This window comes from Trachypithecus francoisi, unplaced genomic scaffold, assembly GCF_009764315.1.
Source record: "Trachypithecus francoisi isolate TF-2019V2 unplaced genomic scaffold, Tfra_2.0 Lachesis_group11, whole genome shotgun sequence".
Lineage (NCBI taxonomy): Eukaryota > Metazoa > Chordata > Mammalia > Primates > Cercopithecidae > Trachypithecus > Trachypithecus francoisi.
Genome location: NW_022681456.1, coordinates 22,488,070 through 22,594,779, shown reverse-complemented (window position 1 = coordinate 22,594,779; position 106,710 = coordinate 22,488,070). Strand labels below are relative to the sequence as shown.

The 106,710-nt window shown below is 47.0% G+C and overlaps 2 protein-coding genes and 1 long non-coding RNA gene across 19 annotated transcripts; 2 read left to right on the top strand and 1 right to left on the bottom strand.

Annotated features, from left to right (window-relative positions):
• The first annotated feature begins 5,138 nt into the window (after nucleotides 1–5,138).
• TCTN1 (tectonic family member 1) lies at nucleotides 5,139–45,734 on the top strand. 15 transcript variants are annotated; one of them, XR_004439584.1, is made up of 16 exons: nucleotides 5,139–5,509; nucleotides 11,538–11,658; nucleotides 19,146–19,276; nucleotides 21,853–22,004; nucleotides 25,531–25,618; nucleotides 28,412–28,474; nucleotides 28,877–28,986; nucleotides 30,658–30,678; nucleotides 34,497–34,631; nucleotides 35,447–35,572; nucleotides 35,962–36,047; nucleotides 36,634–36,774; nucleotides 39,196–39,372; nucleotides 41,759–41,884; nucleotides 42,308–42,452; nucleotides 43,577–43,668. XR_004439584.1 is itself a non-coding variant. In XM_033220612.1 (16 exons), the coding sequence occupies exons 1-15, from the start codon at nucleotides 5,290–5,292 to the stop codon at nucleotides 42,449–42,451; spliced, it is 1,827 nt and encodes a 608-aa protein (XP_033076503.1). In that variant the 5' UTR covers nucleotides 5,139–5,289; the 3' UTR covers nucleotide 42,452; nucleotides 43,577–43,669. The 15 variants fall into 15 exon arrangements, 12 of the variants coding, with proteins under 12 accessions (XP_033076503.1, XP_033076502.1, XP_033076505.1 ...); XM_033220612.1 differs by having other exon boundaries at nucleotides 39,196–39,358; nucleotides 43,577–43,669; XM_033220611.1 differs by having other exon boundaries at nucleotides 39,196–39,358; nucleotides 41,744–41,884; nucleotides 43,577–43,669.
• On the bottom strand, nucleotides 43,333–83,652 carry HVCN1 (hydrogen voltage gated channel 1). Of its 3 annotated transcripts, XM_033220624.1 has the most exons (8): nucleotides 83,524–83,652; nucleotides 83,065–83,148; nucleotides 78,058–78,097; nucleotides 55,862–56,146; nucleotides 50,052–50,156; nucleotides 45,731–45,962; nucleotides 44,702–44,814; nucleotides 43,333–44,014 (listed from the first exon to the last, which is right to left on the bottom strand). In XM_033220624.1, the coding sequence occupies exons 3-8, from the start codon at nucleotides 78,076–78,078 to the stop codon at nucleotides 43,949–43,951; spliced, it is 822 nt and encodes a 273-aa protein (XP_033076515.1). In that variant the 5' UTR covers nucleotides 78,079–78,097; nucleotides 83,065–83,148; nucleotides 83,524–83,652; the 3' UTR covers nucleotides 43,333–43,948. The 3 variants fall into 3 exon arrangements, with proteins under 3 accessions (XP_033076515.1, XP_033076514.1, XP_033076516.1); XM_033220623.1 differs by lacking the exons at nucleotides 78,058–78,097; nucleotides 83,065–83,148; nucleotides 83,524–83,652 and adding an exon at nucleotides 61,002–61,183; XM_033220625.1 differs by lacking the exons at nucleotides 78,058–78,097; nucleotides 83,065–83,148; nucleotides 83,524–83,652 and adding an exon at nucleotides 72,710–72,821 and having other exon boundaries at nucleotides 43,360–44,014.
• A 9,603-nt stretch (nucleotides 83,653–93,255) lies between these two features.
• On the top strand, nucleotides 93,256–95,209 carry LOC117089410. Its single transcript, XR_004439587.1, has 2 exons — nucleotides 93,256–93,825; nucleotides 94,870–95,209. It is a non-coding gene; the product is annotated as an uncharacterized LOC117089410 (long non-coding RNA).
• Nucleotides 95,210–106,710: the final 11,501 nt, after the last annotated feature.

Sequence of the window (106,710 nt, the reverse complement as noted above, 5' to 3'; positions counted from 1 at the left end):
GAGGAGTACACAGTGGCTTTCTTTTCTGTGCCTTTCATCCTGTTTGGAAAATTTCTTTTTTTTTTTTTTTTTTCAGAGAAGTCTCGCTCTTGTCCCCCAGGTTTGAGTGCAATGGCTTTATCTCGGCTCACTGCAACCTCAGCCTTTCAGGTTCAAACAATTCTCCTGCTTGTGCCTCCCAAGTAGCTGGGATTAAGGCGCCTGCCACCACTCCTGGCTAATTTTTGTATTTTTTAGTAGAGACGGGGTTTTACCATGTTGGCCAGGCTGGTCTCAAACTCCTGAACTCGGCCTCCCAAAGTGCTGAGATTACAGGTGTGAGCCACCGTGCTCGGTCCCCATTTGGAAAATTTCAATCTGAAAAGAATAGAAACAAAAATGATTTTTTAGAAAGCCGAGTTTATTCAAACTGCAGTCTGGTTCAATAATAGGATGCAAGGTTAAAACTGTATGGTAAGTTGGGTGTGGTGACTCGTGCCTGTAATCCCAGCACTTTGGGAAGCTGAGGTGTGTGGATCACTTGAGGTCAAGAGTTTGAGACCAGCCTGGTCAACATGTTGAAACCCTGTCTCTACTAAAAATACAAAAATTAGCCAGGCGAGGTGGCGGGCACATGTAATCCCAGCTACTCGGGAGGCTGAGGCAGGAGAATCACTTGAACCCAGAAGGTGGAGGTTGCAGTGAGCTGAGATTGGGCCATTGCACACCAGCCTGGGCAAAAGAATGAGACTCTGTCTCAAAGAAAAAAAAAAGACACCCAAAAAGAAAAAAAAAAAAAAAAACTGTATGGTAAACAAGGAATTCTTATTTCATTCCTGTTGGTGAATGTCTGTAACTATATGTATGACTTTGTTTTAGAAAAGGTCAAATGCAAATGTGAGACCTTTCAAGAATGTGAAGTCTGCTCAGATAGTCCTTCTGTGCCCATAACATTTCAGAAAACACTTAAAGAACAAGAATAGGCTGGGCGCAGTGGCTCATGCCTATAATCCCAGCACTTTGAGAGGTCGAGGTGGGTGGATCACTAGGTCAGGAGTTCGAGACCAGCCTGGCCAAGATAGTGAAACCCTGTCTTACTAAAAATACAAAAATTAGTCGGGCACGGTGGCGGGCGCCTGTAGTCCCAACTACTTGGGAGGCTGAGGCAGGAGAATCCCTTGAACCTGGGAGACAGAGGTTGCAGTGAGCCGAAACTGCTCCACTGCACTCTAGCCTGAGTGACAGAACAAGACTCAATTTCAAAAAAAAAAAGGAGCAAGAATAGTACTCAGTGGTTGATGAGGTGTGTGGGGACTGGGAGAATGAGAGCAGTTGAGGATTATTTTCTTCTGGGTGTTGATCTGGAAATCAATTACCCAACTAGTTACTTCAGTCAAAATGGTACAGGCAAACCTCTGTCTTCACACAGTCTTGATCCCTTTGTAGCTCTAAAGCAACCCCTTTAGGAAGCTTGATGACTCTGCCACCTCATTTGTGAAATGTTTGGGTGAGATGAATAAAAATAGATATACTAATCACTAGAAAAAAATTTATGCTTTTTTTTTTTGAGACAGGGTCTCACTCTGTTGCCCAGGCCAGACTGCAGTAGTGTGACCATGGCTCACTGCGGCCCTTGACCTCCCAGCATCATGTGATCCTCCCACCTCAGCCTCCAGAGTAACTGGGTTTACAGGAACGTGCCATCATGCCCAGCTAATTTATTAATTTTAAGCAGGTTGGAGCCATGACTTCAGCAATAACAACAACAATAACCAATTCACCTCAAACCACACCGAAGAGCAAGACAGAGTGGTTGACACTACCTTGTGAAGTTAGCCTTAGTTTTTTTTCCCTACCTACATACTCCTCCTATCTTTGATTTTTTTTTTTTCTTTCAGGCTCCTCATATATGGCAGCTTCTCAGCACAGAATTCTAAAAAGCTGAATTGTCTTGATCCTCCCAATGTCAGCATACACTATAAGGAATTGTGAATGCCAATAATCCTGGAGAAACAGATGGATATTTGAAATCACAAACATTTATGCACAAACCAAATGTTGAGGTTTTGGGCACAATATGGAACTCAATCTTAGCCACTTTTGTGTCCTTCCATCCTAATGAGGGAACCTGCTAAGGCCAGGGACAAAAGGAAGGGAGAAAGGGTGTTCTGGGTTGAAAGATGAAAACAGGCTGGCAGAAATGGGTCACCTGTAAAATGAAAAGTTCCAGTGTTCCTAAGGTTTGCAAAATGTATCTGGGTAGGTGCAATCCTTATTCAGAGTCAAATGTCATAAAATTACTTTGGGGCCATCCACCAAGTGTTTATTTGAGATTGGACAAAAGAGGCAGTGAAATTGGCAAATCATATCATAGCAGGTCCTTGTTGGAAAAATGGGATATCAGACTTGAAGAGGATCTCAGAGGTCCTACAACCATAACAAAAATTATAAATCTGGATGCGAATGGTGGCTCATGCCTGTAATCCCAGCACTTTGGGAGGCCAAGGTGGGCGGATCACTTGAGATCAGGAGTTTAAGAACAGCCTGGCCAATATGGTGAAACCCCGTCTCTTCTGAAAATACAAAAATTAGCTGGGCTGGTGGCGGGTGCCTGTCATCCCAGCTACTTGGGAGGCTGAGGCAGGAGAATCACTTGAACCTGGGAGGCAAAGGTTGCACTGAGCCAAGATCCTGCTACTATACTCTAGTCTGGGCCACAGAGCAAAACTCCATCTCAAAAAAAAAAAAAAAAAATTATAAAGCTGAAGGATGAGTTATCAAAATTTAATCCAGCAGTCTAAAATTTCAAAACAGGAAGTAGAACAAAATGGTTCACAGGTATTAAGAAATAGGAAAGAAAGTAGAGGGCTGGAAGTAAAGAGGTTTAAAAGGAAAACAAACATGCCCTGGTTTTAGAAGTTATGAGATGAAGGTTTGGAAAATATACTTTTGGTGTTTTTTTTTGTTTTGGAGACGGAGTCTTGCTCTGTCACCAGGCTGGAGTGCAGTGGTGTGATCTTGACTCACTGCAACCTCTGCCTCCCAGATTCAAGCAGTTCTCCCACCTCAGCCTCCTGAGTAGCTGGGACTACAGGCGCCCATCACCACGCCTGGCTAATTTTTCTATTTTTAGTAAAGACAGGGTTTCACCATGTTGGCCAGGATGGTCTCGATCTCTTGACCTCATGATCTGCCCGCCTCAGCCTCCCAAAGTGCTGGGATTACAGGCGTGAGCCACCATGCCTAGTCTACTTTTGGTTATTTTTTTTAAAAGGGGAAGCATTTACTCAGTTATTAAAAGCAGCCCAGAATTTCAGTCAGATGCTAAAGCAATCCTTCGCAGAAAAAAGAGAAATATCTGTCTTACACATTTGAGTGATTCAATTATATTTTTATACACTGTCTCTGGAATGCCACAGGAAGGTGCTAAAGATATCACTTTGATGATTTAGTTTTGCTAAATACATTTAATAAACTAGATATATATACTGTTTGGCATTCTTTTGAATTGGTATATACATTTCTTGAATAAATACTGCATTATGTTTAAGGTTTTTTTGTTTTGGAGTGCAGTGGCCCGATCATGGCTCACTGTAGTCTCGAGCTCTCCGGGCTGAGGTGATCCTTCCACCTCAGCCTCCTGAGTAGCTGGGACTATAGACACGTGTCACCACACCTGGCTAATTTTTGTATTTTTTGTAGAGATGTGGTTTCACCATGTTGCCCAGACTGGTCTCAACTCCTGGACTCAAGCGATCCTCCCAAAGGGCTAGGAGTACAGGTGTGAGCCACTGCGCCTGGCCATGTCTAAGTACTTTGACATCTACTTCTGAATTGTACGGAGATTAAGTGTCAAAGGTGCAGCCAACATCACTGGGCTTGGGTACCTCCTAAATAAGCCCATTCAGAATGGACAGGCTTTCCTAAATCTTAGGGTCTCCAGGTAATTTTGTAGCATTACAGTGGATTTGCTTTGTTTTCCCCTTTAAGATGTCTAAATTATTTTACTTAATTTTTGTGAAAGATTTTTGTCTTTAAAAAAGTTCTTAGGCCTGGCGTGGTGGCTCATGCCTGTAATCCCAGCTCTTTGGGAGGCTGAGGTGGGAGGATCACTTGAGGTCAGGAGTTTGTGACTAGCCTGATCAGCATAGTGAGACCCCCTCGCTACAAAAAATAATGATAATAAAAGTTATTAAGTGTTCATTTGTCCCCTTTATCACAATACAGCAGACAGAAGTTATGTGGCAACCTTGTGAGATGCAGCTAAAACAAAAAAGGTGAAGCCAGTGTTGACAGAGTCTGGGATAGAGAGAATTCAGGGACAGTGATCTCACAGATCCCTATGCTCCTTTGAAACACCCACATTAGTGGTGTTGGGACGGCGCTTCCCAAATTTCCGTCCAACTCATCTGCTTGTGTCGGGACATTTGTTAAAAATATTTATTCCTGGCTGGGAGTGGTGGCTCATGCCTGTAATCCCAACTACTCAGGACTCAGGAGGCTGAAGCAGGTGGATCACTTGAACCCAGGAGTTTGAGACCAGTCTGGACGACGGAGGCAGACCCGGGCGACGGAGGGAGACCTAGTCTCTACAAAAAAATACAAAAATTAGCTGGGTATGGTGGCGCGCGCCTGAGTTCCCAGCTACTCAGGAGGTTGAAGTGGGAGGATTGCTTAAGCCCCAGAGGTCGAGGCTGCAATGAGCCGAGATCGAACCACTGCACTCCAGCCTGGGCGACATGTCGAGTGAGACCCTGTCTCAAAAAAATCCCCCCAAAACTGATTCCTGGGTCCTGTCCTAGACTTACTGACTCAGGATCTCCTGAGATGGTACCTGGAAATCCGTCTTTTTTTTTTTTTTTTTGGTTGAGACAGAGTCTCGCACTGTCGCCCAGGCTGGAGTGCAGTGGCACGCTCACGGCTCACTGTAGCCTCCACCTCCTGGGTTCAAGCGATTCTCCTGCCTCAGTCTCCTGAGTAGCTGGAACTACAGAAAATCCACATTTTTTAAGTAAGCGCCGCAGACCGGTTGGGAACCACAGCTGGGATTTACACGCCTCTCGTTTACGCCAGCTTCACCGCCGCTCACTAGTGCTTGCCCTTGTGCCTGCCATCGCTGCCTCACCCAGGCTCCGCCCTCCGGCCTCATCCAGGATCCGCCCCCTGCCTCATCCTGGCTTCGCCCCCGTCAGTCTCCGGCAGCTTCTCGCGGCTTAGCAAGCCGCTTCCCGTGATGCCCCGCGCCTGGGTGTAGCGGTTGCCGGGCAACGCACGGTCCCTGGCGCGGACGTAGCTGGAACCCGCTGGGAGATGAAGCCGCGAGGCCTCCCGCCGCTCCTGGTGGTACTCCTGAGCTGCTGGGCCTCCGTGAGCGCCCAGACCGAGGCCACCCCGGCGGTGACGACAGAGGGCCTCAACTCCACCGAGGCAGCCCTGGCGACTTTCGGACCTTCCCCGTCGACCAGGCCCCCCGGTACTCCTAGAGCCCCAGGGTCCTCCTCCGGCCCCAGGCCTACCCCGGTCACGGACGGTGGGTACCATGTGCCAGCTCCTGTGGTCCACAGTGATCCAACCTCAAGGGGGCAGCCCGGGTGAGGACGTAATAATGATAGCTAACGCTTATTGAGCACTTACTGTGTGCAGACACTAAGTGTTCCATACGTCCGTTCTTTAAACAATAACCCTGAGAGGTAGCTCTTACTATCACTGTCATGTAAACGAGAAAACCGGGTCTCAGAGAGTTTAAGTGGTACGGTATCAGACCTTTGAAAATACTTGAAGTGGTCCCAGACAACAGTAATGCAAAGAGCAATAATGAATGAATCCTTGCAGCCCAATACTAAATTAAGTCGAGACAATGGTAGAAATTAGTGCCTAGGCTGCATGGAACTTTCACTTAAAGAGAGGCCAAAGGTCTATCTTACTAAATGTGGCTAGGTTAAGACCCTTGTCTGTTGACCTGAATTCTAAAAACCCAGGATTCCTCCTATGTTGAATTGGAGGTGGGAAGCCATGGAGGGAGGGGTTATGCTCACTTTTTAGGAGTTATATTTAGGGATAATTAACATTTTTTTTTCAGAAAATGATTGTCTAATTCTAGAATTACACATTTGGTGGAAATATTTTATAATCTAATTTGACGTTTGGCTGGCGCCGTGGCTCACGCCTGTAATCCCAGCACTTTGGGAGGCCAAGTCGGGTGGATTGCTTGAGGTAGGAGTTCAAGATCCGCCTGGTTAACAAGGCGAAACCCAGTCTCCACTAAAAATAGAAAAATTAGCCAGGCATGGTGGTGCATGCCTGTAATCCCAGTTACTCGGGAGGCTGAGGCAGGAGAATCGCTTGAACCCAGGAGGCAGAGGTTGCCGTAATTACCACGGCACTGCAGACTGGGCAACAGAGCAAGACTGTCTCAAAAAAATAAAAAATAAAAAATTGACGTGGATGACTTCAGAGAATGACTGTGACCCTCTAAGATTGAGTGCAAAACTTTGTGAATATGTCTTTTCCTGAGATGAGAGTTCATAGCAGCCGATTCTTAAAGTGGTTCATGATCTCAAAGTTTTTTAAATTTTCCGGTTGTGTGGATTGAGAGTAACCCCAATAGGTATATAGTACTTTAAATCTTTTTTTCAGTCTTTTTTTTTTTTTTTTTTTTTTTTTTGAGACGGAGTCTTGCTCTGTCGCCCGGTCTGGAGTGCAGTGGCCAGATCTCAGCTCACTGCAAGCTCCGCCTCCCGGATTCACGCCATTCTCCTGCCTCAGCCTCCCGAGTAGCTGGGACCACAGGCGCCCGCCACCTCGCCCGGCTAGTTTTTTGTATTTTTAGTAGAGACGGGGTTTCACCGTGTTAGCCAGGATGGTCTCGATCTCCTGACCTCGTGATCCGCCCGTCTCGGCCTCCCAAAGTGCTGGGATTACAGGCTTGAGCCACCGCGCCCGGCCTTCAGTCTTGTCTTTTTTTTTTTTTGAGGCAAGGTCTCACTCTGTTACCTAGGCTGGAGTGCAGTGGCATGATTATATCTCACTTAAGTCTCAATCTGCTGGACTCAAGGGATCCTTTTGCCTCAGCCTCCAGAGTAGCTGGAACCACAGGTGTGCTCCCTCAGCTTGCTTTTTAAATTTTTTACTTTTTAGTAGAGATGAGATCTCGCTATGTTGTTCAGGCTGATCTCAAACTCCTGGGCTCAAGTGATCCACCTTGGCTTTCCAAAGTGCCGGGATTACAGGTGTAAACAACTGTGCCTGGCCTATCCCTTCTTAAGAAGATCTTTTCTCAAATGGATTAAGGCTCAGTATTAGTAGGTAAAAAAGTTATCAGCTGATATCTTGAACTCTAGAACTTAACTTCAGTTACTGAACCTTGATTTCTCCAAAAAGCTCTTTCTGAATGATGAGTAATCTGAAAGAAAAACTACAGAGAAATATATTTGCTATTTTAATATATAAGCAGAGCTCTGTTTTATATTTAAATTGTTGATTTGATGAATTAGTAGGGAAGTTACATCAGTGACAAACTGGGACAGAATGAAGCCAAGTATTCAATGTCTGAAACGCTAAGGTTTTTGGACTGGATTGTCTTTTATTCATGTAAGTACTCCATCTGTTAATGCATTTTCTCTCCAAAATAAAGCTATGCTTGAAACATCATTATTATAGCATGTGTTCAAGGCTGTTTTTCCATTATAGGGGATGAATTTGTACTTGTCCCCACATTTTATTTTTTTTTGGATACAGGGTCTTACTATGTCACTCAGGCTGGGGTGTAGTGGCATGATCACAGCTCACTGCAGCCTCGACCTCCTAGGCTCAGGTGATCTTCCCACCTCAGACTCCTGGGTAGCTGGAACTACAGGTGCATGCCACCACACCCAGCTAATTTTTTGTAGAGACGGGGTTTTGCCATGTTGCCCAGGCTGGTCTCGAACTCCTGGCCTCAAGTGATTGCCCACCTAGGCCTCCCATAGTGTTAGGATTACAGGCATGAGCCACCGCACTCTGCCTGTCACCTGTCTTCACCTTTTTAAAGGACCTCTCTTAAGACTTGTGACAGTAATAACTCATTTGTTAACCGTTCACTTAGCACTGTGCTCAGCATTTCACCTATGATGTATCTCATTTAATCCTTACAACCTCATGAGGGTACTGTTATCCCCATTTTTCAGGTGGGTAAATTATTTGCCTAATTTTAGAACATACAACTTGTAGATATTAGAGCAGGAGGCTGACTCTGAGTGGAGAACTGGATGGAACATTGCAGGTGCCTTGCAGGCAGTGTTGGTGGAGAAGAGTGATAACCCTTCATCTTGAATCTGGGCTCTGTTCATTAGTACCCTGCTCTACAAGCCAGGTGTGCAGATGCTATAGGAGGCAAGAGCAGCTGAGTGCTTCTTGGACCTGATGGGGCTCAACAGCTACTTGTTGTGTGATTAAGTGCACTCGCATCCTGGGTAGAAACCTTTTTCCTAAGTGGAGTTATTAAACACTATTGCTTCGTCCTTGGTAGTCTTATAGCTACCTACAAGGGCTTTAAGTTTTGAAAACAAAGCAAGATAGTAATTTTAAACATACAGGGAACCTAAAACACTTTTTATTTTTTACATTAGCATGCATAAGTTGTGTCATTTTACTAAGCACATAGAAGAGTTCTCAATTAGAAGCACTCTAAACTTTAGGGGGAAAGCTTTTGTGTCTTAGACTAAGAAATTATCGTGTATTAACAAAACCTTCCCCTTCACCTCACACATTTTTTTCCAGAGTGCATTATACCTTTTATGGGGTACTTTTTCTTTTCTTTTTTTTTTTTTTTTTTTGAGGCGGAGTCTCACTCTGTGGCCCAGGCTGGAGTGCAGTGGCCGGATCTCAGCTCACTGCAAGCTCCGCCTCCCGGGTTTACGCCATTCTCCTGCCTCAGCCTCCCCAGTAGCTGGGACTACAGGCGCCCGCCATCTCGCCCGGCTAGTTTTTTTGTATTTTTAGTAGAGACGGGGTTTCACCGTGTTAGCCAGGATGGTCTCGATCTCCTGACCTCGTGATCCGCCCGTCTCGGCCTCCCAAAGTGCTGGGATTACAGGCTTGAGCCACCGCGCCCGGCCTTTTCTTTTCTTTTTTTTTTTTTTTTATCACCCAGGCTGGAGTGCAGTGGCGCAGTCTCAGCTCACTGCATCCTCCACCTCCCAGGTTCAAGCAATTCTCCTGTCTCAGCCTCCCAAGTAGCTGGGATTACAGCCGTGCACCGTCATGCCTAATTTTTTTGGTATTTTTAGTAGAGATGGGGTTTTACCATGTTGGCCAGGTTGGTCTCGAACTCCTAACCTCGGGGGATCCACCCTTCTCAGCCTTCCAGAATGCTGGGATTACAGGTGTGAGCTATGGGATACATTTTTCTTTTCTTTTCTTTTTTCTTTCTTTCTTCCTTTTTTTTTGGGATGGAGTCTTGCTCTGCCGCCCAGGCTGGAGTGCAGTGGCACGATCTCGGCTCACTGCAACCTCTGCCTCCTGGGTTCAGGCGATTCTTCTGCCTCAGCCTCCTGAGTAGCTGGGATTACAGGTGTACACCACCACGCCCGGCTAATTTTTGTATTTTCAGTAGAGATGGGGTTTTACCATATTGGCCAGGCTGGTCTCAACCTCCTGAGGTTGAGACCGTGTCTGGCCGCTGTGGGGTACATTTTTTTTTTTTTCTTTTTCTTTTTTTTTTTGAGACAGAGTCTCGCTCTGTCACTCAGGCTGGAGTGCAGTGGCCGGATCTCAGCTCACTGCAAGCTCCGCCTCCCGGGTTTACGCCATTCTCCTGCCTCAGCCTCCCGAGTAGTTGGGACTACAGGCGCCCACCACCTCGCCTGGCTAGTTTTTTGTATTTTTTTTTTTTTAGTAGAGACGGGGTTTCACCATGTTAGCCAGGATGGTAGCGATCTCCTGACCTCGTGATCCGCCCGTCTCAGCCTCCCAAAGTGCTGGGATTACAGGCTTGAGCCACCGCGTCCGGCCGGTACATTTTTCTAAAGCTCCTGTTTATCGTGAAATAATTCATACGTACAAAAAAGAATGTTGGGTAGACACTAGCAGCATTTGCTTCAGATTCCTTTTTCGTTATTTTTGTTTTTTGGCTGAGTTTTTTTTTTTTTTTTTTTTTTTTTTGAGATGAGTCTCACTGTCATCCAGGCTGGAGTGCAGTGGTGTGATCTCAGTTTACTGCAACCTCTGCCTTTTGGGTTCAAGTGATTCTCCTGCCTCAGCCTCCCTGAGTAGCTGGGATTACAGGCACCCACCACCATGCCTGGCTAATTTTTGTATTTTTAAGAGAGACAGGGTTTAACCATGTTGGCCAGGGTGGTCTCAAACTCCTGACCTCAAGTGATCTGCCTGCCTCCCAAAGTGCTGGAATTACAGGTGTAAGCCACCATGCCTGGCCTTGAAATCTTCTTTTGAAAAAGAAAACATTATAGATATGATTGAAGGTTGATCTTCTTCCTTTCCAGCAATAATTGCCACCATAAATTCATTCTCTGTTTTTTTAAAAGGGTTTTCTCTTCCTTATTTGACAGAATAAAATAGAGAATTAAAAATCCAGATAATCATTTTTGTTACAAAGTGGCAAAGAAGAATCATCCTTATTAATAATTAAAAGCTGGCCAGGAGCGGTGGCTCACGCCTGTAATCCCAGCACTTTGGACGGCTGAGGCTGGTGGATCACTTGAGGTCAGGAGTTCAAGACCAGCCTGGCCAACATGGTGAAACCCCATCTCTTCTAAAAATACAAAAAAAAAAAAAAAAAAAAAAAAAGCCGGGCATGGTAGTGCATGCCTATAATCCCAGCTACTCAGTAGGCTGAGGCAGGAGAATAGCTTGAACCCAGGAGGCAGAGGTTGTAGTGAGCCAGGATTGCACCATTGCACTCCAGCCTGGGCAACAAGAGCTGAAACTCCTTTAAAAATAAAAGTTGTGACGTGGGGGAGATTCCTCCCCTGCCCTCAAACCTTACTGTCTAAATCACCAAAGACATTCTGAGCCGTTATGATTCTTGGCCAAGGATCTGTGAATATGAGTTCAGCTTTAAAGCAGCAGGTTATACATGAAGAGAGGGGCAAGGTTGAAAAACCTCTTTCCTAAAGGTTTAAGTGGGTCCTTCCTCTGACTGGTAATCTCCAGAGAAGGAGCTTAAGGACTTTGGAGTTTTAAACTGGTGGTTCTATGGTCAGGCAAATGGTTTAGGCGTGCTGGTTCTTAAACTTGTCTAATTATAAGTATCACCTGGAAAGTTTCTGAAAGCTGCAAATGCCTGGGTTTCGTATTCAGCTTACCAAATCAGCATCTCTGTAGGCAAAGCACTAACAGAACTTTCCAAGCGAGTCAGATCATTAGCAACTTTGGGGAAACCTCTAATTGTGGAATGCTCAAACTGACTCATTTCCACTTCACAAATTTCCCCCAAAGTGCATAGGAAAAATAAAATGGACCCTTTGTATGAAATTGACTTATGGTACACTGTGGTGGCAGAGGGCAGTCACCACCTGCTGATGGTGATGCTGTGGATCCTACCCCTCTTTTTTCTGCAGTTGCTGCTCTGTGTGTCTGTGACTTGTCCCCAGCACAGTGTGACGTCAACTGCTGCTGTGATCCTGACTGCAGCTCTGTGGATTTCAGTGTCTTTTCTGCCTGCTCAGTTCCAGTTGTCACGTAAGTTTATGTATGACATATGCAATTTTGATAAAATTTGACCAGGATAATACAATTTGGGGAAAGGGAAAACTTTCCCAGGCTTAAAAACCCAAACCTGATTTCCGGTGTTTTGCATCGTTCTGAAGCCATACTATCCAAACAAATATGTAAAAAAGTAGCTGTCCCTGGCCAGGTGTGGTGGCTCACACCTGTAATCCCAGCACTTTGGGAGGCTGAGGTGGGTGGATCACCAGATCAGGAGATTGAGACCATTCTGGCTATCACGGTGAAACCCCGTCTCTACTAAAAATCCAAACAAATTAGCTGGGTGTGGTGGCGGGCACCTGTCCCAGCTGCTGGGGAGGCTGAGACAGGAGAATGGTGTGAACCCGGGAGGCGGAGCTTGCAGTGAGCCGAGATGTCGCCACTGCACTCCAGCCTAGGCGACAGAGTGAGACTTGTCTCAAAAAAAAAAAAAAAGGCCGGGCGCGGTGGCTCAAGCCTGTAATCCTAGCACTTTGGGAGGCCGAGACGGGCGGATCACGAGGTCAGGAGATCGAGACCATCCTGGATAACACAGTGAAACCCCGTCTCTACTAAAAATACAAAAATCTAGCCGGGCGAGGTGGTGGGCGCCTGTAGTCCCAGCTACTCGGGAGGCTGAGGCAGGAGAGTGGGGTAAACCCGGGAGGCGGAGCTTGCAGTGAGCTGAGATCCCGCCACTGCACTCCCGCCTGGGCGACAGAGGGAGACTCCGTCTCAACAACAACAACAAAAAAACAGTAGCTGCTGTCCCTTATCTGCATTCAGCCAGGTGACTGTGCGGGCAAAAGAGAAGAGAGAATGTACATTAAAAGACTGTAATGAAACCTCTGTGTTTGGAGATTGAATCACATTTCAATTTGAGTTGTAAACAGACAGTGGTCACATTTTTTGTATCAGTGAATTAGTATAGCCTAGGGTGAAAAGTGCAGTTTAATTTCACAGCTTTTTGGACATAGTACTTGTAACAAGGAATTAGGTAAGAAATCTTTGTACTTTTCTGATATGTAAATCTACCAGGAATTCTCACAGTTCGCATTGTATAGAACAATGAAAAATGACATTCCCAGCTGATTATAAGTTAAAGAAATAATCTGTTCTGAATGATCTCTTATAATTGAGATTTCAAGCCTTTTTTTTTTTTAATGAGATGGAGTCTCGCTCTGTCGCCCAGAGTGGAGTGCAGTGGTGTGATAGTGGCTCACTGCAACCTCAGCCTCCTGGCTTCAAGCAGTTCTCCTCTCTCAGCCTCCTGAGCAGCTGGGACCATACCTGGCGTATTTTTAGTAGAGCCGGGGTTTCACCATATTGGTCAGGCTGGTCTCGAACTGCTGACCTCAGGTGATCCGCCCGCCTTGGCCTCCCGAAGTGCTGGGATTTCAGGCGTAAGCCAATGCGCCTAGCTTCAAGGCTTTTTGAAAAACTAGCAGCACTTAGAAGAGGCTCATTAATTCAGGATGGGACCAACTTAGTAAGAGATAGCTAATTTAAATTTAGCCTTATAGCAAGTTTTAGCAATTGATATTTGATAGGTGAACCCTTTTAAGAGGTACAATGGGTTTTTCCTGTGGGAAACTATTTTATTGACCAATGGGATTTTGAGCCTATTTCTAGTATTGTAAAAATGCTCAGAGAACAGGGCAATGTAGTCAGATTAATTTTCTAGCTACCTGGCCTGTAGCATGTTTCAGTATTTGTTGAAAATCATTCTGTTTTCCTCCCTTAGTAAATACAGGAGCCTGAAAGTGAGATTTTTGCTCCAATTTGGGGCTATTTTTTTTTTTTTTTTGAGACAGTCTCACTTTGTTGCCCAGGCTGGAGGGCAGGGGCTCCATCTTGGCTCACTGCAACCTCCACCTCCCGGGTTCAAGCAATTTTCCTGCCTCAGCCTCCTGAGGAGCTGGGACTACAGGCATGTGCCACCACGCCCAGCTAATTTTTTGTATTTTTAGTCGAGACAGGATTTCACCGTGTTAGTCAGGATGGTCTCGAACTCCTGACCTCGTGATCCGCCCACCTCGGCCTCCCAAAGTGCTGGGATTACAGGTGTGAACCACCGTGCCCCACCTGGAAGATCTCTTTACTTCTGAACCATTAGTGCCTAGTAGAGCTCCTGCCACGTAGTGGGCCCTCATTAAGAATGAGTTGAATTGGCTGGGCACGGTGTCTCATGCCTGTAATCCCAGCACTTTGGGAGACTGAGGTGTGTGGATCACTTGAGGTCAGGAGTTCGAGACCAGCCTGGCCAAGACGGTGAAACCCCGTCTTTACTAAAACTACAAAAATTAGCTGGGCGTGGTGGTGGGTGCCTGTAATCCCAGCTACTCAGAGGCTGAGGTGGGAGAATCGCTTGAACCTGGGAGGCAGAGGTTGCAGGAGCCAAGATTGCGCCATTGCACTCTAGCCTGGGCAACAAGAGCAAAACTCTGTCAAAATAATAATAATAGGCCAGGTGCGGTGGCTCAAGCCTGTAATCCCAGCACTTTGGGAGGCTGAGACGGGCGGATCACGAGGTCAGGAGATCGAGACCATCCTGGCTAACATGGTGAAACCCCGTCTCTACTAAAAAAAATACAAAAAACTAGCCGGGCGAGGTGGCGGGTGCCTGTAGTCCCAGCTACTTGGGAGGCTGAGGCAGGAGAATGGCGTGAACCCGGGAGGCGGAGCTTGCAGTGAGCTGAGATCTGGCCACTGCACTACAGCCTGGGCGGCAGAGCGAGACTCCATCTCAAAAAAAAAAAAAAAATAATAATAATAATAAGTTGAATGGATGAATGAATTTCTCCTCTCCATCTCTAACTGATTTCCTAGTGTCCCTTTTTGACTTCCTCTACCATTAGTCTTTTAGGCAGACACCAGGCCAGAAACCTGGAGGCTCTCCTGACCCCTGCCTCTTCCTTTCACTTTTCCTGTCTCAGCAGTCTTTTCTTTCTCCCAACCTTTCTTGAGCACCTCCTGATGCCAGCACCAGGGACATAAAGATGAGTTAGGCACTCTGCTGCCTTCAAAGAACTTACCATTGAGTAAGGGAGACAGAGGAGTGGATGGCAGCTTCTACATCAAGCACGATGAGAAGGGAGAGGAATGGCATCTAACTCAGCCTCACTAAGAAATGCTCCCCAGAAGACAGGAGCTGAGCTGGGTCCTGAAGGACACGTGGAAGATGGTCAGCATGGACCAAGGGGAAGGGCATTCCAGGCAGAGGGAGCTGCATGGGCAGAGATGGGGGATGCAGGATGGCCTGCTTAACTGCAGGTAACTCAGTGTGGCCAGAGAGGGGTGGGGTGAAAGGAGTATAGCAAAGAGATCAGGGGTCAGGTCCCCAGGGGCCTTGTGTGTATGCTGAGGGGTTTGGACTCTGTCCTGAAGTCCACAGGGCCTGGGTTGTTAAGAGGATCAGATTCCCATCTTCTGTAATTCTGCAGCAGCATGTGCAGTGGATCACAAGGCCAAGCCTGGTGGAAGAGAGCCAAGTAAAAAGCTATTGCAGATGTGGATTAACGGTTTCCCTCCCCACCTTCCCCAAAAGCTGTGACAGTGGGGCTAGAGAGAAGTATCTAGATCTGATGATGATACTGAAATACTGTGCAGGATTGGGGAGGTGGTTGACTGGAGGGGAGTAAGGAGTCCCATTCTGTGGAGCCTTCCATCACTCTAGCCCTTATGGTCGTCCATCCCTGCTCCTGCTTTATGAGCTCACACCTCATCCTGTCAGGCGCTCACTAAAAGACCTTCAGAAGTTATCATTATCTATAGGCTTCTTAGCCTGGATTCAGATTGATTCCCACCTTCTTTCAGAGCCTGTTGCCTGCTACCAGCCATCTTGAATCCACTCCAGTCCAGCCTCGGTACTCAGAGTTTCCCAAAGACCATGAGTCATTACCCAGCCTTGGCCACTGCTGTTCTTGCACTTGGATTTGCTTCCCATTCCTACTGTCTGTCTGATTTCTACTTGTCCTTTAAGGCCCAGTAAAAACTGAATGATAATATCCAGTCTTGGCAAGAGTACAGGGAAATAGGCACTCTTACTACAGTGTTGGTGAGAATGTATATTGTGCCCTTCTAGAGGGCAATCTGGGAGTGTGTCTCAGAAGCCTTAAATAATGTTACCTGCCTTTTGGCTTAGCAGTTCCACTTCAGGAAACATATCTTAAGGAAACACCTGGAGACACTCATAAAGATGTATGTATAGGGATGTCATTATAGCATTACATATAATTGGGGAAAATTAGAAACCTAAACCAACAGTAGAGAATTGGTTAAACAAATTGGGGTATTAATAGGCTGGTATACAATGAAGCCACTTAGTATAATATTGCAAGTGCATATTAGGCATTATATATTAAGTGAGAAAAGCCTTAAAACAGTATGTAGAATATGGTCCCATTTTTGTTAGGACTTTATCTCATTATCTATCTGTCCAGCTAACTTTTTTTTTTTTTTTTTCCGTAGAGACAAGGTCTCACTTTGTTGCCCAGGCTGGTCTTAAACTCCTGGCTTCAAGTGATCCTCCTGCCGTGGCCTTCCCAAAGTACTGGCATGGTAGGCATGAGTCACTGTGCCCAGCCTCTATATTTTTTTGAGACAAGTCTTGCTCTGTCACCCAGGTTGGAGTGCAGTGACACGATCATAGCTCACTGTAATCTTGCTCCTGGGCTCAAGTCCTCCTACCTCAGCCTCCCAAGTAGTTAGAACTACGGGCATCTGCCAGCATGCTGGGCTAATTTTTTCTTTGTTTTTTATGGAGATAGGGGTCTGTGTTGCCCAGGCTGGTCTTGAATTCCTGGCCTCAAGTGATCCTCCTCAGCCTCCCAAAATGCTGGGATTAGAGGCATGAGCCACGGTGCTTGGCCTGTACCATATCCATATCTATAGCAAATTGATTGGGGTTTGTCAAATCTGGGATTGGTTGAAGACTTACAACTTCCTTTTTTTTTTTTTTTTTTTTTTTTTGAGACAGAGTCTCACTGTGTCGCCCAGGCTGGAGTGCAGTGGCATGATCTTGGCTCACTGCAACCTCCCAGGCTCAAGCAATACTCCTGCCTCAGTCTCCCCAATAGCTGGAACTACAGGCGCATGCCACCACGCCTGGCTAATTTTTGTATTTTTAGTAGAGACAGGGTTTCGCCATGTTGGCCAGGCCTGACCTGAGGTGATCCGCTGGCCTCAGCCTCCCAAAGTTCCGGGATTATAGGCATGATCTACTGTGCCTGGCCCGGTACCATAACTTGTAAGCATTAAACCTTCCAGATGACTGATCTCAGGTGATCCACCCGCCTCAGCCTCCCAAAGTGCTGGGATTACAGGCATGAGCCACACTGTTCCTGCCCCTGTACCATAACTTCTAAGCATTAAACCTTCCAGATGACTCCACATTTTCTTACTCTCACAGTCCTTTGAAGACAGCTTTATTCTAAAGACAAGGAATTGGGATCTGTTCTGGGTACTTTTAAACAATCTGAAGGTCTGCAAAATTTTATCTAATTGATGCTATCAGAGTTTATAAGGTTCATTGATATAAAAATTATACCCTGATCTACATTTCTTGACAAGATTTCCTTAAAAGCTATTCTTTTTTTTTTTTTTTTTCTGTTAGAGGAAAAAGTTTTAAATGCCAAACTTTTTTTTTTTTTTTCTTTTTAAAAAGAGATCAGGGTCTCACTGTGTTGCCAGACTGGCCTTGAACTCCTGACCTCAAGTGATCCTCCCATCTTAACCTCCTGAGTAGTTGGTAATATATAGGTGCATGCCACTGTGCTTGGCCCAAATGCAAATTTTTTTTTTTTTTTTTTTTTTGAGACCGAGTCTCGCTCTGTCGCCTGGGCTGGAGTGCAGTGGCCCGATCTCAGCTCACTGCAAGCTCCGCCTCCCGGGTTTACCGCCATTCTCCTGCCTCAGCCTCCCGAGTAGCTGGGACTACAGGCGCCCGCCACCTCGCCTGGCTAGTTTTTTCTGTTTTTTAGTAGAGACGGGGTTTCACCGTGTTAGCCAGGATGGTCTGGATCTCCTGACCTCGTGATCCGCCCGTCTCGGCCTCCCAAAGTGCTGGGATTACAGGCTTGAGCCACCGCGCCTGGCCTTTTTTTTTTTTTTTTGAGATGGAGTCTTGCTCTGTCACCCAGGCTAGAGTGCAGTGGCGCAATCTCGGCTCACTGCAAGCTCCACCTCCCGGGTTCATGCCATTCTCCTGCCTCAGCCTCCCGAGTAGCTGGGACTACAGGCACCCACCACCATGCCCGGCTAATTTTTTGTATTTTTAATGGAGACGGGGTTTCACTGTGTTTGCCAGGCTGGTCTCTATCCCCTCACCTCATGATCCGCCTGCCTCGGCCTCCCAAAGTGCTGGGATTACAGGCGTGAGCCACCGTGCCCAGCCAATGCAAAATATTTTAACACAGAATAAACTAAATAAAAATGGATTCAGCCAGGTGTGGTGACTCATCCCTGTAATCCCAGCACTTTGGGAGGCCGAGGCGGGTGGATCATCTGAGGTAAGGAGTTTGAGACCAGCCTGGCCAACATGGTGAAACCCTGTCTCTAATGAAAATACAAAAATCAGCCAGGCGTGGCAGTGCACACCTGTAGTCCCAACTACTTGGGAGGCTGAGGCAGGAGAATCACTTGAACCTGGGATGCAGTTTGCAGTGAGCTGAGATCGTGCCACTGCACTCCAGCCTGAGAGAGTGAGACTACATCCCAAAAAAAAGATCCAATTTTTTTTTTTTTTGAGATGGAGTATCACTGTGTTGCCAGGCTGGAGTGCAGTGGCGCGATCTTGGCTCACTGCAACCTTCGCCCTTTCGGTTCAAACGATGTTCGTGCCTCAGCCTCCCTAGTAACTCGGATTACAGGCACACGCCACCATGCCCAGCTAATTTTTGTATTTTTAGTAGAGATGGGGTTTTACCATCTTGGCCAGGCTCATCTCAATCTCCTGATCTTGTGATCTGCCCACCTCGGCCTCCCAAAGTGCTGGGATTACAGGTGTGAGCCACTGTGCCCCGCTGGATTCAATTCTAATGTCATGCTTTCATAAATATCCTCCACGTAACTGTTTTTTTTTTTTTTTTGAGGCGGAGTCTTGCTCTGTCGCCCGGACTGGAGTGCAGTGGCCAGATCTCAGCTCACTGCAAGCTCCGCCTCCCGGGTTCACGCCATTCTCCTGCCTCAGCCTCCCGAGTAGCCGGGACTACAGGCGTCCGCCACCTCGCCCGGCTAGTTTTTGTATTTTTAGTAGAGACGGGGTTTCACCATGTTAGCCAGGATGGTTTCGATCTCCTGACCTCGTGATCCGCCCGTCTCGGCCTCCCAAAGTGCTGGGATTACAGGCTTGAGCCACCGCGCCCGGCCACATAACTGTTAACATAGTATAGTACAAGCATCTGATGGTTTTTAAATAATCTTGCTAAGATTGTGTGCTTATGTCTTGTAACTTTGTCTTTTTTTTTTTTTTTAATTTTCAGGGGCGACAGCCAGTTTTGTAGTCAAAAAGCAGTCATCTATTCATTGAATTTTACAGCAAACCCACCTCAAAGAGTATTTAAACTTGTTGACCAGATTAATCCATCTATTTTCTGCATTCATATTACAAACTGTAAGTATTTGACATTGATATGTTTTTTTTGTTTGTTTGTTTTGTTTTTTGTTTTTTGTTTTTTTTTTTGAGGCGGAGTCTCGCTCTGTTGCCCGGACTGGAGTGCAGTGGCCGGATCTCAGCTCACTGCAAGCTCCGCCTCCTGGGTTTACGCCATTCTCCTGCCTCAGCCTCCCGAGTAGCTGGGACTACAGGCGCCCGCCACCTCGCCCGGCTAGTTTTTGTATTTTTAGTAGAGACAGGGTTTCACGGTGTTAGCCAGGACGGTCTCGATCTCCTGACCTCGTGATCCGCCCATCTCGGCCTCCCAAAGTGCTGGGATTACAGGCTTGAGCCACTGCGCCCGGCCGTGACATTGATATGTTTTGTGAAACTCTGGAAATTTTTTCTCAAAGTTATGGAAAAATGTCTCAGATTTATTGTATGATTATGATTATTTTTTTGAGACAGAGTCTTGCTCTGTCATCTAGGCTAGAGTGCAGTAGCACAATCTCAGCTCACTGCAACCTCTACCTCCCAGATTCAAGTGATTCTCCTGCCTCAGCCTACTGAGTAGCTGGGATTACAGGCGCCTGCCACCACGCCTGGCTAATTTTTGTGTTTTTGTTTGTTTGTTTGTTTGTTTTGAGACGGAGTTTCACTCTTGTTGCCCAGGCTGGAGTACAATGGCTCGATCTCAACTCACCACAACCTCCGCCTCTTGGGTTCAAGCAAGTCTCTTGCCTCAGCCTCCCAAGTAGCTGGGATTACAGGCATGGACCACCATGCCCAGCCAGTTTTGTATTTTTAGTAGAGTTGGAGTTTCTCCATGTTGGTCAGGCTGGTCTCGAACTCCCGACCTCAGGTGATCTGCCCGCCTCGGCCTCCCAAAGTGCTGGGATTACAGGCGTGAGCCACCGCGTCCAGCCTCTTTTTTTTTTTTTTTTTTTTTGAGACAGAGTCTTACTCTGTCGCTCAGCCTGGAATGCAGTGGCACGATCTCAGCTCACTGCAACCTCTGCCTCCCGGGTTCAAGTGATTCTCCTGCCTCAGCTTCCTGAGTAGCTGAGATTACAGGCACCCGCCACCACACCCAGCTAATTTTTTATTTTCAGTAAAGACAGGGTTTCACCATGTTGGCCAGGCTAGTCTCAAACTCCTGTCCTTAAATGATTCTCCTGCCTCGACCTCTCAAAATGCTGAGATTACAGGTGTGAACTGCCTTGTCCAACCCTCAGTTAGATTTAAAACAATTATTCTATGTTTTGCTATATGTATAGTGTATCTCTTTAGAGACCATTTCACAGGTAATAGGAAGTAACTTTATAGACCTGTGGGCATGCACATTTTCTTTAAAAGTAATTATGCTTGTGTAGTTGTCTTTTGAAACCTTATACTTATCTTAAAGGTGTTTATAATATGCAGACATACATAGGAATCTAGGTTTCTATATATACATGTGTTTTTTTAACTTTATTTCCTCCTGGTTTAATGGTTGAAAATCAGGCTCAGCTTTGAACATTACCTGTGGTTTCTATTTCCTTTTTTTCTTTTATTTTTACTAAGAATATTTGCATGAAAACAGGATCTTTATTTTTATCTGAGCATTTAGCTCAAATATATTTCTAGATCCAAAGTACAAGTGCATGTAAAATGTTATCAGGATATCAAAGATCAGAGACACATTTATGCTTTTATTTGTCAATTAAACTCTGTCATATTTTCAGAATATCTTTACAGATTTTGGTTTTGTTCTCTTGTGATTGAACAGACAGATGCTTTGTGTGGTTTGTAGTCTGAAGTGATAACTGGCCAGTGACTCAGGTTCTCTGTCGTAACACCAGCCCAGTGAACATGCCAGCCTGCTCCCTTCTCTCTCTTCTGTACACAGCACATTTTTCTCCAGGACTTTCACAGTGGCTGTGTGAGAGTAGAAATCGGATTCTTTCATTCCCATAGCCATCCGGAGAGAGCTTCTCCTTACAGGTTGATACAGCAGACTCATCAGTCCATGGGCTAGAGAAATAGACAGATTATTATTGGCTTCTGTTGTGCTGTTCACTTGTAGATGCTAGAAACTATTACTTCCCCATTATTAGAAGAAGCAGGCTGAGTCCGGAGGTCCTGTTTATTGAATAAGCTTTAAAAATTCCTGGGAGAAGTGAATATGGAAAAAGACACTTTTTTTTTTTTTTGAGATGGAGTCTTGCTCTGTCGCCCAGGCTGGAGTACAGTGGTACCATCTCAGCTCACTGCAACCTCTGCCTCCCGGGTTTCAGCGATTATCCTGCCTCAGCCTCCTGAGTAGCTGGAATTACAGTTGTGCACCACCATGCCTGGCTAATCTTTGTATTTTTAGTAGAGACAGGGTTTCACCATTTGGCCAGGCTGGTCTCAAACTCCTGACCTCAGGCGATCTGCCCACCTTGGCCTCCCAAAGTGCTGAGATTACAGGTGTGAGCCAGTGCGCCCAGCCAAGACGCTATTTGTTTTTTACATCAGCCTTAATGCTATTAAAAACTGTTTCCAAAACCTTTATACATACTATACATATATTTTATACCGATTTAAAATACTGTTTTTTTTAAAAAAAACAGATAGGCCTGCATTATCCTTTATTAATCCAGAAGTACCTGATGAAAATAATTTTGATACATTGATGAAAACATCTGATGGTTTTACATTGAATGCTGAATCAGATATTTCCTTCACAACCAAACTGGATAGTCCTACTACTGCTAAATATAAGGTGAGCCTGAACTTGATTGATTCTTTTCATCCCATCACAAATGTCTTGTCCTTGTAAGTTAATTTTCAGGTTACCAGCAAAACTGTCTTCCCTGAGACAGAGTTGATATTATAGACTAAATAACTTAATGTTCATGCCTACAAATCAAAGATCATGAAAATTAAAACTGAATATTTGAAGATGGATTAAAGACTTAAATGTAAGACCTAAAACCATACAAACCCTAGAAGAAAACCCAGGCAATACCATTCAGGACGTAGGCATGGGCAAAGACTTCATGAGTAAAACACCAAAAGCAATGACAACAAAAGCCAGAATTGACAAATGGGATCTAATTAAACTAAAGAGCTTCTGCACAGCAAAAGAAACTATCATCAGAGTGAACAGGTGACCTACAGAATGGGGAAACATTTTTGCAATCTACCCATATGACAAAGGGCTAATATCCAGAATCTACAAGGAACTTAAATAAATTTACAAGAAAAAAATAACCCCATCAAAAAGTGGGTGAAGGATATGAACAGACACTTTTCAAAAGAAGACATTTATGTGGCCAACAAACCTATGAAAAAAAGCTCATCACTGGTCATTAGAGAAATGCAAATCAAAACCACAATGAGATACCATCTCATGCCAGTTAGAATGACGATTGTTAAAAAGTCAGGAAACAATAGGTGCTGGAGAGGATGTGGAGAAATAGGAACACTTTTACAATTAGTTCAACCATTGTGGAAGACAGTGTGGCGATTCCTCAAGGATCTCGAACCAGAAATACCATTTGACCGAGCAATTCCATTACTGAGTATATACTGAAAGGATCAAAAATCATTCTGTAAAGACACATGCCCATGTATGTTTATTGCAGCACTATTCACAATAGCAAAGACTTGGAACCAACCCAAATGCCCATCAATGATAGACTGGATGTAGAAAATGTGGCACCTATACAACATGGAATACTAAACAGCCATAAAAAAGGATGAGTTCATGTCCTTTGCAGGGACATGGATGAAGCTGGAAACCATCATTCTCAGCAGACTAACACAGGAACAGAAAACAAAACACCGCATGTTCTCACTCATAAGTGGGAGTTGAACAATGAGAACACATGGACACAGGGAGGGGAACATCACACACCGGGGTCTGTTGGGGGTTGGGGGGCTTGGGGAGGGGATAGCATTAGGAGAAATACCTAATGTAGATGATGGGTTGATGGGTGCAGCAAACCACCATGGCATGTGTATATCTATGTAACAAACCTGCACGTTCTGCACATGTATCCCAGAACTTAAAGTATAATACTAAAAATAAAACAAAACTGAATATTTGAATTCTGAATAGAGGATTTAAGGTTGTTTATTCTGTGATAAACTTGTATTTTGTCTCTTCAGAGTTCTTTGTACTCCTCAACCTTAAAAGATGTAGCAAAATGCTTGAGGCACGTTGCTGAGACCATGGAGTAGATTGGTTGGATGCCTGGTCATCTTCTCAAAATTGTATTTAGTTTTACAGATTTTGGAAGATGTGTGCTGTTTTATGTCTATTCAGTAGTACATCTTTAAATGCGACACATATTAACTTTGAATGAACCTTAACTTTTTTGGAACCTTAACTTTTTTTAAAAGCAAAGTATGAAAGCAACATGTACTAGTTCTAAAAGTTCAAAGTATAGAGGCATATAAGTAAAAGTTGAAAGATCCCTGTATCCATTAAAATTCATACTGCAAATCACTGAAAAGATTGGTATGTATTCTTGCTGATTTTTAAATATGTCTATTATAATGTATATATGGTGTTGTACAGAAGTGGGATTTATAGCTATCCATGTTGTTCTAGAAAATTCCTTTTTCAGTGGTAAGTCATGTGCATCTTCCCATGTCAATATAAAATTTACCATTGAGTATTTTCCATGTTCTGGCACTGTGAAGAGCTTTTCAGGCATTGCTTCATGCACCCCTCTGGGAGGGATGCACCATTGTCTCCATTTACCTGATGAGAAAAACTTAGGCACAGGAAAGTAACTTGTCAGAACTAGTGATAGAGCTGCTGCTGCTTTTTTTTTTTGAGACAGAGTCTTGCTCTGTTGCCCAGGCTGAAGTGCAGTGGTGTGATCTCGGCTCACTGCAACCTCCGCCTCTCAGGTTCAAGCGATTCTCCCACCTCAGCCTCCCAAGTAGCTGGGATTACAGGCACCCACCATCATGATCAGCTAATTTTTGTATTTTTGTAGAGACGGGGTTTCACCATGTTGGCCAGGCTGGTCTTCAGCTAACTTTTGTGTTTTTGTAGAGACGGGGTTTCACCATGTTGGCCAGGCTGGTCTTGAACTCCTGACCTCAGGTGATCCGCTCATCTCGGCCTCCCAAAGTGCTGGGATTACAGGCGTGAGCCACCGCACCCAGCAAAGAGCTGCAGTTTACAAAATATTCTTGGCGCAGTGGCTCACGCCTATAATCCCAGCACTTTGGGAGGCTGAGGCGGGCAAATCACTTGAGGTCAGGAGTTCCACACCAGCCTGGACGATATAGTGAAACCCCATGTCTACTAAAATACAAAAATTAGCAGGGCATGGTGGCGCGTTCCTGTAGTTCCAGCGACTTGGAAGGCTGAGGCACGAGGATCACTTGAACCCAGGAAGCGGAGGTTGCAGTGAGCTGAGATCATGCCACTGCACTCCAGCCTGGGCAACAGAGCGAGACTCCATCTCAGAAAAAAAAAACAATCAAATATTCTTTTCTGTGTGTATCTGAGCTGTTCCACTCTTAACAGACATGTTTCCAGTTTTTGCTTTTATCCACAATGAACATTCTCATATATGCATACATTTTTGTACACTTCACTGATTAAATTCTTAGGATACATTCCTATAAATGAGTTAGTTTGGTAAAATGAATGGAAAATTTAAATATTGATACCAGATTGCCCTCCAGAAAAATTGCAGTGCTTTACACTCCCAGCTCCAGTGAGTGGAAGGACTTGTTTCCCATACTCCTGCTGGCACTAAAGCATTTGGATAAACTTGCAAGTTCGAGAAAATTGGCTATAAACCTAATAGCTATTAATCTGGGTTTTGAAGATTGGGAAATAATTTTGTGGGGTTTGGTTTTGGGAAAGAAGGCATTCTTTCATAAAATTGATTCATAAAAAATTGATTTTTATTTTAATGTATACTGTATATGTTATTTAAATAATTAATGCTAGTGAAAAATAATTCTCTCACCCCTGTGTTCAGCCACTTAGTTCCTGTCTGCAGAGGCAAACTGTTATGTCAGCGTCTCATGTACCCTTCCAGAGGAATTCCATGACTAAGAAGCCTACAAATACAGTAACATGCACACACACAAACACACATCCTTTAAAAAATGGCGACACAACTAAATGTGAGCTTCTTGAGGGCAAGGACCACATCTGTTTTTTGCTCATCACTGTGTCCCTGATACCTGCGGTGCTGCTTGTAGGTGCCCAGTAAAATGTTGAATGAATACCTTAATTACACCATAATTACTGTTGGTTGTTGTGTTTGCAGTATGGGGTTCCTCTGCAGACTTCAGATTCGTTTCTGAGATTTCCTTCCTCCCTGACATCATCTCTGTGCACTGATAATAACCCTGCAGGTAAGAAAGTGGCCATTCTTCTTTGCTTAGACATTTGCTGTTATTATTAGGTTGGTGGAAAAGTAGTTGTGGTTTTTGCCATTAAAAGTCATGACCAAAATCGCAATTATTTTTGCACCAACTTAATACCTTACATTTGTAGTAGTCATAATTAAACAGGCCTTGTGACTAGAAACAGAATCTCCGGGTTAAAGAGGCCTCAAAGGTCGTGTAGTTCAATTTCCCACTCAGGGCCAGTCTTTTCTTTTTTTTCTTTTTTTTTTGAGACGGAGTTTCGCTCTGTCGCCCAGGCTGGAGTGCAGTGGCCGGATCTCAGCTCACTGCAAGCTCCGCCTCCCGGGTTTATGCCATTCTCCTGCCTCAGCCTCCCGAGTAGCTGGGACTACAGGCGCCCGCCACCTCGCCCGGCTAGTTTTCTGTATTTTTTAGTAGAGACGGGGTTTCACCATGTTAGCCAGGATGGTCTCGATCTCCTGACCTCGTGATCCGCCCGTCTCGGCCTCCCAAAGTGCTGGGATTACAGGCTTGAGCCACCGCGCCTGGCCAGGGCCAGTCTTTTCTACCACATGCAGCCACTGCTTGAGCACTTGTAGTGATGGGGAACTGACTACCTGAAAACAGCTCACTCCATTGTTTACTTCCAGTTATTGGAAAGTTCTAAAGCATATCAACAGCTAACAATTATTAAGCACTTATTTGTGCTGGGTATTATGTTAAGTGCTTGCATGTGTTTTCCCTTTAATTCTCTCTGTAATCCCTTAAGGTTAGTATCTCCGGTTTTTTTTGTTTGTTTTTCTTTTTTTTTTGAGACGGAGTTTCGCTCTGTCGCCCAGGCTGGAGTGCAGTGGCCGGATCTCAGCTCACTGCAAGCTCCGCCTCCCGGGTTTATGCCATTCTCCTGCCTCAGCCTCCCGAGTAGCTGGGACTACAGGCGCCCGCCACCTCGCCCGGCTAGTTTTCTGTATTTTTTAGTAGAGACGGGGTTTCACCATGTTAGCCAGGATGGTCTCGATCTCCTGACCTCGTGATCCGCCCGTCTCGGCCTCCCAAAGTGCTGGGATTACAGGCTTGAGCCACCGCGCCTGGCCAGGGCCAGTCTTTTCTACCACATGCAGCCACTGCTTGAGCACTTGTAGTGATGGGGAACTGACTACCTGAAAACAGCTCACTCCATTGTTTACTTCCAGTTATTGGAAAGTTCTAAAGCATATCAACAGCTAACAATTATTAAGCACTTATTTGTGCTGGGTATTATGTTAAGTGCTTGCATGTGTTTTCCCTTTAATTCTCTCTGTAATCCCTTAAGGTTAGTATCTCCGTTTTTTTTTGTTTGTTTTTTTTTTTTTTTTTTTTTTTTTTTTGAGACAGTCTCGCTCTCGCCCAGGCTGGAGTGCACTGACAACATCTCGGTTCACTGCAAGCTCCGCCTCCTGGGTTCATGCCATTCTCCTGCCTCAGCCTCCCGAGTACCTGGGACTACAGGTGCCTGCCACTACGCCCGGCTAATTTTTTTGTATTTTTGGTAGAGACAGGGTTTCACCATGTTAGCCGGGATGGTCTCGATCTCCTGACCTTGTGATCTGCCCGCCTCAGCCTCCCAAAGTGCTGGGATTACAGGTGTGAGCCACCGCACCTGGCCAGTATCTCCATTTTTTAGAGCAGGAAACAGAGATGTGCAGTTTCTTATTCAGGCTCACTCAGGTGGTGGTGGAGCAGGGATGCAGTTGGCCTGCAGCCTGTGCTCCCCTATGCTCTTCTCCATTCAGGAGCCTCCAGGAGTTTGCAGAGTGGCTCCCTAGGCAGTGGAAGGCAGCAGGCTTGGCTCTGCCATCCCCGAGGGGCCTCGCAATGAAGAAGCTAAGTAATGAACGATAGGAAAATGTATTCTGCTGAAAAGACAATTTTGCACACACCAAGAACAGTGTAAATTAAAACCAAACCAAAGGCTGGGTGCAGCTGTTAATGCCTCTAATCGCAGCACTTTGGGAGGCTGAGGTGGGCAGATTGCTTGAGATTAGAAGTTTGAGCCTGGGCAACATAGCAAAACCCTGTCTTTATAAAAATTACAAAAATCAGGTCAGACATAGTGATGCACATCTGTAGTTCCAGCTACTCAGGAGGCTGAGGTAGGAAGATTGCTTGAGCCAGGGAGGTGGAGGTTGCAGTGAGCTGAAATTGCACCACTGCACTCCATCCTAGGTGACAGAATGAGACTCTGTCTCAAAGAAAAAAAAAACAAAACAAAATCAAAAACAACTCCCCCACTGCAACAAAACCTAAAAACCAAACTGAGATACCATTTTCCCCTGTCAGATTGGCAAAACTCAAAAAAACTGAAGCTGTGGGGAAATAGGCACTCACCTACATAGCTGATAAGACTAAATTGGTACAACCTTGGTGAAGGGCAACTTAGCAGTTTGTATCCAGATTACCAATAAATGTGCTCTTCAACCCAGCTGTTCTACTTCCAGGAGTTGATCCTACAGAAATGCTGGCCAACATGCAAAATAATAGATTGCAGCATTGTTGGTGATAGCAAGGATGGAGACAACTTAAATGTTCATTAATAGGGAACTGGTACAATAATTATGCCACATCTATAATATAATACTAATTATCCCCAAGAAAGGAAGAGCTGCTTCATGTAAAGACAGGCCAATCTCTTGATATATTGTTCAGTGAACAAAATGAGGGGCAGAATAGTGTATATATTGTACATTTGTTTCCAAAAGGGGAAAGAATAATAACAATATATGTATGTTTTTTACACACATATTGGCTTTTTTTCCATAGAATATTTCTCGAAAGATACACAAGAAGCCTCTTGCCAGTTGCTTCTGGAGAAGGGGACTGGTGGTAGGTGGGGGGCAAGACAGGAATGGGAGGGGGCTTTACTTATTATCTTTTTGTGCTTTTTGAATTTTGAATACAATCTCATGAATGTATTACCTATTTGAAAAACAATTTAAAACCCGCTTTAAAATATTGTAGGCCAGGCGCACAGGTTCACACCTGTAATCCCAGCACTCTGGGAGGCCGGGTGAGAGGATCACTTGAGGTCAGGAGTTTGAGACTAGCCTGGGCAACATGGTGAAACCCTGTCTCTACTAAAAAAATAAAAATAAAAAAAATTGTATATCTGTGTTGTAACTTATTTTACAGTTTTACCTAGATTGCAATTTTTTAGTTGCCATTGGGAAATTGAAAAATTTCTTCTCTTTTGTATTTTTTTTCCTTGGGAATGTTAATGATTTCCAGCATTTCTGGTGAACCAGGCTGTTAGATGCACCAGAAAAATAAATTTAGAACAGTGTGAAGAAATTGAAGCCCTCGGCATGGCTTTTTACAGCAGCCCGGAAATTCTAAGGGTAAGAATTGTTTTGAAGTGGAACTTACTCATTAGGTATGTTTCTGTTCTTTCTGCCCTTTTAAAATATGACAAATACAGAATAATTTCAGTACATGATTGACACTCAAGTTTAAATTTCTTCAGTACTTTTGTATCAGTGATTATTGAAATAATCCTTTAAATAATTTTTATTTTTATATAGTTAGCTCATATTTTGCTTTTGTTGATTTTTTTCTTTCATTCATTTTGATGGTAACCAATACCTGTCTCCTGAATAAAAACAAATCTTTATTAATAACTAAAAACTTTAGAAATCATAAAAACATCTTCATGTCTGTGACAGAAATAATCTTATTAGCCCCAAAAAGGGCTCTCTCTCAGAAACAGGCCAGAAAATAAGAGGAAATCCGCTTTCTGGTTGGCAGATGACACAGGCAGTCAGGAAAGAACAGGAAATGGGAGAAGAGGGCACGGTGGTGAAGGGGCCCCTTCTCTCTGGTTGCAGTGTCTGAACCCTAAACTGAAGAAATGAGTGAGGCCACTGGCCCACATGACAGATAAGATGGAGGGTGGCAAGGCAAGAAGACTTTTTTCAATGATTAAAAACCATATGATAGGCTGAGGCAGGAGGATCACTTGAGGCTAAGAGTTCAAGAACCAGCCTGGGCAACATAGTGAGACCCTGCCTTACAAAGAATAAAAAAACGAATGTGGCATGTTTGTGCACACCTGTCGTCCCAGCTACTCAGGAGGCTAAGACAGGAGGATCACTTGAGCCCAAGAGGCTGAGGTTGCAGTGAGCTAAGGTTGTAGTGAGCTATGATCACACTCCAGCCTAGGTGACAGAGTGAGACCTGGTCTCTAACAAAACAAAATAACCCCCCCGCCAGAAACATATGATTATTGTCAAAGGGGTCCCTTCCCAATTTCCTTTTTATGAGGGGTACAGGGGTAGGGTGGTTCATGGCACCATTATTTATCTGGACTTCAGTTTTTAGGATCAAGTTTAACCTTTCCCTCTCCTCTCATTTTCTCTCTCCCTCTCTTGTGTAAGTCAGCCATCTAGGCTTGTGAATTCTTCTAGTTAGCTTGAGCTCACAGTTGTCTTGAAGTAATTCCTTGGGCATCCAGGTACAGTTCTCTTTCAGCACAGTCTCTCCAAACAGGTGTATTTGTCTCCCTCCCCACATTTCCCAGTGGGCCTTTCAGAAACAGAGCTGTGGCTCTACTGGGGAGGCAAGGGCTTGTCATTGAGGAGGCTTGGGCCAGAGGCAGGAAGACTAGTTAGGATGTGGAAATCGCCTGGGCAAGGAATGGTGGCCTTCCAGCAAGGACAGGTGCGGTGAGAGTGACCAGGAGTGCAAGAACTGTGCTTCTCACAGTGCTTACGGCCGTGAGACCATGTGGAAATACACGATAATGACCCTGGAGCATGGGACCTTCCTGAGACTAGCTCAGTGAGCTTCCACCTGGAGGAAATGAAGATAGAAGGAAAATGCAACATGACCTCTTTGATTAGGATGTAGATTCAAACAGATGGAGATGGGAAGTCTTGATCAAGGAAATTCTGTTTTCTTTGTGAAACCTTTAATAAGATGAATATACTCTTCAACTCAAGATCTGAAAAAGCAATGAAAATGCTTCTTTTTGTTGTACGTAACACAATTTTTTGTGGTTTCTTTTTATCTAGGCACCTGATTCAAGAACAAAGGTAAGAGTATTTTTTTTTTTTTTTTGGTAAGGGAAAGTAGGATAGTTTATAATACTGTCTTATTTCTGAGCCCTTTTAAATGAATATAGTTACAGTTAGAAGGGGACCTTGTTGTCAGTAGCAAATATATTTGCCAAAAAGCAAGCAGAAGTGCAATAGGGAAACTCCTTAGTGGGAGTAACACTTCTGGGCTTTCCAGCTGCCTCCGTTGTTGTGGTTTTTGTACTCTTCCACGGTTCAGTGACACCACTGTCGTGACCAGCAGTGGGTGTGATTGACAGATTCTGGACATTCAGGCTGTCCCTTGTTCTCTTCTTGGTCTCTTGTTGAGAAAGCTGTCCAGCTCCCAGGATGCTGCCTGTCCAGGGCAGAAGCTGTAAGCACTTTGGCCAGTAGTTGTCCACACCATGTGGGAGGCGTGCCCCACGGTGTACCTTCAGGGCTTTATTTGAGGGTGGGTTCTTTTCAAAACCTTATCGCCCCAGCCCAGGGTTCTGCTTGGTTGTGGTCAGGATGCCAGGGTCTCTTCATGGCTATGTCAAAGGAATGTGCATCCCTCACCCCTTATTCTAGGGTCTGTAGCCTAGGCCTGCCTGTGAACACAGTCCCCATGGAGGCCTGAGTTGGTGGCTTTGTCCTAGTTTCCCAGCCTGTGGAACTGGCCAGCCTAGGTTCAAACCTCAGCTTTGCCATTATTTTCTTGTCTTACTGACACTGAGTTCTCCCTTTGTTGAGTGGATGGTAAGCATCCGTGCAGAGGCATGATGCAGGGTCAAGTGGGAGAAGCACATGAGGTGCTGGTGTGGCATCTGCGCATGAGACGCGGATGCACTGGCTGTGATTGACTTCACTGATGCTCTGCACACAAACGTGTTTGAAGGAGATGTTTGAAAGGAAATAGCCACGTGACTTTGGGTCTCACACAATGGTGTGTGGGGCTGGATCCCATCTTCTGTGAAGGATGGAAAGACCTATTATGAGGAATGATGGATGTTACTGGATGTTACTTGTGTTTTCAAACTTGTTTTAGTTATAGATGTCCTTTCTTAAATGCAGTCTGAAGCGGAACCCTCCCTAGAGTATAACACAGACTGAATGTGGAGCTGTGCTGGTTGGAACAGGGATGGGGCCTGAAGCCCTCCACCTGCCCAGTCTCCTTCTCTTTCCTCTTTGGTCCCAGTGAAGAACGCTAGGGTTCCTGGGAATGCAGTGTGAAAGTCATGCATTGGGCTAGCTCTCACCTCCCTCCAATCCCTAGGGAGTGCTTGGATTCTACCACTTAAAACTGGAACGGTCTGGGGGGCAGCAGCCCTATCAGCTTTGTTCATGATATATCCGTATTTCTAATGCAGCGTCTGGTACGTTCTGGGCACTCAATGAGTTATGTTTTTAGTGATGAATGACTAGGAAGGAGGTGGGTCCAGTCAATGTGGAAAGACCTATTATGAGGAATGTGATGGATGTTACTGGGAGGCTTGAAGCAGATGCCAGGCACCATTCTAAGTGCTGTACATGTCCAACATCTTTGAATCCTTTTGGCTGTCCTAGGAGGTAGGTTCAGTTACTGTCACTCTCTGGCAGATGAGTCACAGGGAGATGAATGAGCTTGCCCATGGCTGCACAGCTGGGAAGTGGCAGAGCTGGGACAGGGATCTAGGTGGTCTGGCCCCAGGGACCTTATACTTTACCACCACACTGGGCCAGCTCTACTCTGTGAGCCCACGTGAAAGGCTACACACACCAAGCAGACTGAGACTTCCAGCTTAGGTCTGTGTGACACCAAAGGTTGTACTCTAAAGGACAAGCATGTAAACTAATAGCAGGAATTTGTTTAAAATTTTCTTAAGCAGATTTTAAGGTTAGAGGATCAGGAGTATAGAAATTGGGTCTAATCTCCCCACTAAGTGAAGACTGTTATGATTGCCTGGAATCATTGACAGTGTCTGTGGAGCCATCAGTAAATGATTCCAGGGTAGCCCTGTAGTTTCATTGAGTATGCTGGAGTTCTTTACCAGTGTGTGGTTTGGGAATGGTATGTGGTAGAAGAGGAATCAAGGAAATCAGCACGGCCCTACCGTTTCCTTCTCATGACTGTTGAGTGAGCTGCTGAGATGAGGGCAGCTCCTGCCATTGACACCAGGACTCTCCAAAGCTCATTGATATTGAATCCTTTGGTTTTTGCCAATTCCACGGACACACCATGGAAGTGGCTTCAGCAGAGGCTGGTATGGCAGGCTATGCTCTTTCTTGGAACCCGATGTCATTGCTGAATCAGGGGCCACTATGCTCAGAGTAAGGAACCTGGGTTGTCCTTATGTTAAACAAGAGCTAATTGAATCGCAGCCTAGGATCTCCTCCATGCTGAAACCCTTTGGTGTGGTGTGTTATGCAGAGGGCTTCGCAGTGACTGGCGTTGCCCTTCTGCCATTCTCGTCACATGACAGCTCACATCTTTGTTACTGAGTCATGTCACTTTCTTCTATGAGAGGTTTTGATTCGCAGGTCTTCTTGGTCATGGGAGCAGACACATAAGGACTGTGTATTTATCTCTAAAATGACTGCTTAAATACTTGGTCATTTTGAATTATAAACAGCATGGTGCATGATTAAGTTCAAAGTGGTATAAACAACTATTAATAGATACATGAGGCTCCTTCCTCAACAGTGGTTTCCAAGAATTGAAGTTTAGAGCAAATGACAGATTCATCCTATAGTATGAGGAGGCCCAGCTACCTTTAGAGGATGGCTTGATGCCTTGCTAGTCTGCTGGCGGTGGCCATGAACGCAAAATGTCCTTTAATAGCACTGGGATAAGCAGGGCTTCCTGGTGTTGCTGAAAACGTTTGTCTGTGTCTGTTTTCTATTGCTCATAATCCTACCACCCAGAGAAACCACTGTGTGTGTGTGTGTGTTTATGTGTGTGTGCACTTGCATTTGTGTAGAAGTTGTGTATAAATTGGGTCAAATGAATATTCGGGGGTGTGTGGGGGCTTAAGGATATGTATCCTGGGACTGTGTGTGAATGTGCATGTGTGGGTATGGAGTGTGTAGGAGTTGTGTTTTGGAGGTGAGGATATATATGTGCGCTTGACACTGTGATGGAGTTTTGTGTGTATGTATTTGAGATATAATTCACATACCATAAAACTCACCATTTTAAAGTATACAATTCTGTGGCTTTTAGTATAGTCACAGGTTGTGCAACCATTACCACTAATTCCAGAACATTTCCATCACCCCAAAGAGGAGCCCTGTATTAGCAGTCACTCCTCATTCTTCCCCAGCTCTGTCCCCCAGCACCTGCTAGTTTTCATCTCTATGGGTTTGCCAATTGGACATTCCGCATAAATGGAATTAGAAGTGTGGCCTTTCGTGTCTGGCTTTTATGACTTAGCATGTTTTCAAGATTCATCTGTACTGTGGCATGTATTAGTACTATTTTTAAGGATGAGTCATATTCCTTTGTAAGGCTAGACTTTGTATTTATCCATTCATCAGTTGATGGACATTTAGGTGGTTTTTGGTTTTAGCTATTATGATAGTGCAGCTGTGAACATTTGTGTACAAGTTTTTGTGTAAACTATGTTATTAGAGGTAACTACTTTTAAAGTTTTGGTTATATCCTCTCAAGTATTTTCTTTGTGAATGTATATATGTTTATTACTTTTGCAAATGTGGATCATAGTATACACACGTTGTGTAGCATGCTTCCCCCTACTTGGCCATATATCAGGGGAGGTTTCTTTCCAGTTGGTTGTTATTTTAGCCCATCCTCCCTGGGTAGAGCGTCTTCAACACTCCAGGTCTTCACTCTGCAGGTCCCTATCACTGTTCAGTCCGTCATCATTCAGTCTCTAAATAAAACGCTCACCCGACGGGAAGACATTGATGTGCTACAGCCGGCTCTCGTCAATGCTGGACACTTTCACCTTTGCATGAATGTTGTTCTTGAGGTAGGTGCCGAATTTGGCTTTGAGAGCTTGTCTGTGGCAGACTTAAGCCTCCTGTCGTGCTGGGGTAACTGGATGCCCTCCGAGGATGCTTTGTCCTAACCTGTGGTGTGGCTTTACCTGGCTCGGCTGCCTGCTTGCCTTTCTGCTGTCTCATCAAAGGACACCTCTTGTCTCCACAAACCTAGTGACTTGCTGGAATACATCAAAATATTTTTGTTGTTGCTATTTTTTTTTTTTTTTTTTTTTTGAGGCGGAGTCTTGCTCTGTCGCTCAGGCTGGAGTGCAGTGGTGCAATCTCGGCTCACTGCAAGCTCCGCCTCCCGGGTTCACGCCATTCTCCTGCCTCAGCTTCCCAAGTAGCTGGGACTACAGGCGCCCGCCACCTCGCCCGGCTAGTTTTTTGTATTTTTAGTAGAGACGGGGTTTCACCATGTTAGCCAGGATGGTCTCGATCTCCTGACCTCGTGATCCGCCCGTCTCGGCCTCCCAAAGTGCTGGGATTACAGGCTTGAGCCACCGCGCCCGGCCGCTGTTTTTGTTTTAACATGTTTCCTCTGCAGAGATAGGCTTATTACATTCTGCTCGGACCAGCTTATGTGGAACTTCTGTAATTGGGCAGAGTGGCTCAGATGACCTTGTCTGCTAGGGGTGGTGCTGAGGGAACACCTCTCGTAATCCAACTGGACAGCAGAGCAAGGCTTTAACACATGGAGAAATGGGGAAAGATTTGCTATCTGTGGGTATTTTCAGTTATTCATACAGCTTCTGAAATGTAATGGAACAGGTATATTAGGAGTATCATTTTTTTTTTTTAGGTAAAGTACAGCCTCACATACACAGATAGAGGTGAAGTCACCAAAGCTGATCTGTCATTTCTTCTGGGGACAGTTAGCAGTGTAGTGGTCCCACTGCAGCAAAAGTTTGAAATTTATTTTCTTCAGGTAAGGTTGATCAATTTGGCATAAGTATTTAATTGCCAAGTTAAAAAGAAATAATGACTTCTTAGTGGATAAAACTGAATTTCTAAGTATTACATCCAAGCCTTTGTAGTGAACAGAGGGCTTTGTGTAGCCTGTGGCATCTGTAATGAAACCAAGCATTCTTGTATCTTTTTTCCTTTTGGGAAAAGATTCCTTTCCACGTTAGCTTGTTCTTTTATAGTATGATGTACTCCTACACCTGGCAGATGTATTTATAGTTCTGAGTAGGGAGGGAGAATTATTTTATTGGTTGTTAATTCCAGATTTTATTATGAAAGAAGCATTTTTCTCCCTGCCATTTCCTTATTAAAATGAGAATTATTTGGGGGCATTTCTACACTGTCTTTCAGGAAAATACCAAGCCAGTCCCTCTCAGTGGAAACCCTGGTTATGTCGTGGGGCTCCCGTTAGCTGCTGGATTCCAGCCTCATAAGGGATATCCTTTTTGGTTCTGTAGAGGGTGGATTTATTCCTGTCTCCGTGTGCGTGGGCTGCACTGCTTTTTATCGCCGAGGCTCCCCTGGGCTGCTTGCGGGAAGGAGAGAGCAGTCCAGGCCGAGCTTCCTGCAGGCAGCTCTGGTGGGCGGCCAGTCTGGCTACACAGCAGGTGGGCTGGGGGGAGACTGGCAGTTGGGGGTGAGACAGCACGTCCTGGGAAAATGTCAGGTTTTTTTTTTTTTTAAATCTCCCTTTTTTTTTTCCCAGCCTGCCATTAAGCCACAAAATATGTCAGTGTTTTACAACGAAAATTTTAAGAGAGAAAAGTTGACATTTAAACGTTTTTAATTTCACATTTAAACAATTTTGAAGGGCCAGTTTCTGATAATTTTTCTTCTGAGAATCCACTTACTAAGGAAAATAGAACTACTTTTTTGCCCACTCCTGGGAAATAGCTGTCAAAATCACAGAGGCCCAGAAAAAGTGTATTTGGGTCTCCCTCATGTCACACAGTGACACTGTCTTCTTACTTGAGAATCAGGCTGCTCTACCACTAGGCAGTTGTCCCTTAACTGTCTGTGAATGTCTGGGATTATTCAGACCACGAACAGATACAGACAGTTTACTATTCTTCATAGCACAGCTGAGCAAGACTGCTTAGCACTGGAGGGGGTCCGGACCCCAGTATTATTTGGTTACACTATGCAATCTGGCTGTAAACTAAGGTAAAAGAGTCACTTGTTTCTATTTGAACTTGTGTTGATCAGAAAACAAAGCATTCTCACTTTTCCCCATTTTAATCAAATCTCTGCGTCAGCTGATGAGCTCATATGAAAGCCACATATAGTATATCATCATGCATGAATAGTAGCAAAACTGTTATAATCATTTTTGTTATTAAATATGGCAAAGCAAAAATTTCAAGGCTTTGTGTTTCTTTTTTTAAGAGATGGGGTCTCGCTCTGTCTCCTAGGCTGGAGTACAGTGGCGCCATTATAGCTCACTGCAGCCCTGACCTCCTGGGCTCAAGGGATCCCGCCTCAGTCTCCCAAGTAGTTGGGACTACAGGCGTGCACCACCACACCTGGCTTTTTTTTTTTTTTTTTTTTGAGACGGAGTCTCGCTCTGTCACCCAGTGGTGCAATCTCAACTCACTGCAACCTCTGCCTCCAGGTTCAAGCAATTCTCCTGCCTCAGCCTCCTGAGTAGCTGGGACTACAGGTACATGCCAATGTGCCCGGCTAAATTTTGTATTTTTAGTAGAGACGGGGTTTCACCATGTTGGCCAGGCTGGTCTAGAACTCCTGACCTCAGGTGATCTGTCTGCCTTGGCCTCCCAAAGTGCTGGGATTACAGGTGTGAGCCACTGTGCCTAGCCTGTGTGTTTCATTTTTAAGGTTGTTTAGAATTTGAGTTCACAGTAAAAATATTTCCCCTGAAAATATTTCCTATGTTTCTGCATTTTAATATACACAGCACATCAAAACCAGGGAGAGGAAATCTGAATATAATCTGCTTTTATCTTACCAAATATGTACATAATGTAAAATATCAAACAGTGCTGCATGGCTTGTTATAAAAACAGTTCTTACCCTCATTTGCCCCACCTTGGAGGCAACCACTTTCAACTCTTGTTGCTGTTTTTTTCAAAATCTACCCCCAAATCTTGAAATATCCTGCTACTTCTTGATTTTTTTGGTTTTATGAATTTTTTATTGAGTTTCCATTAAGGAACACAAAGGTTGGCTCTTTCCCCTTCATCCCCTACCTCATGACCCACACACTTCCCACATCTTCCCAGGGTCATTGGATCATTATTTTGTTTAGACCAATATTTACCATTTACTTATTATTTTTTGAGACAGGGTCTCACCCTGTTGCCCAGGCTGCAGTGGCATGATCAGGGTCACTGCAGCCTCGGCCTGCAGGCTCAAGCTATCCTCCTGCCTCAGCCTCCTAATAGCTGGGACCACATGCGAGTGCCATCACACCTGGCTAATTTTTAAAATTTTAGTAGAGACAAGGTCTCCCTATGTTTCCCAGGCTGGTCTCGAACTCCTGGGCTCAAATGCTCTTTTTGCTTCAGCGTCCCAATATGTTGGGATTACAGATGTGAGCCACTACATCCAGCCACCATTTACATTATTAGTTCTGATCCATTTAGACCAGCATTTCTCAAAGGGAGAGGGTTCCATGGAATACGTTTCCACAAGACATCAGTAGGGGTAGGTCTATGGTCCAATACATCTGGGAAACACCAAATTAAAGTTAAAACAATGGTTCCTTCCTATGTTACTCATCAGAACCTTTAATAGACACATGTGCCTCAGGAGGGACATGGGGACATGGAGGTGCAATGCTTCCCCAACTTTGGCCATGAAACCCTTCTTGTACAGAGCTTCAGTGGAACACAGTTTGGAAAACATTGTTTTAGACTCATCATCTCGCAGGTCAAGATTTTGCAAAGTTAGAGACGCTTTAGCTTCTGTCAGATAATCCCCCATTTGGAGAGTGAGAAGATAATGAAACTGGGAAGGAATGAAACTGCTGGTGGGGCTGGGAGTGGTGGCTCACGCCTGTAATCCCAGCACTTCGGGAGGCCAATGTGGGCAGACCACCTGTGGTCAGGAGTTCGAGACCAGCTTGGCCAACATGGTGAAACCCTGTCACTAGTAAAAATACAAAAAAATTAGCCAGACATGGTGGTGGGCGCCTGTAGTCCCAGCTACTCAGGAGGCTGAGGCAGAAGAATCACTTGAACCCGGGAGGTGGAGGTCGCAGTGAGCTGAGATTGCCTCACTGTACTCCAGCCTGGGTGACAGAGCAAATTCTATCTCAAACAAAACAAAACAAAAATCAAAAAACAAAAAACTGCTGGTGGGCTGGGTGTGGTGGCTCACTCCTGTAGTCCCAGCACTCTGGGAGGGTCGCAAGAACCCGGGAGTTTGAGGCTGCAGTGAGCTATGATGGCACCACTGCACTCCAGCTTGGGCATCAGAGTGAGACCTTGTCATAAATGAATGAATGAATGAATGAATGAATGATGAATAAATAAATAAATAAATGGAAGGAAGAAGAAAATTAAGAAAAACTGCTGGTGGATGAACAACAGCCTCATTCAGTTGACTTCTTTTTCCTTCACCAAGACTGACTGGAGCTCTCCCGTGTCGGCTCGTAGCCCAGAAGGTGAAGAACCTGCTCTGGGGCCAGGGCTTCCCAGATTACGTGGCCCCTTTTGGAAATTCGCAGGCCCAGGATGTGCTGGACTGGGTGCCCATCCACTTCATCACCCAGTCATTCAACAGGAAGGTAAAGGGGAGAAGGTACAGGTTCCATGCTAGTGGTCTCTCTCTTCCAGGTGGTGTGATGAAGGCAGCCGGGGAAGCCAGCTGTTAAGGAGACAGGATGGTTCTGAGTGGGAGCATGGGCTGAATCTTGGATACTGATTTTTGCCCCTTGTTAGCAATGTTGTCTCTGGCTGGCAGTTTTATGGCTTTGAGCCTCTGTTTTCATCTGTGAAATGGGAACACTAGTCATAGTGGGTGAGTGGCCTCACGGGGCATTGAGAGGGTTAAGTGAGGTAACATTTATGTGGCCCTGGGCATGGTGCCTAGTGGTCCATAAATGGGAACCACTGTGATCCTCATCCTGTTGCTACCATCATTGTGATTGTTGGTGTCCCTCGAGCCCTCTCCAGGCATCTCATGACACGATAGACAAATGTTGAGTCCTGTATCAAAGACTGAGACTTCCTTCTGTGCATGTGGCTATCCCACCCATTGTCCTCTGGTCTACCTAGGCAGCCCACACCTGAGTTTTCACTGCCACAGTTCCTCACAGAGTTGAATGGAAGTTGACAATCCTACAGATAGGTTCCTTCACCAAGGAACCTATGACAAGGAACCTATGATGCTTCTGCCCACCTTTTTCTTTTGTCTTAGCAGTCAGTGTGTGGGCCAGCCCTGGCCCGGAGGCGTGCTCTCTATCTTAGCCTGTAATTGCCCAGCTTGTTCTTGTCAAGCTTTCTTCAGACCTCTCATTATCTGCTCCGAGTATTTCTAGCATGGGCATAACAGGGATGAGGACTGCTCACTTCTCTGATCCGCCCTCCCACCGAGGCCAGCAGAGACCCGGGATTACTCTATTCCACTGCGAAGTCTTGGCTCAACTCTCCCGCCAGAACCAGGCACATTGCTTCTGGCTTCTTGGCCATGGCTGAAGACATGCAGTTATTACTCCTCAGAAGGGAAGATACGGGTTGGGAGGAGAGGCAGCAGTGCGCACACAGCATTGTCAGGGTCTATGCTGATCCTGAATGCTCAGAGGGCCTGCAGCAGTGGATTTTGTACCAACTCTGCCGGCAACCCAGGTAGAGGCAGGCACGAGCACCTGCTAAACTCAGTTTCCACCAGCTGCATGCTGCATCGTCTCCTAAGAACCGGATATTCGAGAGGATTGTTCAGCCTGCACGGTTTTTAAAGGCAGTTCCAAGCTAAGGAATTCCATCAGTGCTTTTTTCGCAGCCACCAAATTTAGCAGGCCTGTGAGGCTTTCATGTCCTGAACAGATGTATTTTAAAGCTTTTTTTTTTTTTTTTTAATGAAAACATCTCATACATACACAAAAGTAGAATAGTACCATGGAGTCCCCACGTACCCAGCCTGCAGCTTCAACAGTTACCCCATTTGCCAACTGGAGAGACTGCAAAGGCAAGAAAAAGTCCTGGAAGTCCCACAGCCCCTTTTTCCCTTGGGTCAGAGGCCTTAGAGCTGGCTCCCAAAGCAGCCAACCAAATGGGCAGCTCAGCTCCTTCATGGCATCAGCAGTGTTCCTGGTGCAGATGAAGAGTTGATGTCTGACAACATACTGACACTGCCTGGTTACCCAAATGTCACATCTTAAGTGCCAGTTGATGAAATTAGATAGAAGGCACTTAAATTTCCCCTAAGAGCATTTTAACATGACATGCAATCAGGTTTTATTTGTCTGCTAATAATTATTTCTTCCCCTCCATCCCTCCCACCAGTTTCTTTCCTGAAGTCTGTGAGGCAGGTGTAAACAGGTAGATGAAGTTAGAGCAGTTATGGCCCTAAAGGGTCCACAGTTGAATATCGGCACTACCACAGTTTCAGGTGATGTCGATTTTTTTAGAAATAGAAGGGGATGGGCCGGGCGCGGTGGCTCAAGCCTGTAATCCCAGCACTTTGGGAGGCCGAGACGGGCGGATCACGAGGTCGGGAGATCGAGACCATCCTGGCTAACACAGTGAAACCCCGTCTCTACTAAAAAATACAAAAAACTAGCCGGGCAAGGTGGTGGGCGCCTGTAGTCCCAGCTACTCCGGAGGCTGAGGCAGGAGAATGGTGTAAACCTGGGAGGCAGAACTTGCAGTGAGCTGAGATCCGGCCACTGCACTCCAGCCCGGGCGACAGAGCGAGACTCCGTCTCAAAAAAAAAAAAAAAAAAAAATAGAAGAGGATGGAAAAATTATGCTTTAGTTGTTAAAAATATTTTTGGGGCATTGAGTTACTTTAAAATACGTACTTTCTCTAAGCTGTTTTTATCTGAACTACTAGAGTCTATTCATTTTCTTATTCAGAACATTTTGTAATATATGAAACCTTTTATAATTAACACTCTGAACTGCAGATTAAGTCTGACTTGCGGTTGTGTAAGATTCTAATGGATTAACAGCATTCTGTTTTGCAGGATTCCTGCCAGCTCCCAGGGGCTTTGGTTATAGAAGTGAAGTGGACCAAATACGGATCCCTACTGAATCCACAGGCCAAAATAGTCAATGTAACTGCAAATCTAATTTCATCCTCCTTTCCTGAGGTAGGTCTAACCTAGTTTAAAGGCATATGTTAAGACAGAAGTCTAGACACAACTCAAGTGTGGTAGGTGACAGGTATTACTTTGTGTAAAAGATTATAATTTAAACCATGGGGGTTCATAAAATATTTCAGCATTCTTTTTTACTTAGAAGGAAACACTGATGATGGTTCTATTTACATTAGCATTCTGGTTTCGATGGGATCTTTAAAATTCTCATGAAAATTATGACTGATATTCATGTGTTAATCAGACACCCTGGTAAAATTGTTTTCCTCATCCAAGTTAATGGCTGATTAGTGCTCCAGGATCTATCAGATTCATGAACTGACAGTGGTTGAGTGAGGAAGAGAATGAAAAGTGTCTCATTGTTGTCATTCTGGGAGCACACTGGAGGGTGGGCCTTGCTCTCTCTGTTTATTACAGGCCAACTCAGGAAATGAAAGGACGATTCTTATTTCTACTGCGGTTACTTTTGTGGATGTGTCTGCACCTGCAGAGGCAGGCTTCAGAGCTCCGCCAGCCATCAATGCCAGGCTGCCCTTTAACTTCTTCTTCCCGTTTGTTTGACGTAAGTCATCGCTTGAGGAAACTACGCCCCTCCTCTGAGGTCATCCCCTGTGGAAAGTGCATGTGGGGCTAGAAGTCCTTAGGGGACACTGCATTTTATACTTTTTGAGGGTCTTGCTTTGTCACTCAGGCTGGAGTGCAGTAGTGTGATCATGGCTCACTGCGGCCTTGACCTTCTGGGCTTGAGTGATCCTCCCACCTCAGCCTCCTAATAGCTGGGACTACAGGTACACACCACAACACCTGGCTAATTTTAATATATTCTGTAGAGATGGGGTCTTGCTGTGTTGACCAGGCTGGTCTCAAACTCCTGGGCTCAGGTGCTCCTCCTGCCTCAGCCTCTGAAAGTGCTGAGATTACAGGTGTGAGCCACCATGCCTGGCCTTATTATACTTCTAACCTTTGAGGTTGCCTCCAAACCAGCACACTGCCCTTCTCCACTCCCTTCCCACCTTTCTTCCTTTTGGAAATGTTATTCTGTCTGACTTTTGAATGGGGAATACGCTTAACACATGGGTCATAGATAGAACCCAAAAAGTCTTTGGGGAGATGGTAAAGAAAATGAACGGGCCTTGAAGCAGCAGAGGCACAGGGGATTTGGCCAGTTCATTCATCCCTGCTTTGAGTTATTTTAAAAATATTCAGTTCAGGTTTTTTCCTTTTTAGGTCGGGTTGCAGTGAGTACAAAAAATAGCAAAATATTAGATAAAATCGTGCGAGAAGAGCACACAGCCTTACAAGGGATCTTCCCCCGAGTACCATGTTAATTATAGTGGAGTCTTGGGTCTCATTGCCATTTCTGCACCAGGTACTATAGCTAGCTTGCTCTCTGCCTGGCAGGCTGGTATGGGTGCCACAGAGGAAAGAATACAGTAGGAGGATCCAGGGGAAAGAGAGAGTTTATTTTATACAGTAATTGTACAGTAATTGAGGAAAAATGTCAGGTGGCAGAACGCAATGGAGCCACCTAGAAGCTGGCTGATGCAGCTGGGGCACACAGAGGAGGGGCCTGGGTACCCCTTTTGGGGAAACTGAGACAAGGGAAGCTATTTAGAACAGCTTGAAAATAAGAGACTTTTCTAGAATGGGGTGGCAGCTAAAGTAGCTTCTTTTTCTTTCTTTCAGAATGCTCATACGAAAGGATGCATCAATTCCTTAATATACACGTGAAATTTGAAAACTGTACATTCGATGAGACTAAATTTTATATACAACTAGAATTGTCCAGCTTTGTTCCTCATTTTCAAGCAAGGCTAAAGTGTTCAACATGAGAAAATGTGATACCTTTGATACAGTGTTGGGTGGGAATGGATGGGCAGCTCTTGATGGTACTGGACCTTCCACAAGGCTGTGTCCACCCAGAATCCATGCTGGCAGGAGGGAGGCAGAGGCATCAAACCAAACCTCTCACCAGGTGGCCCAGGAGGGGCAGCTGTTCCTCACATGACAGCACAGGCCCATGAGGCAGTGTCTTCTCTGCGGGGAGCTGGTCTGGGTCTAGTTCACTTCACCAAGAAGTCCATGCTGTCGCAATAGCTTGTTAAGTCTTTCAATTTCTTGTTCCTATTGCAAAAGCAGACAAACACTGGAATTTACTTTGAGCCTCGCCAGGGATGTGACAATCATTCAGTGAGCCCCAGGCACAGAGCCACAGAGATGAATGAAAGCTACACTCTGTGGCATTCAGTCTGCTGAGGAGACTGCTACAATCATAGGCTCCACTGAGCAGCAGTGACAGCAGTGAGAAGACAAAGGTGGGGGACCTGGCAGAGCCCCGGGGTGTGGGGGTGGGCACAGCTTCAGGGAGGATATGATGCCTGGGCTGGATCTGAAAGGATAAGGCAGGCTCAGCCCAGGGAAGGGCGCTCTAGGTGCATGAGCAGCGCTGTGCTGCAGGCGGCTGCTGTAGCAGAGGCCAGCTTCTCAGATGTCTTTTTGTTGTTGTTGTTGAGACAGAGTTTTGCTCTTGTTGCTCAGGCTGGAGTGCAATGGTGCAATCTTGGCTCACCGCAACCTCTGCCTCCCAGATTCAAGCGATTCTGCTGCCTCAGCCTCCTGAGTAGCTGGGATTACAGGCATGCGCCACCACGCCCGGCTAATTTTGTATTTTTAGTAGAGACAGGGTTTCTCCATGTTGGTCAGGCTGGTCTCGAACTCTGGACCTCAGGTGATCCACCTGCCTCAGCCTCCCAAAGTGCTGGGATTACAAGCATGAGCCACCATGCCTGGTCCCCAGATGTGTCTTCTTACCTTCTCAGAGCAGCTGAACTCAAGGTGTTGAATCTTGGCGGCCAATTGTACATTCATCTGTTTTAACCTTAAGAGTTGCCGTTCTGAACGTGTCTTAACTGAGATGATAATCCCTGAAATAAAATTGGGGGTCTCAGTGATACCGGTTTCTAACTTAACCACTCAGGAAAAAAAATCTGTATTCTTACACCCGTATAGCGTTGGGAGGAATGGTGACAGACACATGAGACAGTCATCACTTTAGGGCATCAGAGCTGGGAAGTCAGGGTTTCATGTCTGAGCTACTTAGTCCCCAGTTACGCAGTATCTCTCTATAGCTGGCATGGCTGAGTAATCCTTAAAAATAATCGCTGACAAGATGAACATTAGGCTTCTTAACCTAGAACCTGTTCACAATCATATGGGTGCATAGCAGCAGTGTGCACAGATACCACGAAAACACAGGCTGGGAAATGCCCCCTTTCTCCATAACAGGCATCTTCCGTAGGAACTGAAAGGCTTTTTTTCTTTCCTTTGACAGAGTCCAGTTTTTTTTTTTTTTTTTTTTGAGATGGGGTCTCGCTCTGTCACCCAGGCTGGAGTGCGGTGGTACAATCTTGGCTTACTGCAGCCTCCAAATCCTGGGCTCAAGCGATCCTCCCACCTCAGCCCCCCCCCCCCCACCCAGTGGCTGGGACTACATGTGTGCACCACCACACCCAACTGATGTTTCTGTTGCCCAGGCTGGTCTTGAACTCCTGGGCTCAAGTGATCCTCCTGCCTTAGCCTCCCAAATTGCTGGGATTACAGGCATGACCGTTGTACCCAACCATTTCATTTTATTTGCTTGACATAAACCTGCTCATAACCAGCTCCTAAAAGGGCTGAAGAGGAAGAAGGGAGGAGAGGGAGGTGAGGGGGGCAGTGGGGAGGCCTCCATAATGGGAGCCACTGTGAGCTTCGGCGCCCAGAGTGACTGTGCCGCCAGGCCTCGGCTGTATGCCTGAGCCCCCGCTCTCCATCCACAGCCTGGGAGTGCAGGAGACGTACCGTTGATGATCCGGGCCACCCGCCACAGCCGAAGCAGAATCAGCAGGCCCAGAGCCTCAAACTCGTGCTCCCGGACCAGGAGGGCAACGTCGAGGACGAATGAGACCACCACCACGACGGCATCCAGGATCTCAAACTTGTGGTGAAAGAACTCCAGGCGGAAGACAAATAATTTAAGGATAATCTCCATCATAAAAAAGACCAAGATGGTGATGCTCATGCAGTGGAATACCTGAAGGGGACAAGGAACCACAGTCAGGGGAGATCGGGCCTCTGGGAGGTCAAGCTGCCCTCGCATGCACCTGCCTGGTCACCAGCAAGAGAATTCATCTGTTGGACAAATCCAGATGCCCAGTGCTGGAAACACAGCTGTGAATACAACAGATGAGGCACCTGCTCTCTAAAGGGCAATTAGGTAATGTTGGAATTAAAGCGTCCTCCAGACCCTTTGGACCAGCAATTCCGTGGCTAAGAACTTATCCTACAGCTGAGCTCCCGTGTGCACAGGGACTAAGGATATTTACTGCAGCACTGTTTGCAGAGCAAATATTTTCTTCATTGTTTGTAAGATAACAGAAATGTCCGTTAGACAGAAATGTCCATTAGAAGGTACTCTTGAAATGAATGGTGGCACCTCCATATGGGGCCCTAAGGACACAATTGTTAAAAAGATTAAGCTGGGTGTGGTGGCTCGAGCCTATAGTCCCAGTTAGGAGGCTAGGTGGGGCCTCCTGCCCAGAGCCCAGTTTGAGGCCAGCCTGGGCAACATAGCAAGACCCCATCTCTAAAATAACTGAATGAATGAATGAATGAATGGAGGCAGATCCATATGTTCCAATTAGGAGTGATCACCAAGGTAAGTGAAAAGGGTTCCGAGATCTTGATCTAGTCCTGGCTGGGCACAGTGGCTCATGCCTGTAATCCCAGCACTTTGGGAGGCTGAGGCAGGTAGATCACTTGAGGTCAGGAGTTTGAGACCATCTTGGCCAACATGGTAAAAACCTGTCTCTACTAAAAAAAATACAAAAAGTGAGCCAGGTGTGTTGGTGCACACCTGTAGTCCCAGTTGGGAGGCTGAGGCAGGAGAATTGCTTGAACCCAGTGGAGAGGTTGCAGTGAGCCGAGATTGCACCACTGCACTCCAGCCTGGGTGACAAGTCAGACTCTGTCTCAAAAAATAAAAATAGGCTGGGTGCGGTGGCTCAAGCCTGTAATCCCAGCACTTTGGGAGGCCGAGACGGGCAGATCACAAGGTCAGGAGATCGAGACCATCCTGGGTGAAACCCCGTCTCTACTAAAAAAATACAAAAAACTAGGAGGGTGTGGTGGTGGGCACCTGTAGTCCCAGCTACTTGGGAGGCGGAGGCAGGAGAATGACGTAAACCTGGGAGGTGGAGCTTGCAGTGAGCTGAGATCTGGCCACTGCACTTCAGCCTGGGCGACAGAGCAAGACTCCGTCTCAAAAAAATAAATAAATAAAATAAAAATATAAAATAAAATAAGCAGTCCTCACACCAAGATAACCATTTCCAGATCTGGGGCAGGGAAGGTACAATGTGGGCAAGGATGTCTTGTGCCAGAAAGCAAGGAAGTCTTCAAAGACATCACAGAGTCATGTCAACAGGACCCAGCAGTCAGCTTGAAGAGGTTCACAGTGACAACATTTGGGACAATCTGAACATTGAAAAGAATGACTAAGATTGATTGTAACACAGTGAATAAAAAAAATTCACAGTGCAGCACATACACCCATACACACACACACACACGTGGGAAAACAGGGAAGTGCTTTTTTATAGAAGAGTACCGACTACTAAATGTAGAAGGAAAGACAGAATTGGAAAATCACCATTTTGCATCCCCTAGTGTAGTCACTGACTCAGGCAAGGATCACCAACATATGCCAACTGGGGAAGAGGATATTTGCATGCTACCAAAGGAGTACCGGGTAGATCATTTACCACTGCAACAGGAAAAATGCCCCTGGCCAGTGGAGCAGTCCAGCATTTACTACCTAAATCAAGTGACCTAACTGAGTGGGACCCCTGGCGTGTGCCTCCTGAAAATGCCACATCCAGACCATCACCCGCCAATGAGGACTCCCTGCTGATCAAGCCCTGGACCTAACCGTGGTGTGCAGGAAATAAGGCAGGAGAAGTCAAACTCATCAGACAAATCCAGAACATGGGACATTCTACTGGCTGGGCTCTTCCAAGAGTCATGGTCATGAAGGAAAAAGAAAAGCAGGAGGATTTATCTAGATTAAGAAAGCCCAGGGAGGCTGTGTGCGGTGGCTCACGCCTGTAATCCCAGCACTTTGGGAGGCCAAGACAGGATTACTTGAGCCTGGGAGTTCAAGACCAGCCTGGGCAACACAGGGAAACTCTTTATCTATAAAAAATTTAAAAATTAGCTAGGTGTGGTGGTATATGCCTGTGATTCTAGTTACTCAGGAGGCTGAGGCAGGAGGAAGGCTTGAGCCCATGAGGTCAAGGCTGCAGTGAGCTGTTAGTGCTACTGCACTCCAGGCTGGGTGACAGCAAGACTGTGTCTCAAGGAAAAAAACAAAAAAACTCCAAGGAGACAAAACCAAATAGAATATTGGAATTCTCTATCCTAGTTTGAAAAAAAGTGCCATTAAAGACATTCTTGGGCTGGGCATGGTGGCTCGTGCCTGTAATCCTAGCACTTTGGGAGGCTGAGGTGGGCAGATCACTTGAGGTCAGGAGTTTGATACCAGCCTGGCCAACATGGTGAAGTCTCGTCTCTACTAAAAATACAAAAATTAGCTGGGTGTGGTGGCGGGCACCTGTAATCCCAGTTACTCTGGATCCTGAGGCAGGAGAATCGCTTTAACTCAGGAGGCGGACGTTGCAGTGTGATGAGATCGTGCCACTGCACTCCAGTCCGGGCGATAGAGACTCTGTCCCCCAAAAATAAAAAGAGACATTTGGGATGAGTGAGTGAATAAAAGTGGTTGTTAGGTGGGACTATTGATCTTATTTTAGGTCTGATGATGCTCTCATGGCTCCATGGGAGAAAAACCTTATTAGGCACATTGTTAGGAGTGAAGGTTTGTGACGTCAAATGGTCAGATGGAAATGTGTGTGCATCTGTGGGGATATATAGTGACAAAGCAAACAGCAAAATGTGTCTTTGCCATTTTTCATAATAAAAAGTTGAGAGTAAAAAGACAATATGGCAGGTATGTTAATGGATTCTATTAAAAATAGAGGAAGAAAGCCAAGTGCAGTGTTGCACGCCTGTAATTCCAGCACTTTGGGAGGCAGAGGTGGGTGGATCGTTTGAGCCCAGGGGTTCAAGACCCCAGTCTCTGAGAAACATGAAAGCAATTATTTAGGAGAAAATAGATGGACAGGGAAGATTCTCCTTTCATGCTGGCATAGGAGATGTCACAGAGCTGCCTCTGGGAAAGGTACCAGGAAGAAGGAGGAGGTTTAACATTTCCTTCTGCCTTTTTCACTACTTGCAAAGACATATATTTACATATCAATTCCATTTTGTTTTTCCAAAAAAGGGCATGGCGGGGGGTGGGGGATGGGAAATGCCTTTTTTTTTTCTGGAGACGGAGTTTTGCTCTTGTTGCCCGGGCTGAAGTGCAGAGGCGCTATCTCGGCTCACTGCAACCTCCGCCTCTGGGGTTCAAGTGATTCTCCTGCCTTGGCCTCCTGAGTAGCTGGGATTACAGGCCTGCGCCACCATGTCCAGCTAATTTTTTGTATTTTCAGTAGAGACGGGGTTTTATTATGTTGGCCAGGCTGGTCTCGAACTCCTGACCTCAGGTGATCCACCCACCTCATCCTCCCAAAGTGCAGAGATTACAGCTGTGAGCCACCGTGCCCAGCCAGGGATGATTTTAACTCTCCTGATCTCCTCCCTTGGCACCGAGACAGGGTGTGTCCACCACCCTTTGCCTGAACGTCTGGGATGGGCTCAGTAACTGAATCAGTGAATAAACAGCACATCCCCTGATGGCCCAGCCTGGGGACCATGCAGACCATCAACAGAAGACAGGAGAAATGCGCCTCCTGAGCCAGAGATGGCAGAGTGGATCCACCCCACATGCTCCAGCTCACTAGCCTAGCATCGCCCAGGATTCCAGCCATCATGTGAAACAAGGTTTCCTGCTTGTAGTAAATGCTAATCCATAATCTGGAAAGGAAGATGAAAACACCTATTAAACTACCACAGACCTTGCTACTCCAAGTGGGGTGTCAGCTGCTCCACTCTGCACCCCTACTGTGCAGATAACACAAGCAAAACATATCAGTAAGACCCCAGAAGAGCTGTCGACCCCTACCGTGGCGGCATAGTTGTTCTTGTCAGGCTTGATGATATTCAGGTCCAGGATGAGCTCAGCAAGCACCAGGAGGGCGTCCAGAACCACCAAGCAGATGATGATGACCTGCGGGCCAAGGGAAGGCACCAGAGACCATGAGACCCACACGGAGGCCCTCACTCTTCCCATGATTAAGAGCTGGCTTGGAAGCACGTGGGTGAAACCACTGGGCAAAGCCATTAAGGGTGGGAGGCTATTGCTATAGTTCGCCAGAGGCCCCACCGGGATGGTGGCTGCACAGGGCCAGCTCCTCTCTGATAGAAGCCACCAGCCTCCTTCCCGCCACCCTCCTGGCCTGCTCTGCCTCTAGGTGGTGCCCACCTTCCCTGCCCTCCCAGAACATGTCTGGCTCATTTTCTGACCCTTGGTCAGTTTCTCAAATACCACCTCTCAAACCAAACTGCCCATACCTACATGGCAATAAATAATCAGTTTTTAAGTGTGTATATGTATACATATATATATATATATTTTTTCCTGAGACAGTCTTGTTTTGTCACCCAGGCTGGAGTACAATGGCATGATCTCGGCTCAATGCAACCTCTACCTCCTGAGTTCAAGCAATTCTCCTGCCTCAGCCTCCCGAGTATCTGGGATAACAGGCACACACCACCATGCCTGGCTAATTTTTGTATTTTTAGTAGAGATGGTGTTCCACCATGTTGGCCAGGCTGGTCTCAAGCTCCTAACCCCCAAGTGATCCACCCACCTTGGCCTCCCAAAGTGCTGGGATTACAGGCGTGAGCTACCGCGCCCAGGCAAGTTTGTATTTTTCTATTCCTGGGGCCTGCTGTTGCTGGGGTGCTCACAGAACAGATGCTCAATAAATAACTCAACACAGCCCTGCCTCAGCAGTCTGAGTCCTGGAGGGGACCTTGGGGACTGCCGACTGCAGGCTCCTCAGCTACAGGGACGGCTGCTGTGCTTACAAACCAGCTTCTGCCCGGAGATGTGAGGTGCCTGCCCCAGCTCACATGTGCCCACAGTGGGTGAAGAGGGTGAAGGGGAGAGGAGTCCCGGTGTCCTGGAGAATTAAAGAGAGCTGCTATGGGAAACACAACCTCGTGAGCTTTGTGATGGGCTGACAGAGGACAGGTGGGGAACAGTGTGGAGTGGGTGGGTGGTCTCACTGATTGGCAGCTGTGGGAAGCAGCTGGTAGTGATGGCAGTCATGGTGACAGCTGGTGATGTTGGCGAGGGCACTGATGGCAGGGTGAAGGTGACAGCGTTGGGAATACCATAATGGCAGTGGAAATGTAGCAGTGGGAGGAGCCCCACAGGACTGTGAGTGACCCTTCTGTTCCCTTGGAAATTCCGGACCATCACCATCCCCTGCCACTCGCACTCTCAGATCAGTAGATTCTGGCCTCTGAAAATTAATCTGCCACTATCTTGGCAATTTCTGCAGTTTCAGTTTAAAATTAAACAAGTTCAGGCCTCTGCAAGAACAGACTATTAATTCTTTGATCCTTTCAACCTGTAGGTAATTATTTCAGTAATTAAAGTATTCTATGATGTGGTTTGTTGTGAAAATTGCATGGCAAATTGCCTTGTAATGAAGTTTTCACACATTCCAAATTCAGCAAGCTTAATAAAGGTGCAAGCCTCTAGTGGGGTTTTTGTTGTTGTTTTTCCTTGGCTTTATTTTGGAACTAAAGGGATCTGAGAGCTCATATGAGGTAAAACCAAGCCACAGAGCTACAAGGAACAGACCCAATATTCAGCCATGAAAAGGATGAGGTTCTGACCCACACTACTATGAAATCGTCATACTAAGTGAAAGAAGGCAGACAGAAAAGATCATACATTATATGATCCCATCTATATGAAATGTCCAGAAATGGCAAATCCAGAGAGAGAATGCAGGTTCACAGTTGCCTGGGGCTGGGGGAGGGGGAATGGGGAGTGACTGCTAATGGGTACCAGGTTTCCATTTGAAAATGCTCTGGGGTCAGGCACCGTGGCTCATGCCTGTAATCCCAGCACTTTGGGAGGCCGAGGCAGGCAGATCACCTGAGGTCAGGAGTTCGAGACCAGCCTGGCTAACATAGTGAAACCCTGTTTCTACTAACAGTACAGAAAATTAGCTGGGCATGGTGGCATGTGTCTATATTCCCAGCCACTTGGGAGGCTGAGGCAGGAGAAGCTTGAACTTGGGAGGCGGAGGTTGCAGTGAGCCGAGATCACATCATTGCAGTCCAGCTTGGGCAACAAGAGCAAAACTCCATCTCAAAAAGAAAAAAGAAAAAAAAGAAAATGCCCTGGAAGTAGATAGTGGTGACTTGTACAACACTGTGAATGTATTAAATAAATACCACAGAATCATTTACTTAAAAATGATTATTATGTGAATCTCACCTCAGTTTAAAAAACAATGCAAAAGAAAAATGAGAGACAGACCAACCCAAGGTCACAAAACTACGATGCCTGGATAATAACCCCGGCCTCTATGAAAATTCATCCCTGGGGCCCTGAATCTGCCAGTTCACAGGGAGTGTTGCTTCTGAGGGGAACCAGGTCACAAGGAAAATTGCTGAGAATTCAGAGAAGCTGCTTCATTCCAAATCCTCACCCTGGCAAAGACTACAGAGTCCGCGCTGTGGGGCGGCCAGTCCTGGGCTCAGCTCCCAGCTCCCCCATCTGCCTGGACCTTGGACACATCTCTCATCGCTGGAACCTTCACTGTCCTCACGGGGAAGATGGAGTGGGCCCCATTTTCTACCCCAGAGCAACAATGGGAGCATGATGTGAGTGAAGTATGAAGAGCGCTTAGCACAGGGCTGGCCTGCGGTGCATGGGAATAAAAGTGAAGCTCCCTGACTCCTGGGACCACCTTCCCTTGGCTCAACTCTGTCCTGTCATTCATGGCTTCCTTAGGCCCTGAATCACCCCGTATTCTCTCCCTTGGTGGTGCCATCCCATGTAAGAAGGGACCGCAGTTAACAATATATCAAGCACCTTGGCCATCTCAAACCACTCAAGAAAGGGATCCCAGGAGCTTCCTGGATGCTGATCCTACCTGCAGAAACCACAACCTCTGAGCCTCCCCACCTACTCCAGTGTGGCCTCACTGCTGCCACTGAGTCCCTCTACAAATCTGATCCCCCCACCCACACACTTACAGCTTTCAAAGGTAGCCCACGACCCATGGATGACCTTCTCTGGCCTCTTGCCAGTTGCCTGCTGGCAACACCCACACCCCATCCATGTGCACCCTTCTTAATTCCTCCAATGCTGCAAGCCCTTGGCAAAGGAAGCCCCTCTACCTGGAAGCCTCCCACGCCATCCATCCACGGGGTTCACTCCTGCTCAGCATGCAGGTGTCACCTCCTCCAACTCCAGTCCCTGATCAGTCCCCCACCCCCAGGACCTCTCAAAGCCTCCCTCCTCCCTGAGGAGGGCTTCTCTCCATCTGTAACCAATGTGTCTCAGTGATGGCTCCCATCAGTCCTGCCTCTCTGCAGCCTGCCAAATCCTCAATGAGGGCAAAGATATGTCTGCCACATTTGTCACTGTACACAGCAGGTGCTCAAAAAGTGACTGTTGGGTAGGTGAATAAACACCTCCACTCACTTTATGACAGGCATTCGTCTTTTTCCCCAGCAGGAGTGTCTCTGGGGGTCCCAGCTCAGGGGCCAGCCCCCAGCCCTAAGCCCTAAGCCCAGGGAGGAGGGGGACATCCTGAGGGGGTGGCCCAGGGCTCCCCTTGCAGCTGCAAGGAAGCTGGTTCCTTCCTTCTGCTCCTGAAATTGAGGGTTTGGGATTTCAACCCCCAACAACTTAATAGCATGTTTCCTTTCCCATCACAGCCACAGAGGAGCTGGGCCACCAGGCGCTCTGGCATGTCAGCTCTCTTGCTTTGCTGCTTTCAGCCACAAAAGAGTGGGGGAAGAAAAAGACCAAAATAATTTTTTTAAATCTTTTACCCTGGAATAAAGTCAGTGATGGAAGATGCAAGGGCTGCATTTCTCTGCTTCCAGAAGAGGGGCAGGCTCTAAGGAGGGACAGGTCTATTTTGTTTGGGGACACCTGCAGTAGCATCCCCCAAATGCCCACCTTTGAGAACTGTGTGCTTCCCTGTTGTCCCCAGGCCTGTGCCCTCCCGGGACTTGAATATGCTTCTAGGCACCCAGACATAGGCTCTGCCATGTTGGAATCGGGGACGGGGTCTAGAGAGGGCTGACCAGACTCCACTTGCATTTGTCCTTCAAAATCAGAAATGTCCTTCTAGACCATGTATGTTAGCTCACACCTGTAATCACAGCACTTTGGGAGGCCAAGATGGGAGGATCACTTGAGACCAGGAATTTGAGACCAGCCTGGGCAACATAGCAAGATCCCATCTCTTAAAAAAATAATAATAAAAACCCTTCTAAATGGCAGGACATGGCCAGGCATAGTGGTTCATGCCTGTAATCCCAGCACTTTGGGAGGCTGAGACGAGTGGATCACTTGAGGTCAGGAGTTTGAGACCAGCCTGCCCAATATGGTGAAACCCAGTCTCTACCAAAAATACAAAAATTAGCCAGGCATGGTGGCGGGTGCCTGTAATCCCAGCTACTTGGGAGACTGAGGCAGGAGGATAGCTTGAACCCAGGAAGCAGAGGTTGCAGTGAACTGAGATCATGCCACTGCACTCCAGCCTGGGTGACAGAGCAAGACTGTGTCTCAAACCAATCAATCAATCAGACAATGGCAGGACAATTGGCTGGGCGTGGTGGCTAAGACCTGTAATGCCAGCACTTTGGGAGGCTGAGGTGGGTGGATCACCTGAGGTAAGGGGTTCAAGACCAGCCTGACCAACATAGTGAAACCCTGTCTCTACTAAAAATGCAAAATTAGCCAGGTGTGGTGGCAGGCGCCTGTAATCGCAGCTACTTGGGAGGCTGAGGCAGGGGAATTGCTTGAACTCCATAGAAAGTTTAGTTCCCTTCACTCGTCTGTGAGGACCACCCCAGCTCTGCTTTCTCCCTGCAACCACACCTGGAGGCTATCAGCAGTGGGCTAAGGCCAGGACAGCCAGGTATTTTGGGCATCACTCCACAAGAGAGACTGAGGCCCCCAGCAGGATGGGTCTCTATGAGGCAGGGGAGCCTCTGGCACTGAGTGTTCGCAGAGTGAACGGATAAGTGTTCTTTCTGTCTCCGTTATTAACCCTTTACTTTTTTTGTGTGTGGTAAAATTTGCATAACGTAAAATATACCATTTTAAAGTTGGCATAAAATTTAGTGGCATTAAGTCCATTCACAAGGTTGTGTAACCATTACCACTATAATTCCAGAACATTTTCATCTCCTCAAACGGAAACACTCCCACCTGTGGCAGCTGCCAATCTGCTTCCTGTCTCTATGGATTTGCCTGTCCTTAGACGTTTTGTATCAATGGAATCCTACACTCTGGCCTTTTGTGTCTGGCTTCTTTCCCTCAGCACCATGTTTTCAAGGTTCATTCACATTGTGGCATGGATCAGCACTTCTTTGCTTTTGATGTTGGAATTATATTGCACTGTACGGATAGAACACATTCCATTTCACACTCATCCATTGGTGGACCCTTTCCTTTTGGATCATGGCTCTTTTCTCCCTGACAACTTAAGATCTGCCTGCCGCATGCCCAGCACAGTACAGGGTCCCCGGCACGTGGTAGGTGCTGGGCAAACACTCATAGAATGAATGAGGCAGTGACCAAATGGGCTCAGCCCGGCCGCCTGCCTCACATTTCCTGATGGCTCTCCTGCCAGCTCTGGGCATCCCGACTCCTGTCCCACCTACCTGAAACCTGTGGGAGATGAACAGTTTCCTCAACGTGCCCCTGAAGTCAAGGGGGGCCCTGGGCGCGGGGCCAGGGGCAGGGGCAGCGTCAGGGCCTGCAGCTCTGCCTTCCTCGCCTGACGCTGGTGTGGGTGGCGGCTGCTCCTCCTCCTCCTCGTCCTCTTCATTCTCCCATTTCTTGTAGTTGATGTTCCAGGCATGGTAGTCGTCCCCTACGACCGTGAAGTGCTTTAAGAACTTGCTCATCCTTTCAGCGGGAGCCACCGTGGCCCTGCGGGTGACTGCCTAGAGGGCGGGGACAGCGAGAGCTTCAGGCAGGTGGCTCTGGGGCCCTCTGGGCCATTCAGAGCCCACATGGCCCAGGCCGGGCCAGGCCACTGCAGGTGAAGATGGTCCCTGGTGCTCAGAAACCCCTGCGATCAGAGACCATGAGGTCACGGTGGTTTCTCGTGCTTTTATTTTTGGAATCCAGGGTCTCGGTGTCTATGAGGCAACAGGAAACTCCTGCCCCCAGCAGGCCTGTCGCTGTGGTCTGGTTGGTGGTAACCAACGGAATCAGTACTGCAGCCCGGTCCCAAAACACCCGCTACAGGCCCATGTGTGAATACCGGAAGGGCCGCCCCAAGGTTCAGAGACATCACAACCTGGAAACTGGAGGGGCCAGTGGGCAGGGCGTGGGGAGGGGAAGCCAAAAGTAAAAGTACCCGGAGTTTCACAGAGAAGTCATGAGATCCCCACCCATCATGCCACACATCATGACAGGCACGTGGCAGATGGACATTTTCCAAGTTCAGCCAGCGTTATTCACACAGACAGTTGTTTAAAGCAAAAGCAAATATCCCTGTGCCCTTTCTCCACTTTACCCACTTGCCCTACCAGGTATCAAATTTTACGTAAAGTTAAATAATTGAAATGTATAGGTATGAGTGCAAGAGCAGGCTACATGACTACTCATTGGGACTACTCCTACCTCATTGGGAAGAGAGAGCCCAGTGTCCCTGAGGGAGCCTAGAGGAGATGGGGTGGCAGTCCAGACTCACGAGAAAGAAAGGCTGGAGAGGCTGGGACACCTGGCTTTCTCAATAGGAAAAAAAATCCATTCCCCACCTTGCCCCCGACACAGAATACATCTGAGATGCACTTTCATCAATTTGTAAAGTGTATATAAAAAGGAACAACTTAAAAAGCCTTGGGCCAGTAACTTCATGAGCTTAGGATAGGGAAAGATTGCTTAAATAACACAAAATACCACAAAATAGGCTGGGCGCGGTGGCTCATGCCTGTAATCCCAGCACTCGTCCCATGGGCTAAGGCAAGTGGATTGCCTGACGTCAGGAGTTTGAGACCAGCCTGGCCAACATGGCGAGACCCCATCTCTACAAAACACACAAAAATTAGCTGGGTATGGTGGCGCATGCCTGTAATCCCAGCTACTCAGAAGGCTGAGGCCCCAGAATCGCTTGAAGCTGGGAGGCGGAGGTTGCAGTGAGCTGAGATCACGCCACTGCACTCCAGCCTGGGCGACAGGTTGAGATCTGTCAAAACACAAACGAACAACACAAAAACAAACACAAAATCCATAGATTTGACCACACCAAAATTATAAGCTTTACTATCACACACACACACACACACACACACACACACACACACCCTATGAAGTTAAAAGACATACCTCAGACTGGGACACCACAGACTAGGATAAATATTTGCAATGTATTTGATAGACAAAGACTTAGTAACCAGAATATATAAAGATATCTTATAAATCAAAAAGAGAAAGAAAAACTCCATGGAAAACTGGGCAGTGGACGTTAACAGGCAGGTCATGTAAGAGAAAACTCAAATAGCCAAGATGCTTATCCCCAGTAATACTCAGAAAAACGCAGAGTGAAGTAACAACAGCACATCTTTTCACTCCTCAGGTTGGCAAGAGTCTTAAAGTCTTTATCAAATATTGGTGAGGGCGTGAAGCAATGGGGTCTCTTGAATACTGAAGTTCTATAGGCACCAGCACCATCATTTTGAGGAGACATTTGGCATGATCTTGTCAAGCTAAAATTGTGCGTATCTTTCTGAATGATCTAGTGATTCTATCCCCACATAGAGTCCAAAGAGAAACTTGGGCACATGTGTGCAAATTGGTGACATGTTCAAAAACGTTTATTGCAAATATTCACCTAGTTGGGCAGGTGTGGTAGCTCACACCTTGTAATCCCCACACTTTGGGAGGCTGAGGTGGGAGGACTGCTTGAGGCCAGGAGCTGAGACCAGCCTGGGCAATATGGCAAGACCCTATCCCTAGAAAAATAATTAAAAAAAATTAGCCAGGCAGGGTAGCACACCTGTAGTCCCAGTTACTTGGGAGGCTGAGGCAGGAGGATTGCTTGAGCTTGGGAGGACGAGGCTGCAGTAAGCCATGTTCTCCAGGCTGGGCAACAGAGCGAGACTCTGTCTCAAAAAAGAAAAAAGAAAAAGAAAATTCACCTAAATGTGGGAGATAGACGAATGAATATTCTCTGTTCATGTGATGGGACACTATACAGCAGTTAAAATGAATTAACTGCATCTCAGTATGTCACTGGTGATACCCATGTGTACCCACTCAGCAGCACTGAACACAGTAGACCAATCACTTCTTTCTTCAAATGCTTCCTTCATTGGCTTCTGGGATGCCACAATCTCCTGGTTTTCCTCCTACCTCAGTGGTTGTTTCCTGCGTTTCTTTTGGTCAGTGGATACTTTAGAGGAAGACCTTACATTTAATTTTCTTTTCTTTTTTTTTTTTTTTTAAAGAGGATCTCACTCTGTCACCCAGGTTAGATGCAGGGGTGCAATCATAGCTCACTGCAGTCTTGAATTCCTGGGCTCAAGCAATTCTCCTGCCTCAACCTCCCAGGTAGTTTAGACTATGGCACACTATACTGTATCTGGCTAATTAAAACAAATTTTTTTTTAGAGATGGGGTCTTGCTATGTTGCCCAGGCTGGTCTTAAATTCCTGGGCTAAAGCAACCTTCCAGCCTCAGCTTCTCGAGTAGTTGGGATTACAGGTACATGCCACTGTGCCTGGCTTACATTTAAATATCAAGTACAACTGTATACCCAGCACCTAGAACAATGCCTCGCACTTAGCAGACACTCAATAATACTGAAATGTTTGTTAAGCAACAATGAATCTAGCAATGTGGATAGCTCCTAAAAAGTATTGATTATAAAAGAAAGATATGGAAGAATAAGAACAATGTCATAACACTTAAGCAAAAACGTTAAATATATGGAAAATATTATATACTGTTTTAGAATGTATAAAAGCATGAGTGTAAACATACACAAGAATGAGATTTCTGCTTCTGGCCTTATTACACTATAGAGTAACTAAACAGATTATCCCTCCTGCCATAACCAATTATAAAACTGGATAACATATGTGAAATTTGCTGTGATCCCTTAGAGAAGAAAAATGAATGAGGTACACCCCACAATCGCCCTGCCTTTGTGCCTGGAGGTACTTTCTGGACTGTGAAGGCAATGACTAGAGTTCAAAGCTATTGAGGCTCCCTCCCCCCTCGAGAATCTGCATGGCAATGTACCAGAAATAGGAAAGCTATGCAAAGGAGGAGATCCAAAAATATGGACTTTGGCTGAGTCCTAAACATCGTGTATATGGAACAAGATTTCATGAGGCAGGGAAAAATATAACTTTCAGGAAAAAAAAAAAACAAAAAAACAAAGAACCTTGGGGTGCTGTGAGCTGAACAACTACCAGAGATTACATAGGACTGGGTTGGGAGATATGTGAGTTCCCAACAGCCAGAGTAGAGAGACCTTACTGAACACCCTAAGCATTCAGCAGAAATCCCAGAAAAATCATGGCCTTATAAGTAGACCTAATCTAGCTTTATAGGAAGGGCCACATTACACTCATCCCAACAAAGCTTAAAAATAAGCCTTGAAATGAACAAGCTGATACCCAGGTAAATTAACTGCCTGTTGGAACAAAACTCAATACTCTATTAGGAAGACAACAACATAAACTCAACCTCATAGATGCATACTGTCTGGCATACAATAAAAATTACTAGACAGATAAAGCTGAAAAATGTGGCCCACAACTAATAGAAAAATCAGCTAATAGAAGACTCAGAATAGTTGGGCGTGGTGGCTCATGCCTGTAATCCCAGCACTTTGGGAGGCTAAGGTGGGCAGATCACCTAAGGTCGGGAGTTCGAGACCAACCTGACCAACATGGAGAAACCTCATCTCTACTAAAAATACAAAATTAGCTGGGCATGGTGGCACATGTCTCTAATCCCAGCTACTCGGGAGGCTGAGGCAAGAGAATTGCTTGAACCCAGGAAGCAGAGGTTGTGGTGAGCCAAGATTGCGCCATTGCACTCCAGCCTGGGCAACAAGAGTGAAACTCCATTTCAAAAAAAAAAAAAAAAAGACTAAAAGTGGATAGAGATAATAGAACTGGCCAAGAAAGACTTGAAAACAGATATTACAAAAATATATTCAAGAATTTCAAAGAAAACATAAACTTAATGAAGGAACAAATAAAAATCTTAACAGAGAAATGGAATCTACAAAAAAAGATCCAGATGGCTGAGCATGGGGGCTCACTCCTGTAATCCCAGCAGTTTGGGAGGCCGAGGTGGGTGGATCACCTGAGGTCGGGAGTTTGAGACCAGCCTGACCAACATGGAGAAACCCCATCTCTACTAAAAATACAAAATTAACCAGGCATTGTGGCACGTGCCTGTAATCCCAGCTACTCAGGAGGCGGAGGCAGGAGAATCGCTTGAACCCGAGAGGAGGACGTTGCGGTGAGCAGAGATTGCACCATTGCACACCAGCCTGGGCAACAAAAGTGAAACTCCATCTCACAAAAAAAGAAGGGGGAAAAAAAAACAAAAAACTGATCCAGATGGATATTTTAGAACTGAAAAGTATATATATGAAATGAAAAATCAATAGATGGGCTTAACAACTTATAACATATTACCAAAGAAAAGATCAACGAACTTAAAGACAGGGCAATAGAAAACATCAACTGGAAACACAGGGAGAAAAAAAAGCTGAAAGGAAAAACAAACAGAGCCCCAGGGACCATATCTACTAGTTTAACATATGTGTACCTGTAGTTCATGGCCCTCTAGGAATTGGCATCTCTCCTTCCCCACAGCTTCCTCGCCACACTCCAGCCACTCTTCCATCCCTCTGATGCTCCACACTGAGCCATCATGCAGGCTGTTCCCTCAACCTGGAATGCTCTTCTCCCCACTCCGAGCTTCGCTTACTCTTACTTATGCTTGAAACTTCAGCTAAAATATCAGTTCCTCAAAGAGGCCCTCCCTGACCCCTAAAATCTAAATCAGTTCCCCTCCCATTTATAACCTCTCTTCCTACTTTTCCTTCGAGAGCCCTTATGCTAGTTTCTAACTAGAAACTGTTTTGTGCCGTCATATATTTATTCCTTCTCCCTCCTCACTAGCATTTACCCTCCATGAAGTCAGGGTCTGTGTCCCCCAAGTCTTGTGTGACACCTGACCTTGAGCAGAAGCCCATCATGCACCTGTTGGCTGAGGGCACTGGTACCTCATCTCCCACGCTGGGCTCACCTCGGCCAGGCCAAATGTCTCTGAACTCCCAGGGCTGGCCAGGGTATACTTAAGCTCTCCAGGCAGCCACTAGCTATAACTCCTTCTTTTTTTTTTTTTTTTTTTTTTTTGAGATAAAGTCTTGTTCTCATCCCCCAGGCTGGAGTGCAGTAGCACGATCTCAGCTCACTGCAACCTCCGCCTCCCAGGTTCAAGCGATTCTCCTGCCTCAGCCTCCCAAGTAGCTGGGATTACAGGTGCCTGCCACCATACCTGGCTAATTTTTGTAATTTTAGTAGAGACGGGGTTTCACGATGTTAGCCAAGCTGGTCTCGAACTCCTGGCCTCAGGTGATCCACCCACCTCGGCCTCCCAAAGTGCTGGGATTACAGGTGTGAGCTACCGTGCCTGGCCATAATTCCCTTATTTGAGACAGGGTCTCGCTGTGTCACCCAGGCTGGAGTGTAGTGTGCAATCACGGTTCACCACAGCCTTGACCTCCCAGGATCAAGAGATCCTCCCACAAAAGCCTCCTGAGTAGCTGGAACTATAGGCACATACCGTCACACTTGGCTAATTTTTTGGTTTTTTTTTGTAGAGGCAGGGTTTTGCTATGTTGCCCAGGCTGGTCTCAAACTCCTGGGCTCAAGTGATCCACCCGCCTCGGCCTCCCAAAGTGCTGGGATTACAGGCGTGGGCCACCACGCCTGACTCCATACTTTCCTTTGGAAACACCTTACCTGGCAGACAAGAGCAGCCTGTCCTATTTCTCAGTAGGGTGGGAACCTCAAGGTACTTTGCAAAAACCGCATTTATATTTTACAGAAGAGGAAATTTTTCTTTCTGAAACCTTGCAACCGGTGAAGAAGCAACTTTTAGTAATTTGGGATGAAAATATCTAGGGCACTCAGCAGAGCAGAAAACATTTCTGGTTTTCAGTCAAGAGTCTGTCATGCCAGAAGCAGAAAAGTTCCAGAAAAGGGCAAAGATAGGGCTGATCAAGAGAATGTGGTGGGTCTCAGCAGCTTCACCATGCACCCCAGACTCCTGGCATTCATGGACAGACTGATCCAGTGTGGCGCACAGAGCACCTACCTTGGTGCCTGGCTCGGAGCAGCCCCAGCTCTGGAAGTGCCAGCTATGATTATCCCTTAACAACAAAAATTCGCCTGGGCGCGGTGGCTCACACCTGCCGTTCCAGCACTTTGGGAGGCCAAGATGGGCGGATCACTTGAGGTCAAGAGTTTGAGACCAGCCTGACCAATGTGGTGAAACCCCATCTCTATTAAAAACACAAAAAATAGCCAGGCGTGGTGGTGGGCGCCTGTAATCCCTGCTACTTGGGAGGCTGAGGCACGAGAATTACTTGAATCCAGGAGGCAGAGGTTGCAGTGAGCCAAGATCACGCCACTGCACCCCAGCCTAGACGACAGAGTGAGACTGTCTCAAAAAAAGAAAACAAAAAATCCCAAAACTCCTCTCCTCCAGCTTCATCACATCCTTGGATATTTTACTTCTCTGCCTACTTCCTGTGTCTGCATCCCTCAGGCTGTTAAGTTACATGAGCAGATACAGCCGCTTTGTGGCTTAAGTGATACTGAGCTGTGTTTCTGTCACTTATAACCCCAAAAGTCTACAGGTGGAGTTGCTGATGCGGGACACCCTCACAGCTCCATCTCCCGTGCAAGAATCCTTGCTGTCCCCGCTGTACCCTGATGCTCCTCTGAGGTCACCTTTCCATATCAAAGCCTGTGACCGTGACTCCAGCCTGCCTGACTGTCCCATACTCTGAGGCTGTTGAATCTGCTCTGCTTGGCAATCTCGCCCCCTGCTTCTCCTCCTATCTGTGGCTGCCCTCCTCAGCCTCCTGTACCATGTCCCTGCCCCACACCAGGAGTCCTGGTGACCTCAGCCCTGACCCTGTCCTCGGGCCGGTGACTCTCTCTCTTTGGGGGTCTTAGCACGCCTGTGTTTTCGGTGCAGTTCACTTTCAAATCAAAGACTCCAATCTGATGTTCAAGATCCTGCTGGGTCATTGGTTTGCTATGACCCACTTGAACTGATTTCGTACCTTTCTCTCCCAGTCCACTCCTCCTGCCACATCCCCTAGGGCATGCTGCCACTTCCACCTGGCTGCCCAGGCCAAGAACAGAAAATCATCCTCAGCTCCTCCCTCTCCCTCACACCCTATCGGTTTCAATTCCTGAGCCCGGCTGGCACTCCATCGTCCCCTCTTCCTCCCCAGAGCCTGCCCTGACCCTCCCTCCACCTCCCGGTGGCCAGGGTCCTCCTTCTCCAATGCCAACCTGACTGTGTTCCTGCTGTGCAGTGATCCCCACGCCCACAACTGCCTTTGGGATCAAGTCCCAGCTCTCTTGGCTTCCCCAGACCCTGGTCTCCCTGCCAGCCTTATTCCTTCCTAGCACCCTGCCTCTGCCACCCTCCAGCCACATGGAACTTGTAATTCTAGAGTGGACCATGCTCTCTTGCTTCCAGGACTCTGCATGGCCTGTCTCCATCCCATCCATCTTCCAGGTCTTATACCTAGATTTTACCTTTCCTGGGAGGCCTTCCTTAATTTTCCCTCACCCCATTTGGGGTGTACGTCACACCATCTTAACAACTACTGGGACACTGTCCCCACTACACTGGGTTGCAAATGTTGGGAGGGCAGAGACTCTTCTTCAGTCACAGGGAGAGGCTCAAGAAATGGTTAAGAGGCTGGGCATGGTGGCGCATGCCTGTAATCCTAGCACTTTGGGAGGCCGAGGCGGGCAGATCACCTGATGTCAGGAGCTGGAGACCAGCCTGACCAACAGGGTGAAACCCCATCTCTACTAAAAATACAAAAATTAGCCGGGTGTGGTGGCGCATGCCTTTAGTCCCAGCTACTTGGGAGGCTGAGGCTGCAGTGAGCCAAGATCGTGCCACTGCACTCCAGTCTGGGTGACAGAGCGAGACTCCATCTCAAAAAAAAAAATAAAAAAATTAAAAAAATAAAAAAAAAAGAAATGGTTAATAAACGAATGAATTAACAAAATCTTAGGCACTGCTCCTTCAGGGTAAACATATTGCTGACCTCTCTTACAGGTATTAGACCAGAAAAACTACCACTTGGGAGAGAAGGGAAAGTGAAGACAGACCTAGAAGCGAAGGAGAGAAAAGCATTTTGTGGATGCCTATTTTCACAGGCTCGGAAGCTGCCATCTGTGGGAGGGGGAAAGTCCCTAGTTCATTGTTATCCAACAATCGGAGAAAAAGGTACTTTTTAAGAAAGTCAGCCAACTCCCAATTCCCATGGCCTGATGTCCCTTCAGTTTCTAGTTCCCTGTTCCCTCCCAGAGCTATTTTTGGGGACTTGATTTGCATATTAACTACCACCCTCACCCCAAAATGGCAGCAACGTGTATTACTATGGTTGCTTATTTCATCACATCTCATATCATCTCCGCATGCTGCTAACTTCTTTCTACGCACTATTTCATTTCAACTCCTAACAACCCTGAGGTTGAGGCCATCCTTTAGGGTCCTGGTGATGGGGGGCCTTGTCCAAGGTCACACACTGTGGGGAACTGGAAAAGCAGGATCTGCCCCTGGGCTCCATGACTTGGAGACTATGTTCTAGAAAACACAGCTGACAGAAAGCCAGGCAGCCAGCGACCAGAGAGCCACCTGCTCAGAGGGTAGAGTAGGTGGAATTGTGCACACCCCCCCCAACAATTCCTATCCCCCTGGAACCTTAGAATGTGACCTTATTTGGAATGTAGGTCTTTGCAGATGTAACTAAAGATGTTAAGATGAAATCATACTGGATTTAGGGAATGCCCTAAATCCGGTGACTGGTGTCCTTATAAAAAGAGAAAAGGGGCTGGGCACATTATTAGCTCACGCCTGTAATCCCAGCACTTTGGGAGGCCGAGGTGGGTGGACCACTTGAGGTCACGAGTTCAAGACCAGCGTGGCCAACACGGCGAAACCCCGTCTCTACTAAAAGTACAAAAATTGGCCGGGCGCAGTGGCTCACGCCTGTAATCCCAGCACTTTGGGAGGCCAGGGTGGGCAGATCGCCTGAGATCAGGAGTTCGAGACTAGCCTGGCCAACACAGTGAAAACCTGTCTCTACTAAAAATACAAAAATTAGCTGGGCGTGGTGGTGGGCACCTGTAATCCTAGCTACTCAGGAGGCTGAAGCAGGAGAATCGCTTGAACTCAAGAGGCTGCAGTGAGCCGAGATCATGCCACTGCACTCCAGCCAGGGCATCAGAGCAAGACTCTGTGTCAAAAATAATAATAAAATAATAATTAAAAATAAATAAAATAATTAGCCAGGCGTGGTGGCAGGTGCCTGTAATCCTAGCTACTGAGGAGGTTGCAGTGAGCCAAGATCATGCTATTGCACTCCAGCCTGGGAGGCTGAATGAGACTTGGTCTCCAAAAAAAAAAAAAAGAAAAGGACACGTCGAGAGTAAGGTCACGTGAAGGTCAGAGTGCTATGCCCACAAGCCAAAGACTGCCAGCAACACCAGAGGCTGGGATGGAGGCCTGGGATAGATCTTCCCATCCCAAAGCCTCCAGAAGCCAGTCCTGCCAACACCTCGAGTTTGGGCTTCTGGTTTTTGGAACTGGTGAGAATAAGTTCCTGTTGTTGAAGCCGCCAGTTTGTAGCAATTTGTTACAGTAGTCACAGGAAACCAGGACAGAGGACATGTGCCCGAGTTAGCCAGGGTAGTCTGTAGGCCAAGTACTGTCTTTCCCTTTATGTTTCTGGGCCACACATTTGTCCTGGACTCCAAGAAGAAAGCTGACTTCTTCAGGGCCCAAAACCATTTGGAGAAAGCCTGATTCTGCAGCCAACAGCAGCGACAGCTGCTCCTTTTACTCAGAGCTCACTGATCACACCACCTGCTGTTGCTTGATACTTTTAACCTGCCTAAGTAGTAGGCAGGGCGGGTAGGTGCAGTCTCTCCATTTTGCAGAAGGGGAAACTGAGGCCTGGGGAGGCGAGACCACTTGCCTGAAGTCACACCGTGCCACACACTGTGGCAGGGTGACAGAAGCAGAGGGAAGTGGGCACTCCTGTATGCCAGCTGTTGGGCATGTAAATGGGTGTACCCTTCCTAGGAGGGTAACAGGGCAGTTCCTTTCATCTTTTGAAAAAAATATTTGAGTCTCTCTGATGTTCCAGCCTTGGGGACAAAGGAGGGGACTGGCCCTAAACCAATTTATATCAAAATTTTATTTCCTTTTTATTGAGATGTGATCTCATTTTGTTGTCCAGGCTGGAGTGCAGCCTCAAACTCCTGGGCTCAAGCAATCCTCCCGCCTCAGCCTCCCAAGTAGCTAGGACTACAGGTGCGTGCCACCATGGCTACCTTATTTTCTATCAACATTTAAAATGCCCTTATCGCCTGACTTGACAAGAGACTCCCACGTGCACACGGGTGCTCGCTCCAGTCCTGCTTCAATAGGCCAAAACTAGAAACCACCTCAAAGTCTGTTGCCCAGGATGCCATGGAAGACCCAAACCACAGAGCACCACGCCACTGTGTGGCCGGCCTGCAGACCTCATGCACCAACAGGGAAAGGGGTCCTCAATCTACATTTATGGGAAAACTGACAAAATCAGCCCCAACTCCCAGGAGGAGAGAGTGGGTTGGAGGGTGAAACTTTGCATTTTTTTTCTAATAGGTTTGGCTGATACCAAACCTATTAGATATGATTTGGTTTGGCTGTGTCCCCACCCAAATCTCAACTTGAATTATATCTCCCAGAATTCCCATGAGTTGTGGGAGGGACCCAGGGGGAGGTAATTGAATCACGGGGGCCAGTCTTTCCCATGTGATTCTCGTGATAGTGAACCAGTTTCACAAGATCTGATGGGTTTATCAGGGGTTTCTGCTTTTGCTTCTAATTTTCTCTTGCTGCCACCATGTAAGAAGTGCCTTTCGCCTCTGCCATGATTCTGAGGCCTCCCCAGCCATGTGGAACTGTAAGTCCAATTAAACCTCTTTCTTCCTAGTCTCAGGTATGTCTTTATCAGCAGTGTGAAAACTAATACAGTAAATTGGTACCAGTAGAGTGGGACATTGCTGAAAAGATATCCGAAAATGTGGAACCAACTTTGGAACTGGGTATCAGGCAGAAGTTGGAATAGTTTGGAGGGCTCAGAAGACGACAGGAAAATGTGGGAAAGTGTGGAACTTCCTGGAGACTTGTAAATGACTTTGCCCAAAACGCTGATAGTGATCTGGACAATAAGGTCCAGGCTGAGGTAGTCTCAGATGGAGATGAGGAACTTTTTGGCAACTGGAGTAAAGGTGACTTTTGGTATGTTTTAGCAAAGAGCTGGCAGCATTTTGCCCCTGCCATAGAGATTTGTGGAGCTTTGAACTTGAGAAAGATGATTTCAGGTATCTGGCAGAAGAAATTTCTAAGCAGCAAAGCATTCAATGCCTGCTGTTAAAGGCATTCAGTTGCATAAGGGAAGCAAAGCATAAAAGTTTGGAAAATTTGCAGCCTGATGTGATAGAAAAGAAAAACCCATTTTCTGAGGAGAAATTCAAGCCAGCTACAGAAATTTGCATAAGTAGCAGGGAGCCTAATGTTAACCACCAGGACCTTGGGAAAAAGTCTCCAGGCCATGTCAGAGACCTTCACAGTGACCCCTCCCATCACAGGCCCGGAGGCCCAAGAGAAAAAATGGTTTCATGGGCCTAGGGACTTGGTGCCCTGTGTCCAGCTGCTCCAGCTATAGCTGAAAGGGGTCAACGTACAGCTCAGGCTGTGGCTTCAGAGGGTGGAAGCCCCAAGCTTTGGCAGCTTCCACGTGGTGTTGAGCCTGCAGATGCACAGAAGTCAAGAATTGAGGTTTGGGAACCTCTGCCTTGATTTCAGAAGATGTTTGGAAACGCCTAGATGCCCAGCCAAAAATTTGCTGCAGGGGCAGGGCCCTCATTGAGAGCCTCTGCTAGGGCAGCGCGGAAGGGAAATGTGGGGTGGGAGCACCTTCTGGGGCATCACCTAGTAGAGTTGTGAAAACAGGGCCACAGTCCTCCAGACCCCAGAATTGTAGATCCACCGATAGCTTGCACCATGTACCTGGAAAAGTCACAGACACTCAACCTCAGCCCACGAAAGCAGCCAGAAGGTGGGTTATAACCTGCAAAACCACAGGGGCGGGGCTGCCCAAGACTATGGGAACCTACCTCTTGCATCAGCCTGACTTGGATGTGAGACATGGAGGCAAAGGAGATCATTTTGAAGCCTTAGAATTTGACTGCCCTGCTGGATTTCAAACTTACATGGACCTTGTACCTCCTTTGTTTTGGCCAATTTCTCCCATTAGGAACAGCTGTATTTACTCAATACCTGTACCCCCATTGCATCTAGGAAGTAACTAGCTTGCTTTTGATTTTTACAGGCTCATAGGCAAAAGGACTTGCCTTGTCTCAGATGAGACTTTGGACTGTGGACTTTTGGGTTAATGCTGAAATGAGTTAAGACTTTGGGGGACTGTTAGGAAGGAGTGATTGGTTTCAAAATGTGAGGACATGAGATTTGGAGGGGTCAGGGGCAGAATGATGTAGTTTGGCTATGTCCCCACCCAAATCTCAACTTGAATTGTATCTTCCAGAATTCCCATGTGTTGTGGGAGGGACCCAGGGGGAGGTAATAGAATCATGGGGGCCAGGCCGGGCGCCGTGGCTCAAGCCTGTAATCCCAGCACTTTGGGAGGCCGAGACGGGCGGATCACGAGGTCAGGAGTTTGAGACCATCCTGGCTAACACGGTGAAACCCCGTCTCTACTGAAAAATACAAAAAAGCTAGCCGGGCGAGGTGGCGGGCGCCTGTATTCCCAGCTACTCGGGAGGCTGAGGCAGGAGAATGGCGTAAACCCGGGAGGTGGAGCTTGCAGTGAGCTGAGATCCGGCCACTGCACTCCAGCCCGGGCGACAGAGCAAGACTCCGTCTCAAAAAAAAAAAAAAAAAAAAGAATCCTGGGGGCCAATCTTTCCCACGCTATTCTTTTGATAGAGAATAAGTCTCACAAGATCTGATGGGTTTATCAGGGTTTCTGCTTTTGCTTCTCTCTCATCATTGCTGCCACCATGTAAGTGCCTTTTTTCTCCTGCCATGATTCTGAGCCCTTGCCAGCCATGTGGAACTATAAGTCCAATTAAACCTCTTTTTCTTTCCAGTCTCAGGTATGTTTTTATCAGCAGCATGAAAACAAATACAACATTTATCTCTAAGAAACTGCCATTTTTGGAGTGAGATCCAGCCTGCAGGGAGTTAAGTGGTGAATGAAGTATTTAGGGGGGTGGGAAGAGAAGGAACCAATATACTCATAACTGGAATCCCTGAATAAGGAAATTAGATTAATAGGCTAGAACAACGATATAATTCAAGAAAACTTTTCTGATATAAAAGAGGACTTAAAAATGCCATTGTTGTAGATAAAAACTAGAAGAAATGGACAATTTCATATGATCCAACCTAATATATACCTGTTTGCTGTTCTATTATGCTATACATATATTCATGTAGAGTCGTTAAAAAAACAAACACAAGGCTGGGTGCAGTAGCTCATACCTGTAATCCCAGCGCTTTGGGAGGCCAAGGCTGGTGGATCACCTGAGGTCAGGAGTTCAGGACCAGCCTGGCCAACATGGGGAAACCCCATCTCTACTAAAAATACAAAAATTAGCCAGGCGTGGTGGCACGTGCCTGTAGTCCCAGCTACTTGGGAGTCTGAGGCAGTGGAATCACTCAAACCTGGGAGGCAGAGGTTGCAGTGAGCCGAGATCGCGCCACTGCACTCCAGCCTGGGTGACAGGGCGAGACTCCACCTCAAAATAAACAAAAAAACATAAAATCATAAGTAAGTGATAAAGCCAGCACAGGAACTCAAGTCCACCAGCTTTGTTCTTTCCTCTGCCAATACGGAGAAAAAAATAGCAGAAAAGCTGATTTTTTTTTTTTTTTTTTTTTTGAGGCGGAGTCTCGCTCTGTCGCCCAGGCTGGAGTGCAGTGGCCGGATCTCAGCTCACTGCAAGCTCCGCCTCCCGGGTTTACGCCATTCTCCTGCCTCAGCCTCCCCAGTAGCTGGGACTACAGGCGCCCGCCATCTCGCCCGGCTAGTTTTTGTATTTTTAGTAGAGACGGGGTTTCACCGTGTTAGCCAGGATGGTCTCGATCTCCTGACCTCGTGATCCGCCCGTCTCGGCCTCCCAAAGTGCTGGGATTACAGGCTTGAGCCACCGCGCCCGGCCTGATTTTTTTTCTTTTAAGTAACAAAAATGATATTTTAAGAGATGGGACTGGGAGTGGTGACTCATGCCTGTAATCCCAGCACTTTGGGAGGCTGAGGCAGGTGGCTGGCTTGAGCCCAGGAGTTCAAGACCAGCCTGGCCAACATGGTGAAACTCTCTCTCTACTAAAAATACAAAAATTAGGTGGGGGTGGGGGTGGTGCATGCCTATAATCCCAGCTACTTGGGAGGCTGAGGCATGAGAATCGCTTGAACCTGGGAGACGGAGGTTGCAGTGAGCTGAGATCAAGCCATTGCACTCCAGCCAGGACAACAGAGCAAGATTCTGTCTCAATAATAATAATAATAAAATAAATAAGAGATGGGATCAAGGTTCTGAGATACAGTCTTACCTCCCTTAGCAGTGGAGCAAACTGAGGCCTGCAACATGGTAACCACCACCTGTCAGTGGACAGTCCATAGACTTGCAGCCAGGTGTGCTGCTTCCTGGACCAGGGTCTTAACACCACGCAGGCAGGGCCAGGGCAGTTGTCGCTTGTCCTAGCTTCACTCACCCTCCTCTATAGCCCTATCCAGCACTAAGCCTGGTGCATTTCGGCAACTAAGTGACCGCTGATCTGCCACCTACTTCCCCCACCCTCTGCTACTGCCCTGGCCAACCCCCCGCCTCACTTGGAGGCTGTCGCAGCTCCTCTCTGCTCTCTCCTTCCCTACTGCATTCTCTATCAGCTGCAGGAGAGCATCCCTCCAAGCATGACTACATCACTCCCCATGCAGAAAAGGGCCAGCCCAGTGGGCCTGAGGCTGCCTTCCTCAGACAGGCCTGCCTAGCCTCCACTAGCATCTGGGAATGTGGACTTCTGGAAAATTCCCACCATTCCCTGATAAGAGCAGCTCACTGTGCCTGGACTGCTTGTGGAAACAGCATGGTTTATGCTGAACTCCTACTTTCCTTTGGAGAGTCTGGAACTTTTCTAAGTGCCTGGTAGAGGGTGCCTCTGTGCCCAGCTCCAGTGAAAACTCTGGGCATTGGGTCTCTAAGGAACTGCTCTGCTCGCAAACACTTCACACATCTTGTCACAGCTCCCTGCTGGAGGAATTGTGACCCCTAGGACCTCTGCCTCCAACCCAGGAGAGGGCTCTGGAAGCTTGCGCCAGGTTTCTTCTGAACTTCACCCCACGTGCCTTTTCCCTTTACTGATTTTAATTTCAATCCTTTCATGGCAATTAATCTGCACCAGGAGCGCATCTGCATGCGAGTCCCACAGGTCCTCCTAGTGAGTCACTGATGCTGGGCACAGGGTCTCGGGGACCCTGACACACTCCCTTATTTAAAACTTTTGGCTGGGTGCAGTCACTCACATCTGTAATCCTTGCACTTTGGGAGGCAGAGGAGGGATGATCCCTGAGTTCAGGAGTTCAAGACCAGCCTGGACAACAGAGTGAGACCCCCGTCTCTACAAAAAAATCTAAAAGTTAACCAGGTGTGGTGGTGCTCACCTGTAGTCGCAGTTACTTGGGAGACTAACAGAGGGGGATCGCTTGAGCCCAGAATGTCGAGGCTGCAGTAAGCCATGATCGTGTCACTGTACTCCAGCCTGGGTGATAGAGCGAGACCTTGTCTCTTTAAAAAAAAAAAAAAAGAGGCACCAATGCCTTCCAGAAGTTCACTCCTGTTTGCACACTGTTGCCTCTATCTGCCCAGCTGACCTTCCCTCTCACTTCTCTCCCCACTCTGGCCATATTGTCTCCTTTGAGTCTTTCATACTTGGCTGGTTTCTCCAACCACAGGGCCTTTGCACACGTGACTTCTTTTGCGTAGAATGTGCAACCCCCTCTCACCCTGTCCTCTATCTTCTTCTTCGTCCCAGCTCTCAGGAGCTGGCCAGGCCTTCCCCATCACACTCTCATGTGGCCCAACTGTTCACAGCATGACCTCTGTGCCTGGCAGACCACAGGCTCCTGCTGAACATACCTCCTGGATGGTGGAAGCTGGAATGAAACCCCTGAGCAAATCTCTTCTCTGTGGGGAGGCAAGAGGACTCCAAGCAGCAGGCTCAGTTGCCCCAGCACTTCTCCACTCCAGCCCCGGGGGATCTGTGTTCTGAGGAAGGCCTATTTTTAAAATCAGGGAAGTCTTTAAATAAGTGTAGAAACTTTTCCTTCTCTAGGGTGGGGAGGAAGTCCCCTGAGGTTCATGAAAACCACCATCGTGACAGCTGATCAGCTCTGGCAGGAGCGGCTGCTTACAGGCTGAGGGGTCTAGCTGGTGGCCCAGATCCCCCTATAGCCATGGTCCCCAACTCTCTCCTTTTTCTGTAGGGTTAGGAACCCTCCTGCCTTGATAGATGAGCCACTCAGCCTGGTGAGATGATGGCAGGGCTGCATGCAGACTATATAGGACATATTTACAGGAGTGGGAACTGTAATCATTGCAACTATCCCTAGAATACCTGCTATTTAATATTTTCTGAGCTCTGTGCAAAGACCTTCATTAACATACCATAACAAGCCCATGGGGTAGGCACTGCAATGTCTCTGTTTATGGATGAGGAGACTGAGAACAGAGATGCCAGTGACTTGCCCCAGGTCACACAGCCAGTGAGAAGCAAGGCTAGGATTCCAACCCAGGCTGCCCAGCCCAGGGCCCCCTCCTCCTGCAGGACCCCTCATGAACACTGCCCAGCCCTGCACCTTCCTCACAGCCGGCGAAGCCCCGTGCTGGGAAGGGAGTTTGGAGCGGTGTTTCTCAATAAGAAATCACGTTTCATACCCTGCCTGTCAGTACACACTGACTTGTGTACACACATTCTATAACTAGCTCTAAAGTTACTATGTGAGGAGATCTTATTTTCCATTTCGTTCTGTTTACTTTTCTTTTCTTTTTTTCTTTTTTTGGAGACAGGGTCTCACTCTGCCACCCAGGCTTGAGGGCAGTGGCATGATTAGGACTCACTGCAGCTTCAACCTCCCGGGCTGAAGAGATCCTCCCACCTCAGCCCCAGAAGTAGCTGAAACTACAGGCGTGCACCACCACGCCTGGCTAATTTTTTGTATTTTTAGTAGAGATGGGGTTTCTCCATGTTACCCAGGCTGGTCTCAAACTCCTGACCTCAAGTGATCCACCTTCCTCGGCCTCCCAAAGTGCTGGGATTACAGGTGTGAGCCAATGCACCCGGCCCTATTTCATTTCTTAAAAGGTCGATTATAGCCCACTCAATGGATTTCAGGACCCGCCAATGGGTTGAGTTTAAAGACACAGTTCTAGGGGGACACACTCTGCCTATTTCCCTGGGAATGACTGAGAGGGGAGTCTGGTCCCAGCCTGTGACATCAGTCATGTCAACCAGGAGCAGGGACTGTGCAATTTGTTTTACAAAAGTGTAGAAAGAAAAAAGAAAAAGTTACCCAGGTAGAAATGTAGAGCTGCCACCCATGTGACTAGGTCGCCTGAGCCAATGTCTAGTGATGCTTTGGCCATGGAAACCACAGGACACACAGCTCAGCTATTTCTCTTTCCTCCTTCTGCAGAGGGAGGGGCTCCCCAGGCGAGGCTGCATGTTGGAATCACCCGGCAGCTTTAAGGCACCCCAAAACCTGAGTCCTGGGCTCAGAGCTTCCAATTCAACCCATCTGGGTGTGGTCTGGGTACTGGGGTGGTCGATGTGCAGCCGAGGTGAGTAAGGAACCCCAGCTGCACCGGGGGTTTCTGCATGCCTCACACGAAATGAGCCCAGTAGTTGCAGGGATTTCTACACACACCTGGCTCTTAAGTTCCCCAGAGGTGGCTGCTGAGTGCAGTCACCTGTGCTGAGGAACAAGGTCAGCTGATGGCTGAAAAGCGGTTCATCCTTATGACAGAGCCAGCAGCTCCCATGTCTTAAATGCAGGCTGGAGCCAGGCACCCGGCTAAGTGCTTTCCACATGCAATCTTTAACTCTCACCTCCACTCTGTGAGGTAGTGTGATCATTCCCATTTTACAGAAGAGGAAAACTGAGGCTCTGGGAGGTGGAAGCGGGCAGAGAGGGGCTCTGAGGAGGGCTGGTGAGCCTATCTCAGCAGAACTGCAAGCCAGGTCTGCACCATGGCTACAAAACCCCACCAGTCTCTCTCCCAACACAGCTGTTCTCCTCTCAGAAACTAGGAGAGCTAACACTCAAAAAATTATAAAAGCAATCTCATTAAGACAACTTTTTTCCAAAACACAATTAATTCCATAAGGGCAGATCATGAAAAGGAACATGTTCTTCAAACCAGTAAGAGGCTTATTTGCCACAAGTGGTCCTGGCCCTTTCCCCAGCCCCCCAACAATGCCCTCCTGACAACGCCCTCCCAGGCTAGCCTCTGTGTGATGACAAACAGGCTCCAGGCTCCAGGCTGCAGGCCCTGGGGGTTCCCTAAGGTGTGTCCCTGGTCCTGCATTTCAATCTCTACTTCCCTTGTTGTCCCTATGCCCTGGTATGGGCTTCTGACAAGGCCCTCACCCCACCAACTCGTTCCTGCAACCCCCAGCCTCATTTGGAACCCCCAGACTCAAATGCATACCCCCAGTTTGACCTGCTACCTTTTACCCCATGAACAGACCTTTAGCCTTGATCTATTTCTTTTAGTATTACTATTGTGAAAAGAGGAAAAGGGAAATAAATTCATAACAATCCCAGCACACCAAACTTATGTGTCATCTACCTGTCTACCTCGTTCTCTCCCACCTGTCTATATCTTTTACAATTATAATCAAAGACAGTGGGCCAGGTGCGGTGGCTCATGCCTGTAATTCTAGCACTTCGGGAGACTGAGGCAGGTGGATTACTTGAGGCCAGGAGTTTGAGACTAGCCTGGCCAACATGGAGAAACCCTATCTCTACCAAAAATACAAAAAAATTAGCTGGGGATGGTGGTGCACGCCTGTAATTCCAGTTACTAGGGTGGCAGAGGCCCAAGAACCATTTGAACCCAGGAGGCAGAGGTTGCAGTGAGTCAAGATCATGCCACTGCACTCCAGCCTGGAAGACAGAACCAGGCCCTGTCTCAAAAAACAAAACAAAACAAGACAGCAGACAATTTCCTATCTTATTTTTTTTACCATTTTTGCATCAGATTCACACTTGTTCAGAGACCAGGAAACTTACCAAGGAGTCAAATGGTCTCATTATTGCATTTTGCATGTTTTTTAACCATTTTGGATGGTTTTTAATCCAATCCTAAGACCACGTTTTCTCACATTTTAACATCTCTGAAATCCAGCTGGGCCTGACAATTGACCGGTTTCAGGCTTGTGTTATTTTTGATCACAGTAAATGGCAGCACATGCTTGTTTCGCTTTTTTTCTTCATAGTACATAAAATAAGGTGCATCTACAGTGTTGTCTCGTGCTAAGAAACATGGTGCCATAAATTGTACTTTTTATTTTTTATGGGTTCTTTTCCCATAAGTGAGATGACCAGGCTTGAATATGGGAATTTTCAAGATTCTTGATATACATGGTCAAATTTTGTGTCTAGAACAGTGGTATGGGTTAACCCAGTTCCCCGTGCTACGTATGAGTGAGCTGGTTTTATCACAGTCTAATCGGCATTAAGCATTTCTAAATGTTCTTTTTGGTTTGCCTAAATTAATAGGGAACTACAAATGAAGGAAAAGCATGAACAGTTCCCACTTAAGCTTTCTTGCATGCTGACTCTCTCATGGATACCTGGAGCTCCTGGGGCTCCTAACTCTTACAGTTACCGGGGTCATCAATTTGATGAAACACACGATCACCATCATCACCATCCTGTGGTCATTCTGACCCTCACATTTGCTTCTCAGACTCCGCCCCACTCACCCCTGCTGCTGCCCTGAGCTTCCTGCTCTGCCATTGCCAGCTTGGCCTGGCCAGGCCCCCAGAACCTCAAGATGAACAGCTGATGCGAAAGTCAACACTTCCTTTCTACCTCGCCCCCAATCTTCACAACCAATGCCCCCCAAATCCAACAAACTTGTGCCTCAGATATCAAAAACAGTCTATTTCCTACTCGAGATGGCCACAAGATATAGGAGGAAAGCATTTCCTCTGGAGTCAGGCCAGGTTGAAATCCCAATTTCTGTGTTTTTTGGAGACGGAGTTTTGCTCTTGTCACCCAGGATGGAGTGCAATGGCGCGATCTTGGCTCACTGCAGCCTCCGCCTCCCAGGTTCAAGCGATTCTCCTGCCTCAGCCTCCTAAAGCAGCTGGGATTAGAGGTGTGCATCATGATGCCTGGCTAATTTTTGTATTATCAGTAGAGATGGGGTTTCACCATGTTGGCCAGGCTGGTCTCAAATTCCTGACCTCAGGTGATCCACCTGCCTTGGCCTCCCAAAGTGCTGGAATTACAGGCATGAGCCACCGCGCCTCTGCCTCCTAAGCTTAAGCGATTCTCCTGCCTCAGCCTCTCCAGTAGCTGGGATTACAGGTGCATGCCACCATGCCTGGCTAATTTTTGTATTTTTGTAGAGATGGGGTTTTGTCATGTTGACCAGGCTCGTCTTGAACTCCTGACCTCAAGTGATTTGCCCACCTTGGCCTCCCACAGTGCTGGGATTACAGACATGAGCCACCACGCCTGGTGTGAAATCCCATTTCTGCCACTTTCTAGCTGTGTGATCTTGGAGACGTGACTTTACTTCTCTGTGCCCAAGCCCTGTTATGGGCTCAGTACTTGCCTAACATTCTGAGACCATTGTATTATCAAATCTTCCCGACGATCCTTCAAGAACAGGGGTGGTAAATAATCTTTTCACTGTTTTCCAGATAAGGAAACTGAGGCTCAGGGAATTGAAGGCACAGTTATTTTGTGCCTAAGGACACACAGTTATTAACATGCACAGTTCGAGACCAGCCTGACCCACATGGAGAAACCCCATCTCTACTAAAAATACAAAGTTAGCCGGGTGTGGTGGTGCATGCCTGTAATCCCAGCAACTCGGGAGGCTGAGGCAGGAGAATCACTTGAACCTGGGGGACAGAGGTTGCGGTGAGCTGAGATCGCACCATTGCACTCCAGCCTGGGCAACAAGAGTGAAACTCCATCTCAACAACAACAAAAACAAAACAAAACAAAAAAATGCACATAGTTATTAACATGCAGGACTGGGATTCAGAGTCTAATGTGGAATATCAGGCTACCTGGAGGTTTTGTGAAATCCTTTTATAGCTTTTCATCATTGTGATTTTAAATATTTCAGTATAGTGGAAACATCTAAACCGGTGGTTCTCCCTCTCCTGTTTGAAACACCAAACAGAATGATCCTCTCAAGGTTAGGATATCCTCTAATGCTGCAAGACCACAGAATTCATTTACCTTTTCGTCCCGGGTGGCCATGTCCCTGTTGCCTCTGGATCTGAAAAATAAGAAGACATTTGTCCAGATCTATCATCCTGCTGCCATCTACCTTGGTATTTGCTCTGCAATTCTTTCCGACAAATTAGTTTTAAGTTAGTTTAGTTTTAACTGTGCCTGAAATTAGTGTAAAGTACAAAGTGTATGTAGGAGGGTATACACCCTGGATATAGAGCCAAATGAGCTGAAACAGGGACTTTGAGTCCTGTGTACAAACACTTATTTGTACACAAAAGTTCATAGCTTTTCACAGCATTATTCTTAAAAGCCAAAAGGTAGAAACAACGCACTTGTCCATCAACGGATGAATGGACCAACAAAATGGGTCTATCCACACAATGGAACTTTATTCAGCCATACAAAGAAATGAAGGGGGCCAGGTGTGGTGGCTCACACCTGTAATCCCAGCACTTTGGGAGGCCGAGGTGGGTGGATCACCTGAGGTCAGGAGTTTGAGACCAGCCTGGCCAACATGGTGAAACCCCATCTGTACTAAAAATACAAAAATTAGCTGGGCATGGTGGTGGGGACCTGTAATCCCAGCTACTTGGGAGGCTGAGGCAGGAGAATCACTTGAACCCAGGAGGTAGAGGTTGCAGTGAGCTGAGAGCGTGCCACTGCACTCCAGCCTGGGTGACAGAACAAGACTCCATCTAAAAAAAAAAAAAAAAAAAAGAGAGAGAGCCAGAGAGAGTACTGATACATATTACAATGTAGATGAAACTCAAAGATACCATGCTAAGTGAAAAAAGCCAGACATAAAATGTCACATATTGTATGATTCCATTGATATGAAATGTCCAGAACAGGATATGAAATGTCCAGAACAGAACAAGCAGATTGGTGGTTGCCAGGGGCTGGAAGAAGGGAAGAATGGGGAGTGACTGCTTAATGGCTTAGGGGGCTCCCTTGTGGGGTGACAGAAATGTTCTGTGCAGCTAACAAGATATTTTTAAAAAAGAAAAATGATTTAATTTTAATACAAAGAAAAACAATGAAAATATTCTGATAGAGGGTGAAGGCTGCACACTGTGAAACGTACTAAATGCCACTGAATTATTCACTTCAAAACGGTTAACTTTACATCATGTGAATTTCACTCCAATTAAAAAAAGACAGACATTACAGTGTTGGGGTTGCTCTGAAAAGCAGTAAACCTTCTGAACATCCACCACCAGCTACATCAGTGAATGCACCTCTGAGCAGCAGGAGCTGCTAGTGCTGTTTGAGTATTCACATAAGGACGTGGAAAGACGCCAGCCACAGAGCAAGCAGAGGAGTCACATTATGGCAGAGTCTACAGGATGACCTCATCTAAGTCAAAAGAAATACAGATTTTTCTTTTTGGTCTGTAAGGATCACTCTTCGCAGTGGTTATTTTTGGAAGAAAAGGGAGTCATCTGGGTGTGGGGCTTTTCTCTGCTTCTGGGAGGCGTGAACTTTTACAATGAGTAGGTGTTACTTTAAAACATTATTTTTAACATAGGTGATCTATGCATGTAGTAAAAAATTTAAATTATACAAAAAGATATTCTATGACGAGTCAATCTCCCCTCTACCCATTCTCCTTTCCAGAAGCGGTCGCTCTGACCGGTTTCCTATGTCGCCTTCTGGGGTATTCTATGCCCTCATAAGCACATGAGTATACACTCTCCCCCAACCTTCTATTTTTTTTTTCATAAACAAATGTGAACCCACATACTGCTCTGAACCTTATTTCCCTTTAGGGTGTGGTAGGCAAAATAATGCTCCCCCTCAAAGATGCACATGCCCTAATCCCTGAACTTGTATATTACTTTACATAGCAAAAAGGATTTTGCAGATATGATTAAGTTGCAGCTCTCAAGATGGCGGGAATGATTCTGGATTATCCTAGTGGACCCAATGTCATCAGAGGGGTCTTTGATAAGTGGAGGCAGGAGAAAGAAGAGATTGTGAGGACAGAAGCAGAGGCTAGAGTCAGAAAGATCTGAAGATTCGATGCTTTAAAAGATGGAGGATGGGGCCTCAATCCAAGGCATGTGGGCCCTTCTAGAAGTTGGGAAGGCAAGCAGATTGTCTCCCAGAGCCTGCAGCAGCAACACAGCCCTGCCCATACCTTACTTGAGCCCACTGAGACGGATTGCGGACTTTTGACCTCCAGAACTGTAGCATAATAAATGTGTTATCTTAAGCTACCAAGCTTGTGGCCATTTGTTACAGCAGCCACAGAAGACTAACACAGTATCTCGGAGGTGGTTCTATGCCAGTACATCCTGCATGAAGTGCACGCCTTGTCATGGCTGCACAGGAGTCCCCTGCAGGAATGTGTTTAATCTCACTAGTGATGGACACCTACGGTTGTTTCCAATCTCCTCCCACCTCAGTGCTTCAACGAATAACCCTGCAAGGTATGATCTCGGCTCACTGCAACCTCTGTCTCCCAGGTTCAAGCGAATCTCCTGCTTCAGTCTCCTGAGTAGCTGGGATTATAGGTGCCCACCACCATGCTCAGCTAAATTTTGTTTTGTATTTTTAGTAGAGACAGGGTTTTGCCATTGTTAGCCAGGCTGGTCTTGAATTCCTGACCTCAAGCAATCCGCTGCCTCAGCCTCCTAAAGTCCTGGAATTACAGGCATTAGCAACCGTGCCTGGCCTAATTCTAAAAAATTATTTTGAAATAAACTTTCAAGAAAACTTTAAAAAGGTTCTTTCTCTCCCCACAGTTACATGCTGAGGGTGCAAGGGACTCTTAGAGTTTCTCGCTGGTTGACTGGCAGGGCAGCTTCTGGACCTAGCAGAGCTCAGCTTTGTATGTCCCCATACCAGCCCCCTGGGATCCTCAACCTGCTCTCACGAGAGGGGCTCAAGTGGAACCATCACCACAAGAGGAGGTGAAGGGAAGAATTAAGGTACCCTGGAGATTTCCTTCCTTTGCAAGACAGGAACTAGAACTAGCACACATGCAGAGAAACACTCAGCTTCAGCAATTCAAGCAACAGAAAATGTAAAACTACCATGGCCTTCTCCATTAAACTAGCCAAAACAAATAAAAAGGGTAAAACCCAATGCTTGCAGAGCTACAGGGAAACGTGCACGCATTCCTGGAGATGATTTTTCTAAATAGGTACCTGGTCACAAGAGGTAAGTGCCTTCAAAATGATCCCACCCTTGACTTGCACGCCTCAGTTAGGAAACTGTATCTCCAAGAAGTCATTTGATAGCCAAAAACATGCACAATATGGACAATGATATTTATAGCTAAGTTGAATAGCACGGTTAAAACCTGGAAGTGGCTGGCCCTCAACCCTCAAACCCTACTTTAGGGAAAAGCTGAGGAAGGCAGTGGGCTCTTGGGAGGAATGATAATTCTGAGGTCTATGTAGAAACAGGAGAAAAAAGTGCTGTCAAGCAATGAGAAGAAAAATAGGCTGATGGCTGACACATTGCCTGCAACTGTACAAAAGTATCTGTGTCTTTCCTAGGTGCCAGGCACTGATTTCCCAGGTTCTGGGAAATCCAAGGTGAAGAGGCAAGGGCAAGGGCAAGGTCAGGATCCTGGTAGACTGACATGTTACCTGGGAGACAAACAAGGAAGCAAGGAAATATACAAGACAGACCACATCCCCAGCTAAGCACTGGAAAGCCAACCAGCCAGAGTAAGGGGCCAGGGAGCAGGTGGGGTCTCCTTAGGTGGGGTGGTCGGGGACAACGTGACATTTATGGTGTCCCCTGAATTACAAGGGAGTATGTCACAGATTGCAGAGAAGAGCATTCCCGAGAAAAGGAAGAGCATGTGCGCTATGCACAGCCCCTGAGAGAGTGGAGAACTTAGGAGGAGGAGGCTGGGGACAGCAGTGTACAGGACAGTGGCTGGAGAGAAGAATTGAGAATAATCACATAGAGCCTTATCATGGAGAGGGCTTGGCAGGCGATGCTAGGGATTTGGATAGGAGTGAGGGGTCAAGCGTGATGAGAAGGCAAGAGATGCTGGCAGCCTGGACTCAGGGTGGAAGTAGGGGATGGAGGAGTGGCCGGATTCAGGATACACTTTGGGTTAGAACTTGTCGCTGGCCTAGACAGTGGGGAAGGGAGGAGGAGGAGGGTGGTGGATGACAGCTCCCAGGGCCCAAGCCCCAGTGACTAGCAAAGGATCAAGTTTGGGGACAAGAACACTCTGGCTTCCTCCTTCTTGCTAAACCAGTGGCGGGGAGGGCTGGGGGCCACGGAGCAGCTCTGGACCTTGTGCAAACCTCAGCCCAGAGATTTTCAAAACCCTGCCCTTATCAACCTTTCTCTCTGGGGAGTCAGAGCCAGAGAAGTTGCCGCCCCCTCGCCTTGGTCTTACTCAAGCAGCTCCTAGTTGCTGGTGGGGCTGTCCGGAAATCCTGCGGATCTCAGATAGCCCTGAACAACCTGAAGTTAAAGGCGCCCAGGACAGAGAAGTACCCTCAGAGGGGCGCGAAGGAGAGTGGAGCAGGCACTGGAACCATGAACTTTTGGTAGTAACCTGGTGCCAGGGGGCTAAGCCTGTACACCAAGCATCTTATGTCATCTTCTCGGCAATCCTGAGAGGTAGGTACATGCTTAACCTCATGGCACAGATGCGGAAACTGAGGCACAGACAGGCCAAGTCACGTAGCTGAGCCTGCAAGATCCCCCACACCTAGCACTGGTGAGAGTGGTGGGGGCAATGTTCCTGGAGGGAGTTGCAGTGAGGAACCGCTCTCCCCTCTCTGTCTTGGTGTTTCCCCTGGCCCCAACCACGCTCGTTCCTCAGCATCTGTCTCCAACAGGTCGGTGTTTTTAAACTGTTTCCAGGGAAGGGTTTGCTGCCCCGGGGCTCCTCCTTCAGGGATGGCTGGGTCTGCTCACTGCAGCCTTCTCCCGGGACACCCAGCACTGCCTCTGCCCCTACTTCTCTCCCACAATCTCCCAGGAGGGCAGCGGGGCAGGGACGATGCATCCGAGGACTTAGGGGACACAGACCTGGTTGTGAGTTCTGGCTCTGCCTCCTTTGGCTGTGTGACCCAAGGTAAGGGGCTTGGCCTCTCTGCGTCTTGGTTTCTTCACCTGTTAAGAGACGACGATGGTCACCTGCGGCTGCTGCGTGGAGTGTGAAGAACTGAAGGCACCTGGCCCAGGGCGGCGCGCACCACCAACTTTCCGGGATCGGGGGGGTCACTGGGGCCGGCGTCTCCCGCGTCCCCCTCCCCTGGACTCCAGTCCCCGCCGAGAGGAAGCACTGCCCGGCTGCGCCGCCCGCGTTGGGACACGCCAGAGCCGAGGGCAACCGAGGGCTGGGGTCCTGCTGGGGCTCAGCGGCGAGGCCTGGACAGCGGGGATGCGAGGGCGTCCCCTCTTCTCAGAGGAATCGGGCACTGGGGGTCTTGGAGAAAGGGCTGCACGCCAAGCGGGGTACGCCCCCCGCCGGGCCCGAGCACTTACCCGGCGCCCTACCCGCCCGCGGTCACCGCGCGACTGGGAGCCTCGGAGCAGATCCGGCCCGGCCCGCCCCGCCCCTCCCCGTACCAGGCCCCGCCCACGCCCGGGCCGCCCCCGCCCCCGTCCCCGCCCCCACTGCCCGCAGCCCCCCAACCGTCGGCGGGCGTCTAGGCCTCTCGCCGGGTCTCAGCCCCCATTGTCCCTGCCTGTGGTCAGTCCACCCGTTCGTCCCTATCTCCCTCACCCCGACTGCCTCCCGCCCCGCAGGCTGGGCCTGTCCTGGGCCTTCCGCAGTTACAAAGGTCCCACCCGTGGGAGCGAATCGCGGGTCACGAGAATCCTGCCCTGGACCAGCCTAAGGGAAGGGTGGGCGGAGGGAACCACTTCCTTTCTCCTCAGGCTGGAGCGGGGCGAATTCATCCCGCCAACCCCTCTCAAGAAGCTTCTGCTCCATTCCACCGTCTCCGGGCCATACCTGCCTCTGGGTGTCCTGATTCCTTGGGCTCGTCCCCTGCACAGTTTCTGCATGCAGGTGTGGAGGGTGGGCAGCATGCTCTAAGGAGTGAGCAACTTCGCAGCCCTCAGGATTTCTCTTGGTCGGGGGCGCTGAGGCTGCTCATGGGATGGTACTGGCAAGAGCGAACCTTCCCGCGAGCAGCCCCTGCCTGTCCTGGGCTGCCTTGCTCCTGGCCAACTCTGGCGCAGGCCCAGCTCTGAAGTCCCTCCCCTGTGGGCCCTCCCAGTACCCTGTTCACACAGTGGAATCAGTTCTGTTAGCTTCTGTCTTTCCCCAGAGATCATTTGTCCCAAACATCCTGCAGAGCCGTCTTCTGCACACCTCTCCCTTCCGGTTGGGTCGGGGCTGTGGGGAGAGTCTCACCTCCTTGGGGTTGTGTTAGTTTCCTCATGCCGCTGTAACAGATCACCACAAACCTAGTGGCTTAACACAAAAGTGTTATCTTACAGCCCTGGAGGCCAGAAGTCTCAGATGGGTCCTACAGGGCCAGAATCAAGGTGTGGATGGGTCTGTGCCTTCTGGAGGCGCCAAGGTAGTGTGTTCCTTGCCTTTCCGGGCTGGAGAGGTGCCTGTGATCCTTGGCTGCCTCAATCCACCTCTGCCTCCACAGTCACAGCGCCTTCTCCCTTCTAAGGAGCCCTGTGATTATATGGGATCCACCTGGATAATCCAGGCTAATCTCTCCAGCTCAGGATCCTTCGTGTAGTCACATGTGCAAATTCCCCTTTGTCACTTAAGGCAACATACAGGTTTTGGGGGGTTAGGATGTGGATATCTTGGTAGGGGGGTGCATTCTTCTGCCTCCCATAGGGGTATTGTTTCCACGGCTTCAACTGACTCGGCCTTCCTCAATTCTGCTGGGCTTTCTTTTCTTTTTTATTTTTTTGAGATGGAGTCTCACTGTGTCGCCCAGCCTGGAGTGCAGTGATGGGATCTTGGCTCACTGCAACCTCCGCCTCCCGGGTTCAAGCAATTCTCCTGCCTCAAGCCTCCCCAGTAGCTGTGATTACAGGCCAGCATCACCATGCCCGACTAATTTTTGTATTTTTAGTAGAGCCGGGGTTTCACTATGTGGGTCAGACTGGTCTCGAATTCCTGACCTCAAGTGATCTGCCTGCCTTGGCCTCCCAAGGTGCTGGGATTACAGGCATGAGCCACTGCACCTGGCAACATTCTCACTCTGTGGCCCAGGCTGGAGTGCAATGGCACGATCTTGGTTCACTGCAACCTCTGCCTCCTGAGTTCAAGCAATTCTCCTGCCTCAGCCTCCCGAGTAGCTGGGATTACAGGTGCCCACCACCATGCCTGGCTAATTTTTGTATTTTTAGTAGAGACGCAGTTTCTCCATGTTGGTCAGTCTGGTCTTGAACTTCTGACCTCAAGTGATCTGCCTGCCTCGGCCTCCCAAAATGCTGGGATTACAGGCATGAGACACCATGCCTGGCCTGCAGCAGGCTTTCTTAAAAATATTTTGGTCAGATCTCCTGACTTCTCAGTCATGTATGATTACAACAGTCCTATGCTAGTTCCTAAGGCATAGTCTGGTCCATTTTCAACTTCAACTTCCTTATATTTTATTAATAATTCTCCTCCTCCTCCAGGGCCAGCTCGACAGACTAGAGAGGATGTGGGAACTGCTCCCGACAGCCCCTCCTCTGTGTTCACTCCCCTCTGGTTGAGGAAGGGAAAAGGGAACAAGTACCTTGTCCCCTAGTTGCACACCTGGAAGTTGCAGTCCTCTGTCTTTACATCTGGTCTTGCCTGTAGTTAGACCCTTAGTGTAGACAGGTGGTGAACTCAGCAGGCCCTGCTAAGGCAAGGCAAGGCTCAAACCCTGGCCTGGCTCAATCCTCTGGCTGCCTTCCCCCATCCCTTCCCCTACAGAGGCATCTCTCAGTCTTCTCCCCGGGTACTTGCCTCTGCTTCGCATTGCAGTGGCCCTGAGAAAGTCTGCAGCTCCCAACCTTACTGATGGCCTGGAACATGGGGCCACCAGCAGGGACCTATGTCCATACTTTTTGGGAACCAGGATCCCAAAGGAGCACTTCAGCAAGTCTGGAGAATTTGGTGATGTTCTCAGCATTGTCGTGTTCACTGAAATCCTGCTACTGCTCAGACATTTCAGTGGACAGGAAAAGATCTCAAATGTGTTACATTGTTATCCCCAGGCACAGGATTTGACCTGTAGTAGGTACTTTACATTCCTATTGCATAAATTAATGAGTATTGAGCATAGTAAGATTGGGGTGCCCTCCATCATTGCTACTATTCAATATTTCATTAATGATCTCAGTCAATGCAATAAGACAAGAAAAAAGAAATACAAAGATTGAAAAGAGAAAGACTATAATTTGCAATCGATGTGATTGTCTACCTAGAAAATCCAAAAGACCTAACAGACTAACACATGACCACCTACCGTGTGGTAGGCCCTTTCAAGCTACCAAGTGTAAGGTGAAGGAACAGCCTTTGTTCTTACTGAGCTCCCATTTTAGTTGGGAAAGTGGGGCCAACAATACTTAGGGCAGAAGGCTGGGCACGGTGGCTCACACCTGTAGTCTGAGCACTTTGGGAAGCTAAGGTGGGAGGATTGCTTGAGCCCAGGAGTTCAAGATGAGCCCTGGTGACAGAACAAGACCCCATTTCTACAAAAAAAAATATTTAAAAAAATTAGCTGGGCATGGTGGTGTGCCACTGCAGTCCCAACTACTCAAGAGGCTGAGGTGGGAGAATCCCTTGAGCCCAGGAGTTCGAGGCTGCAGTGAGCTATGGTTGCACCACAGCACTCCAGCCTTGGTGACAGAGCAAGAGAGCAAGACTCTATCTCTAAAAGAAAAAAAAAAAAAAAAGAAAAACCTTAGGGAAGAATAACCCAAGGTCCACAAAAAGAATCCAGGAGGTCTATGAACTTGGGTGGGAAAAAAATTGGTTTTATTTTCATTAACCTCTAACTGAAATGTATTATTACTTTGTTTGTTTAGAGACAGGGTCTCACTTTGTTGCTCAGGCTGGAATGCAGTGGCTCGAGCACAACTCACTGCAGCCTCAAACTCCCAGGCTCAAGTGATACCCCTGCCTCAGGCTCCCAAGTAGCTGGGACTACAGGCACATGCTACTGTACCTAGCTAATTTATTATTTATTTATTTTTATTTTTTGTAGAGATGGGATCTTGCTTTGTTTCACAGGCTGTTCTCAAATTCAAGCAATCCTCCCGCCTCAGCATCCCCCAATTTTTTTTTTAAATTGGAATAATAGATGTGAGCCACTGGCCTTTAACTGAAATTTAATATTTCCTTCAATTATGAATGTATGTAACAAATTACAGTTGCATTAAAAATATCACTAACTGGCTGGGCGTGGTGGCTCATGCCTGTCATCCCAGCACTTTGGGAGGCCGAGGTGGGTGGATCACCTGAGGTCAGGAGTTTTGAGACCAGCCTGGCCAACATGGTGAAACCCTGTCTCTACTAAAAAAATACAAAATTAACTGGGTATGGTGGTGCGTGCCTGTAATCCCAGCTACTTGGGAGGCTGAGGCAGGAGAATAGCTTGAACTTAGGAGGTGGAGGTTGCAGTGAACTGAGATCACGCCACTGCACTCCAGCCTGGGCAACAAGAGCAAAATTCCATCTCAAAAAAAAAAACAAAAAACAACAACAAAAAAAACCCCACTAACTTTGTCATCAGTCGAAATCACAGATGTTTTTAAACTACAGTATAGTTATTGCAGATATCTCAAAATATAACTTATATGTATCATTACTTCAATATTATAGTAGTTACTGAGCCGGCTGTTCTTATAGTTTAATGTGTACTATAGGAACCTCATCTATTTATTACAAGTAAAAAAAAATTCAAAACTTCAATGCAAGATAGCTGGCGTCATTTGTAATACAATGCATTCGTTCTGTTTTATGCATTGAAAAACATGACTCTCAGAAGAGGTCCAGAAGCTTCCCCAGATGTCAAAGGCCCCAGATTACAAAAAGATTAGGAACTTCGTTAGATGAAGGACTTGTTCTGGTTTGGTCAGAACTTACACATTTCTCTTACACAAGGCAGTCCCTGCCCCACCCCCGGTCCTCCGCATTTCTTACCAAGCGGTGAGCCCAGCTTGCTTGAGTTTTCTGGGTGTCCTGCCTTTTGGTGTTCATGGAGCATGTACTTACTTACTTATTTAGGGATGGGGTCTTGCTCTGTTGCCCAGGCTGGAGTGCAGTGTGGCAATCACTGTCCACTGCAGCCTTGACCGCCCGGACTCAAAGTATCCTCCCATCTTAGCCTCCTGGGTACCTGGGAACACAGGCATGCATCACCATGCCTGGCTAATTTTTATTTTTTTGTGGAGACAGGGTCTTGCTATGTTGCCTAGGCTAGTCTCAAGCTCCTAGGCTCAAGGGGTCCTCCCGCCTCGGTCTCTCAAAGTGCTGGGATTCTAGGCACGAGCCACCGCGCCCAGCCACATGGAGCATTTTGAGGAAGATCTGAGTACAGCCCTAGGGGACTGGGCCTTCCCTGGGCTCCAGGACAGCTGGGGCTGGGCCAGGGCAGTGGCCAGCTCTGGCTTTGCCCAGTGGGAAGAGAGAGGGCTGCCTCTGCTGCTTTTGGTTCCTCCAAGGCAGTTTTCAACGGCTGCAGTTGGCCACTTCGTTTCCTAGGGCAAAAGCCCTGTCCTGGCTCTGGTAGAGTGTGAGAAAACGGACAGAGGGAGAGAAAAGTAGATGAGTTCTCAGTCAGGGACAGGGTGGGGGTTCTGTTGGGATTTCTCCAAGTGGCATCTGTTATTTAGGCCCAGAGGCGCCTTTCCCAGCAGATATGATTTATCTACAGCAGTGACGGCCACACGACGGGATCTGCACAAGGCCTGGGCAATGATGCCTGATGATGTAGTTATGGGAAAAGGGCATAGTCACCTCCGACTCTCTTCTCTGGCACTTGACTCAGCCTTCTGCCTCACAGTTCAGAGTCACACAGAGGAGTAGGAAGAACACAGGAGTTGCATCAAAGAGGCCTGTGTGTAAATCCTGCCTCCATTCTTTCCCTTGCCCACTGGGTGATCTATCACCAATTCAGCAAAGAGTTTCTGAGTGCCAACTATGTGCTAGGCAGAGAATACAGAGTGGAGTAAGACAGGCAGGTCCTGCCTGCCCTCATTAAACTTAGTCTATGTAGGGAGGCACACAAATACTAAACGACAAATTAAAAAGTAATAAGTATTGAAAAGGGGCTGGGTGCGGGGGCTCACGCCTGCAATCCCAGCACTTTGGGAGGATGAAGCAGGCAGATCACTTGAGGCCAGGAGTTCAAAACCAGCCTGGGCAACATAGTGAGACCCTATCTCTAAAATATATGTGTGTGTGTATATATATATATTTCTATAATTATAATTGTATAATTACATATATTTTATTTTTGTGTGTGTATACACACACACACACACACACACAAAACCTAGCCAGGTGTGGTGGTGCATGCCTGTAGTCCTAGCTACTCAGGAGGCTGAGGCCAGAGAATTGCTTGAGTCTGGGAGGTCAAGGCTGCAGTGAGATGTGATCACGCCACTGCACTCCAGCCTGGGTGACAGAGTGAGACCCTGTCTTGAAAAAAATTAAGTATTGCAAAGGAATGAGCTGGGAGTTGTGGTGGAGGTAACAAAAGGTGGAGACTGAGATGAGGATCCACTGAGGCAGGACGGCAGGGAAGGGGTCTCTGAGGAGGTGGTATTTAAACGGACACTGAAAGCTAAAGGAGAATCAGCTATGAAGAGAGAGGGAAAACCTTTTCAGAAGAGGGAACAGCATGTGCGAAGGGCCTGAGGTGGGAAGAGCTTGGCCTGATGAGGCCAAAAGGAGGCCAGGATTGTGGATACACAGAGGACGGGGAAGAGAGTCATGAGAAGTAAGGCTGGCGAGGAGGCTGGAGGCCCACAGAAGGGGCTGGAGTCCATACAGAGCACAGGAAGCCATGGGAGTTCTAAGCAGGGGAGGGACCGTTTGATTTTTTTTTTTTTTTTTTTTTTTGAGCTGGAGTTTCACTCCTGTAGCCCAGGCTGGAGTGCAATGGCACGATCTCGGCTCACTGCAACCTCTGCCTCCCAGGTTCAAGCAATTCTCCTGCCTCAGCCTCCTGAGTAGCTGGGATTACAAGCGCCTGCCACCACGCTCAGCTAATTTTTTATTTTTTTAGTTGAGATGAGGTTTTGCCATGTTGCCCAGGGCAGGTCTCAAACTCCTGACCTCAGGCGATCTACCCACCTCAGCCTCTCAAAGTGCTGGGATTATAGGCGTGAGCCACTGCACCCGGCTGGGACCATTTGATTTTTTTACAAAAAATGTGGTAAAATACATATAACGTAAATGTTATGTTAACCATGATCAAGTATACAGCTGGTGGCATTTCGTACATTCACAATGTTGTGCAACCTGCAGTACTATCTAGTTCCAGAACGTTTTCATTATCTCAGAAGGAAACACTGTCAAAGTCCCCATCCATGGTGCCATGCACCTGGAATCCCAATCACTTTGGAGGCTGAGGCAGGAGGATTGCTTGAGCTCAGAAGGTTGAGACCAGCCTGGGCAACATAGCAAGACCCCATCTTTAAGAAAAAAAAAAAAAGGAAACCCTGTACCCATGAAGCAATTACTCCCATTCCTGTCTCCCTCCAGCCCTAAGAACCTGTTAGTCTACTTTCTATCTTTATGGATTTGCCTGCTTTAAGTGGAATATCATCATATATGGTCTTTTGCGTCTGGTGTCATTCATTTAGCACAATGTTTTCAAGCGTCATCCGTGTTGTAGCATGGTCCTTCATTCCTTTTATGGCCAAAGAATATTCCACTATATGGGTATACCACATGTTGCTTATCCTTCCATCCACTGATGTGGTTTGATTAAAAAAGATAACTCTGGTTGTTGGGTGGGGATTAGATTATAGGGAAGATAACAATTGAAGTGTAGAGAGATAAGGATGGCTTGGACAAGTCTGTTGGGAGTAGGGAAGGAAAAAGGGGCATGATTCCAGATCCATGTGGGAGACAGAATGGACAGGTGGGAACTGCGGGTGGCCTGGACATCGAGGGGAGAGGAAGGGCAGAGTAGCGGGGTGAACCATGGTGCCCTCTATCGAGCAGAGAAGCCTGCGAGGGGGCCAGGTGGAGGATGTCCCTGTTTTTGATAATGTTTCATGTGAATTGTCAAAGTGGAGATGTCACCTGGGCAGTAGGATCTGAGTCAGGAATTTGGCAAAGAGACTTGGGCGTCATCAGTGCACAGCTGGTATTGACAACAAGGCCTGGGCTGGGATCCCCTTCCAGAGTGTTGACAAAGGGGTTCAGGATCAAGCTAGGCCCTGGGCAGGTGAGGAAGAGGCTGCAAAGGGAGACAGAAAGCAGCCAAGAGGTGGAAGGAAAAACCAAGGGCGTGTGGGATCCTAGAAACCAAGAGAAGAGCGTTTTGAGGAAGAGGAAGGAATGAGTGGTGTCAGATGGAAACTGATAGAGTGAACAGCGCAGAGAGGGAGGGAGTGGAGAGGAGATATGAAAGCACTTGAAGGGAGCGAGAAAGGGGAGGACAGCTGGAGGGGCCCACACTGGAGTTCCCCCAAGACTAGCACAGCGCCTGCAATGCAAGAACACCCATTGATTCAGTTCTTACTATATACCAGGCACTGTGCTAAGCATCTTTTTTTTTTTTTTTTTTTTTTGAGACGGAGTCTTGCTATGTCGCCCAGGCTGGAGTGCGGTGGCACGATCTCAGCTCACTGCAACCTCTGCCTCCCGGGTTCAAGCGATTCTCCTGCCTCAGCCCTGCCTAGTAGCTGGGATTACTGGTGCCCACCACCACACCTGGCTAATTTTTGTATTTTTAGTTCAGATGGGGTTTCACCACATTGGCTAGACTGGTCTCGAACTCCTGACCTTGTGATCTGCCCACCTTGGCCTCCCAAAGTGCTGGGATTACAGGCATGAGCCACCGTACCTGGCTGTTAAGCATTTTGTCTCCATTTCACAGCTAAGGCTGAGACTCAGAGAATTATTCACACGGCCACACAGCTGGTAAGAGGCAGAGCTAGAACATGAACCTGGCTCCTGATACAGGATTCTCAGGGGCTCCTTCCCTGCCTGCAGAGAGAGAGAGTGGGTGCGGCTAGTGTTCATGGGCCAAGTTCTCCAGTCCTTTAGGATCTTTCTTGTCTGCTTTTTATTATTATTTTTTTGTTGAGACAGGGTCTCACTATGTTGCCCAGGCTGGTCTTGAACTCCTAGCTTCAAGTGATTCTCCTGCCTTGGCCTCCTAAAGTGTTGGGATTACAGGTGTGAGCCTCTATGCCCAACCTTTCCTGTCTGTTGAAGTGGGTGAGACTTAACATTGGGAATATGGAGGCAGAAGACACTGGAAATATGTTCTAACTCACTTTAGTGAGCAGAACCTCACACTCAAGGGTTTAGCAGCATCCCCTTGTTCCACCTGCTGGTTGCTGGTGGAAAGTGCTCTCCACAACTTGGTTCTACCCTCCAGGCCAACTAGAGGCTCCTATAGCCGCTGCAGCACTGGAGGAGAGCCGACCTGGGAGGACTCCCAGCCGTCTCCACCACAGGAGTCTACATTGAATTCCCCCGCACCCCTTGCAGTTACCTGTTGCAGCAGAGGTCACATGATCATCAACTGCTCTGGCCAGGGAGACCCGAGCGCTGTCTGCAGGACTTCCAGGAGTTTCCTCCTCCTGCCTCTCCTTCCTCCGGACAAGGCCTGGTGCTTAGTCACTCCATCCACTGGCCCTGGGCAGCCCCTGCTTCCTTCCTTCCATTTTTGAGAGGAGAGGACCTGTTTACCCTTTGTTGGGTCAGGGTGTCCGGTGCTTACTGTCAAGAACACACAGCCAGCCGGGAACGGTGGCTCACGCCTGTAATCCCAACACTTTGGGAGGCCAAGGCAGGCAGATCATTTGAGGCCAGGAGTTCGAGACCAACCTGGCCAACATGGCAAAATCCCATCTCTACTAAAAATACAAAAGTTAGCTGGGCGTGGTGGCGGGCATCTGTAATCCCAGCCAGTTGGGAGGCTGAGGCAGAAGAATCACATGAACCCGGGAGGCGGAGGTTGCAGTGGGCTGAGATTGTTCCACTGCACTCCAGCCTGAGCAACAGAGTGAGACTCCATCTCAAACCAAACAAACAAACAAAACACAGCCCCTGGCCAGACTTGACCTTTGCTGGGCTTTGCTGAGTCTTCAGCCCAGAGCACATTTCATGTTCTGGGCACTCTCGTTGGGTCCCTGATGGAACTGCTCATCCAGGCATCCCCCTCTTCCTGCCAAGGGATTGGCCTGGGAAGGGGGTCAATGGGAGAGAGACAGAATCATGGTGAATGGCCACATGCACTCCTGTTGGGGTGGGCTCCTGCAGCAGAGAAGCTCCTAGGCCCCCTACTCAAGCCAGGGTTTCCAGGCCTCCGTCATTCTGTGGGGGCCCCTCTGCCTTCGCCGTCACCTGTTTGCTCCAGTCAGCCTGAACTGATTTTGTCGTTTGCAGAATAGGAGCCCAGGCCAGGAGCTGAGGGAGAGACAGAGAAGATGAGGTCCTTGCTGGTAAGGGACACACTCGAAGTGCGGGAGGCACAACTGAGAACAGCCAGATGGAATGTGAGGTTGAAGAGTGAAATGGCCGGTGATGATAATCACGGGGAGATAATAACAGTGCCGCCGCCCCTCCCCTCCCGGCCGTGTGCCAGGCGCTGCACCAGGCACATGACACACATCTCCTCTTCTGGTCTTCACAATGGCCATGAGGTAGGCCCTCCGACGAGTTAGGATTAGGTTCTGTGCAGTAGAAAGTCCAAAATACCAGTGATTTAAACAAGCCAGCGCTATTTCTCATGCCACAGGCTGGAGGCATGAAGTCCAGGGCTGTGAGGTGCCTCTGTTCCACAAGGTGGCAGGGACTCCCTGCTCTGCCAGGCCTAAGCGCCTTCTTCCTCATGGCCCAAGAGGGCAGCATCTGCATTTCAGGCAGGAGGACCCAGGAGGGGGCGAACAAGATTGGGACCATAGTCACGTGCCGGTCGCCTCTCTGAGGAATTGCCCAAAGTGGCCACGTGCTCCCAGTCCATGGGCAGCACTTAGTCCCATGAACAAGGGAGACAGGCAGTGTGGCCTTTATTTAGGGCACCACATGCTAAGCTAAAAAGTCTGTGATTGTTGAAGAAGTGGAGAAGAGGTCTTTGGGAACCTGCCGGTTATGGTACAGATAAGAAAAACAAGGCTCAGAGAAGTGAAGCTGTTTGTCCTCATCACCCAGCCATGAAGGGGCAGGGCAGGACTTAAACTCCAATGGGACTTAAACTCCAACTCAAAGAGAGGACAGCAAAATCACAGGGAGCCAGAGGAGGCCTTTGGGGCAGTGGTGTTTAAGCTGGGTCTCCTGGTCTAGGAAAAGGGGAGAAAGGACGTCGTAACAGCCAAGTTCTAGAAGAGTGAATATCTTTTGAAGAAAACCGCTTTTCTTGGGGTGGCATTTCTGGGCCACTGCTTGACTATCTCCAGCAGTGGGGAGTTCACTTCCTATGAGGCAACTCATTGTGCTTGGGAATATTTCGATCTCTCTCTTTGTTTTGTTTGACAGGGTCTCACTCTGTTGTCCAGGCTGGAGTGCAGTGATGCAATCATGGCTCACTGCAGCCTTGACCTCCTCGGCTCAAGTGATCGTCCTGCCTCAGTCTCCCAAAGTGCTGAGATTACAGGCGTGAGCCACCACACCTGGCCTACTTGGAGATAGTTATAATTGGCGTTTTCCCTTACAGAGTGTGACTGCTGTCTTCTGTTTTTCCCTGTTAGGCATTTCTTTCCCTTCTTCTGATACCATCCACTGTCCCATAATTTCATTTCTGGAGGCTGACCTAACCAGGCCAGTGGGGCTCAAGAGTGGAACTCCAGCTGGAACTCTTAGTGGAGAAGTCTCAGCTGCAACTACTATTTGCAAGGCTGGATGGGCCCAGGACCGTGGGGCATCGCATGGGGAAGGCCTGCCTGGAAGTTAGACCAACACAGAGCAGAGAGCAGGGCCACAGGATGGAGAAACAGAGGCCGCATCTGGTCTCACTGAGGCCTTGTATCCAGCTGTGCCCAGAGCTACCCTGGACCTGTTAGTTGTACAAACCAATAGATTCCCTCTGCGCTACGGCCAGTTCGTTTCTGTCACTTTCACCTGAAGAGCGCTGACTAAGGGAGGTAGAGCTCTCAGGCCTGTTTTTATCACCATCTAGGGGAAGCTGGGGAACACCTATATGTTTTATAAAAGTACTAGGGCCTAGAGCAGTGTTTTTCCAAGTGCAGGCCACAAAAAACAAATACCAGCATCACTCTGATACTAAACTTGATGAAAACGCACATTCCTGGGCCCCAACTTCCAAATCAGAATCTTGGGCAGTGAGGCCTAGGACTCTGCATTTTGTCTAACACTCCAGGGGATCTTCAGGGCACCCAATTTGAGAACCATTGGCTGAATTAGGTGACCTGGGATCCGATCTAGCTCAGAGCCTGCCACCAACTTGGATATTAAAACAGGTTCCCTGGGCTGGGCGAGGCAGCTCATGCCTGTAATCCCAGCACTTTGGGAGGCCGAGGTGGGCAGATTACCTGGGGTCAGGAGTTCAAGACCAGCCTGGTCAACATGGTGAAACCCCGTCTCTACTAAAAATACAAAAAGTAGCCGGGCATGGTGGCGCACGCTTAGAGCCCCAGCTGCTGGGGAGCCTAAGGCAGAAGAATCACTTGAACCTGGGAGGCGAGGGTTGCAGTGAGCTGAGATCATGCCATTGCACTCCAGCCTGGGCGACAGAATGAGACTCTGTCTCAAAAAAACAAATAAAAACCAACAAAAACAAACAAAAAAACACAGGTCCCTGTAGCTTTTCTTTTTTCTTTTGTTTTTTGAGATGGAGTTTCACTCTTGTTGCCCAGGCTGAAGTGCAATGGCACGATCTCGGCTCACTGCAACCTCCGCCTCCTGGGTTCAAGCGAGTCTCTTGCCTCAACCTCCCCAGTAGCTGGGACTACAAGTGACTAAAACTTGGTCTAACATATCACAGGCACACATATATGCTTGCAAATACAAAGTAATGATCTAGAAGAAGACAGAACAAACGAAGACTGAGGAAGTCTTGGCATCAAAATGGCCCTGGTTTCTGGTTCTAGATCAGCTGAGCACCTCCACCCCTTCTGGTCTGGGACTGGTCTGTGTGGCCCTGAGTCAACCTTTGGTGAGCACGCAGGTACTTACCAGGGGCTTGGGGCCGAGTGGGGCCATCTGTGACACAGGGTCATGAAGTTAGGTGCTTGCAAATGAGCATTTCAGATGAGCCAGTCTACTCTCAAATGCTGTTGGTGTGAGGTAGGCAGCGTTCTCTTTGGAAAACAGCAGGGCAAGACAATATAATAAACTATTTTATTATTATTATTATTATTATTATTATTTTTGAGACAGAGTCTTGATCTGTCACTCAGGCTGGAGTGCAGTGGCATGATCTCGGCTCACTGCAACTGCTGCCTCTCGGGTTCAAGCAATTCTCCTGCCTCCGCCTCCCAAGTAGCTGGGATTATAGGCGAAAGCCACCGCATCAGGCCCAGTAAACTATTTTTAAAAATGCAAGGCTAGGCACAGTGGCTCCCAGCACTTTGGGAGGATCATTTGAGCCCAGGAGTTTGAGACCAGCCTGGGCAACATAGTAAGGTCATGTCTCTACAAAAAAAAAAAAAAAAAAAAAAAATTAAAAATTAGCTGAGTGTGCTGGTGAATGCTTGTAGTCCCAGCTACTTGAGAGGCTGAGGTGGGAGGATTGCCTGAGCCCTGAGGGTCGAGGCTGCAGTGAGCTGTGATCCCACCACTGCACTCCAGCTTAGAAGACAGTGAGATCTTGACTCTAAAAAAAAAGAAAAAAATTTTAAAATTAAAAAAATCATCTTGTGGAGATCCAAGCAGAAATATTTATACATAAAATGGTATCTAAGTCTTCAAAATAACCATATTGGGCGAGTGCAGTGGAGAGGAAACACATTTGGCTCCAGCTTGATGCGTGTTAAGGCTGAATGATAGGTACGTGTGGCTTCAGTACTATTCTACTTGTGTATATATTTGATTTTTTTCAGAGTGAAAACAAATAAAAAGGACCACCCCACTTTGTTTATTTATTTATTTCCCCTTCTCTCTCTTTTTTTTTTTTTTGTGAGACAGAGTCTCACTTCATCACCCAGGCTGGAGTGCAATGGCGTGATCTTGGCTCACTGCAACCTCTGTCTCCCGGGTTCAAGCGATTCTCGTGTCTCAGCCTCGCAAGTAGCTGGGATTACAGGCGTGCGCCACCATGCCTGGCTAATTTTTGTATTTTTAATAGAGATGGGGTTTTACCATGTTGGCCAGGCTTCTCTCGAACTCCTAGCCTCACGTGATCTGCCCACCTCGGCCTCCCAAAGTACTGGGATTACAGGTGTGATTCATTGCACCTGGCCTATTTTTCTTTTTTAAAATGTATTGTTTCTCCTATTAAAAATTTTTTGGGACCTCTCTACTTTGATCTAACAATTTGACTCCATGAAATTTATCCAACGGAGATCACCTAAGTTGAACATGTGTACACCTAAGTCTGGGCCAGGATATTCACTCTGGCATGATTTATAGTAGCAAACAAGGGCAAACAACCCCCGTTCATAGGGGGTGGGTAAATACATTATGGTAAAACCATACAAAGGAATATTGTGTGGCTCTCAAAGAAGAAGAAGGTAGCAATATGTACGCATAATACAGAATGATCCCCAAGATTTATTGTTTAGTATAGGTTAATATACTTACTTAAATAGAAATGTGGAAGTGTGTACAAAAAATAGTGTAGGCCAGGCATGGTGGCTCACGCCTGTAATCACAACACATTGGGAGGCTGATGTGGGCGATTGCTTGAGTCTAGGAGTTTGAGAACAGCCTGGGGCAACATGGCAAGACCCTGTCTCTACCAAAAATTAAAAAAAAAAAAAGAAATTAGCCAGGTGTGGTAGTGGGTGCCTGTGGTCCCAGCTACCTGAGAGGCTGAGATAGGAGGATCACTTGAGGCCAGGAGTTGGAGGCTGCTGTGAGCTATGACTGTGCCACTGCACTCTAGCCTGGGCATCAGAGTGAGACCCTGCCTCTAAAAAGCATAAAGTTAAAAAACAAAAACAGAACACACCTTCCCAGCTAAACGAATGCAGGGGTAGTAGCTAAAGCACTGTCACTATAAATGAACAGCCACACCTGGTGACTAGTAGGCCCCCAGGTATCCCCCTGGGCTGGGTTTCAGGGATGGGGCCCTGCCATTCCTTCTGGCACAATCCTAGGGCTGGCCTGGGGCCCACTGAGCTCACTTGCCTGTTTTGGCCCGGATGCAGTGGGCACTCCTCCACCTGCACATGTTCACCTCCAGGAGGCAGGCTGGGAACGAAGCTTGTTACAAAGGACAAACGTTTCCAGGTAAACACTATCAGCTGTGCTGGCATCAAACAGGCCCCATGTCTGATCATAAGGGTTTTCTCCCCCCACACGTTTTTTTTTCTATTGTACTTTTGACTTCATGCTTCTCTATTTTCAACAAAGGGAAGTAGAACCTTATTTCAATAAGCTTTTTGAAAAATTAGACTCGGGCTGAGTTGAAAGAATAGAACGAAATAGAGCTCTACAGTGTATTAATATGGGAAATCTACAAGATACAGTGGGTAATGAAAACAATGATTCGATGTCATTTGTTAGGAAGAAGGTACTCATACACACTGGCACAAAAAACAAACAGGGACAGTTTTCTCTGGGGAGGGATCAGGGGCAAAGGGACAATTTAATTTTGCATTTGTTGTTTTAAAAGACTGTTTTCAGCCTGGGCAACATGGAGAGACCTCACCTCAGGCTCGGGAGGCTGAGGTGGGGGGATTGCTTGAGCCTGGGAGGTTGACGCTGCAGTGAGTCGTGATTGCACCACTGCACTCCAGCCTGCCCAACACACCAAGACACTGTCTCAAAAAAAAAAAAAAAGTTTAGTTTTATGTTCATGGCAAAATTAAAAGGAAGGTACAGAGATTTCTCATATACCCTTTCCTCCCACTCTATGCTTAGGAGTATTTGGATCTTTAAAAAGTGATTTACAGCTGGGCACAGTGGCTCACGCCTGTAATCCCAACACTTTGGGAGGCCGAGGCCGGCGGATCACGAGGTCAGGAGACCAAGACCATCCTGGCTAACACGGTGAAACCCCATCTCTACTACAAATACAAAAAATTAGCTGGGCGTGGTGGCGGGCACCTCTCATCCCAGCTGCTCGGGAGGCTGAGGCAAGAGAATGGCATGAACCCAGGAGGTGGAGTTTGCAGTGAGCCGAGATGGTGCCACTGCACTCCAGCCTGGGCGACAGAGCCAGACTCTGTCTCAAAAAAAAAAAAAAAAAAAAGATTTACATGCTATCACATTTATTAAAAAATTAAAAATGTTAAAATATGCTAAAAGAAAAGAATCTGGGAGGCTGAGGTGGGAGGGTGGGAGGATCGCTTGATGTCAAGGCTACCGTGAGCTGTGAGTACACCACGGCATTCCAGCTGGGAAGACAGGGTGAGACTCCGTTTTCAAAAAGAACCAGTAATTGATTTGCTGACTGTATAAAATTACTTTTCCTGGCTGGGCACGGTGGCTCACGCCTGTAATCCCAGCACTTTGGGAGGCCCAGGCAGGCGGATCATGAGGTCAGGAGATCAAGACCATTCTGGCTAACACAGTGAAACCCCGTCTCTACTAAAAACACAAAAAATTAGCCGGGCCTGGTGGCAGGCACCTGTAGTTCCAGCTACTCGGGAGGCTGAAGCAGGAGAATGGCGTGAACTTGGGAGGCGGGGCTTGCAGTGAGCCGAGATCGCACCACTGCACTCCAGACTGGGCAACAGTGAGATTCCGTCTCAAAAAGAAAAAAAAAAAAAAATTTACTTTTCCTTCAGTTTCCTGGTTGGCTCTGTGTTACTTGTGGAAAGCTTGTGGATTTCTGTGGAACAGAGTTTCCTAGTTTCCTAACAGTGCTTTTAGCAAACTATCAACTACATGATGGTAGGGGGATGGAGTTCTTGTTCCTGTGTTTTACACCTTTCATCAAGGCTACCTGGATTTGGTGACAGGAAATAGTCAAACAATAAAAATAATACCTAATATTTGCTGCCTATTATGGTCTGGGTTCTTTCCACGTATTTATTTAGTCTCAGAGCAACCATTGATATAGATGCTGCTATCCCTGTTTTTATTATTATTATACTTTAAGTTATAGGTACATGTGCACAATGTGCAGGTTTGTTACATAGGTATACATGTGCCATGTTGGCTTGCTGCACCTATCAACTCGTCATTAGGTATTTCTCCTAATGCTATCCCTCCCCCAGCCCTCACCCGCCGAGAGGCCCCTGTGTGTGATGTTCCCCGCCCTATGTCCATGTGTTCTCATTGTTCAACTCCCACTTATGAGTGAGAACATGCGGTGTTTGGTTTTCTGTCCTTGTAATAGTTTGCTGAGAATGATAGTTTCCAGCTTCATCCATGTCCCTGCAAAGAACATGAACTCATCCTTTTTTATGGCTGCATAGTATTCTATGGTGTATATGTGCCACATTTTCTTAATCCAGTCTATCATCGGTGGACATTTGGTTGGTTCCAAGTCTTTGCTATTGTGAATAGTGCCACAATAAACACACGTGTGCATGTGTCTTTATAGTAGAATGATTTATAATCCTTTGGGTATATACCTAGTAATGGGATTGCTGGGTCAAATGGTATTTCTAGTTCTAGATCCTTGACGAATCGCCACATTGTCTTCCACAATGGTTGAACTAATTTACATTCCCACCAACAGTGTAAAAGTGTTCCTATTTCTCCACATCCTCTCCAGCATCTATTGTTTCTTGACTGTTTAATGATTGCCATTCTAACTGGTGTGAGATGGTATCTCATTGTGGTTTTGATTTGCATTTCTGATGACCAGTGACGATTAGCATTTTTTCATGTGTCTGTTGGCTGCACAAATGTCTTCTTTTGAGACGTGTCTGTTCATATCCTTTGCCCACTTTTTGATAGGGTTGTTTTTTTCTTGCAAATTTGTTTAAGTTCATGTAGATTCTGGATATTAGCCCTTTGTCAGATGGGTAGATTGCAAAAATTTTCTCCCATTCTGTATGTTGCCTGTTCACACTGATATTTTATTTTGCTGTGCAGAAGCTCTTTAGTTTAATTAGATCCCATTTGTCTATTTTGGCTTTTGTTGTCATTGGTTTTGGTGTTTTAGACATGAAGTCTTTGCCCATGCCTATGTCCTGAATGGTACTGCCTGGGTTTTCTTCTAGGGTTTTTATGGTTTTAGGTCTTACATTTAAGTCTTTAATCCATCTTGAGTTGATTTTTGTATAAGATGTAAGGAAGGGATCCAGTTTCAGCTTTCTGCATATGGCTAGCCAGTTTTCCCAGCACCATTTATTAAATAGGGAATCCTTTCCCCATTTCTTGTTTTTGTCAGGTTTGTCAAAGATCAGATGGTTGTAGATGTGTGGTATTATTTCTGAGGCCTCTGTTCTGTTCCATTGGTCTATATATCTGTTTTGGTACCAGTACCATGCTGTTTTGGTTACTATAGCCTTGTAGTATAGCTTGAAGTCAGGTGCTGCTATCCCTGTTTTAACCAAGGGAAGCACTGAGGCACAGGGAGGTTAAGGATTTGTCCAAGGTCACACACAACAAGAATGCAAGAGTCAGGATTCCCACCTAGGCCACTGGCTGCAAACCCCAGGCTTTAACCACTGCCCAGCATGGCCTCTCAAGAGAAGCAACAGCTTTCAGAAGTTGCCCCTGTGGGCTTCTGTAGACTGAGGTGCCAGTGTAACTAGCTACATGAATCCACCAACTCACTATAGAAAGGGATACCCTGCTTCTGTAAGAGCTAGGTTGAGCCTCATAGTTTGCAGAAAACCCTATTATAGTTTTGAGTTAGTTTCCTACTTCTTTATAACAACTGACTTTTAAAGGAATAGAAAGCTTAAATGGAATCTCACCCATCTATCTATATTGTGTAGAAACTACTAGTAACTCAGAAAGTTCTCTCATGACTGGAAGATATATATGTCTCCAATGTTTATTCATCAAAACAAACACATGCACAATGAAAATATTACAGTTATTACCAATGAGATCTCCATTACTCTTGGAAAAACAACTTTCTGCTGAGAATTCACAACTAGGACCTGCAGGTTTGTGGCCTAATTTCATGAGACTTATATGATCTGAAAAATGTCAAGAGGGTCTGGGCGCGGTGGCTCACGCCTGTAATCCCAGCACTTTGGGAGGCTCAGGTGGGCAGATTACTTGAGGTCAGGAGCTCGAGAACAGCCTGGCCAACATGGTGAAACCCCACCTCTACTAAAAATACAAAAATTAGCCGGGCGTGGTGGCAGACGCCTGTAAATCCAGTTACTTGGAAGGATGAGACAGGAGAATCGCTTGAATCTAGGGTGGAGGTTGCAGTGAGCTGAGATCACACCACTGCACTCCAGCTTGGGTGACAGAGCGAGAGCCCGTCTCAAAAAAAAGAAAAGAAAAGAAACATGTCAAGTGAGGATTTAAACAGTCTAGGTTGATACTGCCCCAGTCTACCAGCAGAGGCAAACTCTAATCTTCTCTGGAGGAGCTCAACTTCAATTCAGGCCGCAGAGAATCCCATGGATAAAGATGTGAAGAAAATGGGCAACTCTGTCAAAAAACCACAACACACACAGAGAAACAACTATAAGGAATAATAGAAATAACAGATGATAGAAACATTCAGAAGAATGGCAAAACCCCCCACAAAAACCCACAAATGATAGATACAAACCCACAAAGACTTCAGATATTGGAATAATCAGATAGAACATAAAATAACCATTTATTTTATTTTATTTTTTTGAGACAGAGTCTCTCTCTGTTGCCCAGGCTGGAGTGCAGTGTCACGATCTCGGCTGACTACAACCTTCACCTTCCAGGTTCAAGCAATTCTCTGCCTCAGCCTCCTGACTAGCTGGGATTACAGGTACACGCCACCATGCCTGGCTAATTTTTTGTATTTTTAGTAGAGACGGGGTTTTACCATTTTGGCCAGGCTGGTCTTGATCTCCTGATCTTGTAATCCACCCGCCTCAAGCTCCCAAAGTGCTGAGATTACAGGCGTGAGCCATGGTGCTTGGCCAAAAAGCGACAGACCAGAAGGCCATGGGGTCAAATAATTTTTTTTTTTTTTTTTTTGAGACGGAGTTGCCCAGGCTGGAGTACAGTCAGTGGCATGATCTCGGCTCACTACAACCTTCAACTCCCGGATTCAAGCAATTTTCCTGCCTCAGCCTCCCCAGTAGCTGGGATTATAGGCGCCTGGCTAATTTTTGTATTTTTAGTAGAGATGGAGTTTCACTATGTTGGCCAGGCTGGTCTCGAACTCCTGACCTCAAGTGATCCACCAGACTCAGCCTCCCAAAGTTCTGGGATTACAGGCGTGAGCTACTGTTCCTGGCCACATTTTAAAAGTTTTAAAAAGATTAGCAAGGCATAATAGACAACAAAGAATGACCAAGTGGATTGTGAAAAACAAAAAACTCCAAAAAAAAAAAAAAAGGGAAAACAAAAAACCCAATAGAACTTGAGATAAAAATGTAGTATTAAAATTTAAAAACTCGGTGGATGTGATTAAACACAGCTGAAGAAAAATATAGTAAACTGGAAAATAGAGCTGAGGACATTATCAAGAATGCAAACTATAGGGAAAGAGATGGAAAAAAACAAGATGTTAAAGTGAAATGAAAGACAGAATGAGGTCTAACACACATCTTATTATATTTCCCAAAGAGAATAGGATAAAGAGCAAAGATAACTTCTAATATTAATAATGCAAATTAAGGCCAGGTGTGGTGGCTTAGGCCTGTAATCCCAGCACTTTAGGAGACTGAGGTGGGCGGATCACCTGAGGTCAGGAGTTTGAGCCCAGCCTGGCCAACATGGTGAAACCCCGTATCTATTAAAAATTTCAAAAATTTTTTTGTTTTGAAAAACAAAAATTAGGCTGGGTGCAGTGGCTCACGCCTGTAATCCTAGCACTTTGGAAGGCCAAGGTTGGCAGATCACGAGGTCAGGAAATCGAGATCATCTTGGCTAATACGGTGAAACCCCGTCTCTACTAAAAATACAAAAAAAAAAAAAAAAGTTAGCTGGGCGTGGTGGCGGGCACCTGTAGTCCCCAGGTACTTGGGAGGCTGAGGCAGGAGAACGGCATGAACACAGGTGGCGGAGCTTGCAGTGAGCCGAGATTGCGCCACTGCACTCCAGCCTGGGTGACCGAGCGAAACTCCATCTCAAAAAAAAAAAAAAAAAAAAAAATTAGCCGGGCATGTTGGCACATGCCTGTAATCCCAGCTACTTGTGAGGCTGAGGCTGGAGAATTGCTTGAATCCAGGAGGCGGAGGTTGCAGTGAGCTGAGATTGCACCACTGCACTCCAGCCTGGGCGACAGAGTGAGACTCCACCTCCATCAATCAATCAATCAATAAAATAAAAAGAAAAGTACAAAAATTAGCCGGGCATGATGGCACGCACCTGCAGTCCCAGCTGCTTGGGAGGCTGAGGTAGATGGATTGCTCAGCTCAGCCTCACTGCAGTCCAGGAATTTGAGACTGCAGTGAGCAAAAAATCAGTAAGAAAGGAGGGGGGACCCTATCTCTTACCTGCAAAAGCCATAAAATGGGAATTTAGCAAGGTAACATGGATACATTTCTTTATTAAAAAAATGCTTGCTGGGCAATTACATGCCAGTAATGCCAGCACTTTGGGAGGCTAAGGTGGGCAGATCACTTGAGCTCAGGAATTCAAGACCAGCCTGGGCAACAAGGCAAGACCCTGTCTCTCTAAAAAATAAAAAGTTTTAGGCTGGGCACGGTGGCTCACATCTGTAATCCCAGCACTTTAGGAGGCTGAGATAGGGGGATCACTTGAGGCCAGGAGTTTGAGACCAGTCTGGCCAACATGGTGAAACCCCATCTCTACTAAAAATACAAAAATTAGCCAGGCATGGTGGCATGTGCCTATAATCCCAGCTGCTCAGGAGGCTGAGGCAGGAGAATCGCTTGAACCCCGGAGGTGGAGGTTGCAGTGAGTGATGGCGCCACTGCATTCCAGCCTGGGCGACAGAGTGAGACTCTGTCTCGAAATAAAATAAAATAAAATAAAATAAAATAAATAAATAAAAAATTTTAAATGCTGAAGGAAACCATTTACAGAAATACATATATTGCTCTTTCTATGAAGCTCAAAAATTGCCAGACACTGTGGTTTGCACCTATAATCCCAGCTACTTGGGAGCCCAAGGCAGGAAGATCTCTTGAGGCTGGGAGTTCCAGACCAGCCTAAGCAATATAGCATGACCCTGTTTCTACAAAAATAAATAAATTGGCAAAATTTAACAGTATACTGTTTAGGGATACACACACAATGAAGAAAAGTAAGGAAGTGATTACTTTCAAATTCAAGATCATGGTTAACTCTGGAGAAGTGGGTAAGTATGTAACTGGGGAGGTAAGCACACAGGCTCTTAAGCTATTGGTAATATTCTACCTCTTAATCCAGGTGATAGGTATGTGGGTGTTTTATGTATTCTTTTGTATTAAGACATTTCATTTAAAAAATACACTAGCCAGGCACAGTGGCTCACGCCTGTAATTCCAGCACTTTGGGAGGCCAAGGCAGGCAGATCACCTGAGGTTGGGAGTTCAAGACCAGCCTGACCGACATGGAGAAATCCCGTCTCTACTAAAAATACAAAATTAGCTGGGCGTGGTGGTGCATGCCTGTGGTCCCAGCTTACTCAGGAGGCTGAGGCAGGAGAATTGCTTGAACCTAGGGGACGGAGGTTGCAGTGAGCCGAGATCACGCCATTGCACTCCAGCCTGGGCAACAAGAATGAAACTGTCTCAAATAACAACAAAACAACAACAACAAACCATTAAAAATACAGTCACATGCCACCTGACGAGTTTTCAGTCAATGATGGACCACATATGTGATGGTGGTCCCATAAGACTATAATACTATATTTTTACTATACCTTTTCTATATATTTATATATGTTTAGATACAGAAATACTTACCATTGTGTTATAATTGCCTACAGGGTCCAGTGCAGGTTTGTAGCCTGGGAGTAATAGGCTCTACCGTACAGCTTATGTCATCCAGGTTTGTGTGGGGACACTATGATGATTTGCACAGTGATGAAATTGCCTAATGACACACTTCTCAGAATGTATTCCCATTGTTAAGTGACACGGGACCGTATATACTATATAAAATAGTTAATATATAAAATGACAATATACCTCATAGATACACACCACATTGTAAAACAGATACACAGGCTGGGCGTGGTGGTTCACGCATGTAATCTCAGCACTGTGGGAGGCCAAGGAGGGTGGATGGCTTGAGGTCAGGAGTTTGAGACTAGCCTGGCCAACATGGTGAAAACCTGTCTCAACTAAAAATACAAAAATTAGCCACACGTGGTGGTGGGTGCCTGTAATTCCAGGTACTCGGGAGGCTGAGGCAGGAGAGTCACTTGAATCTGGGAGGCGGAG

Bases quoted from the DNA above. Each gene is read 5' to 3' on its own strand.
- TCTN1 (XM_033220611.1), top strand. From the start codon at position 5,290: ATGAAGCCGCGAGGCCTCCCGCCGCTCCTGGTGGTACTCCTGAGCTGC. The intron at 25,619-28,411 runs GTAAGAAAGTGG...TTTTTTCCATAG, and splicing joins CACTGATAATAACCCTGCAG to AATATTTCTCGAAAGATACA. The intron at 36,048-36,633 runs ATATCCTTTTTG...CTGTCTGTGAAT, and splicing joins GGATTCCAGCCTCATAAGGG to GTCTGGGATTATTCAGACCA.
- HVCN1 (XM_033220623.1), bottom strand. From the start codon at position 61,079: ATGGAAGAGTGGCTGGAGTGTGGCGAGGAAGCTGTGGGGAAGGAGAGA. The intron at 45,963-50,051 runs GTAGGGGTCGAC...TGTCCCCTTCAG, and splicing joins AGAACAACTATGCCGCCACG to GTATTCCACTGCATGAGCAT. The intron at 44,815-45,730 runs GTACGTCTCCTG...ATTTTATTTCAG, and splicing joins GGTGGCCCGGATCATCAACG to GGATTATCATCTCAGTTAAG.